This window comes from Aedes albopictus, chromosome 3 (genome assembly GCF_035046485.1).
Source record: "Aedes albopictus strain Foshan chromosome 3, AalbF5, whole genome shotgun sequence".
In the NCBI taxonomy this organism is placed as follows: Eukaryota; Metazoa; Arthropoda; class Insecta; order Diptera; family Culicidae; genus Aedes; species Aedes albopictus.
The window spans coordinates 238,997,765-239,116,334 of NC_085138.1; the positions used below are offsets into that span (position 1 = coordinate 238,997,765).

Consider the following 118,570-nt stretch of genomic DNA (forward strand, 5'->3'; position numbering starts at 1 on the left):
TTACTGTATTGTTGCTGAAATGCTAGATTAGCAAAGAAAATAATTCAAAAACATCAAAAATTCGAATGCACAATATCAATCGCATTACTCACGAATCGCATTCGCTTGCGATGCGAATGTGGACGAATGAGTAATTTCCAAGTGTGGCTTCCCACCGTTCGCCGGAGTTTGCTGTCGTCGCTGACAAGCACTCACACGAACTAAAGCGACAACCGTTCGCTGCTGACTGTCTTCGAGTGTGGAAGAAGATGAAAAGTGGAAATCAGGAACCCTGACGAGGAGTGCAGAGCGGTTCTGGAGGAGAAGGATGCAGCGCGGGCGGTAATGCTGCAGCATGGAACCCGACAGAATGTGGAGCGATACAGACAGAAGCGGAAGCAGCAGACCCGTCTCTTCCGGGAGAAAAAGCGCCGCCTGGAAGAAGCGGAGTGCGAGGAAATGGAACTGCTGTGCCGTTCACAGGAAACACGCAAGTTCTACCAGAAGCTCAACGCATCCCGCAAAGGCTACGTGCCGCAAGCCGAAATATGCAGGGATAAGGAAGGGAGCCTCCTGACGGACAAACGTGAGGTGATCGAAAGGTGGAAGCAGAACTTCGACGAGCACCTGAATGGCGAAGAGAATGTAGGCCCGGAGGACCAAGGCAGCGGAGGAAATGACTATGTTGGTGCAGCAGAGGACGGGAACGAACCAACTCCCACGCTGAGGGAAGTTAAGGATGCCATCCACCAGCTCAAAAACAACAAAGCGGCTGGTAAGGACGGTATCGCAGCAGAACTCATCAAGATGGGCCCGGAAAAGTTGGCCACCTGTCTGCACCAGTTAGTAGTCAAGATCTGGGAAACCGAACAGCTACCGGAGGAGTGGAAGGAAAGGATAATCTGTCCCATCCACAAGAAAGGCGACAAGTTAATGTGTGAGAACTTTCGAGCGATCACCGTTTTGAATGCCGCCTACAAAGTGCTATCCCAGATCATCTTCCGTCGTCTTTCACCTAAAGTAAATGAGTTCGTGGGAAGTTACCAAGCCGGTTTCATCGACGGCCGGTCGACAACGGACCAGATCTTCACTGTACGGCAAATCCTCCAGAAATGCCGTGAATACCAGGTCCCAACGCATCACCTGTTCATCGACTTCAAAGCGGCATACGACAGTATCGACCGCACAGAGCTATGGAAAATTATGGACGAGAACAGCTTTCCCGGGAAGCTGACTAGACTGATAAGAGCAACGATGGACGGTGTGCAGAACAGCGTAAGGATTTCGGGTGAACTATCCAGTTCATTTGAATCTCGACGGGGACTACGACAAGGTGATGGACTTTCCTGCCTACTATTCAACATCGCCCTGGAAGGTGTTATGCGACGAGCCGGGCTCAACAGCCGGGGTACGATCTTCACGAAATCCAGCCAATTTGTCTGTTTTGCGGATGACATGGATATTATTGCCAGAACATTTGGAACGGTGGCAGAACAGTACACCCGCCTGCAACGTGAAGCAGCAAAGGTCGGACTGGTGGTGAATGCGGCTAAGACAAAGTACATGCTGGTAGGTGGGACTGAGCGAGACAGGACAAGCCTTGGCAGCAATGTTACGATAGACGGGGATACTTTCGAGGTGGTAGAAGAATTCGTCTACCTCGGTTCCTTGCTAACGGCTGACAATAACGTGAGTCGTGAAATACGAAGGCGCATCATCAGTGGAAGTCGTGCCTACTATGGGCTCCAGAAGAAACTGCGGTCAAAAAAGATTCACCCCCGCACCAAATGTACCATGTACAAGACGTTAATAAGACCGGTGGTTCTCTACGGACACGAGACATGGACGATGCTCGAGGAGGACCTGCAAGCACTCGGAGTTTTCGAGCGACGGGTGCTAAGGACGATCTTCGGCGGTGTGCAGGAGAACGGTGTGTGGCGGAGAAGGATGAACCACGAGCTCGCTGCACTTTACGGCGAACACAGTATCCAGAAAGTGGCCAAAGCTGGAAGGATACGGTGGGCAGGGCATGTTGCAAGAATGCCGGACAACAACCCTGCAAAGTTGGTGTTTGCTAACCATCCGGTTGGTACAAGAAGGCGTGGAGCGCAGAGAGCACGATGGGCGGACCAGGTGGAGCGTGATCTGGCGAGTGTTGGGCGTGACCGAGGATGGAGAGCTGCAGCTGCAAATCGAGTATTATGGCGGCAAATTGTTGATTCAGTATTATCATGAATTTGATGTGAACTAAATAAATGAATGTTACGTGTGTGGCAGTGACAAACAGCAACACTAGAGTGGCCAAAGTTGGGCCAAACCATGAATTTCAAATGAATCTTGCAGTGATTTTTCCTAAAATCTGGTTTCTGAAGTTTCTTTAGAGATAAAATAAATAAACAGTTAAGGTTGTTATATGCAAGACAGGACCAGAAGGTAGACGTTGGCAAGTTGAAATATATTGCTGCTATATTCGGATTATAGTGTATTCCTTTGGTTAGCCGTGATTTGCGAATCTTCAAAGAATTACATATCGTTCCCTTAATGCTAGAACTAGGTAACTCGAAATTTGACGTTTTCGAGTTGAATATACCATAATATTGAGCTTTTTAAGCTCTATAATACATCCAAAGACCAATGAAATACGATTATAAACGACGAAAATATTCACCAATTTCAAAACTAGGTATCTCGGTGTAGAATACATGAACTGAGTGCTATAACTAGGTAACTAAGAAAATCATATCTATTTCCAACCGTACAGGTTGAAAACTATCGGACGCTTGGACGTGAAAATGTTACTTGTCATTCTTTTGCTAGTAGATTGGAAATCTACTACTGATTTTTCATTTTGGGCCTAAAAACTTAAAATATTTTACTTGTATTGATTTGGCTAAAATCAGTGATTGTTCGTAGACGATTATTTTATGAACAATATGAGGTGTCATGTGGTGATACAGCAGCTATCCTAGCAAATTCAATAATTACACGTTAATTTCAATATGTGAACCCTTTTAAATTTGCATACTGCAACAAGAAAACTGCAAAGAATGATATCAATGGTGGTAAAAACTAGGTATCTCAGAACATCTCCTCCATTATTTATGTTGCATTTTGAGTTATAGGTAACTCGACCATTTTTCAACCATTTATTGTTTTTATCAAAGGTTTAAACCAAAATAGTTGTAGCAGGAAGAGTAGAAGCTGAGTAAGCAATCAATGCTAAAAAATAATTATTTTAAAGGCTCCTTAGCTTTGGAACAACTGCATGAAAAATTGTAAAATTTTCAAAGTCGTTTTTCTCAAAACTATGATTTTCGAGTTACCTAGTTCTAGCATTAAGGGAACGATATATAAACATGAGTAACTAAGCTGCTAATCACAGGAACTCAAAATAATCTAAATCTGGAATCTCAAACTTTGCCGTGTTTTGGGAAAGTTTCAGTAGCAAACATGATCTCAGAAATTAAAGCTCGTTCCTGTTTTGATTCAGAATTAAAATTGGTAGTTGTGAACATTATAGAATAACGCTGGGCTTCTGATTCCAAATTTGGAAAATCTGTGATTGCAAACATTGTGAAAGAAAAAGAGTTTCTCCAAAAAATTCCAGATCGCGGACGAATTAGATATGGCCGACTCATTTTTTATAAATGTTGAAAATAGTTTTAATTTTTCTTTTTTCAGCATCTATTTTTTTTTTGCTTTTAAATATAAATAGTTGTAGTTGTTTTGGTTATATTTTAAAACGTTTGGTAGACCAAATAGTGAATGATCCGCTACTGCCAACAATACAAACTTACACATAGATTTACACAGATGTTTAACACATATTGAAATTAACGTGCATTTGCTGAACTTGTTTATGTTTATGAGATAATCGTCTACGAACAATCATAGTGTTTAGCCAAATCAATTTGTAAGCTTAAAAGAAAAAACACTCATGGATTTTCAATCTACTAGCAAATGAATGTAAAGTAACATTTCCACCGCCAAGCGCCCGATAGCTTTTAACCTGTGCGGTTGAAATAAAAATATGGTTTTCCTGGATACCTACACCGTGTCCAATAAGTTCTCATACAAAATATAATTTTATTTCTCTTCTGTGATTCATATTTTCAAAATGAATGCATGTATTGAAAGGCTACATAATACTGATTAAATAAAGCATGCGGTTTAGAATAACTTTATTTTCTATGAGTTTTTATAAGCCTAGTAGTTCACTTCAATTTTCTGAAACCTGTTTGCTCCGGCACGCAAGAAAAATGTTCGAAATTTTTTTCATTCTACGGTAGCTAAATAAAGTCCATAAGGTTAAATTTGGAGTTTTTATTGTACCGAATGGATATATTAAGGATAAAACAATACAATTTTTGTGATGATATGGTAAGAAATTTGCAAGTACATATGCTCAACTTGGGCTAATTTCCTTGAAAATTACCTTTATATTACAGATAAACATCATAAAACGTACATTTTTGACAAAATTTTACCATAATAGGGATTTAAGCATGTTTAGTAGTGAGAATAGTGTTAATCAACATCATAAGATGCATTTTGGACATTTTTTTTATATACGTTTTATTTTGTACAGAATAAAATGACTTCGTACTTCACCAATACAGAGTCTTATATTTTTTCACTTTTGGTCATAGTTGCTACTAGCAATGGTGAGGACAGGAACCTAATTCGTTTCAAATAAAAACCATTACTCGTTAAATTGGGACGAAATGTCAATGAAATGACATGCGTGCCAGCTGAAATGAACTTACGACACATAAGCGATCAGTAGAGAAGGATAAAGGATAGTTAATTCCTAAACATATGCTGTACATGTTCAATGTTAGTCGAGCTTTTAATAAACAAATTTACTTTCAAAATCTCAATTACAGATGTGCAATGAATTCAATTTGATTTTGTATGAGAACTGATTGGACGCAGTTTCTGTATTCTACTTCGAGATACCTAGTTTTGAAAATGATGAATATTTTCGTCGTTTATATTCGTAATTCATTGGTCTTCGGATATACTATAGAGCTCAAAAAGTTAGATATAATGGTATATTCAACTCAAAAACGTCAAATTTCGAGTTACCTAGTTCTAGCATTAAGGGGACGATATAAGAGACTGGTATTCAAATGTTTGCTAAACTTTATGGTAGATTACATATTGAAGTTTTGTTCGATGTAAAAAGTTACTATTACACCTGAAGGCTTGAAGATGTAAAATGAAGGACAGTATGAATGACCTGATTACTTACTTTCAGTCCTGAGCACCCATGCGGGAGGATACGGTCAAATTGCAAGATATCCATTCTAGGCGATTGCTCGCCATAGCCTCGACCTGGGTAAATTTTTATCGACTTCCTTTGTTTCTTTGTTGAGGCTGCTTCGACATGCGCCTCTGGGCCTGCCTCTGCTGTGATGTCCTATTGGGCTGCAGTTTAACGATTGCTTGCAGATTTCGTTCCCACACCTGCGTAGAGTGTGGCTACCTTCACTTTCGCTCCCGAATTTCTGTCGTTATCGGCATTTGTTGATATCGACGATAGAGTACCACGTTGGAGATCCAACGATGAGGCCACCATGCACGAATTATATACCGCAGGCATAAATTTGATGAAGATCTGCAGCCGTTGAGTGTTCTCCACTGATACACACCAGGTTTCAATGGCGTATAATAGTACAGATTTCACGTTTGAGTTGAAAATTCGGTGCGTCGACCAATCGGATTGTTTTTGTATACATTTCTTAAACTCGCAAAAGCAATTCTCGCCGTCTTGATCCGTGCACCAATAATGTCGATCTTAGTGCCGTCGTCGGCAGCCATTTGGCTATCAAGATATTGAAAGCTTTCAATATTCTCCACTGCCTGCCCAGCTACCGTAAAACTGGAAGGGTTTACCAACAATTTGTTCTTGTTAACGTTGATGGCAAGACCTGCCGCCGAGGAGCTTCGTTGAACTAATACAGCATCGTCATCAGCCAGTTCGAAGTCATTTAGGTGATCCATGATAATTGACTGCCACATCAACCCACGGTACCTCTCGTCGATTACGATGAAAAATAGTAGCGGTGATAATAGTTGGAGTATACAGCTTTACTCCAGCTACGTCCCGAAAGGGATCGGACAAGACACTGGAAAGACTCCTGGAATTCATTGATTTGCCCCAAGAGGGCGGTCCGTGACAATTGGCCCACATAGGATCGTCCGGCGTGGAATCCTGCTTGCTGCGAACAATGCACACTGTACAGCAGGCCGTCCCATATTTTGCAAAAGTTGAAAATGTTATAAGTTCGTTAGTGGAAAATGATCGTGCCAAAATTTGAAGTCCGTATCTCAAGGCTAAGTGGTCCCTCAAGCGGCCTAAAGTTGTCAAAAAATGTACGGGACTAAAAAAACATGATTTTTTTTACGAAAAAATACGCTATTCTACTCAAACCGATGATTTTAAAGGGATATCTTTACTAATTTTTGACAAAAAACAACCGAAAAATTTGCATTTTTGACCATTTTTGTAGAACCCGATCCCGGAGGAAACCTACTCTATTTTGTTCAATAACTTAAAAACGAGTAGAGATATCGCAATTATAAGCACACTTTTGGCCTTTCAGGATCCTAAAATCATCAGTTTAAGTTAAGTTTTTTAGACCTATACATTTTTTGACAACTTCAGGCCCCTTGAGGGACCACTTAGTTTTGAGATACGGACTTCAAATTTTGACACGTTCATTTCTTATTGTTAGCTAAAACGATCATTTTCTACTAACGAACCTATAACATTTCCAATTTTTGCAAAATAAGGGATGGTCTACTGCACAGTCACATGATGCACCTCCAATTATCGCATACAGTCAGGTCACCCTTTCTTGGTTTCTTTACCCAGACGTCTTTCATTCAATTGGTAGGAAATGTCGCAGCAGTTGTGCAGATACTGCGGGGTCAGCTTTGAGCATCTCGAATGATATGCGATCGACTCCCGGGGCTCTATTCAATTTCATGCTACGGATGGATGTTTCTATCTCCTGCAATGGCGGATCATCGGTGTTGACACGGGTAGTGCGCCGAACTCTTGGCAGATCATGCTGTGCTGTTGGTGACGTAGTCGATACTTGAAAAAGGTTTCCAAAGTGCTCAATAGCTCCAGACGTGTCTTTCGCGGGCATCGTAGCATTTATATTAGTCCCACTAAGGCGACGTGAGATATCGGAGAGGATTCGAATGTCGCCGGTATTTACGGCATTCTCGCCTTCGTGGGCTGGGGAGTGCGCCCACGGTCGTTTTTCCCGTCTACAGGAGCGTTTCACTACCTTCTCGTGATCCGAATAGCGATGACGGGTTGCGGCTTCGACTCCTCGTGTTTCCTTCTACGCTTCCACCTTCCGGAATATCTGCAGTACGTTGAACCGGCACCCGAGTTTCTCCTCCTATTGATGGATCCTACCACTGTGCAGCCGGATCTCACCGATTAGGGGATGATTGTCGGACGAGGTGAGGTTGTTTATATCACTTTTTGGAATCTTATCCACGACAGCATTCAGTTGGCTTTAAAAGTATTCTTTGCCATGCATTTCGGTAACATCGTGTAGCATTGGACCATGATAAGGTTTCGAAACCATGTTCTGAATCTAGCCACAATTATCCTCTCATGAATAGGTTCCCCACTTTATGAAAGCAAGCGGCGGGCGTGAGCGCTAAGCAAGAAACCAACTCCACGGTGACGAGCAGGATTTGACTCTAAACCAACCTGTGTTCTCCAACACTCAAATTCATTCCGATAATAGCTTACTTGTTCCGCAACACATCATATTGTTAAAGTGTTATGGACTTGCTATTCTCCTGTACTTGGGATGTCCGTGTGGATCATCTCTTCCGAAAAAGCAAACGTAACGCAATCGCGAAGAGATCAGAACAAAGCGACCAAGCGCCTCCATTACAGGCGTTTTATCGAAGAAGAACCGTGCGCCCCCATCGCGTACGCCCTGGCGTATCGTGCAAGCTGTGGATGGCAGAAGTGGTGGAGTGCTGCAAAACCGAGGGGCACCCAACGAAAAGGTTTACATTAAGGAAGTTGAAGATAAAAGGAGTAAAAAGAAACCAGGAACAATAGATACAAGTGCTGGGCAGAATAATGAGTTTAAATAAAGAATTTAATAATTGTAAGGTGAATTTAGAGTCGGCCAGAAAATGTCTTAACAAACCCAATAAGTAAAAAAAGAATTTGCATCTTTTGACAGATACGTATTTCGACCTCAACTGTAAGGTCGCCTTCAGTGTCTTGCACTCGACTCGACTTGTTTGGGAAATTTGTTTTTTTCATCAAAAACATTTATTATTTATCTTCACCAACATGCTGAGGTGTATATTTTTTCAGGACAAAACTATTTAAAATTCCATGTCACATAGATATGTTCCGATATGCGGTGCAAAACTTGATACGTTGGCAGAACATAATATTATGCTATGTCCAACCAGGAAATTTCTTATCTACCAATCCTTTCATATTTTGGATCAATTTCAACAATTAAAACATAAACTTGAAGAAATTTACAACATATTTAATTTGCTGCTGAAAGAAACATGCAGTTGTTTCAATATTAATTTGATTGTAGGTACAAGGATCAAGTAAGTAAGTTGAACTACGCTAGCAAGAGAAGCGTACTGAAAGCAGCCAAGCTTCAGCAATTCTTCTATACATTAAAAATCGCAATTTGATTTAAAATCTACTTTGCATTCAGTAGGGAAACCATTCTACTATTGATTAAAATTGGTAACCATTTCTTCTAAATGTTTTTAATATGTATTTTATGATATTTTTCAAAGAATGTTTATAAACAATGAAAAAGATCTCACATTGAATCAAACGTATGAGCCGGTGTTAATAACCGAACATGTACAACATGGAACAATATGTAAAGCCTAACAATAAAGTCATAATCTCAGAATATAACTAATGTAATTTTTCAATGAACTTTTTGTAAAAATTGAGTTTATGTAATTAATGTCAATAGTTTTAGAAATATTTTATTTCCCATAAGTTTTCTTTCAATATCATGCGTTCCTAACACAGACATCAACATTGAGGCTTGTGCACTTCTCGGTTCCATAGGCATTCGTTTTATTTAACGCACAAGTGTACCTAAATCCAGTTCCAATCAAGATGACTGAAACCACCACCGAAGTTGCCGCCGCGGCCCCGGCTACTGCCTCACCAGCCAAGACCCCGAAGAAGACCAAAGCCGCCAAAGGAGACGCCAAGAAGCCAAAGAAACCAGCCACTCATCCACCAGCGAACGAAATGGTCTTGGCCGCTCTCAAGAATCTGAAGGAACGGAAGGGATCTTCACTGCAGGCCGTCAAGAAGTACATCGGGGCCAATTACAAGTGCGACGTGGCCAAGTTGTCCATTTTCATCAGGAAGGCTCTGAAAGCTGGCGTCGAGAAGGGCACCTACGTTCAGACCAAGGGAACTGGTGCTTCAGGATCGTTCAAGCTGAAGGATAAGAAGGCTGCCGATGAAAAGAAGCCCAAGAAGGCTGCAGGTGAGAAAAAGAAGGCTGCCAAGAAGCCAGCTGCGAAGAAAGCCACTGGCGAGAAGAAGGCCAAGAAGCCTGCTGCCAAGAAACCAGCTGGTGAGAAGAAGGCCAAAGCAGCCGGTGCCAAGGCCGCCAAGAAAGCCGGAACAGTGAAGAAGGCTACTGCTCCCAAGCAAAAGGCTACCAAACCATCGAAGGCTGCTGCCAAGAAGCCCAAAACTCCCAAGCCGAAGAAGGCCGCTCCAGCTAAGAAAGCTGCTCCGAAAAAAGCAGCTGCCAAGAGCAAGAAGTAAGCTTGGGTTCGACGCCGTTTAAGTGGAAAACCGTTACAAAAATCAGTCCTTTTCAGGACTAGCAATATGATCTCTCAAGAGAGTTATTAACTGAAAATGATTCCTGATATTTAAAATTTTCAAGCCATAACTTAAAATTTATGATTAGCTTTTAATTGCAACATGAACTGATTTTTAAGCACGGTAATTTCTTTTGTTTGTTGGAAGCATTCAAAGTGATTCAAACCTACATCAGTATGAAATCACAAAACCTTCTTTTCTTAAAATGACTGTTTTATGACAGGATGTGCCTTTGCCCATGCTTTGGATTATTTAAATATACCTAGTTTCAACATCAAGGCGTTGAACTATGATCTTACCCTACAGTCATTACAAACAGGTATTTGAAAATGTAAAATTGACCATTTCGCTTACCTAACATCCACAGTTCAAGTTAAAATAGTCTTGTATTTCACCAAACTCATTGCGAGATTGGATGTTAATCATCCTCTAAATGCTAGTTACCTATTTTGAACTATTATTGGATTTGCTGGTAAATCGGTTGTTGAAATTTATGTTGTATCAAACAACAATTTCACGAATTTCATGTGCTCAAATATTATCCATGTTCAAACATCTCCGGAAATCTATGCATTTTTATTGTAGTGATATTGTAGGAGATTAAAAGTAATAACTCTTAGGTAAAATATAGTTCGTAGCCCTGAGAAGGGCTGTTTTGTTTAAAGGGTTGTGGTTGCTGACACAGATTAACCTCCGAAACCGTACAGAGTACGTCCCTGACGTTTCAGAGCGTACACAACATCCATAGCGGTGACGGTCTTGCGTTTGGCATGTTCAGTGTAGGTGACGGCGTCACGGATCACGTTTTCCAGGAACACCTTCAGCACGCCACGAGTTTCCTCGTAGATCAGACCGGAGATACGCTTGACTCCACCACGCCGAGCCAGACGACGAATGGCGGGCTTTGTGATACCCTGGATGTTATCACGTAGAACTTTGCGATGACGCTTGGCGCCTCCTTTTCCAAGACCTTTTCCTCCTTTGCCGCGGCCAGTCATTGCTGCTTATTTGGGGTAATGTGCGTTGTGTCGACTCGAACGAATGAAATCAAACTGATGCCTGTTGGGATGCTTGCACCCTAATTTATACTCTCAAAACGGATATTTGATTCATTCTTTGCTCTTTCTCGTTTCGTTACCTACGCTGACCCGAGAGACAGTATAAAAGCAACCCTCTTTGCCATTCAGACATCATTTTCAGTCTTTATTCGATCGTGTTCAGTTAACAATCAATCAGCAATGGCTCGTACAAAGCAGACCGCTCGTAAGTCCACTGGAGGAAAGGCTCCCCGCAAACAGTTGGCCACCAAAGCCGCTCGCAAGAGTGCCCCAGCTACCGGAGGAGTGAAGAAGCCTCATCGTTACCGGCCAGGAACTGTAGCCCTGCGAGAGATCCGTCGTTATCAGAAGTCCACCGAACTGTTGATCCGCAAGTTGCCCTTCCAACGCCTGGTCCGTGAAATTGCCCAGGACTTCAAGACTGATCTGCGCTTCCAGAGCTCGGCCGTCATGGCTCTGCAGGAAGCCAGCGAAGCCTATCTGGTTGGATTGTTTGAAGATACCAATCTGTGCGCCATCCATGCCAAGCGTGTCACGATTATGCCAAAGGATATCCAGCTGGCACGTCGTATCCGTGGTGAACGTGCTTAAGTTCAGTGACAAACGTGACTCTCGTGATCTCAGACCACACTTTTGACCAAAAACAAACGGCCCTTCTCAGGGCCACAACTACGCTTCTAGAAAGAGTTATAGATTTATTTTCCCTTATTAATATTATAGTGCCAAATGAAAAAGTTTAGTGAGGCATGGGGTTAAAATCGGGTATACCAATCATTTCAATAAGTTTTAAAGAGATTGACTAATTTCGTTTGTATTCAAAATAAGCTGAATGTCGGTGATTTTATGGTCAACCATTTGAAACAAATAAGCCAGTTTTAAAGTGGAAATCAAATTCTTTCACCATGAATACGATAAATCAAACGCACAAATACTTCGACCACATTTCACGTTTTCCAACTGAAATTACATCACATCTCAATAAACGATCACAATATTCTTGCCATATTTGGCATCTTCACTCAACTATCGGAGATGGTCGTTTTTCAAAATGGCTGAAGTTATATCCCGATGCTATTATGTAGGTACATGTGGTGAGTGTACCATTTCCCTAGGCAAATCAATGATGAGTGTTTCTCAAATTTCATGTATGATAAATAACGTTAACACCTAGTGATTCATTCCTCATTTTTTAATGCTTTGCGTTTGAATAAGAATAATACGTACGATACGTCTTTATTCTAGAGGGAGCATTTTTCTGAATAATTTGTAACAACCATTCGAGTTTTTATGATTATTCGCGTAACGCACGATATTTCTTGAAATATTTCAAACTAGTCCTTTAAATTCACCTCACCTTATTTCATCTGTTCATTATTTGTCATCGTTAATCCCTGATACGTAAAACTAATCGATTTATTTTATGTGCTCGTCTTGGTTCGACGTTTTGTAAAATACTGTTAAATTTTAGAACTGGTCCCTGTGAAATGAAAATTTACACCATTTGTTATCAAAAGCGTAAAAATGATTTGTGTTAGTGGTGCTTATCTTGCATGAAACAAAGACATGGAGAGGAGATAGTCAATTTCTACCGGGTATTAAAATCATGCACCTATATAAAATCTTTTTCTAAAGTAACTCTTGCATCAAAATTTTATGGTCGTCCTGATAAGGACGGTTTTTGTTGCAACGATATCAATAGTTGGTTTAGGCCTTCTTTTCGGTTTTCTTGGGCAACAGCACTGCCTGAATGTTAGGCAGCACACCACCTTGAGCGATGGTAACTCCAGACAGAAGCTTGTTCAATTCCTCATCGTTACGGATGGCCAACTGCAAATGACGTGGGATAATACGGGTCTTCTTGTTATCACGGGCAGCATTTCCTGCCAATTCAAGCACTTCAGCAGCCAGATATTCCATCACGGCAGCCAGATAGACTGGAGCACCGGCACCAACGCGCTCCGCATAATTACCCTTCCTAAGCAGACGATGGATACGACCAACTGGGAATTGCAATCCGGCGCGATTCGAGCGGGACTTTGCCTTTCCCTTAACTTTTCCTCCTTTGCCACGGCCAGACATTTTGATAGAGCGGGTGCTAACGATATGATATACGAAACAGTACTGATGAGAAATGACGTTCCCCGTTTATTTTATACATTCGTAATGGTACACGACTCCAATACAAGGATGGGCAAATGAATAGTAGGTATATGATATGTCAAAAAGGGGCTGAGCGTCCGTTGCTATTCTAGGGGTATAAAAGAGCAGGCAATCGCCTGGGTAGAATCATTCGTTTCTCGATTCCAGAGTATACAGTCGTTTGAAAATGGCACCGAAGACCAGTGGAAAAGCCGCCAAGAAGTCCGGCAAGGCTCAGAAGAGCGTTGTTAAGGGAGACAAGAAGAAGAAGAAGCAGCGCAGGAAGGAAAGCTACGCCATCTATATCTACAAGGTGCTGAAGCAGGTCCACCCTGATACCGGTGTTTCGTCGAAGGCCATGAGCATTATGAACAGCTTTGTCAACGACATCTTCGAGCGGATCGCTGCTGAGGCTTCTCGCCTGGCCCACTACAATAAGCGCTCGACTATCACATCCCGCGAAATCCAGACCGCTGTTCGTTTGTTGTTGCCGGGAGAATTGGCCAAGCACGCCGTCTCAGAGGGTACCAAGGCTGTAACCAAGTACACCAGCTCCAAGTAAAAATGTTACTTCGAAGAAACACACCTGTTAAAAACGGCCCTTCTCAGGGCCAAAAACATAATATAAAAGAGTTACATGTGATTAAATTTTCAATTTCCTTAAGGATTCAATGTGTTACGTGCGTGGCAGCGGCAAAGTGCAACACTAGAGAGGCTCAGGTTAGGCCAAAGCGTGAATTTCAAGCTCTAGCACCTTAAATGAATCTTTAAGTGATTTTTCTGAAAATCTGTTTCTGAAGTTTCTCCAGCCATAAAAAACAGTTAAGATGATTGTGTGCAAGACAGGATCGCAAGGATGAAGTTGGACAGGTACGAATACACTCTATGCCCAAGCAAGCCAATGGAATTTCCATTACGAAAAAATCTTGGATCGATCTAAAATCTAACTCGTCGCCCTTAGCATGGTTGTGCTGTTGCTGTATACCCGTACGCTTACCGCATTGCCTATAAGGTGCCAATGTAGGTGATACTATTTTATCTGGAAGAAAACTAAGGACTGTCGCTAATTAACTTTGTTAATTTTTTATTTTGCCTTTTTTAAATAACTTTGCTAAGTTTAAAACAGCCTTAATGTAATGGGTTCCACTATAAGTATTTTCGGATGGAAATACTGTACTGTCATGAAACGCAAGTCAGTCCCATCTGCATGAACTTTTATACCCTCCAATACAAAATTGAACAATGTTTTAGTCACTTTAAAAATTTTCAGTAAGTCACGTTTGAAACAATATTTGAAAGTTTCAGGATGATTGACGAAATTTCCAAGTTATGGCGATCTTTTGAAATTTTACATTGAAATCGAAATTGAAAACTTCAGGGTCCATTTTCTCAGTGCCTACTTTTTACAACTGCTAAGTTGCTGGAAACAGTTCATGCGTTGAAAGAGTGTGAAGGAGTTAAGAACGAGACGAAACGAGTGTTACTGGATTCGTATGTATAAAATAACCGTGATAGTCGAGTACACATCATTTTCTTTTGCAATCATTCATTTCATTCGCATCGTTAGTAACCGCTCTACACAACCGAAGACAAATGTCTGGCCGTGGCAAAGGAGGCAAAGTTAAGGGGAAGGCAAAGTCCCGCTCAAATCGCGCCGGATTGCAGTTCCCAGTCGGTCGTATTCATCGTCTGCTCAGGAAGGGTAACTATGCAGAGCGCATTGGTGCCGGTGCACCAGTGTATTTGGCTGCCGCAATAGAATATCTCGTTGCTGAAGTGCTTGAGTTGGGAGGAAACTTCGCCCGTGACAACAAGAAAGTAAGAATCACTCCACGTCATCTGAAGTTGGCCATTATCAACGATGAGGAGTTGAACAAACTTCTGTCTACGGTGACCATTGCCCAGGGTGGTGTACTACCTAACATTCGGGTCGTGTATTCGGAGAAGAAGCCCGAAAAGAAAGAATAAGTCCTGGGAGCTAATTCTATTGTCCAACGTAAAATGATAAAACCGTCCTTTTCAGGACGACCATAAGATATACAACGAAAGAGTTATTTCAGAAATCAGTTTTATAATACAGTCGGCAGTACCCTAGTAAGATGATGTTACCCATTTTACGCCCAATTTTCCAGCTATTAATTTAATTATATACTAAAAACTCAACTGTGTAACAGAAAAATTTTAGGGAATAAGAGAAAAGAGAATTGAAATATCAGAAAGAGCGATTTCCAAGCTATCTGTTAAGGGTGTTGATGTGCGTGGGTGGATGCAGATAGGCCCAACAGATGTAGATTCATGTTTGTTTACAAAAAGCAGATAGGCCCTTTTCAAAAGTTATACAAGAATTGTGATGTGCGTAAAGTGGGTGGTAGCGTCTTAACCCATGATGTTGGGGTCAATGTGACCCAGACAGGCACGCTGAATGTGCACTACGCCTTCATGGTGCGGAAATCCTAACATCTTAGGAGGGTTACGTATTACAGATAGGACTACATTCCGAAGACAAAAATCGATTTTATCATGTTTCAAAATCATTTATTCAGTTATTTATTTATTTCTCTAACATAAGTATGTTTTTTATAAATTGATATCTCATATTTAGTAAAACTATTAGTTTATGGAAAATCGAACGAAAAATTAGTTATACATTTATCGAATCATGAAAATTTGTACCTTACAGCCACTGTATAGGAATACACAGCAAGTTTATTCAATGTTTTTCTATTAATTTAACGCCACTTATACCGGAGTTTTTTTTCGCAATTGTTGAAATTAATTGCACAATTTCCCATAAACAAAATAAAGAATAAGGGATTCACTTCATCAGTAATAAAAACCGGATATCCTATCTGTGATTGGCAAATCGCGAGATCACGCGTCACCGATTTGGTGATATCACCAAATATCGCAGCTTTGGCCAAATGGGACAAACTCTGAATAATCCATTCCGAAAAAAAATCCCCTGTCGTAACGAGACCGTTGCAATACTATTGTAATGGTATTGGCAAACAGCTGAGAGTTTTCATTCCGGTTTTCATTCATGTTCATTCCTGTTAGACGCATTAACAAATTTCTTGTCTGTTTGAGCGTCGGTGTTGCTTGTATATGTTTCAATACAACTAACATATCGTTGGTTGGAAACGGTGGTACACATATAAACTGAAATATTTCACATCAAATGTATAGAAAAAAGACGAAGAAAGAAAATTAAGTGAGGTGAAGTACTACATAGTTATGGCTGAAAAATAACACGCGTTACTGAATGACTTGTGTTACTCTTAGTAACATGCGCTACATAAAGCATTTTAATTTCATGTATGGGAAAATTCAAACCAGTTAGCATAAAGTGTAATCTGATGCTGAATGTTTAACAAGTCGTACGAGGGAGGCCTTGTAATGATTTTCAATGAAAATAAAATGAACTTTGGTATTATTTATTTGTAACTTAATATTTATTTTCTTTAAATTAAAGAAATCTTAATACAACACAATTTACATCGACAATTGCAATTTAGAATATTTTCACAACAGAAAATGAAACAGGTTAAAAATAAACCATTCAAAATATACTGAAAACAAATTAATACCATTAGAGAGAACAATTAACATTCTAAATTTCACAGCACTCAGTCTTCCCGGTATGCTTCGTTCGTGTAGGCGGCCTTTGGCGCTTCCAATCCCTTCTCCAAAGGACCTTGATCGAGCTTCGATGGAACGTCGTCCATCTTATCAATATCCGGCTTCTTCATATCACCCGTTTCGATATCCTTGCCGTCTTCTTCCGTGTAGTGGTAGCGAGCGGCAAGGATCATGAACAGCGCCATATCCAGGAACATCAGTACCGCAAACAGGAAGAACTCCACCGATTGAGATTCGACGAATTTGGCCTCGGCGATGAACACGACCAGCATGTTTCCGATGGCCACCGTCAGCAGCCAGAAGGCTTGGATGACGGATTTCATACTTTCAGGCGCCTGCGAGTAGGAGAATTGGAGGCCAGTGATCGAGAACATCACCTCTCCGGCAGTGATGACCACGTACTGCGGCACCAGCCAGAGCATGTGCAGAGAGTTGGAGGGAGTTACGGTGTGTCTTTGAAGTTTCTGAAATGGAAACCAGATATTAGTAAAATAAATTGTATTATAATTTAGCTATGTTTTATTATTTGTTTTTTGTAGTGGGATTTTTGAGTAATTAAACGTCACTTTCATTTTAATTCTCATAACATTGCATCTTAGCATGATGTTATTAGAAATTAATTCTGATAGGTTAAGTGAAGTATGTTTCTAAAATAATAAAACACTATGGGTTTATTATTATTATTATAGAGTTTTGGCACTTCTCAGCAAAAATTGCTGGAAAATTTCACCTACCCCGGGCAATCGGAATGCCAAAGGGGATTAGGCTCTGTCGATCTCATTAGCCGGTGTTAAGCTTATCCTAATGGGTCTGCTTCGGATTTCAGTTGTGGTGATTCAGGAACCGCCTAACTGTACTCCAGGTTCCAAGAATCACCGCTTTCAGGATGCTGTTCAGGTCCTTCTTCAGTTCCAGCTCGTCTAGGGACCTTAGGAGAGACTTAGGGACAACTTCGGTTGCCGAGAGGACAACCGGAACTATACGGACGTCCTCCAAGTGCCACATCTGCTTCAACTCCTCCGCTAGGTCGTGGTACTTGGTTATCTTGCCGGAGAACGTTGATTGGACATTATGGTCTAACGGTACAGCGATGTCGATGAGGTTTACCCGCTTCATCCTTTTGTCGTAAACCACAATGTCGGGCCGGTTGGCACGAATGAGGACATCCGTAATGATCTCGCGATCCCAGTACAGCTTTATGCAACTATTTTCCAGAACCGGGTCCGGCTGGTACTTGTAGTAGGGTACAAATCTGTCGACCAAGTTGTGCTTTAAAGCAAGCTGTTGGTGTACAATCTTGGCAACTTCGTTGTGACGATCGAGGTAGGCAGAACAGCCTGCAACGACATGCTCGATCGTTTCTCCTACTGAATTGCACTTCCTGCAGCGGTCCTCCACGTCTTCGTGCAATATGTACCGCCGATAGTTCTTCGTCGCAATTACCCGGTCCTGGATGGCTACCATGAAACCTTCTGTTTCCGAGAAGAGGTCACCCCGCACCAGCCACGCGTTCGACGCCGCCTTATCGATGTGCTCGAGCTCCAGTTGATGGGGGTGCGTCAAATGCAACTCCTTCTGCTTCCACCCCAACTAACAATTGCAAGTCACAAACAAGCAAGCTTGCTGAATTGTTGCTTAATAATGGTAATGATAGCTGAACTAAAATTATGCTCTACACATTACTGTTTAAACGATTTTTCAATTGAGAAAGTAGTCAATGTTCGACTTTCCTCATCGGTATCAACAATGATAAATTAGAACACTTTTCAAAAGTTTAACAAGAAATTTATTCGACAAGCATTCATTCCTTAACAAAAGAGTTTAACAAAACATTTGTCTGCATCTTATTAAGCTGCAATGTGCTTTTCACTTGTCAAATAAACGCCTTCAGCCCGTCATAGTTTGATTCGGAACTTTGTTCGGATTATGTGATAAATCATGGCTAAAACTGTTTAGACAACCAAGTTATTAGAACCAATATTTTAAACGAATCAAATAAAATAAAATAGAATAGAATTATGTAGTTTAACATTGAGTGCCAAGAGACGTAATCAACGTAAAAATTAGGCATTTATTTATTATTAGTGTGTAACAAGATATCTTGTACCTTGATTATATTTTTTATCTTCCGCTGCAGTTCGTACGAGACGCTTGGATCGATGTATTTGACATTTCAGTGCTGTCGTGTTTACTGAATATTATTCCCACAGTCACCTAGATAACCAAGCAGCATTCAGAAATCGAGACATTTCAGATATCCCTTAACATCCTTATTCACTATTTCTTGAACATAATATCAAGATTCCATGACAGAAGCATAACTAAAAAAATGCTTAACGGATTTTGGACTGATTATGAGTAGATTACCTGAACAGATGCTGTGAATGCACCATGTCCAAGACCATACCGCACCACATATTGTCATACATTTTTAAAGATCGATATTTAATAATTGTTGCATACTAGCAAAACGCGATACATACGATTTACAAACTAACATGCTAAAATGATTTATTTACAATACTTGTATATACACATTAAAATAATACATAAAATGAAATACAAACATTTACAAACGGACTGGACGAACTGTGCAAGTGGCCATCTTGCATGTTGACAACTGAGTTGATTGTTATCAACATCTATTGCGTCACTGCAGTGACACTCCGGTTGTCACTGGTGAGCCCACAGTTGACTTGACGTAGACTGATGTATACTGTGGAGCGGAGCGGTGTTGACAGGTTGTTTTTCCATTGATCCCAACATCTCCGCCTTGAATTGATGGTGATGATTATGTTGTGAAGAACATTCTACGAATCGGTCTTTACACGAAGAGCGTCGTGAATGATCATTGATGCTTGACCTGATGACTTGCCTGACGATGCTGCTGGTCAGAGTTGTTCGTCTCTGGATGATGATGAAACGCGTAGGCCCGGAACTTGTGTGAATGAACGATGCTGCTTGATGATGATGCAAACATCATGGCTGCTGAGTGCTTCTCACAGTGCTCCGGATGACGTCACTGTAACGAACCCTTGATGTGATGGGTTCAGAGGACATGACTTGATTTGTCCTCATACAGTTACAGCAAATGGTAGCACACTTTGTGATGAGTGCAATTGGTGATGGTGATTGATCCAGTCCAGTTTAGGTGCCCTTTGGCGAGCCATGGTTGGCTTTAATGATGGTGAATCCGTAGGGAAAACTTTTGGAAAACTCCATTTTGCAACGTCTTCCCTTGCGTGGATTTGTTTCCGGGGTCTTTAGGACCCACTTTCTCGTCGCCACTGTTGCATACTAGCAAAACGCGATACATACGATTTACAAACTAACATGCTAAAATGATTTATTTACAATACTTGTATATACACATTAAAATAATACATAAAATGAAATATAAACATTTACAAACGGACTGGACGAACTGTGCAAGTGGCCATCTTGCATGTTGACAACTGAGTTGATTGTTATCAACATCTATTGCGTCACTGCAGTGACACTCCGGTTGTCACTGGTGAGCCCACAGTTGACTTGACGTAGACTGATGTATACTGTGGAGCAGAGCAGTGTTGCCAGGATGTTTTTCCATTGATCCCAACAATAATATAAATAAAAACATATTCATATCGTAATTAGTGAATATCACTGGCATTTTTCGAAGGTAGTCCGTGACATTTACCTTAAATATTCGAAAAATACCGATTTTCCCGTGACTTTCTTGCATAACTGGTCTAGCCGCACAAGTTTTTCATATACCATATTCTCAGGTTCAGCTTCTAAAATGAGCTGTAGGTGATTGAATTTAGATATGACGCAATGAATTTTTCAGCACTGACGCCCGCAGCTGCTGGATCTGGGAGACACATAGTGCCTGGATATCGGTGACGCCTCTTCCTCCTACTGCGCGAGGCAGGGTGACTCTCTCAATGGACGACTTTGGATGGCGCATGCGGTGCTTGGTGAACGCCCCTCGTACTGCTCGTTCTAACGCCTCGAGGTCAGTCTTGGTCCACTTTACCACCCCAAAGCTGTAGGTCAATAGGGGCACAGCAAACGTGTTGATCGCCTTCACCTTGTTGCCGGCTGACAGAAAGCTCCTCAGAACACAGTTGACACGATGCAAGAACTTGTCCTGCAGTTCCTTCTTGATCGCTGTGTGGCGAATACCTCTAAGTTGCAGGAAGCCGAGGTACTTGTACACTTCGCCTTCAACCATATTCCGAATCTCCTCCTGTTCGTTGACGCGGAAACAGCTGGCGTCCACTACTTGACCCCGGCGAAGATGGACTGACCGACATTTGTCAATTCCAAACTCCATCCGGATGTCGTTGCTGAACACCGTCACAAGCTATTATTATTATTATTATTATTTCCATTAACGAGATTTTTAGCCCTAGGCTAGTTCATCTCGGGATTTACGCTTTACTTCCCTTCCGAAGGAAGAACTCACATTTTGCGAGTTTGTCGGAATTGGGATTTGATCCCAGGTCTTCTAACCATCACACCAGATCCGTTCCACTTTTACTAACTTTACGAAACTAAATCTTTTGATCTGCTTCACTGATGTCAGTGGAGTGGTGGCCCGATTTTGTCTATCTCAGATTTGATCCGATTTTATCAGACCTTTTTGAGCAAGGAATATGTGTATTCCTCTTTTGCTGCTTTTGGGCTGAAACGTATTGTGGATTTACCACTAAATTGGTGTCGAATAAATATAACGTCGGAAATAGTGCGATAATGTTTAATACTTACAAATTCGTTCTCCAAAACCTCGTGCAGTATAACTGTGTAGACTCCCCCTAGTTCCAGCTTCACAGAAGCGATTTTCCTAGTTCCATTATCACTGTACAGATCGTATTCTCCATCGGCAACTGAAAATTGATCGTACGTGTTCAGCGACACGTTGTACTGAGCATCGGTGTTCCAGCTGTTTTTCAGTAGCACCTTTTTGGCGGTCTTAATGTTCGCGAGAATTCGTACTCGAGGTAGCCCGCGTTTATCCTTTTCCGGCGAGTCCGCATACTCGAGCAGGTTAACTTTACTTCCTTTCTGGCTGATGAAATAGCTGACGGCATTACCCGGATTCAGATAAAAAGTACCGGAGATGTTGGACATGTTTGCCTTCACGCAAAAGCTTTCTGTCGTTTCCGCTGTGAATCGGAACGTTGTATTCTGCATGGTATTTACGTGGATGGCTTCGAAGGTACCGATGGATTGCACAGTAAAATTGTTAAAATTTGGTATTTCCGACTTGAAGTGATAATCGCACGGCAGTCCGTTGTATATTCTCAGTTGAGACTCCATTGGCGTGGGCATAACAGCGTTAGTTTCGTCCAGTGCAATTTCGACAAATCCGGATAAGACGAACGCGGCACCGGCTAGAATACCACCGAATGAAAGCTTTTGCAATGGAGTTCGAATGCCAACCTTTTCTAAAACTGGATAGACTAGACCTTCGAAGAAGGGAATAAATGCAAGAATTAGCAGAGGGTTGATGACCTGCATCTGATCGGGTTTGATGGTGAAGGCTCCTATTTCACCGTTCATCCTCGTAGCCTGGAAAGTCCATCGAGATCCTTGTTGGTCGAAGAGTGCCCAAAATACGGGCAGTGGAATGTATAGCACCAGAATTTTCATGAGCGACTTGATATCCTGCACGATTTGTCTACCATATTTCATCTCGGCATAATCCAACCAATGAGATCTCGGATTTTCATCTTGTTCTTTAACTTTCGTTGACAAAGCGTTCCCAATGCATTTGAATACCAGAACGACCATATTGCCAGCTGGTTTTTTGATCGAGTACATCGATTTACCGCATGCAAACACCAAAATGGAAACAATCATTAGCACTGCCGGCACTCCAAAGGCAAGCGAGAAACAATCGGTCTCATTGAAGCAATGGATGTCTTCGCGAAGAATTGGCGTCAGCGTGGTAGATATGAGGGAGCCCGCATTGATAGCGAAGTAGAACAGCGAGAAAAACTTTGCCAATTGCACCGCTTGCTCGGGCAGCTTGAATTGATCACCTCCGAAGGCCGAAACGCATGGTTTGATGCCGCCGGACCCCACCGCAATGAACAGCAACCCAATGACGGTCATTGATCTGAAATTGATTGAATAAAAAAAGTGTTAGCACTGGGAAATTGCAATATTTTATTGTTTATAATGTTACTAATAGTTGTGTTACTTAACGATTAACATATCATGCTGGCAAGTTCACAAGGTCTTGATCCATGTACCGAATGACTTTGATTAATGGGTATAACATTTTATTAGAATGTAAGAACCGTAAAACAGAAGGCGACATGGGATGTATTTCCTCAATTTTTGGTTTTTGATTTTTTTTAATTATTGAATATTGAATAATTGAACACATTTAGCGAAAGGATCAAAGAATCTCCTGTTTTTTTTTTTCAAAAATGTTTACCAGTTTTCGGAAAACCATCTTTTTTGAGATTTTGTTTAAAAATGTTTTTTTTTTTGGTTGAACCTTCCTCTAAGTGTGTATGATTTTCAAAACATTGTTCCGTTATTAAAAAAAAAAAAAGAATTCAAAAACCAAAAAATAACGAAATGCATCGAGTTTCACCTTTTTTTTCTCTTCGGGGCATATCCACTGCGACCAATATATGGGTTATATCCCGTGTCTTTTGTATAGTGCATGTCGTATTACTTTATCACCATTGAGAAGTTATAAAGTATTCGGTATTGTTACAGCAGTAATTTTCAACTTGAGCGCAAGGAAGGATTCAGATGTATACACACCAAAAATCTATTGAGGGTTTCAGCAAAATTTTGCTGAATTTTGCCGAATTGAAGGCTTCAGCAAAAATTTTGCTGGAATTGAGCAGAATTTTGCTGATTTGTTCAGTAAACTCTGCTGATCACCAGCAACGTTTTGCTGAAATCCAGCAAATTTTGCTGAAAGTTCAGCAAAAACATTTGCTGGACCCTTCAGCTCGGCAAAATTTAGCAAAATATTGCTGAAAGCGTTTAGTGTGTAGGTTCCGCTTTTAACACGCTCCTTTTTCAGTCAAAATCTGATTCCTTAGTGAAAAGTCATGAAATGATACAGATTTTGGCCATGCATCGGAACCCTTGGCCTTACTGTCTTAACCAGTGAACACAGAATATATGATTAGGAAAACCATCCCATTTTTCCTTGTTTCAAAATCCATCTCGGCCAGAACCAAACCGAGACCTATCACTTTTACCAAGGTATGAAATGTTATAAAGAAAAAGATTTTCCTTTAATTACTAAAAGATGCTATTCCATAGTTGGAAGCAGTTAGGACTAGGGTTCGGTTTGGTAGATCTTTCGCCGTATCGGTAGATCGAGCATCTTTTCAACCCCCTCAACCATTCATCCCTCAGCACGGTTCGCCTGACACCTCGGATTACCTGTTTCACTGTTTAGTAAACTTTTACCCCTGGAACAGGTGGTCCGTATTGCTAACATAAGCCAGCAACTACACAGGAGTTACACCTTAACCCTAAAAGGAATACCTGGGGTCCATTGGACCCCAGGCGCCTTTCAGAGCTCGTCTTTGAAGGAACACACTCGGCGAGGTGAAGAAACTGAGGCCATGAAGGTATCCCTTTTAGGGTTAATAATTAACCCTCCTTTAGCATTAGGGTCATTTTTTACCCACACCGTGCACTACGTCAGCGAGCTGCTGCCACCGTGATGCAAAAGCAAGGTTAAACTGATATACAAGAATTGCTTTCAGGCTTCAACTCAGCATTATGAATGGGACTGTTCGGGCTCGTTTGGAAGTTAACCATCAATGCACTAAGGGCCAGAATCGCAATCTAGCGGAACTAAATTAATTATTCCAAAACGAAGCATTTCCGACACATGGTGTCTTCGACAAAGTTGTTTGACATAAGCAGGGGCATCTATTTCTTAGAACGCAGTAGTTCGCAACTCGTCCGCATAGGTGGCTCCATCATCTAACTTCTTTGTTTTACGTCCTAGAGACTTGGCGTCTTCGGCAAAGTTGTTTATTTTGGCAAAATAAACAACTCTTTCTCAGACGTCAAAATTCCACAGCCTACTGTTTTCGAGTTATTTAAAAAATAAAAACTAATCATTGAAAAAACAGTTTTTTAAGCTAATTTTGACATTTTTACCAGAAACCATATGAGTTTAAATTTTTCCTGATGCATATGTACCAAGCCAATCACATTGTACGGGAATATGTTGAATATTATCATTAAAAATTAAAAATAAAAATACAAATTCGAAAAAACAGTGTGAATTTCAAGCCTCACAAAGGGCAAAAAATCGCAACATCAAATTTTCAGCAAATACGAAGCAATACTAGGTGAACATACTGCCAAAAATTTGGAGAGGTATTTTTTGGTGTTTTTGAGATAATAGCTTTTAAGTATCAGTATAAATATAAGTAATTCCAGCATGTAACTTTTTACTGTTACACATTAGAAAGTTTATGTCTTCGAAAAAGTTGTTCATTTTGACTAAATAAACAACTCTTTCCTAGACGTCAAAATTCCACGGCCTACTGTTTTCGAATTATTGCATATAAACTAGATTATATTGATAAAATATGACAATAAAACATATTTTGATACAATACTATGAACTATTTTTATTTTTTTTTACTTTTATGATACATAGTAGGTCATGAACATGTCAGTTTCGTGGAGCTTCTGTTTCACAATCTTCGATCAACGTCCTTTCCATCCAGAAACAGATCCACAAGCTTTCGATAAGATATTTCGCGCTCTAAAATTTAAAATGATTGACAAAATAGGTTAAGCTTAAAACACTTTGAAATTAACATGCAAAAAAAATAAAAGATATCTTGACCCATGCTGACAATAGTAAACTGACATTTGCTTGAACTTCTATGTATCGTAAAAGTAAAAACAATAAAAAATAGTTCATAGTTTTGCATCAAAATGTATTTTATTATCAGTTTTTATCAATAACATCTAGTTTATATACAATAATTCGGAAACAGTAGGCCGTGGAATTTTGACGTCTAGGAAAGAGTTGTTTATTTAGTCAAAATGAACAACTTTTTCGAAGACATAAGCTCTCTAATGTGTAACAGCAAAAAGTTATATGCTGGCATTACTTATATTTATACTGTTACTTACAGGCTATTATCTCAAAAACACCAAAAAATACCTCTCCAAATTTTTGGCAGTATGTTCACCTAATATTGCTTTGTATTTGCTGAAAATTTGATGTTGCGATTTTTTGCGCTTTGTGAGATATTGAGGGTTGAAATTCACACTGTTTTTTCGAATTTGTATTTTTATTTTAAATTTTCAATGATAATATTCAACATATTCCCATACAATGTGATTGGCTTGACACATATGCATTAGGAAAAAATTTAAACTCACATGGTTTCTGGTAAAAATGTCAAAATTAGCTTAAAAAACTGTTTTTTCATTGATTAGTTTTTATTTTTTAAATAACTCGAAAACAGTAGGCTGTGGAACTTTGACGTCTGAGAAAGAGTTGTTTATTTTGCCAAAATAAACAACTTTGCCGAAGACGCCAAGTCTCTAGGACGTAAAACAAAGAAGTTAGATGATGGCGCCACCTATGCGGACGAGTTGCGAACTACTAAGTTCTAAGAAATAGATGCCCCTGCTTATGTCAAACAACTTTGTCGAAGACACCATGTGTCGGAAATGCTTCGTTTTGGAGTAATTAATTTAGTTCCGCTAGATTGCGATTCTGGCCCTTAGTGCAATGTTAACTTCTTTTCCCGATCAGCCTAGATAGCTGTGTAGTGTCGGTAGCGGTTGTCTCAATTGGCTAAGAATAACACTACGGATCGCCTGCTCCAGTGGTAAAAGTCCACTAAACAGGTGACCCCGAATTCATGGTGTTATGCGACTTGATGCTAACCGTGTTAAGGAATGAATGGTTAGGGGGGGTCTAATAAAAACCTAACCACAAACGGAGCCTGTGGAGAATTAGGGCGTCCTCCACAGTATTACGCCCTTACTGCACTAACCGGAGCAATAGTGCAGTGGACCTTGCGTTTCTCCGAGATAATCAGTTGCCCTTCTTAAGTCTCAAATTTAAGGCTAAATAAGGGCGGGATTATTCAAATGTTGTAAATTAGCGTACATTACTACCTATATGGATTCGCTTAAGGCGTTTTCGCCATTGACGTTTTTCAATTGACACCGATTTGGTTTGTCGTTGATGTTTCCTTTTTGTGCTGTGATTGTGAAGAGTGTAATCCTGTCTAGTTTGGGTAGTGGCTACGGCTAGGAAACATCAGATCAATTTTCAGCGTAAGAAGCGTGCGTAGCCCAAGTGGCTCTACTTCGAAAAGCTCATTTTCGTAAGGTAACTTCTGTGAACCCAGTTTGCTTGTTTCATTATAAATGAAGTGTCGTGCCTCGAGCATGCTATATCTTAGAATAACGTTAACAGTATGTTTCAACATTTCCTTATGGATGCCTTCAAGCAAGCTCTTGTATTCAGCATCTTTTCGCTGGTATTTGGTAGTGCAGTAGGATAGTATAATACATCATCTGAAGTAGCTCAAACATTAATTTGAGATGCTTCAGTTGGATGGATTACTTAGGTAGAACAGTTCATGGATAACTTAACATAGAATTGCACCTAACCCAACTCTGCATGAGCAGAATTTGTCATGAGTTGACTGATTGGCATGTGTCAGATGCGGAGTCTCCATTTGACCTTCTTTGCACTTTTGAGTGTTCTTTCGCAAAATTTGCGTATTCAGGCGATCCTGCTAAACATACTAGGAAACCTGAACTAATTGGTTGCGACCACATTTTATGGATAACTCGCTTCCATTGCTACTCCAAGAGAGTTTCATTGTGGTTTTGTACCTACAACGCCCTCCATTGTGGTATACCATAACTATTGCTTTGAAAGAAGCTTGTCCTCTGCGGTCTGTGCGGACCGCAAGAGGTATTCCTGAATGGAACTCTGATATGTTCAAGTTCAAAATATCTTCGGATAAACCATTCTTTTGTATAGTTACGAATCTCTAGCTTCCGCTTGAGAATTATAGCTATATAATCGACTTAGTGGGCCCTAAAATGCTATGCTTACTTCAAATCTCCAGGTGCAAATGGGGGTTTGTCCTATTTTTTTCCAAAGGGATTCGAGTATTTCAAACATGTTTTGAACTCTTGTAGTTTGCTATTGGGTATTTTTATGGCGTGAAATTACTCTATAGTTTTATCCCGAAAGGGTGCGTGCGTTGCATAAAGAAGGAATGAGTTTCAGATTCAGTTACCTCGTTCTTTCTGAAATGCTTGAAACGCATTGTCGATTATCACATCTGTGATGTGCGTCTGGCTGACATGCCTTTTCATGTGAACTCACATGCTTACCACAGTGACTCTTTTACACAAAATTGTATACGTTTTCAAGAAAGTACTCGCTCAAACGTAGTTTTTGCTTGAGTGTTTTCTTAAATATTGAGGATGCTTTCGATGACGTGCCTTTCAATGTCATATTGAAAGCGGCATGACGTCACAAGCTGCCTCCAATGAGCTATAGGCTCTCTTTACACTTATGCGTTTTACAATGTCCTTTTCAGGGCACTGATTAAACCCGTTGTGGTATGGGCTATGAGCTCTCGTTGCGCTTATGCGTTCATTCCCTCTTCTAGGGCACCCCTTCCTATTTCATCACCTTTCCCTTTCCTAATCCCATTCCATCCCTTGTCCCAGTCCCTCAGGTAAATGATGAAATAGACTAATATCATTCCTTGCTTGGGCTTCTACGAGTCGGTCGACAAGTTTCCCGGTCTCATCGCACGGCACTTTTGCAGTGATTAATTTCGATCTTTTCCCCACCAACCGTGTGGGTTTTTTGGTCCGGTTATGAAGCAGTGTTTCAGTAGTGCAAATTGTGCTTAGGCGATTGCGCTTGCGAAGGAAGCGAGCTAAATATTTAGCATCGTGCCACAGTGATTAAAAGATCGCCATCAGTATAAACGGCGTTCTATTTTGTTCGCATCAAAAGCATTCAAGCAGAAGTCAACCCGTTTCGGCTTCTACCTACATACAGTGCGGACGGTCTGCTGCTACAGTCAACACGAACAATAAAGGATAAGTAGCAATCTTTCCATTATCTCCACACCCCTTTGAATTGCCTTTGCGTTTCGAACCGAGTTTTGATTTCAAGGTTGTTGTTCATTTCGGTTCTGTCTCTCTCCCAATAGGGTGAACCAAAAAGTGTACTCTAATAAATCCACGGTTTTTTTTATATTATTTTTTTTTCTTCGGCGGCGTATAGAGTGTGAGTCCAAATAAAGATCACTCTTGGACCGTTGTTGTTATTGCTTGTATTTTCCCTTTGTAAATCAAATTGAACTTCCGCGGTTGAATTATTTTACCGCATGGACGAATCTAATGGAGGCGAAACGCCTCCCAATGATATCATTGCTCGTACGAGGTTTTATCAGCCATCTTCGCCTGGGCCTTGGGTTGTCTATTTCCGGCGCAAATGCAAACCATTGAATATGCTTTCGATTTCTCGAGAGCTGACGCGTAAGTATCCTGGGACCGTTATTCACCAAGTGAAAGCATCCAAGCTGCGTGTTACCGCACCTAGCTACAAAGCAGCAAATGAAATTGCTCAACACGAAGCGTTTACGGTTGAATACGCCGTCTATGTGCCAGCACGAGAAGTGGAGGTGGAGGGGAAGATCCTCGACGAAATGCTGACATGTGAGGACATCAAGACCGGCTTTGGTCGATTCAAAAATAGGTCAATTCCTGATGTGGCTATCCTAGACTGTAAACGCTTATCTACGGTTTCCATGGAAGGAAATAACAAGGTGTACTCGCCCTCAGCGTTTTTTCGAGTGACTTTTCCAGGTTCCGTCCTCCCGGAATTTGTTGTAATCGATGGTGGTTTTTACCCAGTGCGTCTTTTTAGGCCGAAGGTTTTTAATTGTACCAAATGCAAGCAGTTTGGTCACAGTGATAGTTTTTGCGACAACAAGCCCCGTTGTGGCAAATGCAACCAAGCTCATTTGGAGGACTCTTGCACACAGGAAGCGGAAAAATGCAGCTACTGTGGCGGAGATCCGCACGACTTGCACGTTTGCCCAGCCTACAAAAGGCGCACTCGAAATGAGAGTCGCTCTATCATTAGGCGCTCCAAACAGACCTATGCGGAGATGGTGAAATCTTTTAAAACACCAGATTCCGTGTCTGAATCAGCTGTCCCAGTTGGAAATCCCTTTCAAGAGTTGTCTTCTGATGATCAGGACGATGACGAAACTCATGAGGGTGGATCTTCTTCGGAGGTACACGCACCTGGAAAAAGGAAGTCATCATCTTCCCCAGGACTGCGCCGAAAGGTCTTTTTAAAATCTACCCTCAAAAGTTTGCCTAATACGAAAGGAGGCGGAGTAAATTTGAAAATTCCGAAGAAACAGGTCCCTGATTGCTCAGTTCCATGCTGTAGTAAAGACCTAGTGACCCCGCCTCCAACTGTTAAATACACTTCAAAAAGAAGCCTTCAACAAGGTAGCAAGAAAAAAGCTACAAAAGCTCCTCGAACTCCAACTAAACCCTCCAAGCCCAAACGAGGACTGCTTACTTTCAGGGCTCTTGTGGATCGCTTATATGATGCCCTCGGTCTTTCTGACTCCTTCAGAGGCATACTTGACATTTTTCTCCCAGCAGTAGAAGAGTATCTTCGGAATCTGACTATTTCATGGCCCCTCCTTGCTGCGATCATATCTTTCGATGGATAATTTATCAAGTGAGGTTCAAGATATGATCACTGTGCTACAGTGGAACTGTCATAGTTTAAAACCTAAATTAGACCTGTTTAAATATTTGATTCACAGCTCTGATTGTGATATATTTGCACTTTGTGAAACATGGCTTTCTTCTGAAGATGAACTCAACTTCCACGATTTTAACATTATACGCCAGGATCGAGATGACCATTATGGGGGAGTACTCTTGGGGATCAAAAAAGGCTACTCATTTTATAGAATTCCAATCCCGACTCAACCTGGAGTAGAAATTGTCGCTTGCCAAATAAACGTAAAAGGTAAAGATCTTTGCGTAGCTTCCGTTTACATTCCTCCAAGAATTTCAATTAGCCGCCGTCATCTTTGGAATGCAGTTTCTGTACTATCACATCCAGTTCTAATTCTGGGTGATATGAATTCACATGGTACTGGGTGGGGCGAGCCATATGACGATCGCAGAGCGGCTATTTTCTATGATTTGTGCGACGATTTCACTTTGAACGTTTTGAATACAGGTGAAGTGACACGCATTGCATCCGACGGTAGAGAAAGTCGGCTTGACCTTTCTTTGGGATCAAGTTCACTATCATTCGATTGCTCGTGGAAGGTGATCGAAGATCCTCATGGTAGTGATCACTTGCCCATTATAACCACCATAAAACATAATTGCGAAAGGTCAGACGAGCCAATTCAGGTTCCTTTTGACCTCACTAGGAATATCGATTGGCAAAAGTATGCAGAAGCGGTATCTTTTGGGGTTGAATCATCCAATCCTCTCCCACCTTTGGATGAGTATCGATTCCTGTCTGAACTGATTTACAGAAGTGCATTAGAATCACAAAAACGACGCGTTCCAAGTGCAACCTTCAAAAGAAGACCAGCCACACTTGGCTGGGATGATGATTGCACTCAATTGTATCTTAAAAAATCTGATGCCTTCAAAGCTTTTCGTAGGCATGGCACCTCGGATCTTTATCAAGAATACGAAAAACTTGAAAGACAACTAAGGAACTTGCTAAAAGCGAAAAAGCGTAGTTATTGGCGACACTTCATTGAGGGTCTCTCAAGAGAAACTTCGATGACAACGCTTTGGAGAGTGGCTCGCAACATGCGAAACCGCTCATCTTCTAATGAGAGTGACGAATACTCCAACCGTTGGATATTCAGTTTCGCGAAAAAAGTCTGCCCAGACTCAGTCCCAGCACGACCAATTTCTTGGGAATCAATCTCAAGAGACGGTTCTCTGGACAGACCATTCTCAATGCTGGAATTTTCTATAGCTCTTCTTTCATCAAACAATTCTTCTCCGGGACGCGATATGATAAAGTTCAATCTTCTTAAGAATCTCCCAGATATCGCAAAAAGACGATTACTAGACCTGTTCAACTCATTCATGGAGGACAACATCGTTCCGCATGAATGGAGACAGGTCAAAGTAATAGCTATTCAAAAGCCTGGTAAACCAGCGTCTGATCATAATTCATACCGCCCAATTGCTATGTTATCATGTTTAAGGAAATTGTTGGAAAAAATGATCCTATCGCGACTCGACCATTGGGTTGAATCGAATAACTTGCTTTCAAATACACAATTCGGGTTCCGCAAGGGCAAAGGAACAAACGATTGCCTAGCGTTGCTTTCAACAGATATTCAACTGGCCTTTGCGGAAAAGGAGCAATTGGCTTCAGTTTTCTTGGATATTAAGGGCGCTTTTGATTCAGTTTCCATAGAAATATTGTCAGAAAAACTGCACAATAGTGGACTACCCGGACTTTTAAACAATTTCTTGTATAATTTGTTGTCAGAAAAACATATGAGCTTCAATCTCGGACAACTGACAACTTCCAGAATTAGTTACATGGGCCTACCCCAAGGCTCATGTTTAAGTCCCTTGCTTTATAATTTTTACGTGAAAGACATTGATAGCTGTCTGGAAGGACAATGCACGCTAAGACAACTTGCAGATGATGCTGTGGTTTCTCTAAAAGGCCCACATGCAGAAATGTTGCAAAGACCATTGCAAAGCTCCTTAAACAATCTGTCCATTTGGGCAAGAGATTTGGGGATCGAGTTTGCTCCGCAAAAAACTCAATTGGTTGTGTTTTCCAGAAAGCGGAACCCAGCCCAACTGAAACTCAATCTTTTGGGAATAGAAATCGACCAATCTTTGACTTCGAAATACCTTGGGGTCTGGTTTGATTCAAAAGGCACTTGGGGTACCCAAACTAAGTATTTGGTGCAAAAATGTCAGCAAAGGATCAATTTTCTACGCACAATTACCGGAACATGGTGGGGTGCTCACCCGGAAGACCTCATAAAACTTTACAAAACGACTATTCTCTCGGTTCTCGAGTATGGCTCTTTCTGTTTCCACTCAGCAGCAAACTGCCACCTAATAAAATTGGAACGAATTCAATATCGTTGTCTGCGCATTGCCCTCGGCTGCATGCACTCAACGCATAATGCGAGCCTAGAGGTCCTGGCAGGGGTGAAACCTCTCCAGAACCGCTTCTGGGAGCTCTCGCTAAGGTTACTTATCAAGTGTGGAGTGAGCAACACACTTGTTATCGAAAACTTCGAAGAAATGCTCAATCTGAACACTCAGTCAAAATTCATGAGAATCTATCTTTTCTACATGTCATCTGATATAAGCCTCGCAGGTTATAATCCTCCTCGTGTACACTTCACCAATGACAGTTCCTCTGTTAAATACGATCTGTCCATGAAAGAAGCTATTCTTGGAATACCAGATCAACTTCGGTGTATATCTATTCCTCGCATTTTTAATGAAAAGTACCAAAATGTCAATTCCTGCAAGAGATTTTTCACAGATGGGTCTCGCATTAATGGATCCACTGGCTTCGGTGTCTTCAACGAAAACTCCACTGCCTTCCGTAAACTTCAGGAACCTTGTTCGGTTTATGCTGCTGAGCTGGCAGCAATCAACTTCGCTTTGGGGATGATTTCCAACATGCCCGTAGACAATTTCTTCATCTTCTCGGATAGCCTTAGTTCGATTGAGGCACTCCGGTCGATGAAACCTGTAAAACATCCATCTTACTTTCTTACAAAAATAAGGGAGCAGATGGGTGCACTGGTCGAAAGATCCTACAAGATTACCTTTGTATGGGTCCCCTCACATTGCTCAATTTATGGCAATGAGAAGGCGGACTCTCTCGCAAAGGTGGGCGCTCAGGAAGGCGAGATCTATGATAGAAGAATCGCACATGATGAATTTTTCCAATTTGTTCGTCAGAGTTGTCTTCAAAGTTGGCAAAATGATTGGCGAGATGGCCAGCTGGGACGGTGGTTACATTCCATTATTCCTAATGTTTCTTTGCGAGCGTGGTGGCATGGTTTGGATGTAAGTCGAAATTTCATTCGTGTGATGTCAAGACTTATGTCCAACCATTACTCGCTAGACGCGCATTTACACAGGATAAACCTCGCGTTGAGCAATGTTTGTACTAAGTGCGGTTCCGGTTATGACGACATCGACCACGTAGTTTGGCAATGCCCGGATAATGACGCCTCCAGAGCGCTACTATTGGATACCCTTGAGGCCCGAAGTAGACAACCCTTTGCTCCAGTAAGAGATGTGTTGGGAACCCGCGATCTAATCTATATGCGGTCCATTTATGAGTTTCTTCGCATGTGTTGTATAAAGGTTTAATCTCCCTGTGTTTTTTTTTCGCTTCAGTTTTTTTTTCTCTGTGTTTTGTCCTTTTGTGTTTTGTTCCTGGCCATCCGGCAGATGAGAATCCGCGACAAGCCCATGCCACCACCAGAGGCGATACCGAAACCAAGAAACTAAGATACCTCCCGAATGTGCTACAACGAACCCTGAAACCTTATCCTCACCATGCCTTTCCTCAAAATGATGTGACCCGCTAACCTCGAGCAGCCACGAGTACCCTGGCCTCCTCCCAGTACTAACATACTTAAGAAAGCAATAAGTTGTATGTAATTATATACAAAAAATGAATTTCGGCTCCGTGAAGCGTTACACGCGATTGAGCCATAAATAAACGAACTAGAAAAAAAAAAAAAAAGAAATAGACTAATATGTATGGCGATGGCACAAATGTCCCAAATGGAGGATAACGTGCCTCTGGAGCCGGCCTTCTGATACCTGATAGGGTCATTTTTTACCCACACCGTGCACTACGTCAGCGAGCTGCTGCCACCGTGATGCAAAAGCAAGGTTAAATTGATATACAAGAATTGCTTTCAGGCTTCAACTCAGCATTATGAATGCGAGTAAACACTTTTTAGCAATGCATAGAAGCCTTATTACTACATAAAGAATGCTGATAATCACTAGTGTAGGCAGCTTCTTCTTTCTTTTTACTCACAATTCTAAACAAACACGAGAAAGGGAAGGATGGAAGCATTTGACCCCTCTTTTATCCCGCTCTTTTTCGTGTTTATCAAGAAGAAATAAACTTGATTTTTTTTTGTCTGTATTAACGAGATTTTTAGCCCTAGGCTAGTTCATCTCGGGACCCACGCTTTACTTCCCTTCCAAAGGAATACAAATTTTGTGTTGTGCTTGAAATTGCATGAAACTAATAATGCTGTATGCAAAGCAGAGCCGTCATGATACAATCATGATTAATGAGTAATTTATTATTACGATTAATTCAGAGGCGCGACCACCTTCAACTGTGGGCTAAAACATTAACGACACGTATAAAAGTATTTATTTTCCCAAAAAAATTGTCAATGAAGAAATAGGGGTGGAAGCAATATTGAACAACAAAAATTTCATAAACAAATCAAAAATAAATGAATCAAAATAATTGTCCGTATAGGGAAGTGGAACCATCTTAACAGGGCTCCCATTTTAGACACTTTTCTGCTATAACTCAGTCAATTTTGAACCAATTGACACAATTTTTGGAACACTGTGAGATACGTAGAGTATCTAGCCGTGTACAATATTTCAAGTCAATTGGGTTGGAATTTACTGAGTTATAGCGAGTTATACCCAAAATACCGGCCACTGTCTAATTGATTCGCTATCCTATAATTAATTTTGGGGCCATAAAATGCGTCAACAATGCAATTAAGATATCAACAATTGCTGTAAGAGAGTATGTATTGTAAGAAAAGTATTTTCCACCAAAAAAGTATGACTTTTCTATAAATAACCCCGTTTTTTTTTTCAAAATAAATTAGAAGATTCAGAATAAAAAATATAAAAAAAAACAATAGGGGAGTTCACTTAACAGCGTAAATCGCTTATCAAATTATTATTCTGATTAAACGTCGCGATGATTAAGGCAATCTTGGTTTTTTTTAATCATAGCCTACGCAATTTTTTAATCTGTTCAGTGAATCTCCTAATAGGTATTTATGCAACGAGTTACAAAAAGACGTTTTTTTTTTCAGCACGAGCCGTATCCAACGAGGCTTGCATATCAGGAAAAAATCCTGAGAGGAATTCGAGCTGGAAGTTCTACAAGAATCCCTAAAAGAACCATAGAAGAAATCCCGAGAGTAGAGAAAGAATTATTTAAGAAATCCTCGGGAACTATGTTTGAGGGAACCCCACAAATACCTAAAAAATCTAGGATTGCCTGAAGAAATCTCGGCAGAAATCTATGTTCTTTCGTATTTATTTTCGGGAGAAATTCCTAATGGAATAACAACAGCCATCCCAGAAATCATCGTTCACACAAAAAAAACTATAAAAAGAATCCTTTTAGGAATTTCTAACGCAAGAGATCTCAGGAGCAATCCCTATAGCATTTCCGAGAGGAACATCTGAAGAAATCCTGGGAAGACTCTCGAGAGAAACGCATGAAGAAATCCGGGAAAGAATACCTGAAGGTATCTCGAGAAAATCTCATCTTATTTAATCCTTACAGGCTCACCGTTCATCTAATCGTCTTCTCTGCCCTCTATCCCAAACCTCTATCCTACGCTCTAGTCTTAACTCAATCATCTGCCTTACCCTCTACCCTAACTCTCTACCCTACCCGAGTTCCATCACCTGGTTGTCATTCGTTTGATAACTGAGTTTGTTATCATTTAGAATGAATTAAGAGCCAAAATAACAAGAATGATAACTCAAATTTACTCCTAGAAAATTATAAGAAGTTAAGTTATAAAAGGCTGCGAAACGGTGAGTCGATAAGGAGAGCATCCAATATAGCTCTGGTCCTCACAAGTTCCTACCTCACGCTTCCACGGGTCAAGCGATGACAAAGACCGCCGGCTAAGAGTTGTGTGCTTAGCTGGTAGTGCAGCCTGCCCAAGTAACAATTTCAATTCCTTTTAGATTTGATTATATTTATGGAAGCTTTATCACAGCATGACCAATTCATGGAACATTTATAGTTGTTTTTATCAAGAGAAAACAATCTTCGTTCGTTTCCGGTTTTTAAGTTGTCTTCAAGTTAATTTTGAAATTCGCGCATAAAACAACTGAATTTACAAGAGCTTTAAATCTTATAATAAGTTTTAAGGCGTATTTGAAGTTATTTTCAACACATAACATCAACATATTTTATTAAAAGTTTATGCTTCTTTTATTCAAGTGCATTTCATCTGGCTAATCCTTCTTCAAAAACTTCTTGAAGCCTTCTATTCTTGAGCTAGAGCCATTACTCTGGAACAAGAACTATGCGAAATAATGATAAGATAACGAACTATTTTTCAATCCAAATAATGAATGTAACATATTGGTTGAAAAGCCGCGTTCTCATGCAAATATAAAGACATAAACATGTTTGCTCACTGATGATTTAGCCATTCTTGTGCTAAAAAGTAATCATGTCAACGAAATAATGATTTTACGGCCAATCAAAAATGCGAGTAGCTGGCTGCTGTCGTCCTGCCTGCAACCAGTTTCTCACACAGGCCATAGCTATGCGAATCGAAAATGAAATGGGTACTTACTGTGACTCTGCTCAAGCTCATGCCAAATAGGGTAACTGTAGTAAGTTGCACTTCATTATTAATAGCAAAAATACAGTGAAACAAAATAGAATTGGCACATCTTGACGCGAAACACCGCGAAATGTACAGAGACAACTTTCTAGCATCGACAACGTAAACAAACAATTGTCAAAGGCTGTTACTCTTGTATAAAACGAATAAGTTTCATTTGAGACGAACGAATCTGCCTTAAGATCATAACTATTAAAAACAATCTTCAATAAAGGCTGTAGCGTTCATGCAAGTTGACTTGGTTCCATCATTGTTTTGAGGGGGTTTGGATTAAAGGTAATAACAATTGATGGCGGCTGCATGAGTTTTGTTCGCTTGGAACGGTAGCCATGCTTAGAAAGAATTGAAAAAGTGGCGTAGCCTTTTGTTTTTAAAGGAAATTTATGTCTTCGTATATTAATTATTGATATTGTTTTTGAGGCGCTTTGTAATTTTCGTATGTTTTGGGTGGCATATCAACGAAAAAAGTGGGTATGGCACGGAAAATTTCGATTCCCTGTCATCAATGATCTGTCAGGCAATTTAAATGTTTTAGCCATTTCAATTAGGTGAAAATTAATTCGCAGTTCAATTAATATTTCATCCATGAAACAAAACTTGTTTGCATCTGCATAATGCTTAGGTAAAAGATTTAATTTATTATGCACTGTTGGCACTTTTGAGAAAGACAGCTAAAAGATCAACATGCCTCAAGATATTCTTGTTAAAGTTTCATGAAGTTCTTATAATCAATCATCAGCGCATGTACATAAATACAACTAGTTTCAAAGCGGTCTTCAAAGGCAGCTTTGAAGATCTCCTGAAGAGTGGGCCAGATTAGTCTTATGGATGTTTTATACCTGTTTTATCTCAGATTTGCAGAACAAAGAGCTTTATTGCTAAGTTTTATGATTCTATCTTAGAAATTACTTCAGGATTGCCACAAAAGTATAATTGTTACTTGGGTGGGCACTGTTGTCCTTCTGACTTCAGCTAGATTGAGGAGATACGATCCGATCTGTTCACCAAGGAGGTGCGGCTCAAACAGCGGCTGTTCTGGCATCCAGCGGCTGAGTAAGAAACGCTGCACCACGCCCAGCTAGATCCAAAGTGGTAGTCCCATCAGCTTGGTCGTCCCAGTGTTGGTTGGGACGTTAAACAGAACTGGCACGATGGCCCTCCGGCGAGACAGGAGTGTTGGCGTAGGCCCAATAAGCCACCCGTAAAATCCCCATTGCGAATAACATAGGAGAAAATACGACTCGATACAATCGGCAAAGACCCACGAGACGAAATAAGGACTACGATTGGAAACTTGGAACATGGAATTGCAAGTCACTAGGTTTTGCAAGATGTGACAGGATAATCTACGACGAACTACATCCCCGCAACTTCGACATCGTGGCGTTGCAGGAACTTTGTTGGACTGGACAGAAAGTGTGGAAAAGTGGGCATCGAGCGGCTACCTTCTACCAAAGCTGTGGCACCACCAATGAACTGGGAACAGGATTTATAGTGTTGGGCAAGATGCGACAACGTGTGATCGGGTGGCAGCCGATCAACGCAGGGATGTGCATGTTGAGAGTTAAGGGCCGTTTCTTCAACTACAGCATCATCAACGTCCACTGCCCACACGAAGGGAGACCCGATGACGAGAAAGAAGCGTTCTACGCGCAGTTAGAGCAAACATACGATGGTTGCTCGCCGCGTGACGTGAAAATCGTTGTCGGCGACATGAACGCGCAGGTAGGAAGGGAGGAAATGTACAGACCGGTAATCGGGCGAAACAGCCTGCACGCCGTATCGAATGATAACGGCCAACGATGCGTAAACTTTGCAGCCTCCCGTGGTATGATAGTCCGAAGCACCATCTTCCCCCGCAAAGATATCCACAAAGCCACCTGGAGATCACCCGACCACCAAACAAAAAACCAAATCGACCACGTTCTAATCGACGGTAAATTCTTCTCGGATATAACCAATGTCCGCACATACCGCAGTGCGAATATAGATTCAGTTCACTACTGAGTCGCTTTCAAAACTCTCGACAGGTTTCACCACGCGTCGAAGTCGAACGCCGCGGCTTAACATCGAGCAACTTCGTAACGTAGAAGTGGCTCAAGACTACGCGCAGCAGTTAGCAGTGGCCCTACCAACGGAAGAGCAGCTTGGCGCAGCTACACTTGAAGATGGCTGAAGGGACATCCGATCCGCCATAGGTAGTATCTCGGCTACAGCACTAGGCTTCGCGACTCCGAATCACAGAAACGACTGGTACGACAGCGAATGTGAGCAGTTGAAAAACGAGAAGAATGCGGCATGGGCGAGAATGCTGCAACACCGTACGAGAGCGAATGAGGCACGTTACAAACAGGCGCGGAACAGGCAGAACTCAGTCTTCCGGATGAAGAAGCGCCAGCAGGAAGAACGAGATCGCGAAGCGATGGAAGAGCTGTACCGCGCTAAGAACACACGAAAGTTCTACGAGAAGCTGAACCGCTCGCGCAGAGGCTTTGTGCCACAAGCCGACATGTGCCGAGATAATCTCGAGCGAGCGTGAGGTGATTTTATGGGTGAACGCGCTACAACGGACCAGATGTTCACCATCCGCCAGGTGTTGCAGAAATGCCGCGAATACAACGTACCCACACATCACTTGTTCATCGATTTCAAATCGGCGTATGATACAATCGATCGTGAACAGCTATGGCAGATTATGCACGAACACGGATTCCCGGGTAAACTGATACGATTGATCAAGGAGACGATGGATCGAGTGATGTGCGTAGTTCGAGTATCAGGGACACTCTCGAGTCCCTTCGAATCTCGCAGAGGGTTACGGCAAGGTGATGGTCTTTCGTGCTTGCTGTTCAACATTGCGTTAGAGGGTGTAATTAGGAGAGCGGGGATAAACACGAGTGGAACGATTTTCACGAAGTCCGTTCTGCTTGGTTTCGCTGATGATATTGATATTATTGCTCGTAAATTTGAGACGGTGGCGGAAACGTACATCCGACTAAAGAGTGAAGCCAGGCGAATCGGATTAGTCATTAATGTGTCGAAGACAAAGTACATGATGGCAAAGGGCTCCAGGGAGGAATCACCGCGCCCGCCACCCCGAATTTATATCGACGGTGATGAAATCGAGGCGGCTGAAGAATTCGTGTACTTGGATTCACTGGTGACCGCCGAAAATGACACCAGCAGAGAAATTCAGAGGCGCATTGTGGCAGGAAATCGTTCTTACTTTGGACTGCGCAGAACTCTACGATCGAATAAAGTTCGCCGTAACACGAAGTTAACCATCTACAAAACGCTGACGACCGGTCTCTCTGTGGGCACGAAACATGGACCCTACGTGCAGAGGACCAACGCGCCCTTGGAGTTTTCGAACGGAAGGTGTTGCGTACCATCTACGGCGGAGTGCAGATGGAAGATGGGACTTGGAGAAGTCGAATGAACCACGAGCTGCATCAGCTGCTAAGAGAACCAACCATCGTCCATACCGCGAAAATCGGGAGGCTACGGTGGGCGGGTCACGTCACCAGGATGTCGGATAGCAACCCGACTAAAATGGTTCTCGAGAGTCATCCGATTGGTACAAGAAGACGTGGGGCGCAGCGAGCTAGGTCGGTCGACCAAGTGGAGGACGATCTGTGGACCCTACGCAGAGTGCGGAACTGGAGACAAACAGCCATGGACCGAGTGGAATGGAGGCGGCTACTATGTACAGCAGAGGCCACCCCGGCCTTAGCCTGATCGGTAAGGTAAGTAAGTAGTTATAATTTTAAACTCAATTATATTTTATTGATATTTAATTGCGTTATACATATTATGTTCAATATTACATTTAGTTATCAACATGAAAAACGACAACTGATTGATAACAGGTTTTGTTATCAACTAGTTATAATTCAAGGCTATTTTATCGACAAAACAAAATTGTAAAAATCTACTATACCGGCATCGTCAACAATTTAAAAAAATGTATACTTTACAACCCATGTTTTCAATTATTGCGCCCAGAAGGTCTCGAACCCTGATCGATTGATTTCCGGTCACAGCCTTCATTTTACAATATCCTTCATCCGAGTACTCTAACCCTCTACCCTAGCATCTACCCAGCCACCCTTTTACTCATCAAGCCTGATCGATAGATACCCATTAGCGTGGGACACAAAAAGACATTTTACTCCTGTACACTTTTTGGGTTCCATTTTGGTCCCATACTAGGTCCCATATCAACTGTGCAAAATTTCAACTCGATCGGAGAAACTATATTTTAGCGCCAGCCGTTTTAAGTTTTCATGCGATTTACTATGGGGAAAATCACTTTTTCAAAGAAAAATCGCCACAGGTTGCCCCTTAACCCCTAAAAATATATCGATGAATGATTTCTGTTGGAAATTTTACGAGGAACAAACCCTCTGGAGACCGCATAGCGATCTACGGCATGTGGAAATAGTAGTTTACGCAACAAGGTGCAGAATGATGATTTTTACAGCACGAGCCGTACATTTATCCAACGAGGATTGCCGAGTTGGATAATTACGATGAGTGCTGTAAAAATCGAGTTCTGCACCGAGTTGCGTACAACGTTTTTTGCAACTTCATAAATTACCACTTGAGGATAGTATTTAACAAAACTTCTTCATCAGACTGCACACTGATGTTCACAGTCATTAAGGAAGTCTGATCATAGCAGGTTATACTGTAAAGTAGTCACAATTTTTCAAACCTGCGTTCAGAAAGCATCAATAAGTAGAACAAAACTGAAAACAGTGCTATAATGGTTCATTACGCAACGCAAATCAGTGCTGTAATGAACCATTACAGCACTGTTAATTTGGTGTGGGAAAGTAGGCCTTTTCCTGTCAGATTTGCGTGAGGTAAAATGGCCTATTACGATGAGAAGTTGCAAAAAAGTTATTGACTGAAAACCGAATGGCATGCCAACGCTGTTTAACATGTAAGGAATAACAATAAATATTAATAATAAAATCTCGACATTTTATCGATCGGGTAAGACTTAATAACTTTTTCCACGAATGTCGCATCGCTTTGCGGTTTGCACAGTTGATATGGGACCAAAATGGAACTCAAAAAGTATACAGGAGTTGGAGTTTTTCCATTTTTTATATTTTTTTTTTTTTCATATAAACCGTGTACCAGGCTAATACCCATGGCATATTGCATGGTATCATCACAGGCAGACGTAACACTCTGATAATTCCCATCGTACACCGATTTAATGATCTGTTACAAAGTTTGATAGTTGGCCAAATGCCCACCCGTGCTGCTTGAATATTTTTTTCTCAAGTTATACGTTTGCCCACTACCGCCATCTAGTTGATAGTTGGCCAGGCTCAGTCCTTTTAGCATTGGACGAATATGTTTCCGTGACTATGATTAGAATCGAAAAATATTCAAAGTATTACGTCTTTTTGTCTGTTGGTATCATAGCTCAAATTACCATTCCGTGGCCACCATCTTGAATTTCAGCCGGTTCGATACCCGAGTAGATGAAAAAACTGGAACAATATCATAATAAGATCTTACTCAAAGAAGTACTGAAGATCATAACAAGCTTTTAGTTTAGTAGAAAAATGGCCGGGAGCGGAATCGAACTCCCGACCTTATGATCCATAAGCAGTGACTTCACCACTGCACTACAATTCATTGCTGAAAGTGGAAGGTAACACGAGCATTAACTTTTACGTTTTCGGAGGTATTTGGGTGTCTTGAAGTAGTTTTGGTTTGGCGGCGCCATGTTGTAGATGAATGTGTGAAAGAACTAACTTTGATCTTGAACAGTAATTTTCAGATCTTTGGATTTTCGGATGTTGTAGATGAATGTGCGAAAGAACTGAACATTCAGGCCATTTTTATCTTCTTTTTGTCCCAGTGCTGATATAGTGATTTGCACGATGTTTTCCGAAGATAAAAATAAGTACAGATTTTGAAATCATATCACGATGAGATATTGAGCAGATATTTGGCAAACTTTTGAATAACCCATCAATACCATGTTAATTGAAAATCATAATTGACCACACGAATTGGTATACCGAAACTTTGCGTAAATAAAACTCAAAACAGCATAACTTACGTGGCCGGTAGGTTGAGGGGCGGAATAGCCCCCATAGCAATTAGTGCGCTTCCGATGCAGTACACGATGGACAGGTACAGGATCGTTTTGAATTTGCCGAGAAAACTATCGGCCAGGATGGCACCCATCAGGGGGAAAAAGTACGCTAAACTGGTAAATATGTGGTATATCACGGTGGCCGTATCGTCATCGTAGTTGAGCTTTTGTGTGAGGTAGAGAGCCAGGACAGCTGTGGAACGAAAAAAAAAACATCAAGTGGATTATAGTGATACAAAGTGAGCCGGGTTTCGGAACTTACTTCGCATCCCATAGTAGTTGAAACGTTCGCTGAATTCATTGCTGATTATGAAAAATATTGATTTTGGGTATCGTATAGGCTGAAAAGATAGAGTAAAAAAGTGAAGTGTTATTTCAATGTGATGCAACTTTGCATTCTAATATGTTTCCAATAAAATGGAACGAGCTCATTAACAATTATCTATTCTTGAATTCATCGTAAAATGAATTCGAGAGAAACTGTGCAATCTTTGCCATAGACTAGCATCGTGTGATCACATCCAGAAAACAATAGTGTTTCACTAGAAAGGTGTAAAATACGAGTATTGTAGTAATGCGCTGGATTTCGGAATGATCAGTTGATAAACCCTCCGTTTCTCCAATCAGAGTTAGTATTATGGTTTATTGCTTAATATACTGCTGTTTGAACTAAACGGTGGGCCATAGTGTTGTTGTATCCTTCATTTCTTGCCTCTTCAACAACACAGTGATTGAAAGTTCTGCTCAAACAGCAGCGAATTAAACAATACATCATAATACCAAAGCTGTTTGCAGAAACGTAGAATTTATTTACTCACCTTCCACTAAAAAATCTAGCTGATTACTAAAACCATGCCCAATTTAGGCTTCGTATGTAGGTCCCGGGAAACAGTGTGCGTCGTTACCTTCCCATCCCAGTGATAACTCTACCGAAAAGTTTAGTAAAGCGAAGGTAAAACGGAATGCCTATCAGACATTCTGTGACGAAATTTCGAACGACTTTGCTTTTGATATTATTCAAGACAGAAACAACCCATTTAGAGGGGAAAACTTTACGCATGTATACACGTTCCGCTCAACACGTGTACATGCATTGTTTTTGTTAAACCGTTTATTTTAACTTGGTCGCCGTTTACCACTAGGGCCAGACATGCAAGGCCACAACTGAACGTTTCACTGTAGCAAGGCGGAAAAATATTGTGCCATTCCAAAAGGCTACGGGATTTATTCAAATACACAAATCTTCAATTATGATCAATTTTCTACCAAACTACAAAAAATGACAAATTAAATTATAAACAAATATGAACAATCTCTCTGGCATAAATCTTGACATTCATATAGGAGCCCGCTTTTATTTATGTTTAAACTCCTCTGGTATGCAAGGCATCTATCAAAGAACAGAGTAACACACTTCTCTTACCTTCTATCTCTAGATAAACTGTTGTGTCTAACGTAAACGCAACTGCCGTAGGTCGTGAAATGCATTTATAATGCGCCACCGGCACGGAACAGGCTCCCTGCTGTGCGGTCATTGAAATTGTTTATTTATTTTGCTGAAACCAGTTTCCCGGTTTTTTGCACAATCGCGGTAAGCTTCTTTAATTCGGTGCAAACAACCACGTGCGTGGGTTGTCGACTCTTCAAATGATGGTCATTTCCGCGACTTTCGCCGACTCGCACTTGACATTGACCCACATTTATGGGGAAGATACAGTGGACGTTTTTTCGTCGCTAATCGGTTAGGCACTGCTCTGCCTTGACATCTACATACGAACAGTTGCAGCACGTGCTGGTAGTAAATCTTGACCACTGCACGCCATCCAACTTCGGCAGCTTTGTCAATCGGCTGCATCATCGGATAGCGTTGCCGTCCGTCCCTGTACTCATGCCTACAGATGTAGGTAATTCCAATACTAGAAATCCCAATCGGTAATCAGCGTGACTGGCTAAACGCTTCTAGTCGCTGATGGTTGTACATCAACCGCCAAACGGCTTGATTTTTTTTGTCGTGCAGAAGGTGAAGGCAATCGAACTTGTTTCTTGAATTTCAATTCAAGTCACATTTTAAGAACATGAACCACGTCGGACAGTGTTTGTTGCCAGACGAATGATATTCTGTTTTATATTGGATGATGATGTAACTCATGCAGTGGATGTCAAACTGTAATCAGTTGGGCTTCTGTGATCTTCGGAAGTTAGCGTTAGCATTAAATACATCGCCAACATGATAAATAATAATAAAGGGCGCCTTATTAGTTTCCCAAGCACAACTCAATCAAAAAGGAATAGCAAAACTATAACCGATGAAATTATTATTTCAAAAATGATTTTATGACAAGGGTAAAAATGCCCAAAACACAACGTTAAGATTGTCTTTTGTGGTCTTTGGTGACACCAATGCTCAGATTGGAAGAGAAAGCTTTTGCGCATTGGCGTAGCTAGAGGGGGGGTCAGGCCCCCCTTAGAATCCGGCAGCCCCCCCCCCCACCAGATTTTTTTCATGACTTTATATATGGAAATTAGAAAAAATCTGAAAACAACAAACATAGATCTATAATAGACATTTATTTGGCATAATATGTGTTTAAATTGACAGTTATTGGAGACTATTCTCAACTTGTCACTCTTTACAAGATCATTGTTCAAAATTGTCTATGTAATTAGTTAGTTTTGTTTGGAAATATTATATAATCAGAATTATATAAATAGCAATGCTTTGTACATCTTCTTTTTTCAATCGCTGAGAAATTAAATCTAAAAGATAATTTTCAAGAATTCCCTGTATATTTTTTTTTTTGAAAAAATCCCGAGATAAATTTCGGAAGAAATCATTACAGGAATTCTCGGAGCAATACCTGCAGGAATCCCTGGAAAAGTTTCTGAAAGTATACCTGGAGGAATCCGAAGAGCAATTATGCGAGGAATTTCAGGAAAAAATCAGTAGAATCCGCATCAGAAATCCCTGTAGAAATTACTAGAAAAAAATTTAGATGAATCCTTGGAGGGCATCCATTTAGTACGTCACGCTAAAAATGGGAATTTTCAACCCCCCTCCCCCTACGTACGGGTTTTTCTTATATTTAATACACTGCTTGTCGCACTTTTCGAAAAACCCCCCCTCCCCCTCTAAGCTTGACGTAGTTAATGGATGCCCCCTTGAAGGAATTCCTGGAGGAATCCTTGGAGGAATTCTTCGAGAAATCTCAGGAGGAATTCCTAGATGTATTTCTGGAGGAAATCCTGGAGAACCTTCTTGCCAAATTCCTCGCGGAATCCCTGGAGAAGTCAATGGAGAAATTTCTGAAGGAGGCATTCCTGGAGAAGCACCTGGAGTAATGCCTGGAACTTCAGAGAAATTTCTGATGAAATTCCAAAATAAATTTCTAGAAGAATTCCCAGAGGAATTTCTGGAGGAATTACTGGTGGAATCTCATGGAAGAATCCTAAGAGGAATCCCTGAAAGAATTTCAGGTATATTCCTGGAAGAATCCCTGGTGCAATTTCTGGAGGAATCCGTGAAATAACTCCCGGACGGATTTCTAGAGGAATCCCTGGAGTTCAAATTCATGGATTAATTGTTGGAGGAAACCTGCAAGAATTTCCGGAGGAATCCGTTGGAAAAATTCCTATAAAGTTTCCTGAAGAATCTCCTGAAAGAATATCTGCAGCAATCTCTGAAGGATTGATTTCCTGCAGAAATGCCTGGAGGAATGCTGTAGGAATTACCGAAGAAATTCCTGGAGGGATTCCTGGATCAATTTCTGAAGAAATTCCTGTAGCAATTTCTGAAGAAATACCTGGGATAAATCTTGGTGGAATTCCTGGAGGAGTCCCTGGTGAAATGCCTGGATGAAATCCTGGAGGAATACCTGGAATGATTCCTGGATAAATTCGCAGAGAAATTTGAGGATTCCTGAAGGAATCCTTGAAAGAATTCCTGAAGGAATCTCAGGAGGAATTCATGCAGGAACCCCTGGCGGAGTTCTTGGAATAATTCCTGTAAAAACTCCGGGAGAAATTGCTGGGGGAATTTCTTAAGGAGCCTCTGGAGAAATTGCGGTAGTAATTTCTGAAGGAATTCCCATAGGAATTTCTGAAGGAATTCCTATATGACTTCCTGGAGGATTTTCTGAAGGAACTCCTGGGGTATTTCTGAAGAAACCTCTTAAGGAATTCCTGGAAAAAATCTTAGATAAATTCTTGGAAAGAACCCTGTAGGAATCCCTGGAGAACCTCAGGAGGAATTCCTGGAGGAACTTCCGGACAAGTTTGTCTAGCAGGAATTCCTGGACAAATCTATATAGGAAATCTTGGGGAAATTCCATGGAACTATTCATGAGAGAATTCCAGGAGGAATCCCATAATCAATTCTTTGAGGAATCCTTCAATGAATTCCTGGAAGAATCTCTAGAGGAATTCTGGAAGGAATCCATGGAGAAATTTCTGAAGAAATTTCTAGAGAAATTCCTAGAGGAATTCTGAGATGAATTTCTGGTTCCAGGAGTTCCAGGAGAAATTTCAGAAGGAATTTCTGGAAGAATTACTGGAGGAATCATCGGTGGAATTTCTGGAGGAATCCATGAAATAATTCCTGGAAACGGTGGAGAAGAAATTCATGGGTTAATTGTTTGGCGAAATCCTGGAAGGATATCTGGAGGAATTGCTGTACGAATTCCCGAAGAAATTCCTGGATCCATTCCTGATTAAATTTCCGGAGGTATTCCTGAAGAAATACCTGGGGTAATTCCTGGTGAAATTCGTGGTACTCCTGGAGCAGTCCCTGGAGCATGCCTGGATGAAATCCTGGAAAAATGCCAGGAGGAATACCTGGAATAATCCTTGAATAAATTCCGGAAAGAATTTCTGGGGAAATTTTTAAAAGAATCCCTTGAGGATTTCCTGGAGGATTCCTGAAAAAATATTTGAAAGAATTCCTAGAGAAATCTCAGGAGGAATTCATGCAGGAATCCCAGGAAGAATTATGGGAATAATTCCTGGATTGACTTAATGTATCCCTGGAGGATTTTCTAGATAAATTCTTGGAGAAATTGCGGTAGTAATTTCTGAAGCAATCCTGGAGGTACTTCTGGATGAATGCCTGGAGAAACCCCTGGATAAATTCCTGGAGACATGCCTGTATCAAATCCCAGAAAAAAATTCTTGAGAAATCCCTGGAGGAAACCCTGGCGAATTTCCTTGAAGAATCCCTGAATAAATTCCTGGACTAATGCCTGGAGTAATATCTGGATAAATTCCTAGATAAATTCCTGGTGAAGGTTTGAGAAGAGTTCTGGGAGGGACCTCTAGAGTCCATGGAGAAACTCTTAGGAGAAATTTTTGAAGAAACCTCTTGAAAAAATCCCAGAGGAATGCTTAGAGAAATTTATAGAGACATTCTTGGAAGAATCCCTGGGAAAATTCTTCGAAAAATCCCTGGAGGAATCCCTGAAGCAATTTCTGGAAGAACCTCAGGAGGAATGCCTGGAAAGTTCTGGACAAATTCCTGCAGGAAGTTCTGGACAAATTCCTTGCGGAATCCCAGGAAGAATCCCTGGTTAAATTTGTAAAGGATTTTTTGGGGAAGTTCCGTGGAACTATCCCTGAAAGAATTCCTGGAGGACTTTCTGAAGGGATTCTTGGAGAAATTCTTAAGAAACCTTTTAAGGAATTCTTGGAGGCATCCTTAGAGGAATTTCTAGAGAATTACTTGGAAGAATCCCTGGGGGAGTTCTTGGAAAGAAACCTGGAGGAATCCCAGAAACAATTTCTGGAGGAACCTGAGGAGGAATTCCTGGACAAATCTCTATAGGAAATCTTGGGAAAATTACGAGGAATTATTTATAACTATTTATGGAAGAACTCCAGGAGGAATCCCTAAATAAATACCTTGAGCATTGAGGAATCCCAGAATGAATTCCTGGAAGAATCTCTAGAAGAGTTCTGGAACGAATCCATGGAGAAATTTCTGAAGGAATTCCAGGAGAAATTTTTAGAGGAATTCAGTAAGGAATTTCTGGTGGAGATCCAGGAGGAATTTTCAGAGGAATTTCTGGAGGAACTCCAGGAGGAATCGCAGAAGGATTTTCTGGAGGAATTACTGCAGGAATCATCGGTGGAATTTCTGGAGGGATCCATGAAATAAATCCTGGAGGAATGTGTAGAGGAAACCCAAGAGAAGAAATTCCTGGATTAATTCTTGGAGGAAACCCTGGAAGAATTTTCGAGGAATGCATGTAAGAATTCCTGGATCCATTCTCGAATAAATTCCCAGAGGAATTCCTGAGGAAATACCTGAGGTAATTCCTGGAGAAATTCTTGGTAGAACTCTTGCAGGAGTCCCTGGGAAAATGCCTGAAAGTTCGATTTCTGAGGGAATTTCAGGAGGAGTTTCTGAAGAATTCTCAGAGGAAATACTGAAGAAACCGCTGAAATTCCTGAGGAAATCCTTAAATCCTGGATTAATTCCAGGAGTAATCCCGGAATTCGGTTTTGAAAGAATAACAAAAGAAATTTCTGGTGAATCCCTGCAGGAACTTTTGAAGTAATTTCTGAAGAAACCCGATGAGGAATCCCGGAAGCAACCCCATGAGGAACTATTTATGGAATCTCAGGAAAGCTTTCTTAGCGAATACCTGGAAGAATTTTTGTAGGAATATACCTGGATATAAAAAAAATTGAAGAAATCAATATCTGCAGTATTTGTTGAAGGAATACTAGGATCCCTAAAGTTTTATTTTTATACAAATTTTCCAAGCAATATTTATTTTTAGGAGTATTTTTTAATAATCTTCAAGTAAAATTTTCTAAAATAATTTCAGGAACACATTCCTGCAGAAATAATTCCAGATGTAATTATTGAAGCAGTCTCTTGTGGAATTCTGCCAGGCATATATAGAGAAATCCCTGTAGAAATCTCTGAACACCTGCAGAAATACCTTAAAGGATCTCTGGGGAAATTCCTGAAGAAAACCTCGAAAAAAGCACTGGAACAATTACTGGATGAACCTCTAAAGGTATCCCAGGACAAATCCCCGAAAAAATGTCTAGTGGAATCCCTAGATGAGTTCTTGATTGAATTTCTGGAAGAAGCCATGATGAAATCACTGCAGCAGGCTATGGAAACTAATCTTGGAGGAATTGTTCGTACTCATATAGTCAGTTTACGAAACTATGAACAAATCTACAACAGTTATTTTGTAGATTACTCAAACCTACAATACCTATTTGCATATTCACATATCGGGCGCCAATCCCGCTTGAAATTCATCTCAAGTCAGCAAGTCAGCCCCCCTCCAGGAAAAAAATCCTAGCTACGCTAATGCTTTTGCGGTTCAATCATCGGTACGGAAAGCCTTCACTTCTTCACTAACGTCAACGGCCTGAAATCTCAGTCAACTTCGCTGCTGCCTAAAGGATGGCAATACGAATACGATGTCAAACGAAAAATTCACCACTGGGCCACTGGGTGTTCTTGTGTGTTGTCCGTTGTCTAATGTTATGTTAGTGTAATGTACAGTCTGTGCAGCCTCTGGCTGAAGACGGTGTGAATCTAGGTGTGAATTGTCTTTTAAATAAGTAGCACCTTTTTTCACGCAAGGATATCCCGCAAGCACACCTGGAGGCACCCAAAGGACGAAGTTTGCAATCGAATCGACCATGTGCGTCATTTTTCGGACGTCATTCATGTAGAACTACAAATAGATCCCAATATCGACTCAGATCACCATCCCGTAGCTAGTAACATTCAGGCCGTGTCTGACTCTACACTGTGTATATACCGACGATCGATGCGTTTCAACATCCAGCATCCAGTCCGAGGTGGCCGATATATTAGCTCTCGTCTATGCTAGATTCGCTATCAAGCGCACTAGTGGGGTTGAGTGCCGTGGTCATCGGTAGAGACTTCAACAACTGGGCGATTGGGTGGGGTAGCCGCTCGTCTAACGCGAAAAACTGAGCTCTACTCGAAGCTATGGCTAGACTGAACGTTGATGTCGCTAACGTAGGCGGCAAAAGTTCATCATTGATGTGACCTTATGAAGCCCGGCTCTAAACCCTAGGACGTAATAGAGGGTCAACGATGGGTACACGCACAGCAACCATCTGGTAATTCGATAAACGGTTGAACACAGAGGAAGACGGCCACAGCCGAAGGTCATCGACAGTCATCGGGGATGGCTGACCTCGCGCATCGATAAGCCGTCATTTGTGAAGCGATTGGCTGTGGAGGGTAAAACTGAGACCTATGATGTATCCTGCGATGATCTAGCAGGCACCCTAAGCCGTGAATGCGACTCCGCGATGCCCTTGGCGATGCCTACCCAGAAATGCACGCAGAAAATGCAAAACTCTGCGCATCCTGTCTAAGAGCTAGAAGGAGAATGAATGAGAATGCAAAGAGCTCGCATCGATGAGAGAAGAATGGAGCGAAGTGAGGCCTACAGAGCGGCTAAACTGGTACTGAATAAAAAGATTAAGGCGCGTAAGTGGTCGGTGGGAGCTTAAGATGGCGTTTCTTAGGCGAAGCATGTTCTAACATCAGTGAGGACTCACCACCTTTGGCATCGCAAGGTGATCGAGCATCATGTGCGCTGCACACGAACTGTTCAAGCGGGGTTTGCCTAGGCGTGGCGGGGGTTCAGCAGTGGGCTCTGCTGGGCCTCTTCAGAAATACCACACATCCGGAAGCATCAACTCTGTTCAAGCGAACCGGCACCGCTTCCAAAGTGCCACAGCCTAGTCAGGGGTGCCTCGGGCACATCAGGAGCGATGTCAGTAAGCTCCTGATTACGATATACTGGCGCGCGACGTTACTGGTCAATGAGATGGTACACTCTAAGAGGACCGCGGAGTAGAGGAGTGCTGGTGGTGACGGCATTCTATCCTCTTAGTAGGGCCGGGTGACACTGACCTGAAACGACGGATGGGCTAATGTCGGAGCCGCCTTCCGTCCCATAAAACCTTGGCAAGGCCTTAGAGTACGTTCCCGAACTGTATCCAGCTTAGGAAACTAACTGGGTGGAGGTAGGTTCAGTTGAAGTATCCTGATTTGCGCTGATCCTGGCTCTGAGCTCAGGTCCCATAAGGGCCTGTGCCAACCCGTGGGTGGCCTCCCTGCTTGCATAGATAACCACCGGGATCCTTGGGCGACTACTTCAGTGGCAGTGAGGGATAGCGGCTCTAAGGGGGACCCTTACAGCAGTGATGGAATCGTATTTGATTAGGGAATCTGAGAACGTGGAGGGTGAGGTGATCAACCCGTTCGCGAAAAGCGGACTGGTCAGATCACCAACGCAGGCGTCGAGGGTAGAATCCCCGCAAGTGTCGGAGTACGGCACTCCGAGGGTCGGGTCGGCAATAGAGGACACGCAGATGAGTGGGGCAGAGCTCACGCGTGCGCTGACTCGCAACAGGGATGGACTTCCGAAGCTGCTGGTGGTCTCCGAACAGCTCGACGAGCTGATCGGATACACCAGTGGGCGGAACAACATCAGTAAAGACCTTAAAAAAGGTCTGCTGAGGCTCCGCGATTCGGTCGCCCAGGCCCGGAGGGAGTACGATCTCATGTTTGATCGTAGTGCGGGTAGAGAGGAGAGGTCCACGCAAACGGACCGCTCCTCCACAGAGAGTGTGTGCAAGGTGCAGCCAGGTGGGGCTGCAGAGAGTGAAAAAATCTCGGCCCAAACCAAACGGCCGAGATCGATGGATGTGGAGCGGCCGGTGAGTGGCAAACGCCCGCGTAGTGCGAGTAACGCCAAGCCGGTCGCGAAACGGGCTCGGGGCAAAGAGCCGAAACCCCGAGGCGAGACTGCTAAGAGCGGTAGCAGTGACCAACCGGTCCAAGGGAAGGTGAACCCTTGGATCACGGTTGGCAAGAGAGGGCGCGTAGAAAGAGAGAAGGTTTTGAGCAAAACCAAGGCGAAGCCGGCGCGTAAGCGTACGAAAGGCGACGCACTGGTGCTCAAAGCAGAGGGCAATAGCTACGCAGATGTGCTGCGGGCTATGCGGAGCGAGGATCGTCTCTCGGGACTAGGTGCGGATGTTAAAAGCATCCGGCGCACTAGGACTGGAGAGATGATGCTAGAGCTGAAGAAGAATGCCGTTAACAAGGGCTCTTCCTACACGGCTCTAGCACAAGAAGTGCTTGGTGAAAAAGTGCGGGTGAGGGCTCTGACGCCGGAGATGACCATCCAGTGTAAGAACTTGGATGAGATCACCACCGCGGAGGAGCTCTCTGCTGTTCTTAAACAGCAGTGTAATGTGGACGCGCCATGCGCATCGATCCGCATGAGGCGAGGCCCAGCAGGTATGCAGATCGCGACGATCAAGCTTCCAGTCGGGGAAGCGAAGAAAGCGACTGCTAAGGGCATGGTCGAAGTCGGATGGTCGGAGTGCCCGCTCAGTGTATGTGAGCCGCCGGAAGTGTGCTTCAGGTGTTTCGGACGAGGCCACAAGTCGTGGGCATGCAAAGGCCCGGATAGGAGCAAGCTCTGCAGGAGATGCGGAGTAGAAGGCCACTTCGTCAGGGAGTGTAAATCGGCGCCAAAGTGTCTGATTTGCACGACGAACAAGGGCCATGTGACGGGTGGGCCTAAGTGCCCAAGCATAAGTGGACGTAACGGCCGAAAATGACGCAAGTCACACAGTTGAACCTGAATCACTGTGAAGCCGCGCAGCAGCTGTTGTGGCAATCCGCCTCGGAGTCGAGTATAGACATCGCGCTTCTTTCGGACCCATACCGCATCCCCCCCAATAACGGGAACTGGGTTGCGGATAAGGCCAAGAAAGCGGCGATCTGTACGACCGGTCGGTACCCGGTCCAGGAGATAATCTCCACGACGTGCGAGGGCTTCGCGATTGCGAAGATCGGCGGAGTCTACTACTGCAGCTGCTATGCCCCACCTAGGTGGCCGATAGGTCAGTTCTCGTCCATGCTAGATTCGCTGTCAAGCGCTCTAGCTGGACTGAGCCCCTTGGTCATCGGTGGGGACTTTAACGCGTGGGCGGTCGAGTGGGGCAGTCGCTCTACGAACGAGAGAGGTTGGGCTCTACTCGAAGCTATGGCGGGATTGAACGTTGAGATCGCGAATGTCGGCAGTGTAAGCACTTTTAGCAGAAACGGTGCGGAGTCCATCATTGATGTGACCTTCTGGAGCCCAGGGCTTAACCCTAGCTCAGACTGGAGAGTTGATAACGGGTACACGCATAGTGATCACCTGGCGATTCGATACAGTATCGAACAGGGCGGTAGACGGCAGCAGTCGAGGATAACCGACACTCACCGAGGATGGCTAACCTCGAGTTTCGATAAGCCAGCATTTGTGGAGTGGATGCTCATGGAGCAGAATACAGACTACTTGTCTAGCGACGGTCTAGTTGGTACCTTGAGACGAGCGTGTGATGCGGCAATGCCGAGGCGATCCATACCCAGGAATGGACGAAGACCGGTGTACTGGTGGTGTCAAGAAATCGCGGAGCTCCGTGCATCTTGCCACAGGGCAAGGAGAAGGATGCAGAGAGCCCGGACCGATGAGTCGAGAGCGGAGCGAGAGGTGGCATACAGGGCGGCAAAGTTGGCACTGAACAAAGAGATCAAGGCGCGTAAGCGGGCGTGCTTCAACGATCTCTGTCAGACGGCCAACACAACCCCCTGGGGTGATGCGTACCGCGTAGTCATGTGCAAAACGAAAGGCACATCTGCACCACCGGAACGCTCTCCCGCGATGCTGCAGAGGATCGTGGAAACGTTGTTCCCGCACCACGAGGTGAGACCATGGGCACCCACACCACAAGACCATCCTGGTCCGAGTGAGGTTCCCCCAGTGACGAATGAGGAGTTAGCCGCAATTGCGAAATCACTTAAGCTGAACAAGGCCCCGGGCCCGGATGGCATTCCGACGGTAGGTATCAAAGCGGCCATCGAGGCTAGCCCTGACATGATCAGATCGGCTATGCAGAGATGCTTGGATAGAGGCGAGTTTCCGGAGAGGTGGAAAAGGCAAAAGTTGGTTCTACTGCCCAAGCACGGGAAGCCACCAGGCGACCCGTCGGCTTATAGACCAATTTGCCTCCTGGACACGGCCGGGAAACTCCTGGAGCGGATCATTCTGTCAAGGTTATTGGTCTATACCGAGAGGTCGGACAACGCGGGGCTATCAGACAGCCAGTACGGGTTTCGCAAAGGTAGATCGACAGTGGATGCCATTAGGTCGGTGACTGGATTGGCCGAAATTGCGCTGCAGAAAAAGAGGAGAGGCATACGGTACTGCGCGATCGTAACGCTAGACGTTAGAAACGCCTTCAATAGTGTAAGCTGGGCCGCCATAGAGAGCGCCATATCTCGCTTAGGGGTCCCGGCTGGCCTAAGGCGTATTCTTGGTAGTTACTTCCAGAACAGGGTGCTGATTTACGACACCGAGGAAGGCCAAAAACAGTACAATGTCACTGCAGGTGTACCGCAAGGATCCATCTTGGGTCCGGTACTGTGGAACGCGGCATATGATGGAGTACTGAGGCTAGCACTACCACCGGGAGTAAAGTTGGTTGGCTTCGCCGACGACATTACCCCGGTGGTATACGGTGAGTCGCTCGAAGAGGTGGAATTGACGGCAGCGCATGCGATTGACATAGTGGAGGGCTGGATGAGGTCGAGGCAACTGACACTCGCACACCACAAGACAGAGGTGGTGGTGGTGAACAACCGCCAGTCTGCACAGCAGGCAGTGGTCACCACGGGCGGGTGCTCGATCGAGTCCTGTCGCTCACTGAAGCTCCTTGGAGTCATGGTCGATGACAAGTTGAGCTTCAGTAGTCATGTCGAGTATGCTTGTAAGAGGGCGAGTGTAGCGGTTATGGCATTGTCTAGGATGATGTCAAACAGTTCGGCAGTTGTCTCGAGTAAGCGGAAGCTGCTCGCGTCAGTCGCGGTGTCCATACTACGGTATGGCGCCGCCGCATGGTCGAACGCGCTCAAGCTGCAGAGGAATGTTGACCGACTAGAGAGTGTACATAGGCTGATGTGCCTCAGGGTGGCCAGTGCATACCGGACTGTCTCGAAAGACGCGGTATGCGTGTTAGCGGGCATGATGCCGATAGCACTGGTGTTGGCCGAGGATGTTGAGTGCTACGATGAAAGAGGTACGAGAGGTGCGCGACGAAACGCCAGAACTTCGTCTATGGTGAAATGGCAAAGAGTCTGGGACTCTTCAACAAAGGGTAGGTGGACACACAGGCTCATACCGAGCGTGTCCCGGTGGACGTGTAGACCCCATGGCGAAGTGAACTTTCACCTGACACAATTTCTGTCGGGCCATGGGTGCTTTAGGTGGTACCTGCACAGGTTCGGGCATGTAAACTCACCCTCATGCCCGGAGTGTGCAAACAGGGCGGAGACGGCGGAACATGTACTCTTCGAGTGCCCGCGTTTTGCGGAGCAGAGGTCGAGCATGTTAGAGGTATGCGGCAGGGATACTACTCCCGATAACATTATTGAGAGGATGTGTCCGGGGGTGGACGAGTGGAATGTCGTGTCGAACACGGTATCCACAATCGTGCTCCACCTCCAAAGGAAATGGCGGGCCGACCAACAGTTAGTCGAGTTGGCCCCCTAGAGATATGCCGAGTGTGATGGCTGACAGATGAGCGAGAGTGCGAAAGCACAGTCCCCCCCCCTCTTCTACGAAGTAATCCCTAACGGGCGTGCCGCGGAGCAAGGTCAGGTAGTGCAGAATGTGGTTTTCCTACGGTGTTGCTAACCAACAGGTTTCCTCATTCTATAAAAAAAAAAAAAAAAAAAAAAAAAAAAAAAAAAAAAAAAAAAAAAAAAAAAAAAAAAAAAAAAGGCGCGTAAGTGGGCGTGCCTCGAAAATCTCGGGGCCGGATCACAACGTCCGAGGCCATACAGTCCCGGTCGCTAAGTCGCGTTTTTTTTTTTGCGAAATAATGTCCAAAAGTTTGGATGCGTCATAATATCCTATGTGCCTTCTTTCCTTGGACTTCGTGGCGTATCATCACGTTCGGACGTTATGCCCCGAAAAAATGCGCCATAAAGCCCTGGGACATTATGGCCTCGGACGTAATGATACTGCGCCGATACTCACATGACCCCCTGGAGTGATGCCTACAGAGTAGTCATTGCCAAAACGAAGGGCACGTCAGCACCCCCAGAAGTTGATGATGAACCTGGGCGCGTTAGTGGAATACCGTCAAACGGGGTTACTTGCAACAGCGGTGTAACTTGCAACACGATGACATACACTAAATGTGAAGCATTTTCTAATAATAATAAAAATTAGTATGCCCTACTATTTCGGTTATAGAGATTATGTGTATCAAAGATCGATTTAGTATAAAAATTAGCTTTGTTTCTTTGTTTATGGTTTAGCTACACTGTTAAAACGGATTGCTCATTTTATGCCAAAAAAACAAGTATGAAAATCGTGCTTGACCTCTCCCTTATGGTAAGTGCGATAAGTCTGATGATCTTGCTTGCAGTTAGGGTACCTAATAGTAAGCTTAGCTAAACGATAAAAGTTTGATAAACTTATCGACTAAGTAATGCAAAAAATCATTAATATATTCGACAACCACTATGGGGTAACTTGCAACAGTTGAATTTGACGAAACCTTCTATTATATATCTTCATTTCACGATATACTTGACAGAAACAACCAAAATGGATCTTGATTACGTAACGCGTTCATTTTCAAATGACAATTCATTTTTTACATTTTTTTGCACGTGACCTTCAAACATTGTTAGGAAATACCACATTTTGAAGTTTTATTCTTGTTTCATCATGTTAAAAGTTCAATTTTTGTTTATGAACGCTGTAAAGCAAACACCAACATTAATTCTGAACCTAGATGGAGTAAATTATTTCAGTTTAATACCCAAAATTTGGAGTTTGACATTTACAAAGTAGAATAGGTGTGATTCAGTCATGTTAATTTAGCTGAAATTGCCAAACACCACTTCAAACTGAAAACTACTTGAAGATGACTCACTCTACCTTTTCAAGAAATGACAATAATAATTGTTGACATTTTGTAATGAGTGCTAGGTCACGAGAATCATATATATTTTGTGTTTGAGGGACGTGAGACCTGTTGCTAAACGGTATACTCTCGCTTGCAATAACTATCAATCCTTTCATGAAAAATTATATGTCAATTGGTTAGTGTACATTTTTTCATGGTATGTTTTTCATGCATAACATCCAAAATTTTCAATACGACTAAATACTAGAATATTAGTTCTGTTTAATGATAGCTAACTAAGCTTCATGTGATATGTTGCAAGTTACCCCACAGATGGGGAAACTTGCAACAAGCATGTATTTCGCACCTCCTGATTAGGTGGCAACGTATTTTTGCATAGTAATCTACTCGGGGTAATTAGCGTACACGATGCATCACAGGATGTTTCAAATGTTTAGATGTTCAATGATATTGCTTCAAAGTCGAAAAGTGATGCAAGTTACCCCATTTGACGGTACCTGTAAGTAAAAAGAAAATCGGGTTAAGTACTGTTCCTTTTAATTCCACTAAGAATTTGCATCCTTTGGCAGATACATATGTACGTATTTCGACCTCAACTGTAAGGTCGTCCTCGAGTCAAGCACAAGACACTGGAGACGACCTTACAGTTGAGGTCGAAATACGTACATATGTATCTGCCAAAGGATGCAAATTCTTAGTGGAATTAAAAGGAACAGTACTTAACCCGATTTTCTTTTTACTTACCCCCAGAAGGCTCCCACGAGATGCTGCAGAAGATCGTGGAAACGTTGTTCCACGATACAAGACCATGAGCTCCCGTCCACTGTAGCCAAACCGGCCAAAGCGAGGTTGCCCCGGTGACGAACAACGAGCTTATCGTAATAGCGAAGTCGCTTAAGTTGAACAAGGCTCCGGGTCCGGACGGTATCCCGACAGTAGCCATCAAGACGGACATCGACGCTAGATGCTAGCCCTGACGCCATCTCAAACACCCATACCACCGTAGACTTTCGTCCATAAATTTTTTTAAAAATTTGTATGGACCGTAGACTTTAGCCTCCCCCCTTTCGAGTCTACGTAGTTTATGGACAGGCCCCCGGTTCGGCTTCCGGAAGGGTCGATCCACAGTGGACGCTATTAGGGCTTTAATAAAAAACGACCAAGACAACGTTCAAAAAGAAGCGAACGAGAATCCACTATTGCAAGGTCGTCAGGCAGAATGCGGTCAACAGCGTCAACTGGGTCGCCATTGAATGCGCCATTCATCACCTAGGAGTCCCGGATAGCCTATGCCGGATACGGGAGAGCTACTTTTAGAATAGGGTGCTAATGTATGACACCGAGGAAGGGGGCCCGGTACTATGAAACGCGGCGTATGACAGCGTATTGAGGCTCACACTTCCACCGGCCGTAAATCTGGTCGGCTTTGCCGATGACAGACCCTCGTGGTATACGGCAAGTCGATAGAGGAAGTGGAACTGACAGCAACGCACGCAATCGGTAAAGTGGAGGACTAGATCATGTCGAGACAGCTGGCACTCGCGCACCACATACGTACATAGGTGGTGGTGGTAAACAACCGCAAGCCGCTGCATGGTCGGGTGCGCTAGTGGTCAACCGAAATGGGAAGCGACTCGAGAGTACCCACAGGCTGATGTGCCTTAGGGCGGTTAACGCATTTCGCACGGTCTCAAAGGATGATGCCCATAGCACTAGTGGTGGGGTGTCAGAGGACGAATGCTTCGAGCGACGTGGCATAAGAGGCGCGAGACATGATGCCAGAACATCGTCTATGTTGAAGTGGCAGAGAGAATGGGATTCCTCCAGCAACATAAACATAAACTCATACCGTCATAAAGAGACGAACGGGCCCCTTGGCGAGGTGAACTTTCACTTGACACAATTTCTGTCAGGCCATGGGTGGTTTAGGTGGTATCGGACATGCAGACTCCCTCGCATATCCAAAATGCACAGACTGCAACAAGACCACAGAGCATCTTCTTCTTCTTATTTATGGCGCAACGTTCCCACTGGAACTTAGCCTGCTTCTCCTGCAACATAGTGTTCTTTGAGCATTTCCATAGTTAATAATTGTAGGGCTTCCCTTGCCTGTCATTGCATGAATTTGTATGTTGTGGACAACCGAACGTTGAACCGACACAACGGGTTGATGGGACACACATTCCTGAGCCTCAAGCCTACGTCATCGAGTCTACGATCAACTGTCGCAGCGCAGAAGCTTGTGTTCCACCGCTATCGTCGCTCGGCCCTGACTCCTCTGGAGAATTTTCCCTACCAGCTCCTTTTGTCAGTAACACGTCTCCTACGCACTGCTCGCCACCTGGTCTCCGAGTTTTTTACCAAAATGTACGGGGTTTAAGGACGAAAATCGACGATTTCTTCGTAGCTGTTGCAGATACTGACTACGACGTGGTAGTACTTACCGAAACGTGGCTTGACGACCGGATCTTCTCTGCTCAATTGTTTGGTAACCGGTTTACCGTATTCCGGAATGACCGCAACCCGTCAAATAGTAATAAACTACGAGGCGGTGGAGTGCTGATTGCGGTTCGTAAGCGCTTTAGCTGTTTCCTTGACTCAGCTCTTGTTAGCGCCTCGGTTGAGCAACTATGGGTTAAAATCAAGCTATCTGGTCGAAGTGTAAGCGTTGGTGCCCTGTATTTACCGCCAGATCGTAAAACTGATATGGTATACGTTGACAACCACATCAACTCCATTGGTGCTGTGTTGTCTAGACTGGACAACAATGACTTGGCTCTTCTCTGTGGCGATTACAACCAATCTGGCTTAGTGTGGATCGTGCAGGAAAACGAAGTACCATGCATCGACGTACTCCGTTCTAGTATGCCAGTATCAACTTGCACCCTTTTGGATGGTTTAGACTTCCACGGCTTGGTCCAGATCAACACAGTTTTGAATCGCAATTCTCGGATGCTTGACTTGCTACTGGTGAATGAAGCTGCTCTCTCTGACTGTTCTGTTTCCGAAGCGATGGTGCCCTTGGTCAATCTTGATGCTGATCATCCCGCTTTAGAAATAGCGATTAATATCTCTGTTCCCATTCTCTACGAAAATATTGAAGATGCGCTGGCTCTGGACTTCTCCAGAGCGGATTTTGATTCCATAACGCAAGCACTCACGCAAGTTGACTGGAATTTTCTCGACACGTGTTCTTGTGTTAATGAGGCTGTTGACGAATTTACTCATACAATGAGTCAGATAATTGCAGATCATGTTCCTCAACGACGTCCAACTCCCAAGCCAGTATGGGGTAATGGACATTTACGAAAGTTGAAACGGTTAAGGTCCAAAGCACTTAGGAAATATAGTGTAAATAAGAATGCATTCACCAAACGCGCCTTTGCCCTGGCAAGCAATGATTATCGCAGCTACAATCGTTATCGCTATAAACGCTACACAAGACGCATGCAGTATAGGCTCCATCGTAATCCTAAGGCATTCTGGTCGTTCGTGAAAACCAAGAAAAATGAGGAAGGCCTTCCTGCCGAAATTTTCCTGGGTGAAAGACGTGCTCATTCTGCACTCGACAAGAGTAACTTGCTGGCAGACCGCTTTAAGCAAGTATTCAACGACACCACCGCCACTAATGATCAAGTTGATCTGGCACTCAGCAATACACCTAGCAATGTCTTCGCGTTCAACGTCTTCACTATTACTCCAGAGATGGTTGATTTGGCTATCAACAAGTTGAAGCATTCTAATGTTGGAGGACCAGATAATATCCCACCATGTATCCTGAAGAAATGCACTGCTGAGCTCATCTTGCCATTAGTAAAACTGTATAATCTGTCCTTGCTTCAGCGCACATTTCCGGACCGGTGGAAATCTTCTTTCATGTTTCCAGTTTTCAAGAAAGGTGACAAGCAGAACGCAGAGAATTACCGAGGGATTACATCGCTCTGTGCTTGCTCCAAAGTACTGGAGATAATCGTCTACGATGCTTTCTTTGGTCACTGCAAAAACTACATATCACCGGACCAGCACGGCTTCTACCCGAAAAGATCGATCTCGACGAACCTTGCTCCGTTCATCTCTCTTTGCCTACGCAATATTGAATCGGGAGCGCAAGTGGACACCATCTACACCGACCTGAAGGCTGCATTTGACCGTGTGGATCACTCCATATTACTAGCGAAGCTTGGAAAACTTGGGGTTTCGTCGAGCTTGGTGCAGTGGTTTAAATCATACTTGACAAATCGCAAACTCTGTGTCAGATTAGGATCAGCTCACTCCGACTGCTTTAATAACAGCTCGGGTATTCCTCAAGGTAGTAACTTGGGACCACTCCTCTTCTCCATTTTCCTGAACGATGTGGGGTTCGTGCTTCCAAATGGATGCCGCACATTCTTCGCAGACGACGTTAAGATTTTCGTAGTAGTACGATGCCTTCTAGATTGTTTGCAGCTGCAGGAATTTATTAATGACTTCAGTGAATGGTGCAGTAGAAACTTCGTCACACTCAGCGTGCACAAATGCAACTTCATCAGTTTCCATCGTAGGCAAAAACCAATATTGTTTGATTATACGATCAACAATGTGTCACTTCAGCACGTGGAAGTTACTCGCGATCTCGGAATATTATTGGACTCCGCTCTATCCTTTAGGCCCCATTACTGTGACATAGTTACGCGAGCGAGCAGGCAACTAGGTTTCATATTCAAGATTGCCGACGAATTTCGTGACCCACTTTGCCTTTAAAGCACTGTACTGCTCTCTGGTTCGTTCCCTGTTAGAGTTTGGATCGATCATCTGGTGCCCGTACCAAAGAGTTTGGATATCACGATTGGAGTCGATCCAGAAGAAATTTGTTCGGTATGCCCTGCGCCATCTGCCTTGGAACGATCCGAACAACCTCCCGCCTTATGAACACCGTTGTCAGCTGCTGGGTATAGACACGCTGGAACACAGGAGGTCGATCGCTCAAGCAGTATTTGTAGCTAAAGCTCTGGTTGGTGAAATTGATTCTCCTGGAATTCTTGCCGAACTACAATTATATGCTCCAGAGAGACCCCTTCGTACTAGGAACATTCTGTATCTCCCAGCTCGAGCAACGAATTACGCACTACATGACCCTGTACGGTATATGTCGTCACGCTTTAATGAGTACTACGTAGTGTTCGATTTTAACTGCTCTACCCTAAGCTTCCGACATCGGATTGAACGGCTGCTGCATGAGGAGAATAGACGTCAGCGTTGATTATAATAGTTCGTAAGATATTCTTAGTATTTTAATTATTTGATTATTGTTATTGTGCTTGTGTATTGTGACTACTTATGGTGAGATTTTTTTCTCCTGTTAATGTCAATGTTAGGAGTTTTTTTTTTATTATTATTATTTTTATTACTCTTTCATTAAGACATATTGTCAGATGAAACATATAAATAAACATAAACATAAACAAGCACAATGATACACAATGCCCGGGGAGTCAAGAAAATTTTGCCAACTAGAACGGGTATCGAGCCCGCCGTCTTCGGATTGGCGAACCAAAGCCTTTGACATCCACGCTGTAGGAAATGAGCAAAAATTATTAAAATTCGGGAAAGCCAAAATCGTTCCAAAAACTAGCTTTTCGGGGGCAATCACACTGTAGCGCGAAACTGTACTGAGCGTAGTAGCTTTGCAACCTTGTAGTTTGCCTTGGCTATCCTCTATCGCGGGTATAAACAAACAAGCGTGTTGGCCATCAATATATATGCTGACACGATTCAACTTTCTGTGCGCCAAAGCATGATTGCCCCCAAAAAACAAGTTTTTGGGACGTTTTTGGCTTTTCCGAATTTTAGTAATTTTTGCTTAATTTCTACTGTAACAGCATTGCTGAAAAAGGAGCAAATAACCACAAAACATTGGAGAATATGACGCCGTTTTAAAATTTTCAACTTATTACGTATATTAGAATGTTGCAAAACAAAATCAACTTTTTAAGGTTTTTCTGATTACAAATGTAATAATTATATAAATTTCCTTTCATTTTATTGGGATTCGTTGTTTGGGGAACTTGTAGCAAACAAGTATATCTTTCAATTTCTGCCAGAATAATTAATTTTTGACAAATTTCAGAGTAGTTATGATTTTTTGAAGTTCGTAAATTCTGCTATTCTGCTATTCTGCTATTATCAACGCATCCCCTGGCTTTCGCCCATCTGCGTTGTCTTTTCACTAGGCAATACGTCTACCAATTGATGTTTATGGGCTTGCCGGACCAAGTCATGTAGCTAAGCCAAACACCCCACCTACAGTGTTTGGACGAAAAAGTGATCAGTGAACCACTCGGCAGTTTTTCTTCCCTTCTGTTGGTTCTGTTTCAATTACCAAGCGGTGTATGTTCTCTCGTCGAGTCGCATGGTTCACGAAGGAACACAAAGAGGATACTCCGATATAAACAAGCTGCGGCGATGAGCGGGCATCGCTAAGTGTAACACTTACCGATGATCACTCATCGTTGGCTTGGGGCAACTGTGAATAATCGTTATTTTCATCAGTATTTAATGCGTTTTCGCTTTAAAAACGTGAAATACTATTTAATTTAACTGTATTCATGACGTTGCAGGTTGTGTAGTCACAATAAAAAAAGAATTATGGCAATAAAATATTCTTACCGAATGCATCGCTTTCATTAGCGTCATCGAGCATCTTCTCTCTTGATTGCGCTCTCGTATCGAACCGGGCAAGAGAATGAACAGCATTTCGGGGAGCGTTCCCGATCATGTTGGTTCATGAAATGTTACATTCGCGAATGTATCACTTGCTGAGCATGGACCATTCAGTGGTTCGCGATAAAAATCCACACACTGCACCTACAACTGTTGGGTAGGCACTATTGTCCCGCCCACTGGTCTTTTACAGCTAGTTGTAGGTGCATGTGTGCGTGTAAGTATTGGTGTATGTGTGTTAGTGTTGGTGTATTGTAGGCGCCAACTCGTTCTAATCCACTATGATTGCTAACACCCTATTGAACCATTACCCTTAAATCTGGCAATCTATGAAATAGAATGAGTTAAGCGCCTGGACATAATAGTCAGTTATTCAAACAAGGAATATTGTGAAGATATAACGAAGTAACGCCCCGAACCTCGAGAGCACAAGCCCCAAGAACCAAATGACAGGCTGCGCGAATAGTCGATCGACTGGCCACCACCAGTGGATAACCAATCGAGCAAACCCTCCAGCACAAACCGCCACCAGCTCTCCCGACCTGCGCCCAACAAATCCGAGGCACAGCCCAGCCATAGCTTCACCTTAAAACCAAAATCTAGATCGCAGAGCACAATACTTCCCAAGTAACCACGCAGCTCGGGCCGCAAATCACGCACAACACGTTACAAATAAGACAAACACTACCCCGCCCGTACAGCCGAAACCGATCTAGGGTAGAGAAGGGTCTCTTTCCACTCCAACCCGTACTCAACTGCACCCACAGGGTAGCGCACTCCACACACACTGCACTCATTCATCCATCACAACTCGAGCCGCAAGCTCACCTGGGTTGCTTCTATCCGCATGACCTCACCCAACCCGTAACACAGAGTTTAAATCCCTCTCTTGCATTACAAAGCAGTCCCTGTTCCCAAAGTTTGTGCGTGGTATAAATGAGATTATAAAGCTGAAGAAATCGTCACCAATACAACCGCCAACAATGAACACTCAATGGTGTCGACAGAATCAATGACGACCTCCTCAGTCCCAAACCCAATTATCCTACACTACCCAAGTAACCACAATGCTGAAGCCGTACGCACTGCACGTACGAAGTACATACAGACCTAACCGCACCGCCTAAACAAACCACCTAGGCCGAACACAAGCGGAAAGCGGCGCCACCACTGTTAAACCACGACTATACCAGTAGGTATAATCGCAATTCAGCAATCGTAGATCCATTCCCCGCTCCTACTCAGCCCTAACGATCCATAGCAATGCTTGTCAATATATGCACCCCACACACGCAACCCCCACAACCCAACAGTATGGTCACTTGAGTATCCCTGGGATTTTGATTACATGATGGTCAGGGATCACAGCCATCAAAACGTTCCACACTTTGCCAGGGCTTGCGACCTGTAGTCATGATGATTTTCGCTATGGGAAACCATGATGGCTAGCGGTGTTATGATTTTTTGAAGTTCGTAAATAGTCGAAAAACACAAAATTGATTTGAAGAACCTCTTAATTTCAATGGATTAGGCTGAAATTTTGACCAGTTTCTATAGAGGATGCCAATCAAAATATGCGGGTGGACTTGAGAATCAGAGAACATTCTTGAAAAAATGGACAGGCCTAATATTCAGTATCGTTGAAACTGCCATGGAGTTTAGACGTTGGCATCTACAGCTGGATTGGTATGAATAATTTCAAAGTTTTTTTTTTTTTGCTATTTCCAGATTAATCAAACTACTACGAAGAACTGAACTGCAGGTCGACACTCGTAGCAGTAGTCATATCCGCTTTACAGAGTAACGTTGCATAAACCTGGTGTGATGGTTCAAACACGTGACTCTCACGCCGAGGACCAGGGATCGAATCCCACTCCCGACAAATTCGCAAAAAAATGTGAGTTCTTCCTTCGGAAGGGAAGTAAAGCGTGGGTCCCGAGATGAACTAGCCTTGGGCTAAAAATCTCGTTAATACAGACAAAAAAAAACTATGATTATCGAACCTGATTTATATTACTCCCGATTCTCGATTTGCACGGATGCAAAAAAATCCATACAAATTTGTTGCCTTATTTTTGCAAGGTTCTTCGAGAAATCATGTTACTTTTTTGCACTGTTTTTAGAATTATTAATCACGGTACGCATCTCCCGAAATGTCGCGGAAATGTCATGGAAAAAATGTCATGACATTTTCAAATTCTACCATTTCCAGTGTAAATTTCTGTCCGTGAACACAAACTTTTTAATAATGCTAGTTAGAAATGGTAAAATAACGATATCGTGTGGTATTTTACAACCCTAGGACTAGGTCCTAGTCACACATAAAAAAAATGCTTAAACGGATGTAAGACAGCCAAGAAATGTCAGTGAGCGTGCCTTTAACTGCACAATGTTATAGGAGGTACGACACCATTTTACTTCATTTTTACGTTGCGTTATATAATAAACGCTCTGCCCTAGTAGACATTCATGATACCCAGTTACTGCACAAATTAAAGTGACTTACTCTCCAATATAATTGTCTTAAACGTGAAACAACGTTCGACTAATAAGCAGTGACATCACCCTATTAAAAATGACATTTACCGATCGTTACTTAAACAACAATTTGCCGTAATGAAACATTTTACTATTATATTGTTAAGAATCACTTTACATACGTTTGCATTTAAAGCGCCGCTAAAAGCCCCCTCACTGGAAAGCGCATGCATCATCGTATCGTCTCTGGTTCATTTGACCGTCAGACAAACTGGCGGCGGCTCCACGGCCTTCACAAGGTGGTTAAAGCCAGCTTGGGCAGTGCTATGGCTGGTTTTTATTTTATTGAACCGGGTCAATGTTACGTGCGTACCTACCTACCTCCTGCGGTCGCCCGATCGATCGTTCTGCGCTGCTGATGCGATCAGCGTGTTGTGTGGGCAGACTATTGATGGTGGTTGGGAAGGTGAGCATAGGTGGGTGTTTGTGAATTCTACTATCACTCTCTCCGCGAATTAATAGCACACTCTCATCATTTATTCGGAACCATTCGTGTACGGTTCAGGGTCAGGTTTGTTTTTGTATCATTCAGTTGGATTCTTTCGCGTCCGACAATGAAAGTGAATGGGACAAAGGTGAATTGAAGCGGAGGTGTTTTATACCGCCATATAAACAACCGGCAAGTTTTTTTTTTGTGTACCATGCTTAAAATCATTGACTTGACTATAAAAGTACGCACCCGTATTATAGTTATACGATCTGCTCGAATATTTTTAAGCAAATCAATAAATACCTATTGTGTAGGTGGAAAATGGCAAGCTTTATAATGACAAAAAATGTCTTTCGCCCTTCATAATGAGACAAGTAAGATTTAACATATTGAAACAACTTTCAACTGTAGGATCATTTCAAATGCATAGCACCACCACTCAAGAGCTGTGTGCGACCAGCGAGATTGCTTTCTAACGTCACAGATAATATTAGAACTTAAAACAAGTTGCAATTTCTGGCGTAACATTTGAAATGGGCCTATCTGCTTTTTGTGTCTTTGAGGCCTATTTGCATCCACCGGCGCACGTCAACACCCTTATCAGGGAGAACAATCTTCAAGCGATCTGTTAACCTTCGAGTGATTGCGCTGTTGTATTTTGTACAACACATTGAAAAAATGTAGCTTTTTGTACTCCGCATTAGCGTGGGCTGACGGAAGTGGCCAACCGTACGAGCTACAAAAAACAATCCAAATCAATACACAATATCTGAGCTTTTAAATAAGGGGCGCCCAGCCATTTTTCCCATTGCTCGTAGTGAAAGAGATGATTTGTGGAACATGTATTTTTGAAAGCGCGGTTTTTCAAACCCTAATTTCATCGGAGTCGAGTGACTCCGTAGCTTGAAGGAATAGAAGCGACCGTCTAGCGAATTGGGAGTCGTGAGTTCGAGTCTCACCGGAGCACGTGGATTCATCGTACAGTGGACATTGCGTCTCTCCGAGATAATCAGTAGCCCTTAAGTCTCAAATTTGAGGCTAAATAAGGGAGGGATTATTCAAATGTTGTAAATTAGCTTACATTAGTACCTATATGGGTTCGCTTAATGCGTTTTCGCCATAGGCGATTTTCAATTGACAACGATTTGGTTTGTCGTTGATGTTTCCTTTTGGTGCTGTGATTGTGAAGAGTGTAATCATGTTTAGTTTGGGTAGTGGCTACGACTAGGAAACCTCAGATCAATTTTCAGCGTAAAAAGCGTGCGTAGCCCAAGTGCCTCTACTACAAAAAGTTCATTTTCGTAGGGTAACTTCTGTGTAGGTTACCTTGCGAATCCAGTTTTGCGTCTTTCATTATAAATGAAGTTTTATGCCTCGAGCATGCTATATTTTAGAATAACGGTTAACAGAATGTTTCAACCTTTCCTTATGGATGCCCTCAAGCAAGCTCTTGTATTCTGCATCTTTTTACTGATGTTTGGCAGTATTGCTACGATGATTACATCATCTGAAGTAGCTCAAACATTAATTTGAGATGCTTCAGTTTCATGGATTACTTAGGTAGTCTCCATTTGACCTTCTCTACACTTTTGAGTGTTCCTTCGCAAACTTTGTGTATTCAGGCGTCCCTGCTCAACAAACTGGGTAATCTGTACTAATTGGTTGCGAGACATTTTGAGGATAATTCGCTTCTATTGCTACTCCAAGAGAGTTCCATTGTGGTTTTGTTACTACAACGCCCTCCATTCTGGTATACCATAACTATTGCTTTGAAAGAAGCTTGTCCTCTGCGGTCTGTGCGGACCGCAAGAGGTATTCCTGAATGGAACTCTGATCTGTTCAAGTTCAAAATATCTTCGGATAAACCATTCTTTTATATAGTTACGAATCTCTAGCTTCCGCCCAAGAGTGGTAGCTATAGAATCGACTTAGTGGGCACTAAAAAGCTCTGCTTACTTCAAATCTCCAGGAGTAAATGGGGTTTTGTCCTATTTTTTCCCCAGAGGGATTTGAGTATTTCAAACATGTTTTGAACTCTTGTAAATTACTATTGGGTAGTTTCATGACGTGAAATTACTCCATAGTTTTATCCCGAAAGGGTGAGTGCATTGTATAAAGAAATTATGAGTTCCAGATTTAACTGGTTACCTCGTTCTTTCTGAAATGCTTGAAACGCATTGCCGATTATCACATATATTCGGAATATTGAGGATGCTTTCGATGACGTGCCTTTCAATGTCATATTGAAAGTCGCATGACGTCACAAGCTACCTCTAATGAGCTATAGGCTCTGTTTATGCTTATGCTTATGCGTTTTACCCATTTCAGGGCACTGATTAAACCCGTTGTGGTATGAGCTATGAGTTCTCGTTGCGTTCATTCCCTCTTCTAAGGCACCCCTTCCTATTTCTTCACCTTTCCTAATCCCATTCCATCCCTTGTCCCATTCTCCTTCAGGTAAATGATGAAAATACGTGTTTTTGGACGGTTTTTGGTATTTATCTATTTTGAAACGATTTTTTAAAGGTACAGTTTATTCACAGCATTCTTAGGCAACAAAAATATCTACAAAAGCAAGCTAAACAATTTAAAATTGGTCAAACGGTTAAAAAGTTATAGGACTCTGAAGTTAAAAGTTTTTGTAAAAAGAAGAAAAAAAAATAATTAAACCTTCAAAAACTCATATTTTGCGTAATTTTGGAAGAAAATGATGTTCTACGAGTTTATTTGAAATTTAATTTGTGAGAAATTCACAAAAAAAGATTAAAAATCGGTTGAAAATGGAAAAAGTTATGGCACTTGAAGTGAAAACACCTTTTTATTACTCGAAAATTCAACTTTGAAGCAATTGCGCGACCTCTTAATCTCAATATTTTTGGCTTAAACTCAGAGGTTTCTCTTTTTGTGTCATTTGAATCCAAAAGAGCTTACGAATTCCAGGTTTCAAAAACTTTTGAAAAATAAGCCTCAGCATTTCCACCTACAATGACATCCAAATACTCTAAAAAATCAGGAAAAAACATTCAGGAGTTCAATCAGTAATTCCACGGACTATACTGCCTATGATCGCATAACTGTCCCATATGAATAGGAAATCCAGCAAATATGGTACTGATGTGCGGTCATAGGCAGTATATGACAGTTAAATTCCATACACTCTCGGGATTAATTTTAAAGGTTTTCAGAACTCCTCTTTAAATTTCCTTATTATTTACTCCTGGGATTGATCCCAGAACTTTTTCCCGAGACATCCCATTTTCTCTCAGGATTTCTTCCTTAGTTCCTCTCAATAAGTCTTTGCAAAGATTTTCGCAAAATTTGACCGAGATTCCTTCAGATACTTCTCAAGGAAGAATTTCTTACAAGAAAAGTCAGTCCGGAGTACAAGAATGGTGATCAGAAAATCCTAGATGATGTCTTAAATCAAGATACCGGTGCACAATTCACTATTACGGGCTTCGTGGCCAAGCGGTTAGCGGCGCCAGTCGCTTAGGTGTCTCGTAAGCCTCGGAGTGCGGGTTCGATTCCCGCTCCAGTCGGGGAAAACTGTTTCGTGAAACGAAAAATTCTCCACTGGGCCACTGGGTGTTATGTGTGTTGTCCGTTGTCTAATATTAGTAATGTTCAGTCTGAGCGGCTTCTGGCGGAAGACGGTGTTATTGTCTTTGAATGGATTTTTTTTTGAATTCGAAACCATGCAAAATGGATAGGATCATCTAAAAGTTGTCCGGAGTTCAAAAATGCTGTCAAAAATTCAAGGTACGGTCATAAATCTAAAGTGGCAGCCTTTTTATAGATAATTAGGATACCAACCATGCATTCCAAAATGTTTCTGCTTTATACAATGCTAGGCTCTAAGGCACGCAATCTTGGTATATTATGTAGGGGGGCAGATACCAGGATATTGAATGTTACGTTCTAAAAAATCATCATCCTAATATCAAATGTACCCATATTGCGTGGAAAAACAGCTATCTTTTTGTAATTTTGTTGTGAAAGGCCAATGGATAATGGTGGACTGCACAAAATACCATCAGCAAGTCGAATAGACAAAAAAACACATACGATTTAATAAATGGTCAAAGTCTTAATGAGGGCAATCTAAATAAGCAATGGCCAATGTATTGTCCAGCTTGTTAAACCTAACGTACTTTGTTTAGTTCACTGGGAAGTAATTGTATTAGAACTTTCAAATATACAGCAGCAGCATGCATTAGCTTAAATTTTCACTGTACCAATCGATTAAATCTTTCTTACAGAATCTTTCTTGATTGAGTAAGAAAAAAGAAAATGCTGGCTCCGCCAATGCAATGATGGGTCATCTGTGATTCACTGCTTTCTCTGGGTGCGTAACTCACCCAAATTATTCTCGCTGGCGATGGCGATTTAGACGTTCTGGATGGCGCTCCATTAATCTTCTATGCTTGCACCTTCTGGAATATCCACAGTACGGTTCTCCAACTCCTCGACGAAGGATATTTTCACCGCAGTGTCTTCCAGTAGGCGTGTATTGACCCGGCGCGGCGCTCGATTTTCTCCTTCAATCAAAGGATCCAAGCAATACGCATCTGGATTTCGACGATTAGCATAAGATGGTCGGACGCAATCAATGTCGATAAAAAGTTCTTTAGTTCTTTAGGATGCATTTGGAAGGTCAAATACAAATTTGAAACGAAAATTACTAGAACGTTATTTTTTAAATCGGAGTGAACTGACTCCAAAAATCCTCTTAAAAATCGAAAAACTTCATAGAACTCATATAATTCAAAAAAATACTATTTACAGCAAAATTTTAAGTTTTACCAAACCTACAAGTTTCCTATACTACAAACAAAAGCTTGAAATTATACCATACAACCTTGCTGCTTCAGGCGTTTGTGCAAAACTGCAGATTCTCAAAGTCAAGTGCCTTTCAAATCAATTAGAACACCGGCATTGAGGACCCACTTTTTTATTGCCACAAATATTTTTATTACCTTGGGTAACCAGCAGCTTCTTTGCAATGCAATGATTTTTCAGAAAAGAAATGTGCAAGCAATCGCTTATGTGACCATTATGCACTGATTTCACAATAAATTTCGTGACGAAATCAAATGGGAAATTGGAATTTCCATTAGACGTAATGTGTACAATCCAATCGCAAACAACCATGGTGGATGGATGGTTAGGAGCCGAAGGTCTACCGCATTATAACAACGGATAGCCTTATTATCGACAATTTGTCGACGGTGTATATCTCGTGCCCGTCTCTATCATGCGTCCATCTTCATCAAATCACCCACCGAAACACCAGCTCAGGCATGCTGCTGCATTCACCCACCGCACCATCGCATCGTGGACCGAAATTCGTGTGCGCAAATTTGCTCTTGAAAAGATGCCGATGATTGTTTTCGCAGTCCAGTGCTTTCATAATACAGTGGCCACCACCACAAACTGGTAGCTGGTAGCTGGCAGCACATCAGCGAAAAACCTGCCTTATGTGTGTGCGAGCGCGCGCTTCTGGGGTAATTACTCATTTAATTAGAGCCGGCTCAGCAAGGCGCAGACAGCTAACCAAATTTTACCTCGCGTGCACGAGTGACCACCTTCGTTCGAAGCTGCAGCAAAAGAAGTGGTCACTGCATAGAGCACAGTGGGAGAAGCGGCCCCTTAGGCCGAAGTGTTACTATACTACAGGGGATACTCAAAATAACTGGGACAGGTAAAATTTTCACTTTAAGAAAAATGTTCAACTCGCTGTAACTTTTTGAAAAGGGCATCCAAAATTCTCAAATTTTTACTGTAAGTTCATCAACTAGTTGTGTATCAGTGGTCCAAATTTGGAAAAGATCGGGCTATTCTTCACGAAGATATAATGATTCTTGAAAAGGGTATAATTATTCGATAGCCAACTTTGAGCTGTTATATCTCCGGATTCAATGAACTGATTGCAATGAAATTTTGACCATTCATGACTTATATGATGAACTCTTAAAAACGTTTAACTTAACTTGAAATTTTTAACAAGAGAAAAAGTTATTACGATTTCATTTATTTCACGATTTTTTAGTAAATTCACCAATTTCTAATATGCATCCCATTACTTTCTCAATTTATTAGCGGATTTGTTGTAACTTTCCTTCAAAACACATTTATATGTAAGTCATTTAGAGGGAAATTAATTGAACTATAATTTTCATCTTGAATTTTGAAACGATGTTGAAGTTTTGGATAATTTGGTGTTTTATTAGAAAAATAATCTAATCGTTATAATTTTCTTCCGTGTTAAGAATTTTAAGTTAAGACAAAGGTTTTTCATAGCTCATTATACAAGTCATTAATGCTCAAAATTTCATTGCATTCGGTTCATTGAATCCGGAGATATAACAGCTCAAAATTGGTTATCGGATAATTTTACCTTTTTCTAGAATCTTTATAACTCCGTGGACAATGGTCCTATCTTTTCCAAAATTGGACTACTGATACACAACTAGTTGCTGAACTTACAATAAAAATTTGAGAATATTTGATGCACTTTTTGAAAAGTTACAGCGATTTGAACATTTTTTTTAAAATGAAAATTTTACCTGTCCCAGTTATTTTGAGTATCCCCTGTATATTCACAGCCATATTTTATTTGGCATACTGAAAAGCTTCAAATGTCGTTCAATTTTATAAAAAGAAAGGATTGCATCAAATAAATGTTGTGTTTAAGGCGAAACTGGATCCCTTTCCTAATTTTTTGGTTTTTGATTCTTTATAAAATAACGAAGCAATATTTTCAAAATAGGTTTTCGTGCACATGTAGAGTGTGGATCAGGGTATCTCCTGACTTTTTTTTCGTGGTGGAAAATGTTTTTCGTTTTTGAGGAAACCATTTTTGAACAAAATTTCACAAAAAATGGTTTCTGCAAAAATGAAAAACATTTTCCACCTCAAAAAATTCAGAAGATACTTTGATCCATACTCTACATGTGTACGAAAACCAATTTCGAAAATATTGCTTTGTTATTTAATAAAAAATCAAAAACCAACAGAATGAGGAAATGCTTCCAGTTTCACCTTAAGGTGTGATTTCAAACTTCAAAAATTATTAGATCTGCTCAAACAAATAAGCAATAAAATCTAAAAGCATAATTGGTAAGATATACGTGTCCGCTATTAGTTATCTGAGTAATAAATAACCATTAAGCCAACGTACGTGTCATGCCTCGAGCATACAGTGGTACAAATTCGTTTAAACGCACATACTTCTCAAAGCATTATCTTTATGTTACTGCATAATAAAATTTATGATAATAACGCTCTAACTATCACTAGTAATAGTACTTATTGAAATGTATATTGATATCAAAAATTGTGAAATAGTTTGCCAATAACGAATATGGAAAAACCGAAAAAAAGTGCGTTTAAACGAATTTTCCCCTAAAAATTAGACAATTATTCCCTGATAAAAGTAAAATGAATTGAAAAGATTTCTTCGTCACTAGTGCAGATAGTACATTGCGTGAGTGTCTTTCATAATATATATCAATAAAACACAGTTGACCTGAAAGTAAAGTTTACCGTTCAAAAATCAAGTGCGTTTAAACGAATTTGTACCACTGTATGTGTTTGTCAACAAGGTGATCACTACATTGAGGCTTTCCACGGATCAGTACCAATCCATTTTAATCGATGTTTTTTAATCTGCTTGATATTTTTGTATACTATTCCTTTTTATGTGAGAAACCATTTTTCATATCAGAAGTTCATATTTTGTATCGACTAACTTCCAAATCGGGCCTATGAAAAAATGGAACACAAGCAAAAAAATATATCACGGAAACGGCTTGTTCGATCGGAAAGGTGTCTTCAGTTGTAGAATAATATATGGCGGCTCTCAGAAAAGTACACATTGAAAAATATATTCAGTTTTTATTTTTCAGAAGAAAAACTACCTCTGAAAAAACTGAATTTTGTTACTAAAAACTCAAAAAGCTATTTTTTTACCTTCGTGGTTTTTTGTGAGAATAAAGTTCATTCTGTTAGCTATCATCTAAAAAATTTTTATAATTTTTTTTTCAAAATTTGTCTAGACTAATATTTGAAGAGGGGCTTAAGTTTTTGACCTTTTTTTAAACCAATGTAACTTAAATATAACATGACCAACAAAAATATGTGGCATGGGTGACGTTGAGGAAGTTGTGTGAACTTTCATGTAAAAAAATGAAATATTTAAAAATCGATTCCTACACGCTAAAAAAAGTCAGAAAAGAAATTAAAATCAATTTGGAATACATGCCCCTTTGCGAAATTAAATTGATCCTATTTCGGAGATCCAAACCTCACACCAAACATTAGGAAAAGAATTCAAAATGGATCAAAGTAATTAAATAGCTATATATCTGAATCTAACACAATACAAAATGTTTTTTTTAGTCAAACCAATTTTTGGGTATTTTTATACGTGGATTTTCACATATTAATATTGAACATAGCTTTATATGTTTCAATTATAAATCTATCCAATACAAAGAATATAATTTAGGATTCTCTTTTGAACCAGATCACCAGATCTGTTACACAGAAATTCAGAATATCAACCAGAAGTCAAATTTCAACTTAAAAGTTTCCTTATTCATAGGAGAATAAAATAAATACTTTGCTATTGCGTAGAAACGGCTATCTCAGTCTTAATTTACGACGATTTATTTTATTCTACCCGACGTTTCGGCCATGGGTTTTGGCCTTTTTCAAGGGAAAAATTGTGTATCGTCCTTGTCCTTGTTAGAATTTGCAGTTGCGTTTGTAAATTTATCCGGGTCATTGCTTTTTTGTACAATTTTAGGGTAATTTAAATAATAATTTTGGTCAGAGTTTTGCTTACACATATAACGACTGTTTTAAAATCCTTTGCATTAGATAGACTTGTGAATCAAACATCTGAAGCTATATTTAATTTAACCCTAAAAGGGATACCTTCATGACCTCAGTTTTGTCACCTCGCTGAGTGTGTTCCATCAAAGACGAGCTCTGAAAGACGCCTGGGGTCCAATGTACCCCAGGTATCCCTTTTAGGGTTAATATATGAAAATATCTGAAAAAAAAACGCCCTGGATATTTTTTTTGTTTTCTACCGAAGAGAAACACACAAAATGATGACATGGAGTATTTTTTGTTAGGAACCGTCCATTAAACCCGAGCAGAAGGGCATACCTTACAAATACCATGCAAAGAGCAACATGTGGTCTAATACCTTAAATTGATATTGCTGCGTTATTCTACGAAATGTTATGAGAGCATCACAATAACAATAGGAGGTATTTGAGCAGAGTTTGGTATTGATGTAGTATTTGTTGGTTTAGCAATGAAAATGACCGAAGAACAAGATTTGATATTACATCATGAAGTCATCAAACAAATGAAACATTTAATAACAAGAAATGTTATTAGTTTGTTATTCAATAACTTTGGAATAACAAATACAGCTCTTGAAATTTTAGGTTTGCATTTATTATTGAAATAACAAGACATGTTATTTTCTAGGGGTTATTTATACAAAATTTTGGGTATTCATTTTTGTTATTTTGCCTCTTATGTCCACCTAATGAAGGGCATATCAAGGTATGGTAGTATTTAAGGTAAATACCTTGATATGTTATTCACTTGTTATTTTCTTCTGCTCGGGAAGACGTAGCGTTTTAGGGGAAGTTTATGATATTGCTAGGAGCCATCTATTAGGTATGCGAGAATATACTTTAAGAGGGGAGGAGCTGTCAAAAATTGGCCAATAATGCTACCGTGATTTCGGATGCAATTAATCAAATTTCACAGTTTTTGGCGTCAAATTTCTGAATAGTTAGCGATATGGTCAAACTCAAACATTACATAATCCTTGAAAAAGGTCCAATATGGACCGAAACGTCGGGTTAAGAAAACATATAGTTGTGTTTGATTGACCAAATTAGACTGAAATGCCAATTAAAAATATCATCCAACGTACAGTCGATCACCCAAAGAAAGTCAACCTCAAAGGAATAAAACAAGTGCGACCACGATTCTCATCAGTCAACGAGATTGAAATTTTTACTACAAATCATTTTATTGCAATAGGTAAATATCGTTTGAAATAAAAAATCAATAATTTGCTTTCTGGGTGAAATTGATCAGTAAATGAAATACCTTTGCATATGCCAAAAATACACACTTATTTCTGAATTACCTGTTCGGTACTTTTTTGACGAGATTAGAACAGCAGTACGATCTCGTTAGTTTCGGTAATCGATTTTACTGAGCTTCAGTAAAACAACTGTCAAAATCGTATGGAAAAAGTAAACAACGCATTTTTGCTGAACGAGTTCGGTGCTCAGCAGTTTTAATCTCGTCAAAAAATACCGAACTCCGTAATCAAAATTAAAATTAAGTGTGTATGTTTTCCACCGGAATTAACCACCCCAGAATGCGAAATGCTACGCAAAGCTTTTACGAGTTTCTTAAAATTTTTAATTATTCAAGTTTTAAGTTTAATAAACTTCAAGAAAACGCCCTAAAGTATGCACATTTCATACTGAAGAAGTGATTACTTCCGGAAAAGAGCTATTTCATACATAAATTTGAATATTTATAAAATTTTTGTTGATGAAATCTTGTTTAGCAAATACTTGGCAGCTAAACGCATCCATTCAAATATTCAATACATGTGCGATACAGCCATGGTAACAAAAGTTTGAAAGAGTCTTTGAAATTCGCCAAACACGCCATTTCGGAAAATATTGAATCTAATACATAAATATGTGACTAATTGACTGTAAAACATGAACTCACCATTCCATAATCCTTTAGCTAGATGATGGTTATTTTCTACAAATTGTTTTAAGTCTTAAGCAATCGTTTTAACAAATAAAAATTACCCTCAAGTCGATCAATTTCACCCCACTGATCAATTTCACCCGAAATCACGATACCTTAGAAATGCTTTTCTTCAAAAGCCCATCTTGCGATATATGGCAAAATTTTCATTAATTACAAAAATGTCATGTTTTGCAAATTGAAATAATTTTTCTTATTTGCATTTTTTTATTAATTTTTCAACCGTATTGCCATTTTTCAATGTTCTGAAAGTTCACACGATTATCTAAAAGCCACCCATACATAACTTTTTTGTAGGTAATGTCATTTTTAAGTAACATTGAGTAAAAAACGGTCAAATACTTTAGCCCTTTTCAAAAATTAGTATAGATAAATAAAAAAACAAGGTACGGAATTTCCATCGGATTTTGAGACAGTGTTGCCAAACTCCTACGGCGAGTTTGCGTGAACTCGTCATACACTCTAAAAACACACAACCGAAAATGTTCAAAATGCCATAACTTTTCTGTACATTTTTTTCCATTATGAAGTTTCTACAGATGGTAGCTAACAGAATGGAATTTATTCTCACAAAATATCACGAAGGCAAAAAAATAACATTTTGAGATATTAAATTTTTAGTAACAAAATCCGGTTTTTTTAGAAGAAAAAATAAATAAATTTTTCAATGTGTATCTTTCTGAAATCCGCCATATATTAATCTACAACTATGCCGAATACATTTTTCCGAACAAACAAGCAGTTTCAGTGATATGATTTTTCATTTGCATATGTTCTATTTTTTCATGGGCCCTATTAGAGAGTAAGTCGAGACTCCATAAAAAAATTTAATATAAAAAAAATGGTTATTTATATTGATTAAGATGTTTTTTCAATTTAAAATCTTTTTTTTTTTTTGTCATAGACGCACAGCTTGTTTAGTTATCCTATACTACTAATTCTATTCTTGAATTCTAATCATGAAAATTCATGATTTTCATGTCGTGACATTCTAAACGGATGTCTCGGATCTTCCGGTAGGCTGGGCTGTTTTTCCAAATGATCCTTAGCAATAAGGGGCTGTCCATAGACTACGTAGACTCTGAGGGGGGGACGGGGGGTCTAGCCAAAGTCTACGGTCCTTACAAATTTCGAAAATTTTGTATGGACAAAAGTCTACGAGGGGGGAGGGGGACCTGAGATTGCCAAAATGAAGTCTACGTAGTTTATGGACAGCGCCTAATACGATACTATCCTGTTACTTAAAAACGACCATAGCAGACTAAATCGCATATTGACCACGTTCTGATGGACGAGCGGCACTGTTTCGACATCATCGATGTCAGAACCTATCGTAGTTCTAACATCGACTGTGACCACTACCTGGCGATGGTCAAAGTGCTCCTGAAACTTTCCGTCATCAAAAACGTACGATTCCGCAATCGCCTCAGTATACGCGCAAAATCTGGAGGGAGCATGCCACACCACACAGATCGAAAAAAGAGTGTAAAATTCTGTGACATATGATGCACATGATTGGAGCGTGGGATATCACAGAAGTTTACATGACATATCATGTAAAAGTCATAAAAAATATCATGTAAACTTCCATTATATATCATGTAATTCAGCATGACTATGTGTGTTTACATGACATATAACACAAATTTACATGATATATCATGTAAACCATCATAACATTAAGTTTTCATGACGAAACTGAAGTTTACATGACGTGTAAATTTCATTATTTTTATCTGTGCAGGGCGAACTCCATGTGGCCCCTCTAGAGGACTGATAGAGCAAAAACAGCCATCAACGACGCAGCCGAGAGCACCATCGGGTACGTGGAATGGAGTCGTAGGAACGAATGGTTCAGAGTGCAGAAGTGCAGAGCGATTTTGGATGAAAAGAACACAGTGCGAGCGGTAATGCTGCTGCAAGGAACCCGGCAGAATTTGGAATGTTACGAACATAAGCGGAAACAGTACACAGAAAAAAATATGTAATTAAAATTCAGCGAGAAATCATGCACATCAAGGGAATGCTAGAGTTATTGTACTTTTACATGAGAGATAATGTAAAATTACATTACCATCGTGTAAATTTCCGACAACCATCGCGTAAACCATCACGGACTCCAACCGGTTACATGATTATTAGTGGAAATTTACACGATTGTAACGTAACTTTACATGATATCTAATGTAAATATGTATTAACTCTAGCATTCCCTTTATGTGCATGATTTCTCGCTGAATTTTACATGAATATTTTTTTCTGTGTAGAACCACCTCCTTCGAGAGCAGAGTTTCCGATTGCTCATATGGTCCACTGCACGAATTTGTGCTGGCCTGCTTACTCCCACACGAAATTTGACGTTTGAGCGGTGTCGGCACCGCTCAAACGTCAAATTTCCTGTGGGAGAAAGCAGGCCAGCACGAATTCGTGCAGTGGACCATGTGCATAAATGATGTGACAGCGAGCCTCCCACCAAGTTGTCTCCTAGCTATGTGTGCTAGTGTGCTGCGCTGATAGGAGGCTCACGAAAATCCTGTGGGTGTGAGCTAGGCGCATAGCTCCCGGGGAGCTCGTCTCATGCGCTGCGTGAGCTGCTGGTATCTAAGACGAGAAACAACTTCGTGGTAACGAAGAAGTCATCATTTTTTTTCCGTACACAACTCAAGTGCCTGGTTTGTCTATGCGATACGACTAGGGACTCTGAATGCAAAGGTTAAGGTTTCAATTCTCGTTCGTTCAGGAAGTTTAAGTCATAAAATTTTCCACTTTAATCAGCACATGAGACAAAGCTCATGAGGCACATCTTTAAAAAAAAATGAGGCGCAAAACTTTAAGTCTCACAATGTACTGTGCTCCTGGGAGCTCGCTTGCAATGCGGCTCCCGTACATGGGACTACAGCACGTGTACATCAACTCTGTTTGAGAGGAAAAGCGCCGCCTGGAAGATGCGGAGTGCGAAGAAATGGAACTGCAATACCGCTCCCAAGAAACACGAAAGTTCTACCAGAAGCTCAATGTATCCCGGCTTCGTGCCGCGAGCCGAAATATGCAAGGATAAGGACGGGGGCCTCTTGATTTCTTCTTCTTATTTCTGGCCAACTAGCACCGGTCGGCGCTAGTTGCGTTTTAACGTCGGCTGGGCCTAGGAAATTCCGACGCTCAGGACCACACCTGGAACCCTACATATCGAATCCATCAACACATGGGCCGGGACCTATGTACGGCTTTACTTCCTATCCGAGGGAAGGCGTGATCACGGATTTTATGTCTCAGAAAATCCCATCGGCATCGACGGGGATTGGACGCCAATCGACTGGGGTGAGAGGCAACCACGCTTACCACTACACCAACGACGCCGACGGGCCTCTTGACGGACAGGTGTGTGCTACTCCACATTGACAGCTCAAACAATTAATCGTTAACAAATAATCGCTTCAGGGTCCTCAATTGAAAAAGACTAAGCGAAGTTGAACTGCATACTTCTCAAGTAACAATATTCGGTATCACGTCATTTGGCCGATTGCCATTTGGCCGATTGTCATTTGGCTGAATGCCATCTGACCGAATCGGTCGTTTGGCCGAATTCGGATCAAAATAATTTAGAGAATTTTGTAGCTGCCAATATGATCATCAGAAATATTTCCTTCTTTTATTCATTAGGGTACCTGTTTCTCGTGTTAACATTCAGGGGTAAGTTAGCGCAGAGACTTCAAAAAATTTCTCCTTTCAAGAATCATAGGCTTTTTCTTTCAAGTTATACAGACGTGGGAACAGTGGCATCACTTGAGTTCATCATTCATTTTTCGACCAAACAGCGTTCGGCCAAATGACCTTTTCGGATAAATGGCATTCGGTCAAATGACCCGGAACCGCGTTACGATATTTTTAAACCACCCCTAATCCCTGCTCATGTTATGCAACAAAACTTTCCAAACGATTAGGTAACACTAATTTTGTCCATGTATAAACACCATACGCCCATAGTAATCTGTCGATTAAATTAGCTACCATCAATCGTTTTGCATCGCGGTGCGGTGTGCCTCAATGGTCAAACTCTACGCTGCGTTGTTTTACGCTTCACCGGTTCAGTGTGCAAGCAAGGTTTTCGCGAATTTTCCCATTTTCGACGAAAAAAAAACTAATAGGGTCTGGGACCATTTGGGCAGGAGCACCTATTTTGGGCACTTGCTGCTATAACTCAGTCAATTTCAAACCGATTGACTTGAATTTTGAAACATGGCTAGCTACTGTGCCTAGCTGATCGTGTCTCAAAAATCAATCCTATCGGTTCAAAATTGACTGAGTTATAGCAGCAAGTGCCCAAAATAGGTGCTCCTGCCCAAATGGTCCCAGACCCTAGATGATGATTTCATAGCTGTTCGTCCAACGATGTGGCTGGAATGGAACGAACGCGGCCGCTTCGTTGAAACCTGCCTAGCTCAAGTTCTAGGTGTGATCACGATTGTGTTTATAGTGGAAAAACGTCCGAAAGATAATGAGCTGTGTAGTAGGCATAATGGAACTGTATGGAGTCGTTACGAGCAGATTCAAGATACCTCCTCGGTATGAGTGAATGCGGTATGCATTATAAAAGTGGACAATTAACCCGGAGGGGGTTTAACAGCTCTTCTCATTACGAGTGGCACGCTGCTTCCAATTATTAACAGCTATAATTAAAAGGCTTTTGTCGAAGATCTTCCGTTTTTTTGAAGATTAATTGACTTCGAATGTAAAACCGATTCAAGATGCGCACTGCACGGGCAAAAGTATATCATCTTGAAAGCAATACTTCAATAAAGCAGCAGATTCAAGTTTTTCGAAATACAAACTTATTAGTTTTTGAGTGCATTTGTTAAATTATCATCTTTTTTTTCACAAAAATGATCACATTTAATAAAAATGAAATAAAAAAAAACCTTGTTTAACAAACCCCGGTTGGGCGGGATCCACCAATTGTTGAACATTTCAGCTTATGGCTTCATATTATTTTGCGTAAATTTTCATAATTGCTGGAGAAAATTCACTGCACATATTAATCAATAATGACGAACAATTTAAAAAATGCCTTGATCTTCAATTTTAAGAGAAATAAAACATTTAAACCGATAATCTCATGTTCACTGCATGCATAAACCTAGTGTTGAATGACTCCTACTAATTAATGAACACCAGGAATTGAAAATTTTTATATTAAAAAAAATATATACAGTGTATCAAACAATTGTCCGTACAGCATTTTTTTTGTCAAAATCATTTCTCATTATAATCATTTAAAACTTTTTTATGCGTCAATCAAAAACGCTGAAAATTTGACCAATTATGAATCATATATTAAAGCTCCATTGGTAAAATTTTGAACGAGATCGAATAATTTTTCTGAAAGTTATAGAACTTTCACTAAAACTTATAAGATTTTTGAACACATTTTTAAAACAGCATATCTCAATATGTACTCGATGATTTTTTTTTTTCATTTTTTTTTTGTGTTACATCTTATACCTAAGGCTTTCATATGCAGCTATGTTTGGGGTTTTATATTCACTACAAAAAATATGGAAAATGTGCTTATGTAGTTGACGATGTTTAAAAATTTACCATATTTTGTACATATAACCTGCCATAAGTTATCCACCAATAAAAGTGCATTAACTGAACGAAAAATCCATAGGACCTACTTTTCATATGTAGTTCAGTAGGTCCTGTATAAAAATATTACTTTAGGAGAGTTTTAAAAAATTGGAAACACTTGGCACTTTTATTGATCAAAATATGATAAATTTCCAAATGACACTCTGACCGTATACAGATTTTTTATAATTTTTGTAGTGAATATAAAATTTTAAACGAGGCTGCATATGAAAGCCTTAGGTATAAGCTGTAACACAAAAAAAATATGAATTTCAAATAACTCAACGTACATATGTACAGATGGGTAAATTATTGGTTAAATTGGGAAAAAATCCACAGCTCAGGTGAGATTTGAACTCACGACCCTTATTCGCTAGACAAGTGCTTTACCAACTAAGCTACCGAGCCAATTAATGACCCGGCAACTTAGTTGTCATAAGGTTCAATTCTAATCTCATCGATCTATATCATCTTCCCCTAAACCGCAAATATAACCATCTCTGTTGTACACATGTACGAAGAGCGAAAGCGATTTGTTTATTGTTTGAAACTGTTTGCCTATCGTACAGGCAACGCTTCCCCAACCACTTGTTGAGGAAGAACAATGCTACCTGGAAGGCGATCAAACTATAGACACTATAGATTCCATAGACTCGCGGAGGCGAAGACTACTGTAGCCAAACGAACTGTCAGTTCGTGTAGCCAAACGAGCATGACGTCACGATTTCAATAGCGACAATGGATTGCGTGACGTCATATTCGCTCGGCAAAACACACAAAAATCGTATTCCTCAACCATGTCTCCGCGAGTCTATGGAATCTATAGTGTCTATAGATCAAACGCGTCGTTCGCATTCTGTTTGATACGACGGGTAACTACGTAGAGGTAGATGCTCGAAAACGACTCACTCAAAGTGCAAATTTTCGGTAATACCAATCCGTGTGGTCAATTATGAATTTCAAATAACTCAACGAACTATCTCTGTTGTACACATGTACGAAGAGCGAAAGCGATTAAGAGGCTTTCAAACAATAAACAAATCGCTTTCGCTCTTCGTACATGTGTACAACAGAGATGGTTATATTTGCGGTTTAGGGGAAGATGATATAGGGCACTACATGAAATTCTCTCTTTCTCTTTCACTCTCACAGAATTTTTGTAAACAACAAGGCCAAGAAACGTCAAAATCCCATACAAAATCAAAGCAATTCTTCATTACACCAACAAAGCTAGCCATGAAAATGTTTGACATTTCTGAGGTCATTTTGACAGACCACACACATGCACGAAAAAGACGGATTATATATTCTACTTTATCGATATAGGTGCTGTCCTTTTCATGCTCATGTTACATCTGTCAAAATGACCTGAGAATTGTCAGTCATTTTGAGGTAAGGTTAGTTGGTGTAATAAAGAATGCAGTGCCCTATAGATCGATGAGATTAGAATTGAACCTTATGACAACTAAGTTGCCGGGTCATTAATTGGCTCGGTAGCTTAGTTGGTAAAGCACTTGTCTAGCGAATAAGGGTCGTGAGTTCAAATCTCACCTGAGCTGTGGATTTTTCCCCAATTTAACCAATAATTTACCCATCTGTACATATGTACGTTGAGTTATTTGAAATTCATAATTGACCACACGGATTGGTATTACCGAAAATTTGCACTTTGAGTGAGACAAAAAAAATTGAAAAAGGTTCATCAAGTACATATTGAGATATAATGTTTTGAAAATGTGTTCAAAAATCTTATAAGTTTTACTAAACGATCTCGCCCAAAATTAACCAACGGAGCTTTAATATATGGGTTATAATATACAGAATAGTCCCAAATATCAGCCAAAAAGATAAAAAAAAATGATTGTCCGCGAAACAAAAATTTAAAAAATGCTCAAACTATACCCTAAAACTAAACTGCCCATGATCGCATAGTTGACGCAACCACCATTGACAATGTCAGCAGTCACAAGCTAATATCTAACGCATGTGAATAATTATGACCAGTTTTTTTCAATAGAGCTCAAGATCTAATCACTAGCTTGATGTCAACGTGGAAAAAAGTCTTAAAATTTTCATTATTCATTGTAAAAATTTCAAAAGTGTGTTGAAAACAACAGTGGCGCTTATGTCAACTATGCGATTATGGGCAGTAAAGGCGGGATTGGGTATTAGAGGGTTAAACTAATTTCGAAACAATTTCTGTAGCTTATCTAAGTTACATTTTCGCAATTTGGCACTATAAAATTCATTTCATACTTGCCGTTTCAATATCTTAACGATCTACTTTTCTGTACTACACGCTAACGCCGCTCAGCACAAAAGTGCATAATTTCCAGACTACACCAAAAATGTGTAACCCTTGCACATTCACAAAATCAGCTCCTGTGTCCGCAAAATCGTTAAATTCGCAAAAATGTTTGTACAGCAATCTAGCTAGGTTTACTAGTGACCTTGGAAAACAATAAAAAATCGACATTTCGCATCTAGACGAGCGTACGAGCTGTTTTTTGAGAATGTGTAACTGTAACACATTTTTGTGTGGTCTGGAAATTATGCACTTATGAGTAGGGCTTACACATTTTAGTGCTGAGCGGTTTTACTGTGTATCCAAACAAATGCATTATGGTTCATTATGCATCTCATTTGGGTAGCATTATGCATCATAAAGCATTAGTTTGATTGACAACCTGTATTACCACAGTAAGCGCTTGAAAAACTGTGACGGTTATAGCACGGCTTGCTTGATTCAGATTTCGTGATGGAGCACGTGGTTGTTCCCATTGACCCAGCGAGAAGCACAATGATACTGATGGAAATGTTCATATTCTAGTGAATAATTTTGGTCATTGCAATGAATGTGATATACAACTCGATGCAAAACTCTATTTTTACAGCACTCTTCATATTTATCCAACTCGGCAAGCCTCGTTGTATAAATGTACGACTCGTGATGTAAAAATCATCATTTTGCAACTCGTTGCATAAATAACTATTTCTTTAAAAATAAATGCCTTTACAAAAGATCCCGTACTGGTGCGTAAATCGTGTAGTTTAAATTTACATTCAATTACACATCAATTGTCCACAGAATTTACCTACCAAATTTCGTCTACTCTAATTACTATGCCACTGAGAATACTGCGAGCTGCTGATTTCTTAATGCTGGGTGATGCGTACATACCTACCTCTTCTCCGTAATTCTGAGGACTCCTACAACAGCATCAGAGTTCGCTACCGGCCGACGGAACTCTCCCTTTGCTGTTATCACCAGCACTTCACCTCACTCACTACGCCACACGCCCTGGTTAATCGCCGGTTCTTACTTCGCGATCCACAGCTTCCATAGACGACCTACAAGTAACAGCGAGCGCTTTTAGAGATCCCACAATGCTTTGCCCTAGTCCAACTTTAAAATCTTATCTGGACCTTTAAGAAAGTGATTCGGCGTCAACGATTTGGTTGCCTTCGAACCTAATCCAGCACGTCAACGGGCATGACTCCGCCAGGCCCTCCACTTCGCTCCCTGAAAGTTCGTCCTATTCTTCATTACACCAACAAAGCTAGCCATGAAAATGTTTGACAATTTACAGGTCATTTTGACAGTCCACACTAATGCACGAAAAAGACAGATAATATATTCTACTTTATCGATCTTGTTGCCGTCCTTTTCATGCTCATGTTACATCTGTCAAAATGACCTGAGAATTGTCAGTCATTTTGAGGTTAGGTTCGTTGATGTAATGAAGAATAATCGGAATAGAACTCATCCGCATTCCAGCGCATATCCAGCGAATCGTCATCAAGCAGACTGGCGTCGTCAAGTTGTGGGTCACTTCTCGTCGTCAAACACGTAAAGAGGCAGATCCACCGCTTTTTAGACCCGTGCCCAACCGTAACCTTAACCGGATCGCAATGGTCCACTACAGTAAAGCCGAACGGCCACCAAGTGAAAGAGGAGCCATCATTGGAATCTCCGGAGTGAACTTTTTTGGGTTACATCACACGCGAGCCTTTACCAGAATAGCAGGGAACTGGTGTTTAGGAGGAACGAAGGAACGATCTGCCTGTCATCTGAAGTATTGTACAAAAACGGACTTATCAGTCGGCTGCCATATAGAAACGGATTTATCAATCGGCTGCCACTCGCTACGAGAAAGCTCACGCTACTTCTTAATGGTCCTGCCCTCTTCTTCATAGGCATCGCCTTGTGCCGACCTCCAACCTCAATGGGACTGACACAGCTGCGCTGGTATACCCTACTTCACCATGCTTTGCATCCTTGCCTTGGTGTGAAAGAACCACCATGACCACAAGCTATCTCTTCCTTCTACTGCAGTAGGATGTAAAATGAAAGAAGCATGTTACTGTTCTGACCAGCACTTTCCAGTGGGAAATAAGACTCACGACAATCATCGGCTCTTCCAGTATTAATACCATTTCCTGCTTCGTCCACTGATTTTGTGGCTAGTAGGAAAAGCGGATTCGACGACCGTTAGCAGCAACCTTGCTTCGAGTACCACTGCTTGCTCCCTTGGCTCGGGATAGACAGAGCAACCTTCTAACTCGTCATCACCAAAGAGCACACTCGGCCATTGCCCGTGAGGTAACTACCCAGACAACCAGTAATCGTATAAGATGTTGCATAAGATGATAAAGTGGAGGCCATATGCGTGCATGCCTCCATTTAGGCGCATGTAAAATGTACGCATATCGCCTCCACTTTAACATCTTATGCAACATCTTATACGATCACTGATTGACTGGGTAGAATAAGCAGTCGCGTCATATGCATCCTGACTGGCGTCGATCAGTACATGGTGCTCTACCGTGTCGTAGTTTACGGACATGGTACCTTACAAGTAGTGATGGGGAATCCTCATATTTTCGATCTCTAGTAGCCGAGCAGTCCAACGATCCCATATCTCGCTGCTTTCGCATGACCCTAATCAAAGGGGATCAGCATTATCCCGTGGATCACGACAGTAACCACTCCTAACGAGTCAAACAGACTCACGACGCTGCTCATCATCCCCCTTTTGGTTGATCGACACGATCGCCGGAGAATCGTCGGGTGTGCGCTCACCGATACCATCCAGAAATTCGCCCGAGTTGGACACTCAGTTCTGGAATACGCAGTCATCTTTGACCGGTGTTGCGATTCATGGAGGAGCATTTCAACTATGTTTCAGGACCATAACCACGCTTGCGAGCAAGGTTTTTTGGTAGTGTTGTACAGTTTACAACGGCAATCTTATAAATCATGATTTGCGGTATTTGCGTTTATTTGTTCACGTTTATCAGAACGGATTTTTTCGCATTTATCATTCTCGAACCTGTAGCGAAATAGCTGTTGATTATTACTTGCATTGAAAGGGCTGTTACTGTGTTGTTAAAATAGATCATGAAACTAAAGTATCCAAGTACAGATTTGCTCTGAATTAGACGTGGAAAAAAAATAAATGAATAAAAGTAATATAGAATGAGCTCACTAATTAAAATCACGGTCCATGATATGATAACAGTATTCATTCGCCAGAACAATCCGATAACAACTTTGAAGGGTTTTTACAGTCACAATTTACAGCTTACAGCTTACATTTTGTGGAGTCAACACATTTTATTTTTACTTTTGTTCAAAACTTTAGCAAGGATTTGTAAGAAATTTCTTCGAAATTTTCAGCAATATTTGAATTCAAGTATTCACGCAAAAAAAAAAACAAAGCTTTAAGTTTCTCCAGAATTGAATGTTTCAGATGTTCTTAACAGATTTACGTCAGAGTCCTATGAGATAATAATTCCTCTGGAAATTCGATCATAGGGTTTAATTGAAAAAATGATTCGTTCATTTACTCAAGAACTCAACCCACAATTTCTACACATTATTCTGCTGGAACTCCTATTCCACAAGAGAACTTTTTGCAATGAATTTCTCTTAAGCTCTGCGGAAATTTTTTCCACTAGATACACTGAAAATTAAATCAGAAATGGTTTTGGTAGCTGTAGAAGCTGATTTGCAGAATTTTTATAAAAAGAATATCATTTATTTATCGTTTGCTTAGTAACACATTCGTATGAAAACAGTAGTGCTTAATAGACCAATAAATAAAATTTAATAATGAAGTGGAAACACAAAAAGAAAACCATCAAACAATTTACCAACTTCCCACATTTCACGGTACTCTGCATCAAACAATGAATTGCAGCCAAACCGATTCGCATCGTGAATTGGGCAACTTTCCGATTGCGTTATCCACCGATGACAAATGCGACCACGTCAAAATATCTCTTCCGAATCAATTAATATCAATTTGCTTGGCCTTCGCGCGGAAAGTGTCGCGTGTCGTCGGTCGCAGATCGATTAAGTTTATGCGCGATCGCGCAAAACTTGGCCTCCAGCGGTACTCACGGAAACGTTGAACCCTCCTCTGCTCGGGCGGGAAGATGGTAGGCGTTTAATGTCATGAATCAATAATATAAAACCAGAAGGTCTTTCTCTTCTATTAGTGGCATGTGGCGGCGCAATCCTATGCGATGGTGGTGATATACCGGAAATCAGTTCAATATGTCATTGAGGTAAACAACAATACTATGTCATTGAACGACGAAGGCTACCGCCATCCAACGATCCATTTAAATTGCAAGAATTAATTTATGATGTTGTATGAATTTGGTTATGAGCTTTCAATATATTATTAGAGAAAACTAGTTTCAGTAGATAATAGTGCAGTGTTGTCGATATGTTTTCTAGTAAAATAAATAAAATTAAAAAAATGGAAAAGCTAAAACAAATCTAATAAACTCAATCTGTTTTGTTTTTTTTTTTATTTTTGTAGTTCTTGTAAAGAATGAATATGCATTATAACAAAAAAAAAAAAAAAAAGAACGGAATTCGTCTATTTTTGCAATATTGTGAACATGGGGGCATATAGGCTGAATCAAGGTTCTCATTCCCTATGTGGCAAAATGTGCGATTTTGTCCTTTTTTTTTAATGGAAACCATTCAGCATGGAAATGTTTTTTTGAAACAAAGAAGGGATATTTTGCTGTGATGACATCCACAAATAACGTAGCATTTTTGGCAAATTTTCAACACCCCCTTCCCTCTCGTAGCCTATTTTCACAAACATACATAATACATGACTCGTAGCAATTTCAGGGACTCCCCTCTCATTCCTAAAATGCTACGTAATCTATGAACGGTCCCTGTTTAACATCTGTATTAGAAACGATACACAGCATTACAATTCAGTAACAAATTTTGAAAACGACGTACACTGTGGTGCATAATTGATCGGACAAACGCCGATTTTCATACAAAATGGCCAAATTTGAGATGCTGTAACTATGGTTTGCTTTGATGGATTGAGCTCAAATTTTGACACGAAACTACAAATATGCTGAATTTTGTGTATATAAAGTATAAAATGTTTTCGTTCACAGGTCTGGGCGTGGGAAGGCGTTGAAAAAATTGCAAAAGTGATCGGACAGCGGCACGCGTGTAAATCAAAGGAGTACCGCTGTCCGATCACTTTTGCAATATTTTCAACGCCTTGCCACGCCCAGACCTGTGAACGAAAACATTTTATACTTTGTATACACAATATCCAGCATATTTGTAGTTGCGTTGCGTGGTTGCGTTGCGTTGCGTTGCGTGGTAACGGAGTAATTCGTAGATTGCATACTGAAAGTTGTCATGTTATCCAGCATATTTGTAGTTCCGTGTCAAAAATTGAGCTCAATCCAACAAAGCAAACCATAGTTACAGCATCTTGAACTTGGCCATTTTGTATGAAAATCGGCGTTTGTTCGATCAATTATGCACCACAGTGTATAATCAATGGTGTAGCATTGATTATGCGTCGTTTTCAAAATTTGTTACTGAATTGATACACAATATTGCATATTAACCCTCTAATACCCAATCCCGCCTTTAGACGGGGTATAGTTTGAGCATTTTTGTAATTTTTGTTTCGTGGAAAATCATTTTTTTTATATTTTTGGCTGATATTTAGAACATACATACATACATTTATTTGTTCAACATCATTAAGACAAGACATAATCAACAATAGTACGCCACAATACTCGGTTTGTGGCTGCCGCTCTCCATCCTCGGTCGCGCCCAATGCTCGCCAAGTCACGCTCCACCTGGTCCGCCCATCGTGCTCTCCACGCCTTCTTGTGCCAACCGGATCAGTTTCAAACACCAGCTTTGCAGGGTTGTTGTCCGGCATTCTTGCAACATACCCTGCCCACCGTATCCTTCCGGCTTTGGCCACCTTCTGGATGCTGGGTTCGCCGTAAAGTGCAGCGAGCTCGTGGTCCATCCTTCTCCGCCACACACCGTTCTCCTGCACACCGCCGAAGATCGTTCTTAGCACGCGTCGCTCGAAAACTCCGAGTGCTTGCAGGTCCTCCTCGAGCATGGTCCATGTCTCGTGCCCGTAGAGGATCACCGGTCTTATTAGCGTTTTGTACATGGTGCATTTGGTGCGTGGGTGAATCTTTTTCGACCACAGTTTCTTCTGGAGCCCGTAGTAGGCCCGACTTCCGCTGATGATGCGCCTCCGAATTTCTCGGCTCACGTTGTTATCAGCCGTCAGTAAGAATCCGAGGTAGACGAATTCCTCCACCACCTCGAAACTATCCCCGTCTATCGTAACATTACTACCCAGACGGATCCGGTCGTGTTCGGTTCCGCCTACCAGCATGTACTTTGTTTTTGAGGCATTCACCACCAGTCCGACCTTTGCTGCTTCGCGTTTCAGGCGGGTGTACAGCTCCGCCACCGCTCCAAATGTTCTAGCGATAATGTCCATGTCGTCCGCAAAGCACACAAATTGACCGGATTTTGTGAAAATCGTTCCCCGGCTGTTGAGCCCGGCTCGTCGCATCACACCTTCCAGCGCGATGTTGAAGAGTAGACATGAGAGTCCGTCACCTTGTCACAGTCCCCTGCGAGATACGAATGAACTGGATAGTTCACCCGAAACCCTTACGCAGTTTTGCACACCGTCCATTGTTGCTTTAATCAGTCTAGTCAGCTTCCCAGGAAAGCCGTTTTCGTCCATGATTCTCCATAGCTCTGTGCGGTCGATACTATCGTATGCCGCTTTGAAGTCGATGAACAGGTGGTGCGTTGGGACCTGGTATTCACGGCATTTCTGGAGGATTTGCCGTACGGTAAAGATCTTTGTCGACAGGCCGTCGATGAAGCCGGCTTGATAACTTCCCACGAACTCATTTGTTTTAGGTGACAGACGACGGAAGATGATCTGGGATAGCACTTTGTAGGCAGCATTCAAAATAGTGATCGCCCTGAAGTTCTCACATTCCAAATGGTCGCCTATCTTGTGAATGGGGCAGATTACCCCTTCCTTCCACTCCTCCGGTAGCTGTTCGGTTTGACAGATCCTGACTATCAGCCGATGCAGACAGGTGGCCAACTTTTCTGGGCCCATCTTGATGAGTTCAGCTGCGATACCATCCTTACCAGCTGCTTTGTTGGTTTTGAGCTGGTGAATGGCATCCTTAACTTCCCTCAGCGTGGGAGTTGGTTCATTTCCGTCCTCCGCTGCACTGGCGTCGTCGTTCCTTCCGTTGCCGTGGGCTCCCGTGCCTACGTTCTCCACGCCGTTCAGGTGCTGATCGAAGTGCTGCTTCCACCTTTCGATCACCTCACGTCCGTCCGTCAAGAGGCCTCCGTCTTTATCCCTGCATATTTCGGCTCGCGGCACGAAGCCGTTGCGGGATGCGTTGAGCTTCTGATAGAACTTCCGTGTTTCTTGGGAACGGCACAGCAGTTCCATTTCTTCACACTCCGCTTCTTCCAGGCGGCGCTTTTTCTCCCGAAAGAGGCGGGTCTGCTGTTTCCGCTTCTGTTTGTAACGTTCCACGTTCTGTCGAGTCCCTTGCTGCAGCATTACCGCCCTCGCTGCGTTCTTCTCCTCCAAAACCGTTCTGCACTCTTCGTCGAACCATTCGTTTCGTCGATTCCGTTCCACGTACCCGATGGTGCTCTCGGCTGCGTCGTTGATGGCTGCTTTCACTGTACTCCAGCAGTCCTCTAGAGGGGCCTCATCGAGCTCGCCCTCGTCTGGCAACGCGGCTTCGAGATTCTGCGCGTATGCTGAGGCGACATCCGGTTGCTTCAGTCGCTCTAGGTTGTACCGTGGCGGTCGCCGGTACCGTACATTGTTGATGACGGAGAGTTTTGGGCGCAGTTTGACCATCACCAGATAGTGGTCGGAGTCGATGTTGGCGCCACGATAGGTCCTGACGTCGATGATGTCGGAGAAGTGCCGTCCGTCAATCAGAACGTGGTCGATTTGAGATTCCGTCTGCTGTGGTGATCTCCAGATGTAACGATAAGGGAGGCTGTGTTGGAAAAAGGTGCTACGTATGGCCATATTTTTGGAGGCGGCGAAATCAATGAGTCGTAGGCCGTTTTCGTTCGTTTGCTGGTGGGCGTTGAACTTACCAATCGTCGGTCTGAATTCCTCCTCCTGGCCTACCTGAGCGTTCAAATCTCCTATGATGATGATCTTGACGTCGTGGCTTGGGCAGCGATCGTACTCGCGTCGATCTGCGCGTAAAGTGCGTCCTTGTCATCATCAGTACTTCCGGAGTGTGGGCTGTGCACGTTTATTATGCTGAAGTTGAAGAATCGGCCCTTGATCCTCAACCTGCACATTCTTTCGTCGATCGACCACCAACCGATCACGCGCCTCTGCATATCACCCATCACGATGAAAGCTGTTCCCAGCTCGCGTGTGTTGCCGCAGCTCTGGTAGGGTAAACAGGTATAATATGCCCCCCCTAAGCAGAAATAGCAATATATCTAAAACTGGCGCCTTATTCCATCTATTGTCCACTGCAAATCGTTTTTCCTAAAGTCAGTGAAGTGTTGCATGCAAACTATGCCTTTGGAGGGACGGCTATGGAAGCTTTGAAATGTTTTTCGAAAACGTTCAAAAATTTGCCTTATCAAAACAAACGGGGCAATACGCCCCACCAAAAGAAAAACGTCCAGCCCCGTGATAAAACTGTCCCAGGGAATAATTCCACTACATGCTTATCCTAGGAGGGTCTTTTAACAAGTGTTTAACTGCAAAAAAGTTGCAAAATAACACAAGTGAACAGAGCTAGCTTTGTTTACAATGAAGTCAGTTTACAAGAGGTAAAATATTACGCCAAAAGCGTCTATTTCAGATATTTTGATATTTTTGTTGCTTTTCTGTCCCAATTGACTAATGGATCAGCTTGATGGCAATTATTCTTCAATATTCAAGATTTCTAATCGATCACGCATGCGAAAAGCGCCTGAATCGCTAGAAAATATAGGGGGGCGTTTTGCCCCGGTGGGGCGCATTATACCCTTTTACCCTAGATGGTATGATTACCTCTAAACGTTCGCACCATGGATCCTGTCCAACACACCTCCTGCAGCGCTACGATGCCGAACCCGCGGTCCTTCAGTAGATCGGCGAGTATTCGGGTGCTCCCAATGAAGTTGAGAGATCGGCAGTTCCACGTACCGAGTTTCCAATCGCAAGTCCTTTTTGTTCGCTGGGATCGTTGCCATTGGTCTCGGTTCGTATTATTCTGTTACTGATTTTCCGTTACAATGGTTTTTTACGGCTGGCTCGTAGGGCCTGACACCAACCCCTTACTTTCCGGAAGACCATAGTGCACAGTTGAGCTTAGAGTCCTTCCCTGGCACTCGGACGTAGATCAGCCGCCCTTAACATGGGGATCAGACGCTGTTGTGAGCCGCTCCTCCTGGAGAACAGACGCTCAGGTTTGCCGAAGCAAACCCCCCCTTCCCTGTCAGCCTACGACCAAAGTTCCCACCGGGGTTGGTTACCCGATCTTCCCTAAGGTTGCTCATAGTTTCCGGCCGGTACCGTGTGGAGGTAGGGATAGGAGTTGCTGGGCAGAGGCTAGTGGATCGTAATGGGATCTGAATTGCGCAGCATACCCAGCCTTTACCGTGATATTTAGAACTGTTCTGTATATCTCAAAATGGTTTTTGGTGTATTTTAAAGCGTAGGGTATCGCGCCACTTGGGCGGTGGCTTCTATGTTCGTCTGTTTTCCACTATAACTCAGTCAATTTTAAACCAATTGACTTGAAATGTTGTACACGGGTAGATACTATACCTATCTCACTGCATTCCAAAAATTGTGTCAATTGGTTCAAATTTGACTAAGTTATAGCGGAAAACAGACGAGAATAGAAGCCCCCGCCCAAGTGACGCGATTCCCTATTTACATTTTTTTTTTAAATCATTGAAAAAATGATGTTTTAGTCACCTTTTAGAAGTCATTGTTTATTTTGTATTGAATCGCTACAATTAACATATTTTATTTTTTTCCCAAATCTTTCTATCCTTGTTTAATAGTTTAAAGGAATCGAATACACTCTAAAATTATTTTCCTTAAAATTACACGGAAAATAAATTTTTCTGTGGAAAAAATTTAAATTAATGTTATTTCAACAATAATCATAAAATCTCAAAATATTTTCATCTAAAAAAATCCGTTCCCCAAATTGGCTTCCAGGAAAAATATAAAAGTGTGGGGATGTTCAAAAACAAAAATTAGAAAAATCAAATACTGAAATTCACGAAATCGAGAATTAAAAAGAATCATCTTCCAAAACATGTTTAAACGATTTTAGATGACGAAAAATGATATTTAGATCAAAATCAAAAATTTGGGTATTAGAGGGTTAACTCATCAAATTTGAAAGATTTAAGCATTTTATGCTAGATACTTCTGGAGGTTGGCTTGTATGGCATATTAATGTTTTAGCCCTTTGGAGACGGTATTTTCACCTTTCTGGATGCAACCTCGCTGGTCTAGAACACGTTTGTAAAGGTCGGTTTTCTTGGCTGGACTAATGTCACCCATCCGTCTCGAACGGGTTAAAACTATCAACTTTGTTAAATGCAGTATTTTGCATACATGTTTAATTTAGATGTTAATAAAAAAATACACCCTTTCACTTTTCTAGGTTTGATCACCGCATTTTTTTATCATAATTAACTTTAATTGTTTTTTTTTCGGTGATATGAACACTACTCGAAGCAAGAGGGAGTAAGGAAAGTAATGAAAGAATACGGTGGATATATACGCAAGCGAGCGATAAGAAAAATTGCACAGCAATTGAAATTAACAGAGGTCCATTGTTGAACAACACAATCACAAGGACGATCTTGCCTAACGTCCTGGCCTTAAACGGCTAGAGATGAATACTACTACCCCAATGGCCCTCTGTTAATTTCAATTTCTGTTAAATTTTTCTTATCGCACCTTTGCGTATCTATCCACCGTATTCTTTCTATACTTTCCTTGCGCCCTCTTACTTCGAGTAGTAGGGGTAGGTTAGGGTAGGAGGTAGGGTAGACGATAGGGAAGAGTGGGTAGGAATGGTGAGTAAGGTTAAGTAGAGGGTACGGTAAAGGATAAGACAGTGGTATGGTAGAGGGTTTCTCAAACTATGGGTCGCGACCCACCAGTGGGTCGCGGGCTGATTTTTGGTGGGTCGCGAAGTCTTCATTATGTCAAAAGTTAGTGCTAGCCAGTTTCTAATTTTAAAATACTTCCTTGGGGATTAAATATCTCAAGTACATACAATCTTAATTTGCTGTTTAAGATTCTCATAAGCTACAGTGAAAATTTGAGTTGAATGATAATGTCCAAGGGAACAAAAGACCAATTTGAAATTTATGTGGAAAAACGTAGGAAGTATATGCAAAAATTACATAGGTTCAGTTTTCCGCCGGTGGCGCTAGAAGCGTTCAAACACAACTATTTTTGTTATTCCTATAGGCTATAGGGTACTCTATGCATGACAACTTTGTCTAAGACAGCATAGTGATCCAATGCTAAGAAAAAAGTGATGTCCAAGACTAGGTAAATATTTTATATCGAAGAACAGACAATTTTTAACGATACTATTCCTTTGCATGCTAAAATAACTATTTCAACATATGAATAATATGTAAATGTGAATGTGAATATGAATGAATATGTGAAACATATCTTCATAATAACGTCACGTGTATCATTGTGGGGCTTTTACATAATGCTTTTTACTGATTTCGTCTGATTTACACAACAAATAGTAGAACCCCAAATATTTTTGGACGCGCTAGTGTAAAACATAGGATATGAAGACACAGTCCCATACCGTTACTTTTTTGATTATTGGAGGTTTTATATTTTTCAAAGTTCACTAGAAATAGGTTGTACCCTTTTTACATGTTGGTCTAATATCTCAATTTTAGGTGGAATCACATGAATGAGACTCTCAACAGAGAGGATAAATACACTCAACTAATTCTTCCAAAAGGCTATACATCTAAAACAATTTTTCAGGTCCAAAATAATATGATCACGGAACTGAACCTTAGCAAACAGTGTTTCCCGAGTCCCCCTGGAAATACAAATCGGCGAGTTTCAGATGCAAATTATGTTAGAAAAGCAACCTCATCACTGTGTTCTTTCGTTGATCTACCATTTAGAGTTGTGAAAGGAACACTTTATTCCGGAGCAAACGCCGGTTCAAACATGAACTTCCGGTATGACTTTACATAAAATACAACTCTTTCCATCGATCGTACTGAAAGCCGTCTATTTTTATATTTTTGGTGCCTGAATATCAGCCGATTGAAAATAAAAAGTTTGTCCTGTGGATTTGAGGAAAGCTTTAAAAACCTATTTTACTGTTTAAAATGAATTAAACAAATTTTTTACCCTAAATATTTGCAAATTGATGAGTAACATAAAACAAAAAATATTAGCATCGCCCATGTTAGGCATAAATAAGTTAAGAAAGCCAGCTTCATAGGTACGTTCTCCTGAATTAGGGAAATTCATAACTTCATAACAAAAGAAATTGTTGCTGCACCTGGCTGGAAATGAATAAATACAATGTGGGACACAACTGTAATTCGTTACAAATAAAATCCATAAAATTCTAGGTACGCCGTTGTTACACCATAACGTTCGCCGGTTTGTGCACTATAAATGAGATAGGCAAAAGAAATTTAATAATTACCGGTGAGCTCGATACTTCGAACCGCGTCGAAACCATTTTGTCCTATCGGTGAATGGTGGCTGCCGTTGTTTCTTTTTTTGTGTGTCTGCTACTGCGGTTTGCAACTGTCTTCTAATGGTTGATGCACTGCTTCGATCAAATCGAAAATTTTCTCTTGTAAATCTTCAGACCGTTTAACATGCAACGATCAGACGCGTTCGGGATAGGTGATCTCTACTTCTCTGCGGTTGAGCACATGGGCACTGTGTTTGATCAACGAATTTTAACCACCAGACAATGTGTTATTACTTCATACAAACAACTTTCTGATGTAATCTTTCTGGTTCACTATAAACCACTCGGATTTATCCGTATCCAAATTACAATGAGTTTACACGAACACAGCCATGCAACAGTTTGTAATTAACACTTGCACGTTGTTGCGTTTCCACTATTAACTTCTCTCGGACAGCGAGGTGTTCAGATCGATTTTTTTTTTGGAAAGCACCACAATTTGATAACGTTTCACCTTCTTCGTCGGTTTATTGCTCCGTTGGAAGATCGAGAGGCATAGATATTCGCGCGTTTTTTTTTCGTTACATTCCCAGCGCTTAAAACGATCACCAAATTTATCAATTTCATCAACGTCCGACCAAACACTCTCACTAAACACACTTGGTCTTCTATTGGTCCAGTGGCTTTGTTGGCATGCTGAGGCGCCGTGATATAACCTTGCTACTGTCTGTGTCTCGGGGGCCTACAGAATAAACTGTTCGGAACGCTATCGGAAAGTGAAAACAAAACAATCGGTCCCGTGCAGCAACCACGCTGCCCTACCACGCCAAGTTGCAAAAAGCTACCGAACCAAATATATGGAGGGAGGGATCGACACCAACGGACAATAAACCGCACTACGAGCTTTCGAACCTCGCCGCTCTGTTCGGCTGCTAATGGAAGACTGAGCCAACCGTCCGAACAGTTTAACCATAATAAATGTAGAAAATGAATTTTTAATAAGTTCACTGCATTCGGGCACCTAGATCAGTGGCGAGCCCCGCGGTTGTCGGCACTGCACTGGCGGTAAGTGGAAAGTATTGGAATTGAGTCTAGTAGAATGGGCAGTAGTTGACATTGAGTTTTCATGCGGGTAGCAGCTATAACATGTCGATCATGACTCAGACTTGTCGGATTCGATAAACCATTTGGGGAACGTATTGTCGCTTTCGTGCAAGAGGGACACAACTTTAAAAAATATGTTCGAAATAATCGTTTTAAATGTGGGGCACCCGGGTCACATGTTACCAATTCAAATCTTTAATCCATTACACTAGTTTACAAAATAAAACGAAAGTCGTGAACTTCTGTCAACGACCAAAATTTTTGAAGCACAATTTAGTGCTGATTTCGAAACCGTGCTTCAAAAATTTTTAAGTAGAACAGTTTTTGAGTTTTAGCCTAATATCGAGGTTAACGACATTTCAAAATGTGGAATTTATTAAAATTCAAATATCTTGCGTTTTGTTCAACAAATTTAAAATCTGTTTCCATAAATTAAAAGCTAAATATAATACCATTTGATCATCTGAATACAGGTTTTGCATCAGATTGATGAAGTTCAAGATATTTGCAAGTTTTAGGGACGATCTCCTTAAATTTTAGAAAAAAATCCAAAAATATATGAAGAAATGTATTTTTTACAATAAGAAAAATAAACAATTTAAAAATTCTTTCTCAATGCTTATTTGACATATCATATGTAGGCGAGTTACTGTAAAAAAAATCAGCTCAATCGGGGCATTGATTACGAAGAATGAGATGTGTGAAGTTAGAACAAAAATCGATTTCAAATCATCATGTATGGAAAGTCAAAAAAATTTCCGCTCTACTGTATTTTTTTTTTCCTTCGCGTTTTCGAACTCAGGGCATGATTCTACACCAAAAATGATCATTAGCTTACCGAGTTCAAAAATGCTGTAAACTAGTGTTATTAGAGACATTTTTTTCTTAAAAAAGGCGAAAAGGACCATCTGACGAATTTCGCACCAACTCGTCTTCGGAGTTGGCAATACCCCCTAAGAATGTAATGAAGTTTTTGTAATGTGATGAAGTACGTTTCAAAACTTTACCTTTTCAAGCAACTTTGCATATTTTGTTTTTTTTAATCAACCTAGACTAACATTTAAAAAGAGTCAGTTTTTAAGCCGTTTTTTTTAGAAAAAAAAATAACTATAATGTTCGAGTTGTGCAAAAAAGTGATGTATGGGAAACTTTTAGGGAATTGTCCAAGCTTTCAGGACAAAAAAAAATGAGAAAAAAAATAATACAATTTTTATACGCCAAAAGGTATCATTTCAAAATTATTAAGCCAATTTACAAAAAAAAAGCCCACGTTTTTATGTTTTGTTTTTTTTTTTCAAGAAAGGCAATATAGTTGCTTAACTTTCCTCCATACATCATAAGATGGGCACTTTTAAGGAAAAAAAAGTTTATCTAACAACAACTTTTTCATGATATTTTTTAGCCTGTTGCGCATTAATTGTTTTGAATATGATAAGGTGTAAAAAAAGTTTTGAGAAAGCCCACGTTTTCATGTTTTGATTTTTATTCAAGAAAGGCAATATAGTTGCCTAACTTTTCTACATACATCACACGATGGGCACTTCCAAGGAAACCAAAGTTTTTCTAACAAAAACTTTGTCATGTTATTTTTTTCGTATTGCGCCACGGTGTGTTTAAGACCGTTATTAACAAAATAAAATACCCATCTGAACGGTACCCACCATTCGAAAGTTATAGTATCCAGGTATCATCTCTGAAATTTTGGAAATGTTTCATCGAGGGAATTGATAGTTTGAGCGATTTGAAACTTTAGGGTGATTTTCAATGAAACAGTCTTTAAGCTATTAATACTCAATCGTAGTTGTATCACGATGGTGGCCATCGATCTGTCCCTCATAAATTTGGAACTCAACATTCATAACGTATGGTATTCGAGCATTCTTACTGAAAATTTGAGAACATTTCATCTAAGAGATTAAAAAATCATGTGAATTGAATTTATAATTATAATCCATAGGTTTTTGCAGTATTTATGGCAAATAAACGGTTAGTATTTACTACAAATATTTTTTTTATCTGTATTAACGAGATTTTTAGCCCTAGGCTAGTTCATCTCGGGACCCACACTTTAATTCCCTTCCGAAGGAAGAACTCACATTTTGCGAGTTTTTCGGGAGTGGGATTCGATCCCAGGTCCTCGGCGTGATAGTCAAGTGTTCTAACCATCACACCAGGTCCGCTCCACCAATTCAAATTCCCGTTGTTGTAGTAAATCACAACATTCAGCAGCTGGTTGAAATAGGATTTCTATATCTGGGGCGAACGATACCCGACTAGAAAGTTCTAACAAAAACATAACATAATTGTAACAAACCATGATATTTATAACTCATTGTGATATAATCATGTTCAACACCCTTGGTGATTTTGAAATACTATAACTCAATTATAACACATAATGTTATAAATGTTGTTTGACAACTCATTGTGTTTTAATTCAGTTTTGATTCTTCGACATTTAGACAAAACGTTACAAAATTGTATCACATTATCATAGAAACTAGAAATCCTGCAGCTAATAATTATATCACGTTCTGTTAAAATTTTGATCTGATTATAACAAAATGGGTTATTATCTTGATAAGACCTGTGTGGTTTTAGTTACAACTTTAGTTATTTTAACATCATCCTGCATCTAGTTTATAACACAATAAGTTATTTAAAAATATTATAACATCATAACAGAATATGATATAATCTTGATATAACTTTCTAGTCGGGTATCTCTCCCATGTTTCTAAAAAATACTGGGAACGCTCTCAGTAATACCCATCTATTTATTTTGTCAATAACGGTTTGAGACACACCGTGATTCTCAATATATCTTTGATAAGATACACTAGAGCCTTTTTACATCAACGGAAAAACATATTTAGTAATTTTTGTATGCTATTGTAAATTTTATTCATTTTTCTCTATATGGCACATTGGTCGGGCTCCATACAAAGGGGCGGCCAAAACTCTCAAAAAACGGAATTAATATTTTTAAACTTTTTTTCGCCTTATAACAAAGATAATATATTGTAGTTTTATTATTCTTAATTAAAAGCATACCAGCTTTTGTATTTCAATTACATTTTCACTGCCAAAGTGGCCTAAGTCATAAAATTGAAAAATGAATTATTCGAAAAAAGTAAAATAATAATATTTTGAGAATGGAATATATGTTTTATGTTATCTAGCATATGAAAGCTTGTTATTGGACTTTTTGAATGCACGTATGGTGCAAAATTAATATGTCACAAAACTTTTCAAATTTTCTTATATTGTACCTTAGGAACTTTGGTAATTTTTAAGTTAAGGGCGGACGGGACGGTCGAGGAAATATCCGCCATTGCTCTGTTTCTTCTAAGATGGTAATCTCAGATTCTACTTCATATAATGGAACAAAAATCTATCATTGTGTATGCTCACTTGCAGTGCATATGCTGATTGTTTTTCAGCCTCATCTGTGCGATAAAAATCGAGATTACCATCTTCAAAATCGCGAGGCAAATTGTTAGAAAGAGAGGGAAGATAGGAAAAATAACACAGCGTCCCGATTCACCTTAAAAAACGGTTCGTGTCGTCACGTGTCGCCGCAATTTCGAATAGTACATCTTAAACATCATGTTTAGGGCTGCATAAAAACGTTTAAACTTTTTGCAGAAATTTGCAGTTTTTCAAATTAGAGCTATTTAAAAAAAGTCATGTTTTTCTATATGTTTTACGTTATTTTTCCATTTTTGACTGAAATAAAATTTATCTTCCCACATTTTTCACACGTTTCGAAAAAACTTGATTGATTTTGATCGAAAGATGATCATTCAATTAAATTCAAATTGATTTTCTAACAAAAAAAAACGCAAAAAATGTGGGGTTTGCTGATTTTTACCGTTTTTGAAATTATTGAAGTTAGCATTAGCATTAGCATTAGCATTAGTATTAAGCGAGTCGCACAAATTCGTAGGTGGTACAGTCCTAGACCGCTGTTATGAGGGTTGCCCCCTTCCCGTCCGAACCAAAGCACAAAGATTTGGGACTAATCTCTGACTCTTAAACAAGACTGACGCAATCCTCCAATGGTCGAGCACTGTCCTGGCCACGTCCTTGCGACTGCTGAGGAATGGGAAAGGATGGTTATTTTTTGGACACCTACGATCTCTCAGGCCTAAGTGTCACGGGAATTTGGGTGTTGTTAGTGGAAGGGTAAACTCCAAAGGATACGCTTGGTTAACGTTTTTGAACGTTTTTGAAATTATTGAAGTTACGTAATTTTTGAATACCTCTTTTTAAACAATAAAAATACTATATAACATATCTAGACAACCTATAACTTCGATTAAACACATAAAAAGAGTTTTGGCCGAACTTTATCTTTTTCCGACCATTGTGTATGGGTGAAAATGTGAAACCAGTATAACTATATTCATCGTATTTTTTTCTTATATTTTATAACGTCTTATCAAGTATCAATATATTGTTGAAAAACGTTCAAAATTTCATTTCATAGTGTTTTACCAGAACGGTTCTTACTTTGCGAAAGATTAACCAATTGGGCTCAAATTTGTACTCATCAGGCACATATAAAAGGTTGACAAATAGTCAAAATTTGAGAATTTTTGATCAACTCTGTGCTATAATGTAGGTCACCATACATAATAATTGTTATGAATATGTTTTGAAACTCGATAATTTTTACATGTAATTCTAAAAATTGTACAATTCGGCTAAATGAATGTCTAAGCAAACTTTCTATTTTTCTTGTATTTAACGGCCAAAAAGTTAACAATATATTGTTTCATTCTATTTGCTTATGCAAATTACTTACACTACCCGTCATAAATACGGACTCACAAAAAGTGTTGCAACAATATAGCATCACCCTGACTCACCTCGGTATCTCCAAAACCTGAGGACTTACAAAGATGCTGTCTTCAGCGAAGTTATTCAGGAGCCCAAAAGCAACAACTTTTCTAAAGGCAGCATTTTTGTAGGTGATCTGGTTTTAGAGATATTGAGGTGAGTCAGGGTGATGCAATATTGTTGCAATACTTTTTGTGAGTCCGTACTTATGACGGGTAGTGTAGGAGATTCTCCAAAAGTTATAAAAAGAACATAAAATTATTACAGTTGCGAAAAAAATACAAAAAAAAAACCTGCCTCGGCTAAACGAATGCCCCTACCACTGTATCAGGGCAAAAAAAAAAGACAAGAAATATATCTAATTGTTTAATGAACTGTAATGAACGTGTTTGTATGTCACGAATAGGCTCGGGAACGGGTCAACAGATCGACATGATTCTTTCACTGTTGCATTCCGCCAGGCCTCCGACGTGTTCGTACGAAAAAAATAATTAGAAAAAGTGATCGGGAAGGCAAGAAAAACGGGAAAATCTGAAATTCCATTTTGAGGGACATTTCTTCATGGAACCGGATATCAAAAAACAGAGTGGGCAGCCAGGACACGACGTTTGCCGGAACTGCTAGTTACAAATAATAAAAATTATTACTAAACAACTAATAGGTGACCAATTAGAAAAAAAAACAATAATAGGTATACATACATTCCACGCGTTACTTTTAGCACGAGAATCACTCTAATTAGCATATCAAACGATCAGGCTTGATTAGTAGATTCGATTCAATAAATGCTTTCTAATTGTAAAATGGACCATTTTACTTCGGAAAAATAAAAAAAATACAGCGTAACGGGATACCATCGCAAAAAAAATACAAATTTTGACTGAACGCCACGAAATTACTTTCTCGAAACAGTTTTCAAGTTTTCGAATATTATTACAAATAGGGTATTGGTTCCCTTATTAAGCATGTGGCTCCCATTTTCATCCCACGAAAAACGAAAGATTGAAGCGCTGTTTGTTTAGTTTCTTATTTTTGTGTTTTTTGTTAGAAGTGAGCACCCATGAAAACAAAAAGAACGGAGTCAATCGGTGCCGTAATCGCTTGTTTTCGAATAGGATGAAAATGGGAGCATGAGATTACTGATGGCACACATACCCTATTTAGATAATTTTCTTCATTTGCAAAAAGAATCAAAATCGACAGCAAGAGCCCCCAAAAATCGCGGAGTAAAAGTACGTGGAATGTGTCTAGGGATCTTTTGTAGGCTTTCACACCAGCATTCTATCATAGTTTCCAAAATAGTTTACTAATTAATTTGGGATTTTTTGACTGGAACTGGATGTTATTGCGTAGATACGGCTATCTCATTCTTATTTTACTGACGATTTATTTTCTTCTACCCGACGTTTCGGCCATGGGCCAAAACCCATGGCCGAAACGTCGGGTAGAATTAAATAAATCGTCAGTAAATTAAGACTGAGATAGCCGTTTCTACGCAATAAGTTTACTATTAATATATTTTTGAAAATTTTCAATGAATTTTGGTTTAGGCCCTCCTTAATAATAAGGTTATTGTCAAAATGACAAATCGATGTTGCAAATTATTTTCTGCTTTGGGCTTGAAGAATGCTTATGAAAATGTTGAGCCAAAACAAAACAAATGCGAAAATAAATTATATTTTTTTCATTTTCGGTGATATTAAAGCGTTGATATCTAGATTGAACTCTAATGACTCAAGCGTACGCAGGGCAACCTTCATTTTATGAAATGCACGATCAGTTTTAGCAACGAAATAGAACAGAACAATAAGTAAGTCATGTATGAGCTTGGTCGATCACCAGCAGCATTTGCTTCGGAAAAGTAATTGTTTGAACAATAAACCGAGCGGCCAGCGACGAACAGTTGCGTTCGCATTTGGACGCTACTCGTTGTTGTTGAACTGTTTGGGCTCTTGCGAGCCTTGCGAGTTCGACAGCATTGTAGTTTCAGACGCCGCCGCGAGAGAAGCACCAACAAGTCACGTTCAGAGCAGCCGGTTCAACTGACAGTGTTTCGGGCCCGTGATCGATCGAATCCTCTGATGGATCTATGGGCTGCACATTATAGATTCGATTCATCAACACTTGCTCTCCGATGCGATTATAAACGGGTTGCATCCCAATGTAGGCAACACCCCAGTAGACCTGTGCGCCGCCGCGCCACGCCGCCGCGCCACGCCGCCGCCGCCGACACTTTTTGTCCCACGCCGACGCCGACCGAGGTATCGGCGGCGCGCCATACGCCGCTGTTTGTCACGCCGCCGATTTTCATTTTTCGCGCCGGTGATCAGTGCACGAAAAAAATCAAGTTTATATAAAGTTAAGATAAAAAAATCTCACGATCACTATCATAAGAGTTTGATTGCAATAATTAATTTCTCAACTCTTAGAACACACATTCACATCTCTCCAGATGTTTCTTTAGAGAATCTTCCTGAAGGATTCAGTGATGCCTTCTGGAGATCCATCTAGGATTATTCAGAAAAATCTTCAGGGATGCCTACAAGATGATTTTTTTTTCAGTAGATCTCTACAGGAGTACTTTCAAAAACTATTTCAGGAGAATTCAGGGATGCCTACTAGAGATACATCAGAGATTCATCCAGAAGCTCCTTCAGGAATTCTCATAGGAGGTCCTTCAGAGATTAGTCTGGGAGTACCTTCAGGAATTCCTACAGGAGTTTCTCTAGGATCTAGTCCAGGAGTTTCCTCAGAGATTCCTCCAGGAGGACCATCAGAAATTCCTGGAATTTGTTCAATAATCCCTCCTGATAATCCTTCGGGATGCCTCAAGAAAAAATTGCAGAGATTCTTTCAGGAGTTCTTCTAGGATTGCTCCAGAATTCGGTGATTTTTCCAGGAGTTCGCTCAGGTGTTTCCCTAATAGCTCCAGGAGGATTCAGGGATGCCTCCATGTATTCATTATGATTTCTTTCAGAAATTCCCTAAGCTATTTCAACGGGAGTTCGTTCAGGTATCCTTTCAGATGTCCCTTTAAATATTCTTTCAGAAGGATTCATAAATCCACCTGAAGATCCATCAAGAATCCCGTGAGAAATTTCTTCAGGAATTCCCGCAGGAGGACTTTAGAAATTAGATTAGGAGTTCCTGCAGGGATTACCAACAGGGAAGTACCATAAGCAATTCCTACAGCAGTTATTTCCAGGAGTTCCATCAGAGATTCCTCCAGGAATTTCAGGGATTCTTGCAGATGTTTCTTCGGAGATTCCTGCTGAATTTCTTCAGGGATTCCTACAGAAGTTCCTTCAGAGAATCTTATACGAAGATCCAAGGATACCACCAGGAGAACTCAGGGATCACCCCAGCAGTTTATACAGCGATTCCTTCCAAGATTTTTTCAGGATATCGTTAAGGGACTGTTCGGGGAGTATCTCTTCTTCTGAGGTTTTTTTCAAATTGAAGATTGAGATTGATTTTTTTTTTTCAGGAAGACTCCAGATGCTTTCAGGAGTTACATCAGAGATTTCTCCAGAAGCTCATTCATGAATTCCTACAGGAGTACCTTCAGGGAATCTTGTAGGAATTCCTTCAATAATTCCCTTAGGATTATAATCAGGCATTTCTCCAGGATATTCTGAGTGATCTTTCATGGAGTTTCTACAAAAATTCTTCACGGATTTCCTTTTAAAATTCTTTAGAGAATACCTCCTGCAAATTATTCCCCCTACCCGGAAAGATCCGCTGAAAATCCTTCGAGGATTCCGCCTGGAAATCCTGTGGATATTCCTACCGGAATTCCCTCGAGCATTACCCTGGAATCCCTGCAGGAATTTCTCCTGTAATTTCTTCTGGGATTCCTCCTAGACTTCCTTGAGGGGTTCCCCTGGACTTCCTTTGAGGATTCCTCCTGGCTTTTTGTCCTGTAATTCTTACGGGGATCCCTCTTGGAATTCCCCCGGAGATTCTTCCTAGATTTTCTTTCAGGGTTTCCTCCTTGACTTCCTTCGAATATCCCATTAAATTTCCTTGGTGGTTCCTCGTAGAATTCTTTCGGAGAATCCACCAGGATTCCTCATGGAAATCCTCCAGGGATTTCTCCTGCACTTCATTTAGGAATTCCTCTTGGGTTTCCTTCAGGGATTCCTCATAGAATTCATTCAGGAATGGCTCCTACGATTCCTTTGGGGATTCTTTTTGAAATTTCTTCGGGTATTCCTCCTAGACATCCCTTATGGGTTCCTCCTGCAATTCTTTCGGGGCTTTCTCCTGATATTTTCACGTGGATATCTCCTGAAATTTCTTCAGGGTTTCCTCCTGGAATTACTTTGGTGATTGCTCTTAGAATTTCTTCTGAGATTCTTCCTGGATTTGCTTCAGTGATTCCTCATGGAATTCCTTCAGGAGTCCTTTTGGAATTCCTTTGGGATTTCCTTCTGGAATTGCTTCAGTGATTTCTCATAGAATTCCTTCAAGGATTCCTCCTGGAATTCCTTGGGAGATTTTTCCTGGACTTCCTATGGAAATTCCTCTAGATAACCCTTCGAGTATTCCGCTTGGAAATACTTCGGAGATTCCTCCCAGTTTTCCTTTATGGGTTCCCTCCCGGGATTACTGCAGGGATTTCTCCTTCCATTTCTTCGGTGATTTCTCCTGGAATTAAATTCCTTCTAGAGTTTCTTCGGGGATTTCTCCTGAAACTTCTACGGGAATTTCTCTTCGATTTTTTTCGGAGATTTCTCCTGGAATTCTTTTGGGGTTGCCTCTTGGAATTCCTGCGGGAACTCCTCCTAGAATTATTTCAAGGGTTTCTCATAGAATTCCTACGAGGATCCCTCCTGGATATTTTTCGATGGTTCCTCCTAGAAATACTTCGAGGATTTCTTCTCGAATTTCTTAAAAAATAAAAATCTGAAATTTCTTTTGGGATTTCTCCTGGACTTCTTTCAACAAATCCTCCTGGGATTTTTTTCGGGGATTCCTCTTGATATTCCGTCGTAGATTCCTTCAGGAATTCCTTCGGGGATTCCTCCTGGAATTGGTGATTCCTCTTAGATTTCCTTCGGAGCTTCTGCCTTTCATTCTTTCAAAAAAAATCCTCATGGAATCACTCCTCCTGGAGTTCCTTCGGGATTCCCTTTTTGAATTTCTTCGGTGATTTCTAGAATTCTTTTGTGAATTTCTTCTGGGAGATTCTTTCTAGAGTTCCTTCGAGGATTAATTAAGGGGGTTAGAAGCAGAGGGGTGTAAGTGACAAAAACCCACTTTCGAGTAAATGAGGTTTAAAGTTTTTCACCAATTTTTCATCCCTTATAAAATGGAGTTGCAAAATCGACAAAATTTTCTCATATTTATTGTAATTTTTCCAATCATCGTCAAAAAAAATTTTAAAAAGTTCCTGAAAGCTTGAAATCTGAAGAATTTTTTGATATGCTCAGCTCAAAATCGACAAAATGGTCACTTACACCCCATTGCATCTGGGCCCCTCAATTCTTAAATTTCTTTGAAGATTCCTCTTCCACTTCCTATGGGGATTCATCTTATTATTCCTTATGGGTTTCCTTTTTGAGGAAACTGCTTGTAATTCCTTCGGAGATTCCTCCCGGAGTTCCTTCTGAGGTGACCTCTTGGATTCTTGCAGGGATTTCTCTTATAATTTCTTCGGGGATTCTTTCTAGACTTCTTTCGCGGATTCCTCCTTAAATTCATTCGAGGATTTCTCCTAATCGGAGATTACTCCTGGAATTCCTTTGGTGATTTCTGTTTTCTGGAATTCCTTCGGTGATTCATCGTAGAATTCTTTCGAGAATTTCTCCTGAAATTCTGTCGGGGATTTCTCTTGGATATCCTTCGGGGATTCCTAGAGTAATTTCGGGGATTCCTCTTAGAATTCCTTCGGGGGTTTCTTTTGAGCGGTTCTTCCTTCGAGCATTCTTCCTACGGAGCTTTCTCCTGATGATTTGTCGGGGATTCCTTCTGGATTTCCTTCGGGATTCCATCTTGAAATTCCTAAGGTGATACCTATTCGAATTTCTTCGGAGGTTCCTTCTAGAATTCCTTCGGGGGAACCTCATGGAATTCCTCCGAGGATTCCGCCTAGAATTCCTCCGGGGATTTGTCTTAGAATTCCTCCGGGGATTCGTCTTAGAATTCCTCCGGGGATTCTTCCTAGAATTCCTTCGGAGTTTCCTGCTGGAATACCTTATGAGATTCCTCCTGAAATTCCTTCGAGGATTCCTCATGGAATTCTTTCGGAAATTCCTTCTAGTATTCTTTCAGTGATTTCTGCTGGAATTCCTTCAGAGATTCCTTCTCAGTATTTCTTGTTGATTCCTCCTTGAAATCCTTTGGAGATTCCTTCTCGAAATTCTTTAGAGATTCCCGCTAGAATTCTATCGGAGATTCCTCCTGGAATTCCTTTGGAAATTCCTGCTTTAGCTCCCTTGGGATTCCTGCTAGAATTAATTTGGGGAATCCTCTTGGAATTTCTTTCGATGATTCGTCCTGGATTTCCTTCGGAAATTTTTCGAAAACTTCAATCAGGGATTTCTTTAGAATTTTCTGCAGAGATCTCTAAAAGAGAATCTTGAACCGCCAGAGATTCCCGCAGAAGTTTCTGCAGGGTTTCATACAGCAGTTCCTGCAGAGATTAGTCCATAATTTTCTTCATGGATTTTTCATGAGTTTCTTTCAGGCACCTAGGATTCCTTCTGAGATTCCTCCCTGAAATCATTCGAGGATTCCTTAGTGTAAATCAGAATCTGAAGATTCTGAGAAAACAAAACAAAAAACTGTAGCAAAATCAATATTTCATTGCCCTTCATTTGCAATGGAGTAATGCAACATTCATTACACTAAGGATACCGGTAATGTGTCAATATTCCTTTCCAATTATAAATATTTGGGATCCCTTATCTCGAAACAGTCGCGAATACTTCGGCTTCTCAAACCAATATAGGATTCAGGCAGTTCAAAATTTGAAAAATGTAAATAATGTAAAAACAAATAATTTCGGCTCATTTATGCCCATCCCAACAAACATTTAAGCTGTACGGGAGTGTAACAAAAATAACTCTTCAGCAAACTTTAGTTTAAAAAACTGTTATTCAACTAGTTCTGTTTGATGGATGTGGCGTCCAAGCCTTCCAAATAAACGAATGTGTAAAAAAATCGCAAAAGGTCTAATCACGCAGTGACGGACCCGAACAGAAATAAAAAGTTATTTTAACGTAATAGTTTATGTCATCAATGGTCATGAAAAAGTTCAGACTATAAATTCAGGAGCGTAATAACAACTTTTTCGCTTTGCCAATATTAAAATTATTGTCAAATTTTGGTCACGCCGATTCACGCCGCCGCCGCCGCCGCCGAAAGCTGCCACCGGCGTGACGCCGATGACGCCGCCGCCGCCGGTCGAAAATGGCCCTCACGCCGCCGCCGAGCAAAATAAAGTCGGCGCACAGGTCTACACCCCAGCCAGTCAACGCTGCGGTTGCGCGATGCGATGCTCATGTGGGCATTTAATTATTGTTACACAATTATGCGTGCACGCGCTATTGGCGAACAATCACCATGTTGAGTGATAGGTTTTTTTTTTGTAGGTTATGTTGATCAATACGTGATAACATTGAAGCTCTGCGTGAAAAATATGCAAATTTTACCTGTAAGGCAACTGCGAATACGATAGTTTGAATAGGTGTGAACAGTGAACTAGTTCTGAAACTGATAAAAGCTAGGGCAATGAAACATTACTAAGTGTAAAATGCGTGCTCATTCTAACATGGGACATGAGGGTACGCTTTTCGAAGTTTTTTTTTTCTGGTGCTCATTAAATTTCTATGCTAGTCATTTTTTATCGATTTTTTTAAACGATTGCAAAACATTCATGTATCAAACAAAAACATGCGTTATGTCGAAATTTGACCTTCCACCTTAAACAAAACGGTAGACACTGATTGGTTTCAGACATCCAGGAAACAGAAGTTTCTCACCACCCTAATCAGATACCAGATCAAACTGTAACAAAATATGATCAACAACTTATCTGGGCAGCAGTAGTCATATCAAGCACTACCTGTTGTGTGAATTTATTTATATGACGAGAACCGCATTTAATTGTTATAGGTATTTCACGTTCATCGTCCGTGTGCATCAATCAACTGATCAAGTAGAAAATGCGGTAATGAGTTTTTTTTTGCAGCTTGTCTTGAAGCGTAGCAACGCCTGAGATTTATGACCAGCCTGGTTGTCCCCGGTAAATCCCCAAACAGAAAAGTGTTGCGGATATTGCTTACGGTTCAGATGAAAGGTGACAAAAAGTTTTCGTGACAAGTAAAATGATTAACCGACGCTATGAAGTGTATCTTTTTAAATATTTAATATTTACTGAAAAATAAACAACTTTGAGGTTGATTGTCTAATTCTCGACTTTACTTAGACAAGCCAAGTGGAAATTACAATGTTGGAAATGCTTTCACATGCACCTACACAAAATAAACAAGCACTTAATGAAAGCACACAATGGAAAATTCTCTTCTCTTCTCGAACAAGATAACTCACTGAAACGATTCAATTGTTGAGTAAACCATGTTTTTCTGCTTATTTAAAATGTTACATGATTTTGCGAATGAAATAATCAAAGATTACCTTGGTGATCGCGACGTTTAATCAGTTTATGCTGTTTAGTGAATCCCCCTAATGAAAAATTCCACCGTCTATAATGGAACAGTATTCAATTTATTACTTTGCATTCTATGGGTGCAAGAAATAGGCTGCCTTCATAGATCCAGCGTCATCGCCTGCATTACAGTTGCATTGTCTTCTCCTTGGGTAACAATTAGCAATATTTCGTTTTTTGTTGTTGTGTTGAATCTGATTCACTTTATAAGGCTATCCAAGGCGACTTATCGCGATGGGGATGATAGCTAAAAATTTAAGAAAAAGTAGTCTTATCGTAGTTTTGACGATGGTGCCCTCGCGACTCATCAGACTCCAAAATACACGGTAAACATAAAAAAGCTAATCGCAGCTGTTTCATAGATGCCTTTTAGACAGTGGCGTCGCGTAACCTCACTTTTTACCTGTGCACAAAGTATAAATTCTTGAATTTTTTGAACAAATTTGCTTGTAATAATTAGAAAATGACGAGAATAACTGCTTTCACTCATTTCTATTTCGATTTTGATCATAAATCCCCTGCAATTACAAGTTTTAGGGTCGGTGCACAGTTAAAAAGTGAGGTTACGCGACGCCACTGCTTTTAGAATGTGATTCTTTCTCCATTTCACGTAATTTGACGTAATTGATAATTGAGTATGGCAAATATAATCTTCACTCACTTGGTGGGATACAATTCTCTCCGTTTAACCCGTGAAAACCCGGGACGATCCTCTTTTGGTAGAAATGCAATTTCTTTGTTTTTAAACATTTTACCCTGAAGTCTTTTTTAAAGTCAAGGGGAATAGTTGTGTTAAGTAATTATTGGTACCTCCCCCTTTCGCTGGTAGCCGAAAATACGTGGTTTTTTTGGTTTTTTTTTATAAATTCTTCATGTTTTTGCTCATATTTCATCGTTTTGCTAATCATCAATAGTTTTGACTGATCGTTGACATGCAATGTAACACTACCCATCATATTCTTTAGAAGTTTCCATCCCAGAGCTATTCAAAGGCCAACAAAGTACTCCGAAGTTTGTGTCACAAATCCAACATTCTAACCCAAATTTTATACACGATGTATGATCACAGAACATAGTGTAAGGTACTCAAAAAACCTCAAAGCACCCCTAGAAAATTCATGGTAAATGGGTGATCTAGGTCATCCAAATTACTCTGTGATTCATTTTATGTTCACTCTGTTCAAGAAATTTAGTCACGTTGATGTCCATTAGATCTCGCAACTCGATATTGTGGTAGTTGAGCATTCCGTGAAATACAAATGACCTCCAATACAACTTGAAGTTTGGGTTACGATATCTACATACTGTATCATGCTTTAATTGTAAAAAATATTCGTGGAATGTAGGCTATACTGCTGATGGAGCCTCAGTGCACAACTATAGTCCTTTTGGTACATTTATGGGTTATTCCAGGCTTTCCAAACTATTCTAGAATTAGAACCTTCAAGGTTTACAGGAACTCTTTTTTTTTTCTATTTACTCTATCGGCATAATTCTTTCACGATTGTGTCTGTTGCACCTCATAATATTACGAGTATCTGTGTTGCTCGTTGGGTATCCACTGACATATACTACTCCAGGAATTCTCCAGGAATTCTTTCAGAAATTCCTCCAGGAATTTCTCCAGAAATTACTCTACGAACTCCTCCAGGAACTATTACAGGAGTTCCTCTAGGGATTGTTCCGGGAAATACTCCATGAATTCCTACAAGAAATATTCCAGAAATTTCCCCAGGAATTATTCCAGGAAATCCACCAGGAATTACTCTAGGGAGTTCTACAGGAATTCCTCCAGGAATTGTTGCGGGAAATACTTAGAAAATTGCTCATAATCAGTGAATCAAAACTCAACCATCGCGCAACAAAAACGACAATGTCGCAACCTGAATTTGCTGCGACATTCTACCCAATGCGACATAGGTTTGTCCTAACTTGAACAGAATAGGATAAAGATCATGCCCGAGTTATATTTTATAGAATTATAGATTCTTAAGCCTTGCATTGTGATTTTCGAGCGGTAACTTCGGGTCGGTAAACACTGCAATGCTGCTGTGTATGTGTATGTGTCATCAAATAGTTTTGGGTTGATAATAATTGATTATTCACGAGTTGAAAAGTACGCAACAAATTCAGCTTCCGTTTGGTCTGCAACAAAAATTTCCGAGATCATGTCATTATCTATTACCAGTTGGGATAAAGAGTAATCACTGCGCTATCTTTGTTGCTTGTTTTGTCTGACAAATCTCTTCACTGCTCTAATATTTTTTTTAGAATGCCTCTAGAAATTTTTCGATGAATTCTTACAGCAAATACTCCAGGAAATCCTCCAAGAATTTCTCCAAAAATTCTCCAAGAATTCTCTAAAAAAACAATAAAAAAATAATAATTTCAAAAATTCCTCAAGGAGTTCCGCCAAGAAATCCTCTAGGCTTCCTCTAAAACTTCCTCCAGGAAATTCTTTAAAAAATCCTTCACCAATGGATCACTAAAATAACTAAAACTATGAAATGAACACAACGCTACCGTAGCCTTGTGTGTTTGACATAATCCCACTGCTGTCACAATGCTAATGCTCATATACGGTGGCGCCTCTGTTTACATGCGAAGAATGCTAAGAAGTTTCATTGATTCATGATTACATGAATTCTTCCAGAAAGTACTCCAGGAATTCCTTCAGGATTTCCTCCAGAAATTCCTTCAGGAAATTTTTGAAGAAATTCCTGGAAGTATTCTTGCAGGAATTTTTGGAGAAATTCCTGGAAGAATTTGTCAAGGGATTCCTGGAGAAATTCCTAAAGAGATTATTGGTAGAATTCTTGAAAGAAGTCTTGAAGGTATCCCTGAAGAAATTCTTGGAGGGGAATTCTGCAAGGGATTGTTGGAGGAATTCTTGGCGGATGTCTTGGAGAACTCAGACGTCCATGAGCGTTCCATGGATGATCCAGTGAGTCTCAGGAGTTTTCAGGGGGTTTGAGAGACGTTCCAAGGGATCCTAGAGACGTTCCAGGGGTGATCCAGGCATGTTCTAGAGCGTGTTAGGAGGATTTATGTGCGTTCCATGGGACTTCAGAGGGTTTTAGGAGCGACCCAGGGATATTCCAGGCGGTTTCAGAAGCGTTCCAGGGATGCTTCAAGGGGTTTTCAAGGGGCTTCATGGTCGTTCCAAAGGGTTTCAGCCGTTCCTGGGATATTCCAGGAGATCTTAGTGTGTTTCAGGGGGTCCCTGGATGCTCCGAGGTGTTCCAATGGGTCTCAGGGGGTTTCAGTGACATTCCATGGGGTTTCAGGAGCGTTTTCCAGGAGTTTCAGCAGCGTTTTAAAAAGGATTTGCAGAGTGTTCCAAGGAGTTTCAAGGGGTTAAGGGGCGTTCCATGGAGTTTCAGGGATGTTCCAAAGAATCTCAAGAGGGTTCAGAAACGTTCGGAAGGAGGTTTCATGGGCGCTCCATGGGATTTCAGAGGCGTTCCAGAGGGTTTTCAAGTGGTTTCAGAGGCGTTCCATGAGGCTTCAGGGGGGTTTCAGAAGAATTCCACTGGTACTTCAAGGGGGTCTCAGGGGCGTTCCACGGGGTTTCATGGGCATTCCATGGTGTTTCAGGGGTGTTTCAGTTGCGTTCCAGGGATGTTCCAAAGGGTTTCAAAGGGTACAAGCGTTTCATGGGGTTTCAGATGCGTTTCACTGCTGTTTTACGGGCCTTAGAGGGTTTCAGATACATTCCAGTAAGTTTTAAGGTGTTTCAGCACAGTTACGTGGTGTTTCAACGGCATTCAACGGTGTTTCAGAGGAGTTGCAGGGGTGTTCCAGTGGATCGCAAATGGTTTCAAGGCGTTCCAGGGGTGTTCCCGTAGGTTTCATGGGCTTTCAAGGTAATATCAAGTGATATCAGGTATTATCAAGTAATATCAAATACTATCAAGTGAAACCCTGAAACGCCTTGAAACCCGTCTCTGAATCTTCCTTGAAAGCCCTCTACATCCTCCCCGAAATCTTCGGATACCTCCGGGATCCCCTCCCAAACCTTTCTGAAACTCGCATGGAACTCATGGAAGAAATGAAAACCAGATAAATATGTAGAATTTTGACTACCAGAATAGTTCATTCTGTTCAACAATAACCGATAATCGCTCAACATGAGGTTGAGCTAGCTTAAGAAAGCGTTTAACATTTGGGTTCCAAACTTCCGATACAAATTTCGCGTTTAGTATCATAGGTAGGGACAATGGAAA

General features: G+C 41.0%; 6 protein-coding genes across 9 annotated transcripts; 3 read left to right on the plus strand and 3 right to left on the minus strand.

Annotated features, from left to right (window-relative positions):
* Positions 1-9,073: 9,073 nt before the first annotated feature.
* Positions 9,074-9,870, plus strand: LOC115264623 (histone H1-like). Its single transcript, XM_029868502.2, has one exon. It carries the CDS (start codon positions 9,134-9,136, stop codon positions 9,800-9,802), a length of 669 nt encoding a protein of 222 aa, XP_029724362.2. The 5' UTR covers positions 9,074-9,133; the 3' UTR covers positions 9,803-9,870.
* Positions 9,871-10,490: 620 nt separating this feature from the next.
* On the minus strand, positions 10,491-10,928 carry LOC115264607 (histone H4). The gene has a single exon (XM_029868471.2). It carries the CDS (start codon positions 10,858-10,860, stop codon positions 10,549-10,551), a length of 312 nt encoding a protein of 103 aa, XP_029724331.1. The 5' UTR covers positions 10,861-10,928; the 3' UTR covers positions 10,491-10,548.
* Positions 10,929-12,169: 1,241 nt separating this feature from the next.
* On the minus strand, positions 12,170-13,053 carry LOC115264626 (histone H2A). The gene has a single exon (XM_029868506.2). The coding sequence runs from the start codon at positions 12,997-12,999 to the stop codon at positions 12,625-12,627; it is 375 nt and encodes a 124-aa protein (XP_029724366.2). The 5' UTR covers positions 13,000-13,053; the 3' UTR covers positions 12,170-12,624.
* A 146-nt stretch (positions 13,054-13,199) lies between these two features.
* LOC115264602 (histone H2B-like) lies at positions 13,200-13,788 on the plus strand. The gene has a single exon (XM_029868465.2). It carries the CDS (start codon positions 13,247-13,249, stop codon positions 13,619-13,621), a length of 375 nt encoding a protein of 124 aa, XP_029724325.1. The 5' UTR covers positions 13,200-13,246; the 3' UTR covers positions 13,622-13,788.
* Positions 13,789-14,583: 795 nt separating this feature from the next.
* Positions 14,584-15,990, plus strand: LOC109431224 (histone H2A-like). Its single transcript, XM_062859747.1, has one exon. It carries the CDS (start codon positions 14,653-14,655, stop codon positions 15,025-15,027), a length of 375 nt encoding a protein of 124 aa, XP_062715731.1. The 5' UTR covers positions 14,584-14,652; the 3' UTR covers positions 15,028-15,990.
* A 479-nt stretch (positions 15,991-16,469) lies between these two features.
* LOC109420121 (peptide transporter family 1) lies at positions 16,470-100,754 on the minus strand. Of its 4 annotated transcripts, none has more exons than XM_062859744.1 (6): positions 100,634-100,754; positions 99,728-99,969; positions 43,796-43,874; positions 43,498-43,726; positions 21,451-22,804; positions 16,470-17,162 (listed from the first exon to the last, which is right to left on the minus strand). In XM_062859744.1, exons 2-6 carry the CDS (start codon positions 99,761-99,763, stop codon positions 16,686-16,688), a joined length of 2,175 nt encoding a protein of 724 aa, XP_062715728.1. In that variant the 5' UTR covers positions 99,764-99,969; positions 100,634-100,754; the 3' UTR covers positions 16,470-16,685. The 4 variants fall into 4 exon arrangements, with proteins under 4 accessions (XP_062715728.1, XP_062715727.1, XP_062715726.1 ...); XM_062859743.1 differs by having other exon boundaries at positions 99,728-100,164; positions 100,634-100,651; XM_062859742.1 differs by having other exon boundaries at positions 99,728-100,164; positions 100,603-100,643.
* Between the last annotated feature and the right edge of the window lie 17,816 nt (positions 100,755-118,570).

Coding starts and splice junctions, on each gene's coding strand:
- LOC115264623 (XM_029868502.2), top strand. CDS start 9,134: ATGACTGAAACCACCACCGAAGTTGCCGCCGCGGCCCCGGCTACTGCC.
- LOC115264607 (XM_029868471.2), bottom strand. CDS start 10,860: ATGACTGGCCGCGGCAAAGGAGGAAAAGGTCTTGGAAAAGGAGGCGCC.
- LOC115264626 (XM_029868506.2), bottom strand. CDS start 12,999: ATGTCTGGCCGTGGCAAAGGAGGAAAAGTTAAGGGAAAGGCAAAGTCC.
- LOC115264602 (XM_029868465.2), top strand. CDS start 13,247: ATGGCACCGAAGACCAGTGGAAAAGCCGCCAAGAAGTCCGGCAAGGCT.
- LOC109431224 (XM_062859747.1), top strand. CDS start 14,653: ATGTCTGGCCGTGGCAAAGGAGGCAAAGTTAAGGGGAAGGCAAAGTCC.
- LOC109420121 (XM_062859744.1), bottom strand. CDS start 99,763: ATGGTTTCGACGCGGTTCGAAGTATCGAGCTCACCG. Junction 43,727..43,795: donor CAACTACTATGGGATGCGAA/GTAAGTTCCGAA, acceptor TTCGTTCCACAG/CTGTCCTGGCTCTCTACCTC. Junction 22,805..43,497: donor CCCCTCAACCTACCGGCCAC/GTAAGTTATGCT, acceptor AATCAATTTCAG/ATCAATGACCGTCATTGGGT.